Consider the following 142909-nt stretch of genomic DNA (forward strand, 5'->3'; position numbering starts at 1 on the left):
ATAGCCAGGCCCATGTGGGCACTTGATTCTGGAGAGACGGGGCTGATTTATCTTCTGGATGTTCAAAGGCAGCCAGTGCAGCTGACAGAACAGTGTAGAAGTAGAAAGGCACAGAGAAAAGGCAACAAGAAAAAAACAAACAAGAATGAAAAGAAACTACAGGCAGATATAGGAAAAGAAAAGGAAGTAGAGAAGGAAGAAGAGGTGGAGGAGTGAGGATGCATAAGTGGCCGGCGGGCCCCAGGGTTGTTCACCTTATGCAGCTGCTGTGGCCCCTCCCTCTCCTCCTCCGAGAACCCTGACTGAGGTCTGGAGAAGCTTTTCTTGTCTTTACAGTAAGCTCCCATAAGTTGACATAACCTGAGCAGGTTTCTAGTTTTTTTCAAAGATATCTTTGTTAACAGAAACAGAGTCAAGAAGAAATTGTTACAGACTAGAATCTTGGGCCCAAACCAAAAATATGTGGGAAAACTGTAAATGGTTTAATTTCCATTTAAAAATTAATCAAGTCTGGGGACTTCCCTGTCGGTCCAGTGGCTAAGACTCTGTGCTCCCAACGCAAGGGGCCAGGGTTTGATCCTTGGTCAAGGACCTGATCCCACATGCTGCAACTGAAAAAATAGGTAAATAAAATAAAAAATAAAAATATATCAGTTCTGATAAGTGGTTAATATCTATCACATACAAACAGCTCATATAATTCAACAATCAAAAAAAGACCCAATTTAAAAATGGGCAGGAAAACTGAATGGACATTTTTTCAAAGAGAGAATGCAGATAGCTAATAAGTACATGAAAAGATGCTCAACATCACTAATCATCAGGAAGATGCAAATCAAAACCACAGTAAGGTATCATTTCACACCTGTCAGAATGGCTATCATCAAAAAAAAACATAAGTAAGAAGTGTTGGCAAGGATGTGGCGAAAAGGGAACACTTGTACACTGTTGGTGGAAATGTAAATTGGTACAACCACTGTGGAAAACAGTATGGAGGTTTCTCAAAAAACTAAAATTCGAACTACCATAAAACCCAGCAATTTCATTCCTGGGTATATATCTGAAAAAATAAAACAAAATACAAAAACACTAATATGCACCAGAATGTTCACAGCAGCATTACTTACAATTACCAAAATATGGAAGCAACCTAAGTGTCCATCAACAGATGAATGGATAAAGAAGATGTGCTACATATACAAAATGGATTATTACTCAGTGATAAAAAGGAGCAATATTGGGTCATTTGTGGAGACATGAATGGACCTAGAGTCTGTCATACACAGTAAAGTAAGAAAGAGTAAAACAAATACCGTATATTAACACATATACGTGTAACATAGAAAAATGGTACCAATGAACCTATTTGCAGGGCAGGAATAGAGTCACAGACATATAGAACAGATATGTGGTCATGGAGATGGGGGGGAAATTGGAAAATTGGGATTGATGTATGTGTCCTGCCATATGTACGAGAACCTACTATATAGCACAAGGAGCTCAGCTCAGGGCTCTGCGATGACCTAGATGGATGGGATGGGAAGGGGGTGGGAGGGAGATCCAAGAGGGAGGGCACATATGTGTGCATACAGCTGATTCACTTCGTTGTATAGCAGAAACTAGCACAACATTGTAGAGCAATTATACTCCAATAAAAAAATATTTGAATTAATGTGACCTCTTCAGGGCCTCACACTTTATGGTGACCCTAATTAGATAGGTGTGGCACACAGATATAAGGAAGATTAGTGATGGCATAGATTAGGCAGCCTCCTCAACATAGTTCCTGGATTCCCTGTACCTCCTACAGCATCACATTTACTGCACCCTCTTTTACTTACTCAATAACTATATTCCCTACCAAGACTGTAAGTTTCATGAAGACAAGGACGTATCTGTCTTTTTCACTGCCCTGTTCCTAGCACGGTGAAAAGCATGATGAGTTCTCTTGAAATATTTGTTGAATAAATAATAAAATCATATTACATGAGTAAAATGGTGGGGGAAAAAATGGGAACGTTAAACTTGGAAATGAGTAGTTCAAAATGGACCAGATTCTGATTTTTAAAAATCTGCAAGATTTTCAAGTGGAAAAGAGAATTTGTTTACTTGGGTTGCTCAATGAGCAGAATGAGCATGGTAGGGACTAGAGTACTGGACTAGTAGTCAGAACCCTGAGTTCTGAACACTGGGATTGAAAAAATAAATAAAAGGATAGAGAATGGTAGAAGCTACATTTCTCATAGTTGGAGTAGGAGGTTACAGATAAGGGGCAAAGACTAAAATGAACCATGTAGTTCTGAACTACAGTCTGTGACATCAGTGGAAATTCTTATTTAGCTTAACTTAGGAACTGGTGAGTAATAGTAGAAGTAACATAGACTTGTATGGATACACAGTTTAACATATTAATACATACCTTTACTCTCTAGCTCAGACAGTAAAGAATCTGCCTGCAATGTAGGAGACCTGGATCTGATCCCTGGGTAGAGAAGATCACCTAGAGAAGGGAATGGTTACCCACTCCTGTTTTCTTGCCTGGAGAATTCCATGGACAGGGGAGCCTGGTGGGCTACAGTCCATGGGGTGGCAAAGAGCTGGACACAACTGAATGACTTAATTTTTTTTTTTCTTTTTTACTTTCTAGCACTGACAGGGCCTAAAGGCAATGACATTCCAATTTCAAAACAATGAGATTAGAGCAAATGCTGGTTTACCACTCTCCAATAAAAGGATTCAGGGATCCTTGTTGAAATGACTGACTTGACATAAAAAACAATGAAATAATGCCATGTGAAGCAACATGGATGGATGCAGAGATTATCATACTAAGTGAAGTAAGTCAAAAAGAGAAAGACAAATATTATATGATATCACTTATATGTGGGATCTAAAATACAACAGAAATGAACATACTAGGAAACAGAAACAGACTCACACACATAGAGAACAGACTTATGGTTGCCAAGGAGGGTGGAGGTGGGAGAGGGATGGACTGAGAGTTGAGATTAGCATATACAAACTCATATATATAAGATGGATAAACAACAAAGTTTTACTATATAGCACAGGAAACTATATTTGATATCCTGTGATAAACCATAATGGAAAATAATATGAACGGAAGAGAATATGAAAAGAATATACATATATATATGTATATATGTACAAATGAATTACTGTGCTGTATAGCAGAAGGAGTGATGCTGAAGTTGAAATGCCAGTATTTTGGTCACCTGATGCGAACAACTGACTCATTGGAAAAAGTCCCTGCTGCTGGGAAAAGTCCCTGATTGAGGGCGGAAGGAGAAAGGGGCATCAAGAGGATGAGATGGTTGGGTAGCATCACCAATACAACAGACATGAACTTGGGCAAACTTTGGGTGATGGTGAAGGAAAAGGGAAGCCTGGCGTGCTGCAGCCCATAGGGTCAAAAAGAGTCGGACACAACTGGGTGACTGAGCAACAACAGCAGCAGCAGAAATTAACATGAGACTGTAAGTCAACTCTATGTCAATATGTTTTTAGAAAATAATACCTACCCTTCCTACATTACAAGGTTGGCAAAGATCAAACAAGAGAATGTTTGAAGTTCAAAAGTATGAAGTGCTCTACAAATAGATTAAGTCTCTGCTCTGTTGAGAAAAAGGAAATCTTAAAGTCCCACATCTGACGCCTGGGCCAAGATTCTGTCAATCTAAAACAAGGGTGTTTTTCCTCAAATCCCCCTAGACATCTCAGAGATAGTTTGCACTTCTCTCTGTCTCCCTGCCTGGTGATAACAGGGCTGTTAATTTGTTTTTTTAGTTGTGGTGATTTCACTTGCTACATAAATGTCAAGTTCCACTTGGGTAGAAGTTAATACATAATGTCTTCCCTTCCCTCTTGAGCACAATCCTGTTAAATTATCCCTTTATGCACACATTGATTTTTTCTTTTTTTTTGCTTTTCAGTTTTAAGTGCTAAAAATAGCATATTCTACCCCACCGCTTTACTGCTTTCAAGTCAATGAGAATAGTGCCTGCCATGGTGGGAATTTAACAAATTGTAGTGAAGTTGACTGTTCTTCAAGATAGCAACAGCACCGCCAAATGGGCATTTATCAAGGGCAGCCTGACAATCCCAAATAACCATACATTTGTAGCCTTTCATTCACAATTCCCTGTAACCTTCATGCACAAGATAGGTTTTATTTTTCCTATTAAATTGAGAGGGAAAACTAAGGTACAAAACAATTAAATGCCTTTGTAAAGTGCCTTGGGCTTCCCTGGTGGCTCAGTGGTAAAGAATCCACCTGTAATGAAGGAGACCCAGGTTTGGTCCCTGGACCGAGAAGATCCCCTGGAGAAGGAAATGGCAACCCACTCCAGTCTTTTGGCCTGGAGAATACCATGGACAGAGGAGCCTGGCGGGCTACGGCCCATGGAGTTGCAAAAGAGTTGAACCTGAATTAGAGACTAAACAATAATACAGTACCTGGATCCTAGCAAGGCTGGACCTAAACCTACAAATCTGGCTTCCTATTGGCCCAGTACTCTTATTCCTATATCTTCAGACACATTTCGATGACTGCCTTTCCCATCGGTTGACTGTACTTCCAATCCACTCTTAGGATCATGGCATGCAGACTTTTCAATCCTGACCAGTCTTGCTAGGAAAGGCTCTGACCTTTTTCATGGCACCTTCTCATACAACCCAAGAGAGGCCAAGCAAAGAAAGTGTCTCAGAACAAGAGAAAGTAACCAGGAGAGCAGACTTGTCTCTTTTGTGAAATTTCAGTGTTGGTTCTTATAGCTGATCAGAATACGGGGCAACAAGCACCAGCGAGGGGCTTAAAGTCTGCCTGAGACAGGAGGAAAGTCTGAGTTAAAAAGATGCGCCCTTCAAGTGTAGACAGTGACTTTCAACTCAAAAGCACTTTCACACTGTCACCTGATTTGGTCTCGGTAATAACTCAGTGAGATGTGTGTCAGATGGGGGTGAGGGGCGGGGCTGACCAGGAGGGGGAATCTCTCCACTTTACAGCTAATCATCTGAGGTTAAATGATATTAGTGGTCATGCAGCTAGATAGAGATACTCATGAACTCTGGCCTTTGGAAAACAACACTAGAAGATGCTGTTTTGTTCACAAATAAATCTCAAGGATTGACTCACATTTACAGGGATTTATTTGGAAAGGCTCTTTTTGGTCTCCCAGGAATAATACCACAGAGGGAAACACTGTCCATTATTCTCTCTCTCTGCAAAAGGCTGACTCTGCACTATTTTTTTTTTTTTTAACTTTTTGTTTTATATTGGAGGATAGCTGATTAACAGTGTTGTGACTGGGCAGGAGCAACATATGTTCTATGTATTAGTATTAGTCATATTATGTATTAGTCATACATATACATGTATCTGGGGCTTCCCTGGTGGCTCAGATAGTGAAGCATGTACTTGCAGTATAGGAGATTCGGGTTTGATCCCTGGGTTGGGAAGATCCCCTGAAGAAGGGAATGGCTACTCACTCCAGTATTCTTGCCTAGAGAATTCCGTGGACAGAGGAGCCTGGTGGACTATAGTCCATGGGGTCACCAAGAGTCAGACAGACTGAGTGAGCACAGGACAGCATACGTGTATCTATTCTCCCCCAAATTCCCCTCCCATCCAGGCTGCCACTGATCCTGCATTATAAACGGTAGGTTCACTCACACTTTTCCTTTCAAGGCCAGGGAGGCCCCCTTTCCCTAGATCTGGCTTTTCCATGAGAATCTCGAAGAGACAAGCTAGGAATGTTTGTTCTTAGCTTTTAAACCAGTGAGAGACTTCCCCATGCCAGAGGGAGCGGGACTTTCCCAGAAATCCCTCTTGTACAAGAGCCCCCACTTTTTGTCCCTCCCTCTGCACCTCAGTGCAGGGTTCCTTACCTTCTCCAGCACCCCTTCACCCCTTCATCACCAGCAGGGCAGCCTGCCAGTCCACACCTCCCGCCTTCTTAGCAAGCAGCTGCTCCTTCCACACAGATTAGGTCCAGGGGCAGGCCAATAAATGCAGGTCTCGGGGGAGGGGAAGCTGGAGACGCTCTTCTGAGAGGCTGTGAGAGCCGGCAGGGTGGCCCCATTGAACCCCTTTCCCCTCCCACTGCGGGGCGGTGGTGCGGGGGTGGCAGGGAACCTCAGCACTGCTAGTTGAAACAGGATTCCCCCCTCCCCTCTCAGCAGCCAGGCTTTAAATAGGATTAATGAGAGAGAACATTCTAAACACTGCTCTGCGAGGTTCCAGAACCAGCAGCCGGCTACTTCCTCTCAAGCTGCCATTTTGGACTCATTCCCCGGGCTGCCCTCCTGACTTCCAGCTACTTCTTTCCCACTGGGTGTTACAGCTCTCTGCTCAGAACCTCGCTAGGAGCTCAAGGACAGATGAGTGTCCTCCACCCACTGCCAGGAAGTGCCCTCTGCTGTATTCACTGAGACTGATTATCTTCTGTGATAAAATTCAGACCTTAGGGCAGTGGGTGGGCACGAAGTGGAACAGAAAAGGAGCAGCCCTAATCTGTGGAGGACGAATCATATTCACTCTGGTGTGAAGGGCTCTTTCATATCATGAGGGACTTCCCTGGTGGTCCAGTGGTTGAGAATCCACCTTGCAATGCAGGTGATAGGGGTTTCATCCCTGGTTGGGGAGCTAAGATCCCACATGAAGCAGAAGTGAGCCTGCAGGCTCTGGAGCCCAGATTTGGCAACTAGAAAGGCCATGTGCCACAAGGAAAGATTCTACATGACATGGGGAAGATCTTGTGTGCTGTGTGCTCAGTCACTTCAGTCTTGTCCAAGTCTTTATGACCCACATGGACTGTAGCCCGCCAGTCTCCTCTGTCCATGGGATTCTCCAGGCAGGAATACTGGAGTGTGTTGCTATGCCCTCCTCCAGAGGATCTTCCTGACACAGGGACCAAACCCTCCTCTCTTACATTTTCTGCACTGGCAGGTGGGTTCTTTACCACTAGTGCCAAGCTGGGAAGCCCCTTGTGTGCTGCAACTAAGACCAAAAAAATAAAAATTAAAAAAAAAATAACAATCACAGTACCCACAGAATTGTAGCTGTTTGTTTTGGCCGCACCTTGAGGTGTATGGAACTTCCCTGACCAAGCATCGAATCCACCCCACCCCAAAGCAGATCTTAATCACTGGCCCACCAGGGAAGTTCTGTAGATATTATTTTAATCACCTGTAATTTTTTCTTGCATCCCTCTCTGTGAGATTATAGTGTTAAAATCACTCAAAAGTGCCAGAAGCAGAGGATATGGGAGCAAGAGATTTGGCTGAGATCACATAGGGACTGAGGGCAGAGTCTGATTCAAACTCAAGGCTGCAGCTGCAATCGATAGACTCAAAATGCTGTTCTCAGAACTTCCCTGATGGTGCAGTGGATAAGAAAGCACCGGCCAATAAAGGGGACACAGGTTCAATCCCTCAACCAGGAAGATCCCAAATGCCTCAGAGCAGCTAAGCCTGTGCACCAGAACTACTGAAGCCCGCTTACCCTGGAGCCTGTGCTCTGCAACAAGAGAAACCACTGCAATGAGAAGCCCACGTCCACCATGAAGAATAGCCCTGGGTCTCTGCAATTAGAGAAAGCCAGCATGCAGCAATAAAGATCCAGCACAGCCAAAAACAATAAATAAATAATGAATTTTTAAAAATGTTCTCTTTTCCACTTCACCATGCTGAATGGGTTTTGGGCCAAATCGTGAGGATTTTTTAATTGGAAGAAATAGGGCAGAAAAGGCCCTGCGTTTCTGATGGGGGGAGGAGAGATTGCACAGAGAACCAAGAGCAGCTGAAGGGTTTTCCTATAGGTTGGATGCTGGGCTCAGCTTGTCACAAGTGTTGATGCATTAAACACTCAAGGCGACTCTGCAAGGCAGGTGTAATAGGGAACTTCAAGCAAACTGAGGCTCTCTCACAGGAAAAGTTAGTTTAAGATCACCAAGAGCCTCTTCTTGCCAAAGTGCTCAAGTGGCACCTGCAGCTGTCCTTTTTTGCTGCTCCCAGTGACTGAAGCGACTTAGCAGCAGCAGCAGCCACCTTAGGTAAAAGAGTCAGAAAATGCCAGGAGCGACCTCAGAGATCACCTGGTACAGCCACCCACCGCCTTCCCTTCTCTGCCCCTTTTCTGCCCTCTATTTTTGGAGCTGGTGAGATGGAGGCCTTCTCAATCATTCTGGGAATGAAAGCAAAAGAAATGGTCAGCATGGAGCAAATACAGTGAGTCGGGGAATAAAGGCAAAATACAGGGTGAACACCTAGAGAATTCAATACACAAAGTAAAGGCAGTGAAGTTAGTCCCAGAAGATGGGAGGGAAGAATGGCAATGCTACTTGAGGAGTGGAGTGACCTGGAGGATTCAGTTAGAAACCCAGGCAGGGGGCTTCCCTGGTGGTCCAGTGGCTAAAACTCCATCTTCCAATGCAGGGGCCTGGGTTTGATCCCTGGTTGAGGAACTAAGATCCCACATGCCACAGGGCAGCTAAGTGCCACAACTAGAGAAGCCCACATGCCACAATGAAAAACCCACACACAGCAATAAATGAAGATCCAGTACATACATCCCCCCCTCTAAAAAAAAAAAGAAAGCCAGGCAGGCCAGCGGGAGCTCAAGTCCAGGGCAGGTCCCAGGCGACCAGTCTTGATGTCACCAACTCTTAGGGGACAGCATCAGCCTTTCAGTCTAGGGCTCCCTGAACTGCTTCTTCAGAAAGAGCTGAGTAAATGTGTAAGTTCTGTTTCAGCACAAAGGGTCTCAAAAGCCTCTCTGCTATTTTTTTTTTTTCCTTCCCCCTGGGCACGGGAAATGAGCCTGCCAACATGCTCCATAGGGGAACTAAATGATTACCCAGAAGTCACGGTCTCATATGCTCTATTTGCTTAAATGAGTTGAGGGCTACAAGCAAATGTGGGCTTGATGGGGCCCATTTACCCAAGGCCTCTCTCAGTACTGACAAAGGTCATGCCAGCTTCTTTGTCTGCCTGTCGTTCCTCAGCCCTGGGGAGGAATCAGCCCAAAGCCAATTAGTCCATTAGTCACCATCCACGGGCAGCAGCAGACTGAGGGTTACGAGAGAGATAAAGAAGTAAGAGGTGGTCGCTGACCTCAGTTAGTCATTAACTATTTGTGGAAGGCCCTCTCATGGACCAAGCATGGAGCTGGCCACTGAAAAATCTAGTAGGAAAATAAGGTGCATTCACCTAAAACAAGAAAGCGCAAGTCACAAAGTGTGCAAGAAGGAAAGAAGAGCAGGACACAGACATGACACATTTGCTAGGACTTCCAATCATGGAGTGGGAGTAGGGGATACAGGAGGGCGGGGTCAGGGCTTGGGGAGGGCCTTGAAAGATACTTCCATTCTGCCCTGAAGGAAGGCAAGGGCATGGTGGTGGCCTTGATGGAGGTGGGGAAGTTGTGTGGAAGTAAAAAGACATATCTGTTGGGCGGAGGGAGGAAAAGGAATGCATAGGTAAGAAAGAGGCATACGGCAGAGATGCTAAGAAAGAAGTTTAATCCTGATGGTGGAGGGCTTCCTTGGTGGCTCTGTGGTACATAATCCACCTGCAATGCAGGAGACCCAGATTCAACCCCTGGGTTGGGAAGATCCCCTGGAGAAGGAAATGGCTACCCACTCCAGGACTCTTGCTTGGAAGATCCCATGGACAGAGGAGCCTGGCAGGCTACAGTCCAAGAGGTCGCAAAGAGTTGGACACTACTGAGTGACTAACACCTTCACTTTCACTTACACTTTGGGGCAAATTACTTAGCTGCAGTTTCTTCACTTGGAAAATAGAAATAATAATGATTTCTATAACTAAGTAAGATAATGTAGATAAAATGCCCAGCAAAGTAGAGGGATGAAATAGACAAGCAATGATTGTCAATTCTCGCCACAGGTTCCCCCTTCTCACTTGAAGACAAGAGATACAGGTATGTCCCAATATCTATTCCACTTCCAATCCCTTGGTAAAAGCCAATCAAAATAATCTCACTGGATTTGCCAATGCCTGCTTGCTGATGTGGCTAAGCTTGTTCAGTGTCAGCAGGAAAGATTTTTCTCACCTTTCAGGAAAGGTTTTCTTGATCCTAGGACAGAGATTCAGAAACAAAAGTACTTTAATCCTCAGACCATTGCTGGATTTTGGGTGTACCAATGGGACAGAAAGATCCAGCCTGTAGTCCTAAACAATCATTGTGAGGGCAAAGCACTTACTCTGAAGATACCAAACCAGGAAATGGAGACCTGTTCTCTGATGATATTGTGAATCCACGGTATGCACTAACCTGGGAGCTGATCTCTTCACTTATTCATTCATGAGTGGTTTTCTTCCTTTTGTTTAACCCAGTTTGATTCAAGCTTTCCTAATACTATAAATAGAAACAAAATGGAAACATCTGCCTGCTTCAGACTTTTAGATAAACTAGTCCAAACCCTGGAAGAGACAGATTCCCTAACAAGTGATATAGCCCAGAACCTTTCAAAGCAAGGATGCTGAATGAGAAATAACCAACCACCTCCTACTGAAAATGGTGCTGGGATACGAGGAATCAAGTCAGAATATTTTCTTCTCAGTTTTTCCATAATCTAGTTTAACCTTGCATTTACATTGAAGCTTTTGCTAAACAGTTATCTTGTGAGTTTTGGTGGCTGGTGGCTGGACAAAACCTCTTCACACTAAAGCTAGTTAGTGCCATTTGAGCAAGCTTTGCCGGTGGCTCCGCGGTAAAGAATCCTGCAATGTTAGAGCTGTGGATTTGAACCCTGGGTCAGTAAGATCCCCTGTAGGAGGGCATGGCAACCCACTCCAGTATTCTTTCTTGGAGAATCCTGTGGACAGAGGAGACTTGCAGGCTACAGTCATAGGGTCACAAAAAGTTGGACACGACTGAAGCAACTTAAAATGCATGATCACCATTTGAACCCTTTGCTTTAGCTAAGGTGACTGCTTTACTATTCTCTGCTCAGGGGAAGGCTGCCTACCTGTGGTCTCCACTGCCCAAACCAAAGCACATCAGGCACTGGATCAGTCACACGGTTGCTGAGGTAGGCACAGGAGCCATGCCTTAGACCCTGGCGTCCCAGTGAAGCTGGGCCAATTTCTTATCTTGCTCTTTGACTCAGTTTTCCTTTAGATGAAAGAATGGGGTGGACATATTTCCTAAGGTGACTTGAACATCTTAATGGAGATGAATCATCCCAGGATAGGAATTCTGAGGTCAGCACGTTCTCCCCAGGGCCTGGAGGTGTGTTTGTTCCCTCCACAACTTCCCTGGTCTCCTGAATGGGAATATAGGTTAAGAATTCAGAGTAATAATATAATAATGTCAGATAATAATGTCACCGATGATAATGGTGGTGATAACAATAATGCTAAACAACTTCTGGAAGTTGTGTAGTACTTTCTAGGAGAGGAGAAAGACTATTTGCATTTTATCTAACTTGTTTTCTTAACAGGTAGAGAAGTCAAGGGAAGAGATGGCCCTCTCAAAGCACAGGAGTTTAGTGATATCCAGAGATAAGAGATGTAAGGTGCCCAGAGATGTACAAGAAATGTAAATTCTGGTTCTAAGAGCTTCACATCCTGGAGGGAGACAGGACATTGGTTGGGCATCTTCTAAGATCAGGAGGCATTGGCTTTGCCTGAAGGAAAATCAACCTACCCCCACTTCCCTAGGCTAGCTGGAAGATAGATGGAGTAGTGGAAGCCTGTTGATCCGTTAAAGCTTTTCTCAATGCTCTGCTGCATGCTAACTCACTTCAGTCTTATCCAGCTCTTTGCAACCTCATGGACTGTAGCCTGCCAGGCTCCTCTGTCCATGGAATTCTCCAGGCAAGAATACTGGAGTGGGTTGCTATGCCCTTCTCTAGGGGATCTTCCCAACCCAGAGATCGAACCCATGTCTCTTATGTCTCCTGCACTGACAGGTGAGTTCTTTACCACTAGCGCCACATGCTCTAGCATAATAATATTTTCTCACCTGCTTTCAGAGATTACCCAGCCTCAGTTAAATACAGTCATCCTTTCTTACCTCCCAACACAAAGCGCTGAATTTTTAGACTCAAAATAACGTTAAACTGTTATTTAACATTTTTTACTTTTCTTACCACTTTGATTTCATATTTTCATATTTTGGTTTTCATATTTGCATCAGTGGCACAGACAGGGCAAATATTACTAGGCCCATTTTACTGATGAGCAAACTGAGTCTCAATACGGTGACTACAAGGTTACAAGTTTGAAAAAGCGGGAATAGATGTGAATCTTTTGTATACGAGTTCATTCCTCTCTCTGCAACATCATCCTGCCTTCCACCATATAATTTATTTAAGTACTCTTTGAGTGCTTGCTACATACTAACAATATGCTGGGGATTCAATGTCAAATAAGAAAGATGTTGGGCTTTGAATAAGAAACTCACAGGAGAGTTGAAGACAAACAAGAAGTCAGGCGGTTATTTAAATTGTGATAGGAGAAAGTACATTGAAAAAAGCAGAGGTGCTTCTAGCTCAGACCAGCTGTCGGGTTACTGGGCCATGGGCTTGGTCCTCCGTGGCCAGTCTGAGGTCCTAGAGCTGAGTAACAGAATAAGTAACAGAATAAGCTAGAACAGTAAGCCATTTGAGCCTCAGATAATGAGTTGATGAAGATGGCAGGGAATATTTTATAAGAGCATAGTTCGTGACCCAGTTTTCTAGACTCACCTCAAGCAAGGGAGAGCCTGAGAGAGGCAGGGGGATAGCCAGGACCTAGAAGGATGACACGCCGTCACTAGACAACAGGAGAGGAGCCACAGTGAGACTCCCACCAGAGGTCTCGGAGGCAGACACACCCAGGCATTGCATTTCCATACCCAACAGCTGAATCAGGAAGCTAATTATGGCCTCGAACTTCAGGAGACCACATTCCTGAGGCTTTTTTGACCACACACATGCACACACACTGTACCATCATGGCTCTCCTCTCTCATTCTTCATCCTTACTCTGCCCCCTTTCTCCATACACCCCACTTTATCTCTGAAGCTTCCCTGCACAGGGTGTTTCTATTCTTCCATACTGTTTCTGGATTTCACCTCTCACACACATCACTGCTCTGCCCAGACCCTTTGCCTAACTCAGTCCTTCTAAGTGGGCTGTACATCAAACCCTAGAATGCATTTTAGGTCTTAAATTTTGACAAATAGAGAATGACTTTTCCAATGAGGGATGAGTACATACAAAGGTGGGTAGGAAGTATTGTCTGAGAAAGCTGAGTAACCCGTCTTGGGGTTGACACAAAGCAATTGTAGTATTACTTATAATAGCTGTTCTGTATATGTACTTTCATGGCAGCTATTATAAACAATGCTACAATGTCTCTGTGTCAACCCCAAGATTTATAATTGCTGCCATGTATATGCACTTTCAGGGCTTCCCAGATGGCGCTAGTGGTAAAGAACCCCCTTGCCAATGCAGGAGACATAAGAGATGTGGGTTCAATCCCTGAGTCAGGAAGATCCCCTGAAGAAGAGAATGGCAACCTGTTCAAGTATTCTTGCCTGGAGAATTCCATGGACAGAGGAGCCTGGTAGGCTACAGTCCATAGGGTTGCAAAGAGTCAGACACGACTGAAGCGACTTAGCATGCACACATATGTGCTTTCCACGCGTTTGCATGTGTGCTAAGTGACTCTCATCAGGAAGTTTCCATAAGCCTTTTATCCTTATCAGAGGGCAGACAGAATGAAAACCACAATCACGAAAACTAATCAAACTGAGCACATGGGCCACAGCCTTGTCTAACTCAATGAAACTATGAGCCATGCTGTGTAGGGCCACCCAAGACGGACGGATCAAAATGGAGAGTTCTGACAAAATGTGGTCCACTGGAGAAGACAATGGCAAACCACTTCAGTATTCTTGCCTTGAGAACCTCATGACAGTATGAAAAGAATACTGGGGCGGGTTGCCATTTCCTCCTCGAGGGGATCTTCTGAACCCAGGGATCAAACCCACGTTTCTTATGTCTCCTGCATTGGCAGGTGTATTCTTTACCACTAGTACCACCTGGGAAGCCCATACTTACCACATACTGGGATTTTTATTTAATCCTCACAACAAATCCATAAATAAGTAATTCATTCATTCAACAATTATTTACTGAGTGCCTACTATGTATCAAGTTCTGAGTGTTGGGGATATATGTGAACAAAAGGAATCAAGTTGTTCATTCATGAATAAAAGAGAAAGTCCCTGCTCTCAGGGAGTTTACATTCTGGGAATTGTTATCCCAATTTTATAAAGGAAGGAACTGGGATATAAAGAATTTAAGGCAGTGACTCAGGGTCATAGAGTTGATAAGTAGCAGAGCTTGTCTGACTGACCCCTTAAACCTCATGCCTCGCTGTCTCCTAGGAAGCCAAGGATTGAAAGATGGAGTCTTTAGGATCAAGAACTGGAGACAGTGAGGATCCTCTACAGGGTTTCAGGTGGAGAAATGGCAGAAACAATATGGTGTGGTTCCCTTCAGGCCATCTTCCCTCATCATTCTACTTATAATCAGAAGCCAGGCACTTCAATCTCCCCACACCCCCCCCCCCCGCCCCGGCCCTCGACACTCCCTGGGCAGAGTCATGCCTGGTTTTAATGAATTAGATTCCATGCATCTTCAGGACCCCAGCCTCATCCAACCCTTGGAAACCCAATAAACTGGCCCTTTGTCCAACCAAATCTTGTAAACTTGGGTCCTCTCCTACCTCAAATGCTAGAAGTTGAAAGTGGGTGGTGGAGAAAATGATAGTGTTAGAAAGGTACTGGGTAAGATTACTAGCTATAAACAGTCCTCAACTTTCACCTGAAACTTTTCGGAGTGGGAGTGCCAGTGGTCTAGGCTCCAACCTGCAATCCTGGCGAGCCAATGCCTCTTACCAGGCTGCTGGTACCTTCTTTGAACCTAGAAATCCAGGGGACTGAAGTGGGGAGATGGTGCTGGGGAAAATGAAACATTGTAAGAAGGCTGTGAAAAGAAGGGGGAAATAAGAAAAAGACAAAAAAGGAATGGGGGAAGAAAAAGAGGGGGGAGAAAAAGATCGAGCAGACGGGGCTACCCGGAGGGATCTGCTGAAAGTGAGATCGAAGAGTTGGGGGAGTCGGGACCCCGCGCGGTAGGCGGATGCAGGCGAGCGGGAGGTGGAGGGCAACCCCAGCTGTCAGTTGGGAACAAAGGCCGCCGAGCCGCTGGGAAGAGCCGCCGGCAGCCCTAGCCAACGAGCGGCGCCGGCGCCGGCGCCGGCCCCGCCCCGCCCCGCCCCGCCCCGCCCCGGCCAATGAGCGGCCCCAACCCCGCCCCGGTCCGCCCGCCCCGCCCTGCCCTCCCGCCTGCCCGAGGCTCCCGGACCCGCGCTGGGGCCGGCGCTCAGGGAGCCAGCGAGCGGGCAGGCGGCCGGGCGGCGCCGGGCGGGAGGCGAGGTAGAAAGTTTCTCTGCTCGCCTCATCTAGCGAGCCGGAGCCGAGAGCAATCTCGGGACCCGCCCGGCCAGCGCGAGAAGAGAGACGGGAGCACATCGCCAAACACACTGGAAAAGAAAAGAAAAGAAAAAAACCTGAAGTCAGCCCCAGGAGCAGGGACAGATAAGGTGAGGTGGACAGGGGTCTCGCTCAGTTTCCAAGGAGGGAGCCGGGCTCCCGGGAAACTGCGCTCCCCGCGGCGTGCCAGCGCGTCAGTGGGTCTTTGTCTGTCTGTGCCGGCGTCTGTCCAGGTGTCTTTGTCTCCGCATGTAACTGTCAGGGTCTCCCCTCTGCCCGGGCTCGTGCGGCGAGTCTGGTCCCCGCCTGGAAGAAAGGAGGGTGCGCCCGTCCTTCCGGCTTTGTCTCCTACAGACCGGGTTTATCTACTCCCCGTCCCGAGTCTGATCTACGAGGGCAGAGTTGTTGGGTGACACTGAAGTCCAGAAATGAGGAAGCGGGAGATGTTCAGGCAGGGTCTGACAGCCGCGGCCGGGCCACTGAACTTTGCTGTCTGGAACTTTAGAGACGGGCTGTGTGTGTCTGCACTGGTGGCGGGGACACGGGTGCAGCTGGAGGTTTAGAATGTTCCACTGAAGGAATAGGTCACAGGGGCTGAGATCGATAGAGAAGGTGGGTGATGAACCTGGGTATTTAAGTGGCCCCCTGCCTGCTTGGGGCTACCCAGGTGGCGCTGGTGGTAAAGAACCTCCCTGCCAATGCAGGTTAGAGGTAAGAGACACCGGTTCGGTCCCTGGCTTAGGAAGATCCCCTGGAGGAAGGCATGGCAACCCACTCCAGTATCCTTGCCTGGAGAATCCTATGGACAGAGGAGCCTGGAGGACTACAGTCCACAAGGTCTCACAGAGTCGGACACGAGTGAAGCAAATTAGCACTGCCTGGACTCATTCAGCCAAAGCAACACACACACAGTCTCCCACCTACACACATATCACATTCATTTCTTTCCCTCACCCACCACAGGCAGCCAGCCCCTCACTCTCTCCCCACTCCCCTACACACACACACTCACCCTTCCACACGCTTAACTCCAGCCTTTAGAGCACAGAACTCAGCAGCAACAGACACCAACCACTACAGGCTTTCCGGTTGCTGCTCCAAGTGGAAAGGACTAAACTGGGAGGACCTGAGCGGTCTGCTTGCTCACGATTGTGTCGTGCCTAGGAAAGTGCTCCTGATTCGTTGATTTCGGGGCCTTAATTTCCCAGGAATGAGCAGTACTTAGGGCGCTGAGCATCTAAAGTGTCTGGGTCCTTGCTCTGGCCTTCCAGCCACATCCTCTCGCTGCCATCAGCTGCTCTGTTCTGGTCTTGGGTACTGGCAAACTAGTAAGGAGTTACCTCGTCCTGGAAAGCCCTTGGCAGGAGCTGTGCCAGGTAAGGATCTCCTGAAGCCACATGGTGGGAGCTGAAATGCCCTGCTTGAGAGATAAGCTGTCTGCTTGGCACTTCTTCCTGCGTCCTGAAAAAGAGCCTGTGTGTAGGGGCAAGGGAGTGTTTGTAACCTGAGCTTCCTCTGAGTTAAAAAAAAAATTTTCCCTGGGCATGTTGGGGGAAATATAGGTGCTGAAAGTCTGTGGGTATATGTACGCACGTGAAGATGTGTAGCAGAGACAGTGATTACAGGCAGGAAGGGTGTTTATGTTCAGGGATGGAGGAGAGAGGAATCTATGGTTGAAGTCTGTGGACAGAGGCATACACGCTAATCAGGTGTGGCGTTTACACCTTGTATTTATCCAGAGCCTTTCTTCTTGAGGTGTTTTCTGTGCATCATAGACGTTATCTCATTTGTTATCTCCCTTACCCTTGAGACATAACTACCAGGTGAGCATGGAGCATCGCTGACTCTCTGTGTTCTGACAGTGAAAAAAGTGAGGCCACAGAGCGGCAGGACTTTCCTGAGGTCCACAGTTCATGGGAGCAAAGTCAGGCATAACAAATAGGAGTCCAAGCAGAAGGGATCAGGGCTGGGTGGATGTGAGCCGGGGACACTCATCTGTTGGTGATGAGAAGAAACTCAGGTTGGAAAAGAAGGGTGTCTCTTTGAAGGTTCCAGCATGTGAGCAAGAGGGAGGATGGGACATTTGAGATGGTGGGGTTTTTGAATGTTGATGGCAGCCTCTGTGCTTCACAAGGTAGAACCTGTTTTAATAGTTCAGCTTCTGCTCCTGTCTGTCTATAGGAAGAGCCCCTTGTCTGCCCATGCGTCCCTGTGGATATGTGTCAGGATAGTTGCCGTTGAAGGGGGGCGGCTGGGTAGTGTGGCTTGGGGAGAGCCAGTGCATTGGGACCATGTGAGGGGAAAATTTGCTGAGCTATTTCGAGAAACCATGCATCTGCCTATATGGCCACAGAGATAGATGGGCTCTAGCTATGGAAAAATGGCTTTCTGATCCCCAAAACATAGATATACTCCTTTGCACTTTTTCAACATTCATTTTAAAAATATTCATTCGGTGTCTACAAAAGGCAAGGCCCTGGGCCTAAAAGTGAGTCTACAAGGATGAATAAACCTGTGATGGCAAGCCAGTGGTTACACAGCTTACAGACTAGTGTAGTGGGAAATATTTAGCAACATTTAATACCCTTCACTAAGTACCCTGTGTGCCCAGTACTTTTGGCTCATTATCTCCTTTAATTCTCAGCACAGCCCCACAGGGTATGTATGATTATTAGAGGAGGAGACGTCAATCCCATTGCTAGGATAGGAAATGGAGAAGCAAGGGTCTCAGCTCAGCTTAGCGCTGACCCTGGCTCTTTGCACATTCTTCTGTTACTTTTGAACATGTTTCTTCTGTGCAAAATATTCTTGCCCTCTTCCTCTACCTCCACCCAATTAGCCCCCGTTTGTACTTCAGGTTTTAACCATACAGGAGCAACTCCTCCAACAATTTGTCCCTTCTCTCTTTAAGTCTGGGTCACCTGCCTTCCCGTCATTCCTTGCTCTCCTGACATTTACCCACAGGCTCCTGAAGAGCCTCCAAAGTTCCTACAGGCAGAGATTATGTCATCAATTCCCAGTTCAGAGTAGTGTTTGGCTTCTAGGAGGAAGTCCTTAGGAAATGCGTGTTTAATAAAATAACTGGACAGAAAAGAGGTATCAGAGACTTGGTGGGAGCACTTTTCCCAGCATCAGGTTTCTGCTGAAGGACACTTGACTGGCATGACCTCTGATTTTCCTGTCTGTATTACTGGGCCAGCTGTTTCAGGGCTTCTGCCTAACTGGAGCTCCTCCATCCTGATTCCTGCCTCCAGTAGTTTGGGAGCCTAAAGAAAACCCAGCCTCCATCCACCCTGCCAGCCTACGCACTATATCTCCAGGTCCTTCGACCGAGAAGTATAATTATACAAGTAGGAGGTGATAGGTGTGATCTAGATTTGAGGTTTCAAAATCCTGCAGTTGGAACCCCCAGGGGGCAGTGGTTCCAGGGCAGTGATGAGGTGTTTCTGGGGTCTGGCCAACAAACCTGGGAAATCTTTCCAACTGCCTGGGACATCTTAAGACGATTTACATGGTGGGTCACTGATCTGGCTTTTGAATAGATTTTTGTGCTGCTGCAGTTTAAAAAACACTGTTCTGGAATGGACACTCTCACAGTTCTGCTGGGAGTATGAGTTGCTCCCATGCTTGGGGAGGTCATCAGGCTGTGATTTGCCCAAGGTCACACGGTTCAGAGTCCGGTGACTCCTTTCCCATGCTCTTTGCACCACCCCGTTATTCCTCATGTCAGTATTTCACATGCTTTCTCAGGGATCCTTGATGATTTTCATTTTCCTTTCAAAGATCATCACCCAAGTTTGAAAATCTCATGTGTCGCGTTCTTTCATTCTTTTGCTCAGTCGTGTCTGCCTATTTTATGACCCCATGGATTATAACCCACCAGGCTCCTCTGTCCATGGAATTTTCCAGGCAAGAATACTATAATAGATTGCCATTTTCTTTTCCAGGGGATCTTCCCAACTCAGGAATCAAACTCGCATCTCCTGTATTACCAGGCAGATTGTTTACCACTGTGCCAACAGGGAAGCCCAGTTTATCCCTCATCTCCCTGGCACCTTATATGGAGGTGCATGCGTCCTAAGTTGCTTCATTATTAAAAGTCTTATCCATGCAAGGTGCCAAGGTGATGGGGGATAAACAAAATGACTAAATAATGGTCTTGCTAAATAAAACTTGTGATGAGGATTGAGGAGGAGCCAGCCCCCATGAGTCAGTGACAAGTACGTTGAAAACTAGATCGGGACAACTTTGAATATGGCAGCTGTTCCCCAGGAGGGAGGTAAGCTAGAAGACTCTAGGGTGGAGGTGGCTGTGAATGAGACCTTGAAGTTGAACCTAAGGAAGGAATTTATACCTTTCCTATAGAGAGGAAGCATAGCAGCAACAAGGTCATAGCTCCCAGATGCAAGTTCACAGTCCAGGAGATGAGTCTCTCTCTCCAAGGGGAGCCCCTGGAGGGAGCCTGTTACCTCCTTTAAACTGGCTTGACCAGCCATGCAGACCAGACAAAACTGGGCAATGCCGGGTGGGAGGTAACTCTGCTCTTTACAACTGCCTCCAGCAGAGTGAGTGCTTAGCCACGGATGGGCTCTTCCAGGGGTCCGGAAAAGTCGGCCTGCTGACTGTCATCCAGAGTCAGGTGGGGTGAGTTGGGCTTCTAGCTGCTGCTGCTTTGCATAGTTGCCTGTGTACCTGCAATCTTCATCCTACTTCTCTTTCTTACTTCCTGCCAGATGATAGGCTCCCACCAGACAGCCTGACCATCCCTGGGTTTCCTATTGTAATGATTTTAATAGCACTTTTTAACTTCAAAAGGATTATTATTATTATTTACAACTCTGAGATTTCTTCTGCAATTTGACAGATGAGAAAATTAGATGAGAAGTAAAGGAGTTTTACCCAAGACTTTAAGTGGAATGCTCAGGGTTGAACTGGGCTATCTTGACTCCCAATCTGAGCAGTAACCACGCAGCCGAATTAAGTAAATAGATTTAGGTTCAGTGAATTGTTGTCAAGTGTTTAACGTACGGAAAGAATAAAGATTTTTAAAATTATAAGAACTTGTTTACTTCCATATTTATTATAATTCAAGCTTGATGAAAGTCTTAGACTTTTCTCCCCTTTTTCTGTTCGCCCCCTTCTTATCCCCAAGCACTCGTTATGCATATAGCTTAAGCTCAATAAACAAGAAATAAGTATCTGGCATAATGGCATCTCCACTTGAGATGCACTTTAAGGAATGAAATGTATTTTATGTCGGTTCTTTCTCTTTATAGCTAGTCAACTCATAAGGTTTAGTCCATGCCGTGTTGAAATTATGCAGATTTTGTCTTCACAGAGTCTGAATTAATGACGTTTCATTGGAATACCGAGTTTTCATCTATAATCTAATTCAGTGTTCCCACCTTATCCATATGCAACAAAGTCCTAAACTAAAATGGGATTAGCGGTCTCTTCGTTGGTAGTGTGAGCAGCGTGTGGAAACCAGACTTCAGGGGTGGTCACATACGGAGGCTGCCTCCCAGATGACAGAATTGGATGGAGGGTTGGTGGCAAGAGAGTGCAGTGGGGCTCCAAGTAGGGGAGGCAAGGGAGTCGGGGGTGGGGGGGGGCGGGGCGGGGAATGGGGAGAGGGTGAAAGAGACAGAGGAGAGAGTGAGTGTGTGTGTTTATGTGCGGGTGCATACGTACCCTAACAGCTAAAACTAATTGTCCTAATCAGTCCAGCAGAGAGGTGATTTTTCTTCATAAGTGACAGGCCAAATTGGTGTCTGAACAGATGTGATGTGGGTTTCGTCCAGCGTCTGGAACAAAGGCAGGAAAGAGCCGCCCTCCCCAGATCACCCACAGATTTGCTTCCATGTCAGCTAATCACTGTGGAAGAAGAGAACTGCCTTTAAGATGACTGTGGGCAGACATGTGCACACATGCACGCGCGCGCGCGCACACGCATACACACACACACACACATCCCATGCATTCTCATCATCTCTTCATCTCAGGTAAGCTCTCCTCTGATACCCACCACACTTGCAGTCATATCCCATAATACCAGTCCTCAAGACTCCCAGCTGGCCTGCCCTGCAAGCCCCACACCAGTGTCCACCTGGGTTGGCCTCTCTCTGGGCCATGGTCCACAGCATGCTGGGGGCAGCCCCCTCCCCCAAAACCACAGGACCTCTGTTTCTTCCATGCCCAGAGCAGTCTTTCCAGTTCCCATCAGCCCCTCAGGGCTGTAGATCCTCTGAGGCCCCAGCATCCATTAGAAGAAGGACCTAACTAGTGAAACTGCCAGCCCCAGGGGTGTACAGGAACGTGGACCCCTCAAAGACGTCCAAAATAGAGCTGAGATTGGGGGTGGGCATGACTCTGAAAATGAATTGGCATTTCAGGACAAGTCCTGCCCCTCACATGACCTAACCTCCCTGCACAGGCTGCCAGGCAGCTGAGGCAGTCCCTGCCCTAGGCACCTGGGCAGGGCTGTGCACCTGGCTCACTGGTCTGTTGGCTTTGGGGGCATCTTCACTCTCCTTGCTGTTTGCAAAGCTATTTGCTGCTAAATCACCCTCCTCCTGGCACCCCGGACTGCTAAATTGGTCTCAACTTGCTGTACTTCCACCCACCACCTTAGTCATTATTCGCTGGCAGCATTCAGAGAGTGGGTGGAAAGCAGCCGAACATTATATTCCTGCTGAAGAGAGAGAATTGAGCATAGGCATGCAAGGAAAGGGGAGAGGGAAGGAGGTAAGAGAAAGCAAGGGAGGCAGGAGAACAAAGCTCAGGCTTGCCAGCACCTGTCCCTGTGACCCCAGCCACCCTGGGTGGTGGGGCAATGGGCCATAGGTGAGTGGGTGCTGGACTATTAGGAGACCCAGGCCTTCCAGGGTGAGAGGGGTATGCTCACTATTGGGGCTGCCCTGCCCAGTCTGGTCCTTTATTTCTCCCTTGAACATCTGTTCCCATGAATTAAAATGTAACTTATATATCCTTCCTCCCTGCCTAGTTGATAAACTTTTAAAATTTTATTTTTAGCAATATTGCAAGGGTGGGATCTTAGTTCCCCACCCAGGGATTGAACCCAGACCCTCAGCAGTGAAAGCCTGGAGTCCTAACCACTGAACTGCCCAGGAATTCTCGGAGATAAACTTCTTGAAAAGGAAAGTGTGTCATGCCCCCTGTGCCTAGCACCAGGCCCTGGACATACTCAGGGCTGAGCCCCACATAGTCGAGATTGAGGGTAGTGAGGGCTATGGTGGTCCTTCCTAGCCAGCCATTTCAGGTCTCCCTCCCTGGTGGCTCAGACAGTAAAGAATCCACCTGCAATTCAGGAGATCCAGATTTGATCCCTAGGTGGAGAAGATCCCCTGGAGAAGGGAATGACTACCGACTCAGGTATTCTTACCTGAAGAATTCCATGGACAGAGGAGTATGGGGGGCTACTGAGAGACTAACACTTCCTTACCTGCTGCCCTAGGACCATAGGGTCTGGGATCTCAGGCACATGAGAAGAGGAGGAATCCCAAGGGAGCTTTCAGGGCTTGGTCTCCTATCTGGGTGAGGAAGTTTCAGGGAGGGAAAGGGTTAATACCACAAAAGAACAGAACAGCGAAGGAAGCAGAAACCTGGAGGCCCTCTGTCCTGGCATGGAAGGCCCCGTGATCTCCAGCCAGGGGTCAAGACTGTTATGGAGAGAGGTCACCCAGTGCCTGGGCAGTGCACTGGAGCTGGTGGGAGGTGGACAGCAGAGTCAGTTCTCGTCAAACAGCAGAGACAGCATCAGGCAGAACAGAGTGACCTTGACAGGAGGCTCTCTGAGTCACTGATAACATTTTTTTGGTCTCTTGGGAGAGGTTGGAAGAACTCAGTGCCAACCCCAGCTGGCTTAAAACCTGGTGGGCCCATGACCTGGCCTCCTTTCCCTCCCACCCTTTTCTCAAGAAAGATAATGGGAAAACCCTGTGAACAGAAGCCTCTGCACAGCTAGGGAGGTAGGGACACCAGGGAACCATGCTGAGAATATCAAAGGGCATAAGTCTGGGTGAAGGAGCCCTGAACCTGCCCTTGACCTTCCACCAATCGCTCAGAGACAGCGCCTGGAGGATGCCTGGGCCACATCTGCCTCAGCACCTTAGCAGTCAAGAGGTCAGGGCAGCACAGGTTCAGAAGGACAGTTAGGCAACCAGGGCACCTCTTGACCCATGGTAACCTTCAGCTAATTCAGCCTCAGCTCCTGTCTGCTCCCCCGCCTGCCCAGCATCTCAGCAGCAAGCCTGCCTGCCCTGGAGGAGGGAGGGAGGGATTAGACTGTGTTCATATCTCAGGGAGACAACCTCCCCCTCCTTGCTGATCAAATTCCCCCAGCCCCTACGCCTTGTCGGCGCCGGCAGGCAAACCGCACTGCAGGCAGGTGGGGAAAACAAGAGCCAGTGGGCAGAGTCCCCAGCCCTCCACCTGCACAGAGAAGGGAGGACCCCAGCCTAGGGACCCAGGAAGGCACCCCAGCTGCCGGCGCCCCTCCCCTCAGAGGGCCTGCAGCTGCCCTGCTCAAAGGCTCCGGGCCAGCTGCAGTCAGGCAAGGACAGGGTGCTTGGCTTTTCCCGAGCCGATGTCTCATCTACAAGGATAACCAGGAGTGCAGGGCTGTCAGTGTCCCCAGGCCTCCTAGCCTTGCCTCAGCCATCTGCTGACTTAGAACCTTCTCTAGATGATAGACTCACTTCTATGGTAGAGCTGTCACAGGACCATCAAGGCCAGCGTTCCAAGATTTATTAGGAAATTAAAGAGCCTTCTTTGAAGAAGTGCAACCTACTCTGCATAAAACACAAAGTCTCTGGGTGGAAAGGACCCTTAAATATCTTTTTTTTTTGACCACACCACAGGGCTTACAGGGATCTTAGTTCCCTGACCAGGGATCAAACCTGTGCCCTTGGCAGTGAAAGCACAGAGTTCTAACCAATGGACCGCTAGGGAATCTCCTTAAATCCCAATCTATCTGCAACAAAACCTTCCTCAAGTCTTTTTTCTGCTTACCCCTAAGAGCTGCTGTATCAGAATCCAGGAACACAATTCATTCTCTTTTAGTTTCATTCTTTTAAAGTCACAGAATGCTAGGTTCGTGTCAAATACTCTGCTGAATCCTGGAGCATCCTGTATTGGGACAGGAGACAGACACATTTTACAAAACCACAGTACAAAGCCCAGCTGGTCTAAAATCATCTTGGAAGATTTGAGAAGGACCCTGTGGGTTGGGTGTGATTCAAAGAGATGGGGGAGTGGGTGGCACAGATAGGGACCCGAAATGGCAGGGAGACAAAAGCAAGTTGAGTTAGATCAAGAATGGTCTTGTGTGCCTGGCTCAGAGTTCGGCAGGCAGCGTGGAGCCACTGAAGTCCTAGGGAGAAGAGTGACATTGAACAGACCTTGGTTTTGAGAAGTTCATCTAGCAACGGAGTGTAGGATGGATTTGAGGTAGAGAGGCTTCTTTCTAGAAATAACATTTATTAGAATGCTTTTCTAGTCTCCTCCCATGTCCCAGTTGATGGAACACATTCCCAGAGATCCCCACGCAGTCTGGAAACATAGTGTGGCCGAGGCTTCAAGGAAAGAGGAGTTCCTAGTCCAGGTTCAAAGGTCAGAGGTCAGTGTGCAGGGTCTAGGCCTTATTTATGACAAAAGATACAGGCAACACCTCATAGCTTTGGACCTGGAAGAAATCAAGGAGGATGAGGGAGTGGGTGGGGGAGGGGGAGGGATCTTTTGGCTGTGATGGGTCTTCATTGCTACATGAGGGCTTTCTCTCGTTGCACGAGTAGGGACTGCTCTTCTTTGCAGTGTGCGAACTTCTCATTGCAGTGGCTTCTCTTCTTTCAGTGCACAGGCTCTGTGCATAGGCTTCAGTAGTTGCGACCCTTAGGCTTGGTTGCTCCGCAGTATGTGGTATCTTCCCAGACCAGGAATCGAACCGGTGTCCCTTGCATTGCAAGATGAATTCTTAACCATAGGACCACCAGGGAAGCCCAGGGCTTTTTGTTGTTGTTGTTTTTTAATGGATGGAGACAGAGACTTAGGCAGGAAAGGGACTTACTTGCTCAGGGTCCCACAGCTAGTTTGTGTAGAACCAGGACTGGTGCTCCCACTTCAGACTCCTTTCATTCACCCACTGCTAATTGCAGACAAGGACTGGGGGCTAGTAGGATGCATCAGGTCCTCCAACCTGGGGCCTCAGGAAGGTTTGCCCAAGGGCATGTCTGAGAGCTTGTCAGTGGTGGGATGCTCTCAGTCTTTGAGGCTTTCTCCTTGTATGCCAGAGACAGCTGATACCCACAGTCTCCATTTTTCTCTCTTGTCTTGTTTCTCTGAGTGCTTCAGATGCTTTATTTCCTTCTCTTCCTCTGATGGTTCCTTTGTCTTAAGAGTTCTGAGGGGCTCCTGGCTAACATGAGAGTAAGGTTTACGTGGCCATTGGCTGTAGTTACCAGTTGCCGTCTTTCAAAAATGAGAAATGAGGTCTCTGCCTCTGTCTCACATGTGCTCAGTTTAAATGAGAAGATTTGTTGTTGCTATTCAGTTGCTAAGTCGTGTCTGACTCTGCAACCCATGGACTGCAGCACGCCAGGCTCCTCTGTCCTTTACTATCTCCCAGAGTTTCCTCAGATTCATGTGCATTGAGTTGGTGATGCCATCCAACCATCTCATTCTCTGTTGCCTCCTTCTCCTTTTGCCTTCAGTCTTTCCCAACATCAGGGTCTTTTCCAATGAGTCAGCTCTTCGAATTAGGTGTCCAAAGGATTGGAGCTCAGTTTCAGCTTGGGACATTTAAATGGGAAGATTGCAGGTGCCACCAGTCACTGTAGCCACCCAGCATGTTTGATGCCACATCAGGAGAGACTCCTGGACAGGAGGCAGGTGTGCATTCCAGGGCCTGGAGAGGCCGGTCTCATCAATCAGGGACCTCCTTCAGTTTCAGAAGGACAGGATGCCAGGGGTCCCCTGCCCTTATCTCTGAAGCTCTTGGAACACCATTCCTCATCTTCCTCTGGAAGGTTCCTCAAACAAGATATCTACCCAAGAGCTAGCTACCTCTTACCTGCTAAAACCTGGCTAGCCAAGGGAGGGGCAAGGCTGTGGCAGTGTCCTGTGACGTCTCCAGTGAGGTGTCACCTGGACACAGATTCTTTCTCCCAAAACACTCCAGCCTATGCCACCTGCTCTTAGGCTCCCAAAGCAGTTCTTTCTCACCTGGATGGCAACCTTCAGCTCTAGTAGAGAGAGTAGGTAAATCCTAATAGAGGTAAAGCATAGATTTTTTTCATGCTTGCCAGTACTATGGATGAGTCTGGGAGGGGACAGCAGAAAGAATGTATATTTGGGAATCAGACCAGCGTTCACATCTCACCTCTGCTACATAAGAGTTGTGTGTGATACTGGGCAAGTCACTTAGCCTCTCTGAGCCTCAGTTGTCTCATCTGTAAGATTTTTTGTGTCCCACATAGAATTTTTATGAAAATTACAAGAGTGAGTATAAGTCAAAGCATGTGAAACATAGTAGGAGCTCAATTTATGTCAGTCTCATCCCCTTTCCATCAGCTCCAAGGGCAGAAACCCAGCAGGAGGCTGAGTTGTCCATGCAGAAGGGTCATGAACCGTTGGCCCAGGTACATGGCCAAGGGGTCAGGCAATGATGCCTGTGACAGCTTCCCTCTTGTCTGCTCACTCTGGTGCAAGGGGGTAATTGTAACTGAAAACAGATGGGAGGGAATCCCTACCACCTCTGTCACTCTGGATCTCCACCGCCATTGTCAAATTGACTACATTAAAATTGACTTATAAAATTATGTAGAACAGATGAACAGGACATCTTTGACTGCTCCGACATCAAGGCTCAGCACTGAAAGTAAATCTCTTGCTCACATTGTGCTAAATCGCTTTAATAGTGTCTGGCTCTTTGAGACCCCGTGGACTATAGCCCTCAGGCACCTCTGTCCATGGAATTTCCCAAGCAAGAATACTGGAGTGAGTTGCCATGCCCTTCTCCAGGGGATCTTCCCCACCCAGGGATCAAACCCGGTTCTTCTGCATTGCAAGCAGATTCTTCTCCTTGTGAGCCACCAGGTAAGCCCTGATGCTCACATTGGCGTGTACCAAATGTGTGTGCAGAGGAGGATGAGCGGCGAGGGGGGTACTCAGAAACCTTGGGATTTTCTGCTGCCTCAGGAAGACCCCACAAAGCCATCTTGTGCACGTGTGTGGGGCAGAGTTTAGGAGAGGAAGATTTCTCCCCAGGGTGAATGGCTGGAGAGAAGCAGTTTAGGTTGCATCCCTTTCTTTCTCCTGCCTCTGGCTTCAAAGGCAATGTTTTTACGATCTGGATGTTTTCTGGATTAGATAGCATGTATGGTCAGGAAAGGGGGAAGAAAGAAAAACAAATAAAATGAAACTTCTGTCTCTGCACTCTGTCCGTGGGAGATGCACAGCTGCAAGACGGTCCAGGTCTGGCAGAGACTCCCATAAGAGGATGCAAAAGGCTGAGGGGTTTGAATTCCACATTGGAGAATCTGAGGGACATTTATTGAAATGGCAACCCACTCCAGTGTTCTTGCCTGGAGAATCCCGGGGACGGCAGAACCTGGTGGGCTGCTGTCTCTGGGGTCCCACAGAGTCGGACACGACTGAAGTGACTTAGCAGCAGCAGCAGCAGCAGTGGCACTTAGGTCTTCCCAGGTGGCTCAGAGGTAAAGAAACTGCCTGCCAGTGCAGGAAATGCAGTTTCAATCCCTGGGTCGGGAAGATCCCCTGGAGAAGGGCATGGCAACCCACTTCAATATTTTTACCTGGAGAATTCATGGATAGAGAAGCCTGGTGGGCTACAGTCCATGCAGTTGCAAAGAGTCGGACATGACTAAAGTGACTGAACATGCACGCACACAAATGGCACTTAAGATGGGAGCAGGCAGTCTGGGGGGACCCAGGAAAAATGGCTCCTTTTTGGGACAGAGTCAGTTTCAGGATCCCATACCTGAGTCCTCTCTAGTGAAACAAGCAAACTGGTGTTTCATGCTCCTTCCAGGAGAGCTCAATATTGCCTTCTTTATCCTCCTCCTCTGTGGTTGTGTGTATGTGTTTGTGTGTAAATATTCATTTTTTTAGCTGCATTAGGTCTTAGTTTTGTCATGAAGATTTTTCTGTGTCCTGTGGATCTTTCCTTGTAGTGCCTGGGCTCTCTAGTTATGGTGCAGGCTTAGTAGCTCTGAGGCTTGTAGGATCTTAGTTCCCCAACCAGGGATCAAACCCTGGTCCCCTGCATTGAAAGGCAGATTCTTAACCACTGGACCACCAGGAAAGTCCCTGTGTGTGTGTTTAGTGAAGAAAGCTTTCCCGTGGTAATGGCATGACCCAGAAAATTGAGGTGACTTCCTGTACCTGATCTGACATTAGGTCTTATCTTCAGAGTCCAGCAATTTCTCCATTCTAGCATGTTGGGATCTGTTGAGGACAGAGCACCTGGTTTTTAGGAGCTTTTGGGAGAGGGGATGCTAACTCAGCTGAGGGGCCAGCAAGTGCTAAGACTTAGAGAACGTGAAGAGACCTCAGTGAGCTGCCTAGAACAAAGGAAACCATGGGACTTGCCTCCAGGCTATCTCTGTCTCCTCCTTTAAATTAAGGGATGGTGGGAACCTCCCTTGAACCTTGGAGACATAGTTCAAAGGACTGCCCTCTGCACCATCCCAGCCGGCAGCTATTAAACTCCCACTTGACCTTGCTTCTTGGATTCAGAAGCTGAGATGTAGAGCTTGTGAAAGCCACATGAGGCAACCCAAAATTAGGTCTTGTCTCATTGGCATGATGTGATTTTAGGGAAGTCTGCCAAGAGTTGAATATAGTGGTATATGTTAAGATTCTCCACCCAGCAGGGCCGCAGGGAAATGTGTCCTAAGACAGGAAGTTAAGATGAAGAGATGACAACACTAGCCCAGAACCCTTCTTCCCTCACTTTCTTCCCTGCCATCCTTTCCACCAGCAACAAGGACCGTGCTCTATTGCCTGGCCCAGGAATGGCTGAATGATAGGGACAAGGAGGCCATGGCGGTTTCTGGGAGCAACAGCACTGTCTCCCTGCCTTGCACAGGCCTGTCCAGGCTGCTCAGCGTTTTTGAGGCCACAGGAGCAAAGGGACTCCAGTGATCAGCCGCTTCTGAGGACCAGAAAGGCCTTTTAAGATCTCAGTCTTTGCGACAAATATGTTGCCACCATGAGGGAGAGTCTGGTTTCTAAGAGTGGTAACTGTAAAGGTTTCTTTGGCCAGAAAATCTCATCTCAGGGTGTTCAGCATGTACCAGATCCCTTGGGAAACTGAGCATTGCTGCTGGGTGCATACCAGCCTTGGCACTGCTCCATGTCACTCTCCGTGCCCTCAGCTGCTAAGTGGGGGTGGTACCCTGGATTCCTCAGCTCTGTCCTCCCCTCTCCCCTCCCTGGACTCAGGTGAAAAGGAAACCCACAAGGGTTCTTGTTAGCAAGGAGATCAAACCAGTCAATCCTAAAGGAAATCAACCCTGAATATTTATTGGAAGGACTGATGCTGAAACTGAAGCTCCAATACTTTGGCCACCTGATGCCAAGAGCCAACTCATTAGAAAAGACCCTGATGCTGGGAAACATTGAGGGCAAAAGGAGAAGGGGAGATAAAGGATGAGATAGTTGGATGGTATCACTGACTCAATGGACATGAGTTTGAGCAAGCTGCAGGAGGTGGTGAAGGACAGGGAAGCCTGCTGTGCTGCAGTCCATGGGGTTGCAAAGAGTCAGACACAACTTCGTGCTAAACAACAAGGAGGTGGTGATGAAAACAACCTGAGCTGAACATGGAGGCAAAAGATAAGGGGGGGCCCAAAGGAACATCAAAGCCAGAGACCCCAGAAATGCCTCCAGGGGAGGCAGAGAAGTCTCATCTCATCCATCCCTGGGCCTGAGCAGGTGTTCCTGGCTGGGACTCAGGGGGCTTACAGGGGGCACAAGGAGGTGGCTCCAGCTGCACCCTAACCTCTGACCTTCTGTATCACCCTAACAAGATGCTGGACATACTGAACCATGTTTTGACTCTCCTCCTCTCCTTGAATATGCTGAGTTCTTCCTGCCTGGCAGACTCTAAGTCCCCAGGGATATTTACCCCCCAGGGAGTTTACTATCTATTGGTCAGATCCGTGATTTCTAAGCACTTTAAGAACAATATTGACTAACAATGGATACTGATTACTCCCCTTAAAAAAAAAAAAAAAACTAATGGCTCAGAGGTAAAGTATCTGCCTGCAATGCAGAAGACACAGGATTTGTGGGTTGGATTGCTAGGTCAGGAATATCCCCTGGAGGAGGAAATGGCAACTCACTCCAGTACTCTTACTAAAGAATCCCATGGACAAAGGAGTCTGGTGGGCCACAGTCTACAGGGTTGCAAAGAGTCAGACACAACTGAACACAGCACACACAGTCTCCAAAGGTCCAAAATGGAAGTGTCTCCAGTTCCTTAGATAATGAAGGAAAAGAAATAGAGCCCAGGGAAAGTTGGAGAAAAATATATCAAGAGTTTGAGCCTAGGGTTAGACCCCCCAAAGTATCTTGATTTACCAAATCCTGAATGTTGAATAAACAAAAACAAAAACTAGCTGCCATTTACTAAGCTTTTAATTATATCCTGACTAATTTGCAAATAAAACATCACAAGAGAGAGAAAGAGACATATTACGTTAATTAGGTTTATCTGGTACTTTATATTACCTGGAAAAAGTCTTAGGTTATATTGTATGGATGAACATTATTAATGTAAGTATTTTAGAAATTACATGAAATTTAAGAACATATGATATGTCCTGGTATAATGTTACTGTAATTCTTATTATCCTATAATGTTGTGTGACACAGAAGTAACTAAATTTTCTTGTCAATTGCATTGTAACAAACTCTCATTTGATCTTTAAAAAAAAAAGTCATTCAGTACATACAGAAACCTTATGGAGTAGATACTAAGGTCAGCCCCAGTTTACAAGCAAGGAAGAAGCTTAGAGCAAGGTCCCAAGACTAGGGATGAAAGGGGTTAAAGGAGAGTATAGACCAACCCGGGGTACAGGGGTTGGTGAAAGAGCAAACATAGTTAAGGTGAGGTCTAGAGGAGCCTGCAAGCCTGGGTGGGAGCTGGCTTCCCTGACTGGCGGTGAGGTCTGCCCTGAGCCAGGCCCTGCATGCCTGACCGTGACGCCGTTGGAGGTAAAGAACTAGTGCTCTGTTGGCCTCAGCCAGGTTTAAAGTCAGGCATGGCCACTTGCTAGGTTTCAAACCCAAGGCCTCATTTTCTGTCTCTGTCAGATGGGGATAATAATGGTGCCCTTTCAGGGCACCTTGGGGTGCAGCTTGCAGCCCATCGTGTATGTATAGTGCTTAGCCCAAGACCTGAGGAGACAGCAGTGGGAGCTTGGGAGGAAACCAGTCCTCCTGCTGGACATCCTCAGACTCTGCATGTCAGCTGAGCGCTCTCCTCTGGCCAGAGGAAATGGAAGGAGAAGCCGGCTGTCCCCCACCCCCAGCCTTTCCTGGCAGCGACTCCCTTTCTAAGCTGTGGGAGGCTGGTGATCAGCCTGTTCAGAGGAGGCTCCTGACTATATCCAGGTCCTGATTCTTCAGCGAGGCAGAAACTCAAACACCCCCAAACTGTGCAGGGGAGGGAGGGAGCTGGAGGGAAGGAATCCCTGCTCTGGTAATCTGCCATCACAGACAGCAGCTTCACTCCCTCTTCTCTCTGGGCAGAAGAGAAAAGCTGACTTGGAGGTGGAAGAGGCAGGGCCACGCGCTGGAGGCCCAGAGAGGGGAGCTGAGCAGGTCAGTCCAGCCCCTCCCCTCACCCTGAGGACCTCGCCAGGAGCAGCTGAGTGGAAAAGACCCTATCCTGCCTGGTGGTGGGAGGTGCAGGTGGCCTGAGGGAGAGGCAGGCAGCCAGGACAGCATTCTTCCTCCCCCTTCTCCCCCACCACTCCAACTGTGGAGCTCTGCTGAGGTCACCCTGCCTCCCATGTCCTAAAGATGACATCGCTCTGCCAAGTAGGGAGGCCAAGTCAAGAACCAGGCAAGCTCGGGAGCACTTTGGGGAACCAGGAAGTAAAGGAGAGTAGAAGGGAGGGAGAGAAAAAGAGTAGGTGGCCAGGTTTATAGATTTAGCTTCTGGCCTTCCTCTCTTTCTCACTGGGTGCCTCAGTCAGCTGGGGCTGCTATAACAAAATACCATAGTGTAGATGGCTTAAAAATTGACCATTCATTTCTCGTAGTTCTGGGGGCCAGGAAGTCAAAGATCAAGTTGCCTATAGATCTGGTGTCTGGTGAGGGCTCACTTCCTGCTTTGCCGATGGTTACCTTCTTGCTGTGTCCTTGAGTGGTAGAAGGAGAAGCTCTAATATCTTTCTATTCTTTATTAGGGCACTAATCCCATCATGGGGGCCCCACCCTCATGAGCTCATCTAAATCTGATCACCTTCGAAGGCCCACCTCCAAATACCATCCATGTGAGGTTATGGCTTTGATGCATGAATTTAGGGGACAGAAATATTCAATCCATAGCACTGAGCGTATGTTGGGCTGTAGTGTCCAGCCTTTGGAGCACAAGACCAGTAGAAATGAGGGTTCCTGCCTCTGAGGGGACAAAGCCCCAGTGAGGAACACTTGGAAGAGAACAGCACTGCATGTAAAATCAGGAATGCACACAGGGTGGACCTGAATCCTCATCTGCCTCTCATCCCCATGTGACACTGGACCAGTTCTTTGTTTTCTCCAAGTTTCATTTCCTCATTGGTGAGTTAGAAAGAAAGAACCATCTTGGAGAAGTTATTATGAGAATAATTTTAAGTGAAAATTTTATTGAAGTATAATTTATATACAGAAGTGTACACAAATCATGAATGAAAAACTAGGTGAACTTCAAAAACTTCATACAAATATAACTCAAGTTAAAATATAGAGCATTAGAAGTATTCTAGAAACACCTCTGGTCCCCCTACCAGTCACTCACCATGGCACCATAATTGGTACCTCTTTTTAAACTTCTTATTAATAGAATCAAATAGTATGCACTCATTTCTGAGAGACAGGTCCATATAGCAGTAATTCCATCATTCTTATTGCTCCATAACATTCTACTGTAAGAATAGGTCATGGCTCATTTATTCTACTTTGGATAGAATGTAGGTTTCCAGGTATTTCCAGTTTGGGACTCTTACAGTGCTGCTAGGACTTTTTAGGAAACACATGTGATTGCGTCTACTGGGTGTGCATCTAGAAGTGAGATTTCTGGGTCATTAGGTGTGCATATGTCCAACTTAAATAGACCTTGCCAAATATTTTTCAAGTGTGGCTAAACGTATCTGCACTTTTACCAATGGTATAGGAGATGTCACTTGCTTTACATCATCACTAATGCTTGATGTTGTCAGGAGGACTTTTTCATTTGCCTTTATAGGCTCCCCTGGTGGCTCAGATGGTAAAGCGTCTGCCTGCAATGTGGGAGACCCAGGTTCGATCCCTGGGTCAGGAAGATCCCCTGGAGAAGGAAATGGCAACCCACTCCAGTACCCTTGCCTGGAAAATTCCATGAATTGAGGAGCCTGGTGGGCTATAGTCCATGGGGTTGCAAAGAGTCAGACACAACTGAGCGACTTCACTTCACTTATAGTGCATGGGTAAAGAATTCATCTGCAATGCAGAAGACACCAGGAGAGGTGTCATTCCCTGGATTGGGAAGTTCCCCTGGAGGAGGAAATGGCAACCCATTCCAGTATTCTTGCCTGGAGATTTCCATGGACAGAAAAGCCTTGTGGGCTACAGTCTTAAGGGTCACAAAGAGTCAGACACAACTGAGTGACTAAACACACGCAATTATGGTTTTAATTTGCATTTTCCTGAACCAGTCATGTTGGGCACCTGTGTATACATTTTGGCCATTTCCATATCTTATTTTATCAAGTGCCTAATTCAAATCTGGTGTTAATTTTTAATTTGGTTGCTGTTTTTTTATTTTTCTGGCTGGGCTGGGTCTTCACTGCAGTGTGGGCTCCTGGTTTTCGGCACCAGGCTTCTCTCCAGTTGTGGTGTGCGGGCTCTATCGTGCGTGGGCTCAGTAGTTGCAGTGCGTGGGCCCTGTTTCTCCACACCATGTGGGTTCTTACTCCCTGACCAGGGATTGAACCTGTGTCCCCTGCATTGGAAGGCATAGTCTTAACCACTGGACCACCAGGGAAGCCCCTGGCTTCTGTCTTTTTATTAGAGATTTGTACGAGTTCTTTTCTGTGTTTTGATAGCAGTTCTTTGTCAGTTAAGTGTATTATAAATACCTTCTTCCACTCTCTGGTTGGCCATTTCACTGTCAGTGGAGACCTTGGATGAAGATGGATTCTTCATTTTTCAGTAATTTTTCTTTATGGTTACTGTTTTTTCTGTCCTGGTAAAGAAATGTTTGCCTATCCAAAGCCAAGAAATTATTCTTCTGCTTCCTTCTAGATGCTTTAGTGTGTGATGTTTTGCGTTTATATCTACAGTTCATCTGAAATTATTTGTGTGCAGTATGAGGTAGGAATCAAGATTCACTTTTTAAATAGATGGATACAAGCTGATCCAGCAGCAATTTTAAAAATGATCTTTATTTTTCAATTGCTCTGCATTGTCCTCTTTGTCATAAATCACGCAATTGTACATGTGCAAGAATATTTCCACTCTATTCTATTTGTTGATTTACCTGCCTTTATGTCAATTACATTGTCTTAATTACTGTTATTTTGTAAATCTTGAAATCTGGCTGCATGCACCCTCCAGCTTTGTTCTTTTTCAGGGTAGTCTTGGTTATTTTTGATCTTTTGCATTCTGATATATATAACTGCTGAGTTTAGACTGGGATCGTATCAGTCAGTTTTGAAAGAATTCAGATCTTTGGGATACTGACTCTTCTAATCCATGAATTTGACATATGTCTGCATTCATTCAGACTTTCTTTAATTTATCACAATAATACTTTACAGTTTGTGGTGTGGAGGTCATGAATACCTTCTGTTGTTTCCAGGCATACACATTTTTTAAAATGTTTAAAATTTTTCTTTCTTTCTTTATTGTTAGTATACTGAAGTCAATGGTTTTTTATATACTGGCTTTGTATCCAGAGACTTTTCTAAATTTATTTCAAGGGTTAAATGAGATAATGGGTAAACCCCCAGCACATTGTCAGAGCTAGCCAACTCCTATCTGTGTGCCAAAGATGAGGCAGGTGAGGGACTCGCTACTAAGGGTACGTTTAGTAAGGGGATGAGGCCATCAGGTTGGGAAAGTCAGTGAGCTCTCGAGGGCAGGATTTGCTGGTCCAGTTGAAGGAAGGTGAATCCATATGGAGAGAAACAACACAAGAACCATAAGAAAACTACCTTGTAATTTTATTTATTTATTTATTGGCTATGCTGGGTCTTCGTTACTGCAGGCAGGCTTTTCTCTAGTTGTGGTGAACTGAGGCTATTCTCTAGTGGAGGTGCTCAGGCCTCTCATTGTGACGGCTTCTCTTGCTGCAGAGTACAGGTTTTAAGGCGTTCGGGCTTCAGTAGTTGTGGCACGTGGGTTCAGTAGCTGAGGCTCCCAGTCTCTAGAGGTGGTTGTGGTGCATGGGCTTAGTTGCTCAGCAGCATGTGGGATCTTCCCGGATCAGGGATCAAAACTGGGTCCCCTGCATTGTTAGGCGGATTCACTGCCACTGAGACACGAGAAGAGCCCAGAACACCACCTTGAATCTACCTTGAGAGAGGTCCCAGAGACCTGAACAGGATATAATGTTGGTACTGCTCTTTACAGTTTTTATCCACTGAGTAACTGATCTTCACTGCATAGCCATGTTGTTGTTGTTCAGTTGCTAAGTTGTGTCCAACTCTTTGTGACCCCACAGACTGCAACATGCTAGACTTCCTGGTCCTTCACAGTCTCCTGGAGTTTCCTCAAACTCATGTCCATTGAGTCAGTGATGCCATCCAACCATTTCATCCTTTGTCACCCCCTTCTCCTCCTGCCTTCACTCTTTCCCAGCATCAGGGTCTTTTCCAATGAGACAGCTCTTCTGATCAGGTGGCCAAAGTATTGGAGCTTCAGCTTCAGCACCAGTCCTTCCAATGAATATTCAAGATTGATTTCCTTTAGGATTGACTGGTTTGATCTGCTTGTAGTCCAAGGGACTCTCAAGAGTCTTCTTCAACACCACAGCTCCAAAGCATCAATTCTATGATGCTCAAACTTCTTTATGGTCCAACTGTCACATCCATATGCGACAACAGGAAAAACTAGAGATTTGATTATATGGACCTCTGTCGGCAAACTGATGTCTCTGCTTTTTAATATGCTGTCGAGGTTTGTCAAAGCTTTTCTTCCAAGGAGCAAGTGTCTTTTAATTTCATGGATGTAAGATCTTTTTAATTTCATGGATGTAAGATCTGATAGAGTGCCTGATGAACTATGGACAGAGGTTCGTGACATTGTACAGGAGACAGGGATCAAGACCATCCCCATGGAAAAGAAATGCAAAAAAGCAAAATGGCTGTCTGGGGAGGCCTTACAAATAGCTGTGAAAAGAAAAGAAGTGAAAAGCAAAGGAGAAAAGGAAAGATATAAACATCTGAATGCAGAGTTCCAAAGAATAGCAAGGAGAGATAAGAAAGCCTTCCTCAGCGACTAATGCAAAGAAATAGAGGAAAATAACAGAATGGGAAAGACTAGAGATCTCTTCAAGAAAAGTACAGATACCAAGGGAACATTTCATGCAAAGATGGGCTCGATAAAGGACAGAAATGGTATGGACCTAACAGAAGCAGAAGATATTAAGAAGAGATGGCAAGAATACACAGAAGAATTGTACGAAAAAGATCTTCACAACCCGGATAATCATGACGGTGTGATCACTGACCTAGAGCCAGACATCCTGGAATGTGAAGTCAAGTGGGCCTTAGAAAGCATCACTACGAACAAAGCTAGTGGAGGTGATGGAATTCCAGTTGAGCTCTTTCAAATCCTGAAAGATGATGCTGTGAAAGTGCTGCACTCAATATGCCAGCAAATTTGGAAAACTCAGCAGTGGCCACAGGACTGGAAAAGGTCAGTTTTCATTCCAATCCCAAAGAAAGGCAATGCCAAAGAATGCTCATACTACCACACAATTGCACTCATCTCACACGCTAGTAAAGTAATGCTCAAAATTCTCCAAGCCAGGCTTCAGCAATATGTGAACCGTGAACTTCCAGATGTTCAAGCTGGATTTAGAAAAGGCAGAGGAACCAGAGATCAAATTGCCAACATCCGCTGGATCATCAAAAAAGCAAGAGAGTTTCAGAAAAACATCTATTTCTGCTTTGTTGACTATGCCAAAGCCTTTGACTGTGTGGATCACAATAAACTGTGGAAAATTCTGAAAGAGATGGGAATACCAGACCACCTGACCTACCTCTTGAGAAACCTACATGCAGGTCAGGAAGCAGCAGTTAGAACTGGACATGGAACAACATACTGGTTCCAAATAGGAAAAGGAGTACGTCAAGGCTGTATACTGTCACCCTGCTTATTTAACTTCTATGCAGAGTACATCATGAGAAACGCTGGACTGGAAGAAGCACAAGCTGGAATCAAGATTGCCGGGAGAAATATCAATAACCTCAGATATGCAGATGACACCACCCTATGGCAGAAAGTGAAAAGGAACTAAAAAGCCTCTTGATGAAAGTGAAAGAGGAGAGTGAAAAAGTTGGCTTAAAGCTCAACATTCAGAAAACGAAGATCATGGCATCTGGTCCCATCACTTCATGGTAAATAGATGGGGAAACAGTGGAAACAGTGTCAGAGTTTGTTTTTGGGGGCTCCAAAATCACTGCAGATGGTGATTGCAGCCATGAAATTAAAAGATGCTTACTCCTTGGAAGGAAAGTTATGACCAACCTAGATAGCATATTGAAAAGCAGAGACATTACTTTGCCAACAAAGATCCATTTAGTCAAGGCTATGGTTTTTCCATTGGTCATTTATGGATGTGAGAGTTGGACTATGAAGAAATCTGAGCCCTAAAGAATTGATGGTTTTGAACTGTGGTGTTGGAGAAGACTCTTGAGAGTCCCTTAGACTGCAAGGAGATCCAACCAGTTCATTCTAAAGGAGACAGGTCCTGGGTGTTCTTTGGAAGGAATGATGCTAAAGCTGAAACTCCAGTACTTTGGCCACCTCATGCAAAGAGTTGACTCATTGGAAAAGACTCTGATGCTGGGAGGGATTGGGGGCAGGAGGAGAAGGGGACGACAGAGGATGAGATGGCTGGATCCATCACTGACTCGATGGACATGAGTTTGGGTAAACTCCGGGAGTTGGTGATGGACAGAGAGGCCTGGCGTGCTGTGATTCATGGGGCCACAAAGAGTCGGACATGACTGAGGGACTGAACTGGACTGACTAAGATCTTTCTGTCCTTCTCAAAGATAAGAAAGGGGCTCAGAGAGTTAAGACTCTTGGCCAAGCTCTGTCCATGAGGAAGTCAGTGGGAAGATAGGCATCAAGCACAAGTCTTGATTTCCCCTCTTAAGGCAGAAGTTTGCTGATACTATCAGATGGTGCTGTGGGTCTTGATGAGATAAGCCTTTGGAGTAAGAAAAGGTTATCAGGAAGATAAGATGTGAGTGTTGAAATCTGTGTTTAGAAGACCTTTGTTCAGATGGGTTAATTGAAAGAGACACAGGTCCTCTTTCTCCCCTCCCCCCACCCCCAACCACACCACATGGCATACAGAACATGCCCAACCAGGAGTTGAACCAAAAACCTTCTGCAGTGGAAGTGTGGAGTCTTAACTACTGTGCCACCAGGGAAGTCCTTTTAACAATTGTTATTATTATTATTTTTTGGCCTTTCCATGTGGCATGTGGAATCTTAGTTCCCCAACCAGAGATCAAACCTGAGCCCGTTGACTAGAAGCATGAGATCTTAACTGCTGGACCCCCAGGAACGTCCCTGAGCAGGCCCTCTTAAAGGTCATGCCACGTGCCAGGGAGAGACGATGCAGATGCTCAGGGAGGGTGGAGTGGGTACAGAGCGAGGATGCGTCAGTTACCCACCCAGTCAGATCCACAGCTCCCTCTGCGTAGGACAGATCCACTTGAAGAAAGTACCTTTGGGGCTTCTGAAGCTCAGTGTCCCATTTTAAAAAAACCTGTGAAATGTCCCTTTCTTTTACCCTTTCTCTTGTTGTTGCTGTGTTTTGTGCTGTCATGTCTGACTCTTTGTGGCCTCATGGACTGTAGCCCACCAGAATCCTCTGTCCATGGGATTCTCCAGGCAAGAATACTGCAGTAGGTTCTCATTTTCTCCTCCAAGGGATCTTCCTGACCCAGGGATCAAACCCACATCTCATGTATCTCCTGCACTGGCAGACAGATTTTTTACCACTGCACCACCTGGAAAGCCCTTCTCATGATTAAAGCCAATCCAAACACAATAAATTCTCCCCACCTTGCCCATTGCTCTGCTGGACCCCTTTCCCAGCAGAAGGCTGTGGGCTCCCACCTCTGAGCACACTGACCTCGTTAATCTTCCAAGGACAGTCTGCTCTGGTCTCTCAGAGATGGCCAGCTGTGGTCTGTGCTCACTCTTTTAACTTGGTTCTTTCATCCCAGCACTCTCTTTAAATGGCTCTGCTGCAGGCTGTTGCTCTCAGCATGAGGCTGAACTTGGCAGTGGGTATACACCAACAGTCCTGTCTTTCCACTGAAAGCCTCTTTGGTTTCTGATCTCATCAGATTCTCTTAAAGTGTCTGTATCAGAGAGACTATTGACCTCGATGCCCAAGAGCAGAGGATGGAGAGGAGCCTCGGAGAGAATTACTCACTCAGAACCACGCAAGACCTCACTAGTCAACAGCCCAGGGGAGCAAGTTTAAGCCTCTAGGCCATTGTCATTACTTGCTGTTGTTGTCGTCCAGTTGCTAAGTCCTGTCTGACTCTTTGCAACCCCATGGACTGTAGCACGCCAGGCTTCCCTGACTTCACCATCTCCAGGAATTTGCTCAAACTCATCTCCATTGAGTCAGTGATGCCATCCAACCATCTTATCCTGTGTCACCCCCTGTTCCTCCTGCCCTCAATCTTTCCCAGCATCAGGGTCTTTTTCAGTGAGTCACTCTTTGCATCAAATAGCCAAAGTATTGGAGCTTCAGCTTCACTCCTTCTGATGAATATTTACTACTCCACCGTTAAACAACAACATCAACAAAAGATCCAAAAAACTCTCACAGGAGTTGGGGGGAGGCGGGTGGTAGGGGTATGTATAATGAGCAACTCTGAAATTCCCTATATTGGGTCAGTGTTGCCTGCCATGGGAACCCAACTGTGAACTTGAAAGATTTCCATGGATTCTGGCCCAGAAGGAAGTGAAGCCTCTAGAGAGTTCTCTCCTTCCTCTGTCTTCCTGCCTCCATGGAAAGGCCTGGAGCTGGGCAGGCAGGACTTGGTAGCTGCACTGGCCAGATGTGCTGAGGCCAAGGCAGGCTGGCAGTCTGTCCTCTGGGGTCTGCAGTACAGCCAGGAGGCTCCGAGTCCTGCCTTCCTGTGCCCCACCCAATGTAGCATCTCAGCAGTACTTCCACAGTCCTTCCTGCTATGAACTGCTTCTCTTTGTGTGCTGTGGTCCTTTGTCTAGAATTGACCATGTGTCTCCCCAGAACAACCAGGTGGGGAGGAGAAATTGAGCCGAAACAGGCTGTCTCCTTGGAAAAGTCTTCTAGAGAAAACTGTTGAACCCACATCCATCTCTGGACCTCCGGGTCTACCGCCCCTTTCCCATCAGATACTTCCAGACACACCTGAGCATGCATGAAAGGTCTCCTCTGAGACCTAGGAAGCTTCTGGGGGAGGTCCCTGGGCTCAAACATCCTCCACCTAGCTGAGCCATCCCCACTCCACCCACTTCTGAAGCCCCAAAGGATGGAAGGGAAATGCCAAATTCTACTTACAGTGGCAAATGGAACTAAAGTTTTTTGAGCACCTATTCTATGCAGATACTTTATTTTACATTCACTATCACACCATCTAATCTTCAGAACCAGGAAGATGCCCTAGGGAAGGGAGTGACAGCCCACTTCAGTATTCTTGCCTGGAGAATCCCACTGAGAGAGCAGCCTGGTGGGCTACAGTCCATAGGGTCGAAAAGAGCTGGGCACAACTGAGCAGTTAAGCACAAACTTCAGAACAACCCTAGGCTGTATATATCAGTGCTTTTCTACTGGGATCCATTTTCCTCCCATGGGAAATATTTAGCACTATCTAAGCCTTTTTTTTTTCCTCCTGTGCTAGGGTCTTTGTTGTGGCACACAGTCTTCTCTAGCTGCAGCAGGCAGGTTTAGTTACCCCCAAGCTTGTGGAATCTTAGTTCCCCAATCAGGGGTCGAACCCTACTCCCCTGTATTGGAAGGTGGATTCTCAACCACTGGATCATCAGGAAAGTCCCTAAGACATTTTTCATTGTCATGCCTGGGCAGGGGAGGTGGGGCAGAGAGCCAGTACAACTGGCATCTAGTAAATAGAGGCCAGGGATGTTGCTAAACTTCCTGCAATACATGGGACTGCAGCTTATAATAAAGAATTCTTTAGCCCAAGAAATTCAACTGCAATTTTCAAAAACAGAAAGATTGGGGGTTCAAAGCAGTTAAGTAGCTTCCCCAAGGCCTTACAGCTAGTAGTCCATGGCCAGGGACAGTACAGTCCACATCAGTGTGATCTGAAAGCCTGTGATCTTTTGACTACAAAATGCCCCTATGCAAAAGCAGTGACCCACCAGGTCCTATCTCCAGCAGAACAAACGTCATCATTTCTCTAGGCAAGCAAACACGGATCTGCGCCGCCAGCCAGGGAGCCTGGGAGCAGCTGCTGTGGTGCAGACTTTTCCCACAGGGTGCTCTAGGGAATCACAGAGCTATGAGCCCCTGCTTCTTCCCTCCAGACATCAGGGCTGTCATCTGAATAGCTATGTGTGCACATGTGTTAACACAAGTTCATGTACCCGACACACAGAGAAGCCAAACAACCTGAAACGTTGAGTCTGGAGCAGAGAAAGGTTTATTGCAAGGCCATGCAAGGAGACAGGCTTCCCTGGTGGCTCAGTATTAAAGAATCTGAGTGCAATGCAGGAGATACGGGTTTGATTCCTGAATTGGGAAGATCCCCTGTAGAAGGAAATGGCAACCCACTCCAGTAATCTTGCCTGGAGAAACCCATGGACCTCTGGGCTTGGTGGGCTACAGTCCATGGGGTGGCAAGGAGTTGGACACGACTGAAGCATTTGGATATGCTCTCATGCATACATGCAAGGAGACGAATGGCTCATGCCCTAAAAAGCCTTGAGCTTCCAAAAGGTTTCAGCAAAGCATTTTTAAAAGCCAGGTGGAGGTGGGGTGGGGAGTCACAGGGTGCTTGATCAGCTTGTGCACAGTTTTCTGATTGGCTGATGGCGAGGGTGATGTCATGGGGCTTAGCATTTTCTGTCCTTGGGCTCCAGGACGCCTGGGGCTATGTGCTCATGGTCATCAAGCAGTTCCTCCATTTGGGGGGAGGGGAGCAGGTCACATCTGTAAAGTGAAGTCGCTCAGTCGTGTCCGACTCCTAGTGACCCCATGGACTGCAGCCCACCAGGCTCCTCCGTCCATGGGATTTTCCAGGCAAGAGTACTGGAGTGGGGGGCCATTGCCTTCTCCAACTAATTCACAAGTTTATTATGCAGTAAAATAACAGAGGCTTCGAATAAGTAAAACAACTCAGGAAATGTGCATCAAATACTATTATCTAGGTATTTCCCAGACGAGCTAAAGCCGAGGATAAGCGGGAAGGTCTGTCTGGGGCAGGCCCCATAGGGTCCTACTCAGTTAGCACAAGCAGGACCCTTCTGAGTGCTGCGTGAGGGCACTGCCATGAAGCCCACAGTCACCAGAAGGACTGCAGGCCCTGGTGGGGAACAGAACAGTGTGTTCTTTCATGAAACGGCAGGCCTAGAGTAGGTCCTGGAAGGCCTGGTGGTGGGATTTCAGTACTCAGGGGAGTATTGCTGTCCTAATTAGGGAGAAACAAGCCTGATTCCGGGTTCAGGTCAGGAGGGGCTGGGCCTATAGTTTGCTGGGGAGGTGATAGAGTTAGGTCATAATGAAAGCCCTTCCGGTCCACTGATTATTTTCTCTTTTATTTCCTATATAAGAGACTTACTTTTGCTCTGCTTCCTCTAATGACTTTCTCCACAGTCCTAATAACCATCTTGTTACCCATTACCTTAAAAACTGTTGAAAGACTGTTTTTGCTGAGTTACTGAGATAGAACAGCCATTCTGCCATCACAACCACCTGGTCCCTAAGCAGTGATTGGAGAGAATGCATAAGCCAAGTATGAGCCACAGATCCTAGAAGCAGACTTGACTGGTTGGAATGGAATTCAGTGTAGGGAAGAAACAGAGGAAAAGCCTGGAAGGCACTTGAGAGCTGTCTTCTGGAGCCTTGAATGCCAGGCTGACAGCCAAGAGGGAGGTGAAGATTGAGTCTCTGGAACTGTTGCAGGAAGGGGGACTCCTTCCAAGGCCCAAGAGTGGGCTCTTGTCTAACACTAAGAAATGAATTATCCAGGGAGACACGTGCTGACAAAGCAAGAGATTTTATTGGGAAAGGGCGCCCGGGCAGAGAGCAGCAGAGTACGTGAACCCAGAACTGCTCTGCCACATGGCTCACAGTCTCAGGTTTTATAGTGATGGGGTTAGTTTCCAGGTCATCTTTGGTCAACCACTCTGACTCAGGGTCCTTCCTGGTGGTGTGTGCATCTCTCAGGCAAGATAGACTCCAGCGAGGAGGATTCTGGGAGTTTGGTAGGACATAGGGACTGGCATCTCCTCTCTTTTTTGCCGAATTCTTCTAGTTGGTGGTAGCTTTTAGTTCCGTGTTCTTTACCTGAACCTCCTGTTGTAAGATAACTCGGGCGAGAAGTTACTATGGTGCCTGGCCAGGGTGGACAGTTTCAATGTTTCCCCTAACAGAACTAGCTGGTTCTGGGAGGAATGGGAGGGTAAAGCTATCTGTCTAGACTGATGTAGCTGACAGTGTTTGAGATTAGGAGCCCCCCTGCCCCTTCCTCCCAGCCTGCTCTGCAGAGGATACCAATCCTCCCGATACTTCTTGAAATCACACGAGCACAGAGGACTCCTCAGCTATTAGAGGGGGAGGGCCGTTCCCCATTCAGGCAGCACTGTCCTTTGCTTCAAGTGTCCCCGCTGCTAATGGGACCAGGGATCTGAACACATGTGCACGTGCCGCCCTGCCTGTGGCAGCAGGGAGAAGGAATTATCCTGAAGAATGTCAATGAATGGATGTGGACAATGAGGTACAGTAAATGAGCGAGCTGCAAGGGGCCTTTCATGAGGCCCAAGTGACAATGGAGCTCCCAAGGAAGAGTGCCAGCGGGAACAGTGTCCACGACCAGAAAATTAGAGAGGACTTTTACGCCTGACAAAACAAGACTGGAGAAAGAGCCCAAGTCCTGCCAATTAGTGCTATTACTGGCTAGATTAAAGCAAGAAGAAGGGCACAGGCCAGCTGTAGGATGCTCTAAGAAGATCACAGCCAATTCTTCCAAAGAAAGAACTGAGAAAAGGAGGGAAATCCACCCTCATCTTTTCTCTGATGAAACTCAGAATGGAGGTGGGGTGCCTAAGGCAATGAGAGCATCTTCACTCTTGCCCTGATAGGAGGGTGGTCCATGCCTCCTCCGGCTCCCCTCAGTAGTAATTGTACCTCTTGGGATGGAAGTTGTGTCAGGAGAAGGAAGTTCAGTGCCGATGACAGCAATTTCTGGGGCAAAAAGCTAGGGAGTTAGCCATTTTTAAAATATTTATATATTTTAGAGGTGAATAAGTACCTGAGGTTTATTTTTGTTTTATTTTTTTGCAGCATGCAGGATCTTTAGGTGTGGCATGTCAACTCTTAGTTGCTGCATGTGGTATCTAGTTCCCTAGCCAGGGATCAAAACCCAGCCCCCTGCATTGGAAAGGCAGAGTCTTAGCTACTAGACCACCTGGGAAGTCCCTAAAACAAAATATTTATTTCCTTATTTGGCTGCACCAGGTCTTAGTGGCATGTGGCATCTTTGATCTTTGTTATGGCATGCGGAATCTTTAGTTGCGGCATGTGGGATCTAGTTGCCTGACCAAGGATCAAACCCGGGGCCCTGCATTGGGAATGCAGAGTCTTATCGTTCTCTGGACTATCAGAGAAGTCTGGGAAATCTGCCATTTTATACACCAACCCATTAACATTTCTTCTTCCAACCTCTTTGAGCCTCTTTGGCTCCCTCCCTCCTTCCCTGTTGGCTCAGATGGTAAAGAATCTGCCTACAATGCAGGAGACCCAGGTTTGATCCCTGGGTCTGGAAGATTCCTTGGAGAAGGGAATGGCAACTCAACTCCAGTATTCTTGCTGGGAGAATTCCATGGACAGAGGAGCCTGGTGGGCTACAGTCTATGGGGTAACAAATAGTCGGACATGGCTGAGCGACTGACACTTTCTCTTTCCCTCCTTTCTTAAGAGTCATATAGCTGAGTCTATGGAGACAAAGATAACAGTGTTAGTCTTCAAGAAGCCCAAAGATTAGGGCAGAATGTAAGTAAAGAATAAAGGACTTAAAGAGAAAGAAGGAAACCAGTGCAGGGCTTCATCTTCCTCCAGGCAGCCCCGTTGTGAAATGACAGACAAAGTAGCAAGGGAGACACAGGAGCACTTCCTGAGGAGGTGATATTTGAGTGGGACCTTGAAGAGGCGGTTCTCACAAGCTGAAGGCTGGGGAGACAGGGGCAAGTGGTGAAAGAGATTCTAGGTTGAGCCAACAGCCTGAGCAAAGCCCTGGGTGTAGGATGTACTGAGAGGTGTCTGGAGGAAATGGTGAGCAGTCAGTGGAGGGTGAAGGGCAAAACAGAGCTGGAAAGCGGGGCTGGGAGTAGGTCGTGTGGAATCATGAGTGCCCTGGGAGTGCAAGTCTCCAAGGAAGGAAATTAGGACAGTTGTTGCCAAGGGGGAGAGGCTGTAAAGAATCTCAACCTGAAGCAATCAGGTCTGTGTTTTAGAAATGAAACTTAAGCTGCTAGAATGGGGAAGATCCATTTGCACTAGGAGAGTTCTAAGGTAGGAAGTTCATTCATTCGTTGAACTTTTTGAAAACATGTTATTTTAAACTTTTTTTTTAATTTATTGAAGTATATTTGATTTATAAGCTTGTGTCAGTTTCAGGTATACAGTAAAGTGATTCAGTCATGTCATATGTATATATATTCTTTTTTCAGACTCTTTTCCCTTATAGGTTATTACAAAACACTGAGTATAGTTCCCTGTGCTATACAGTAGGTATTTGTTGGTTATCTGTTTTATGTATATATTCATTGAACATTTATTGAGCTCCAACTGTGTGCCAGGCACTATGCTCAATGACACAGTGGTGACACATTCCAAGGGACTCACAGTCAGCGGGGCTATTCCTACCCTTCTTTGCTAAGGCACCAGAACCCGCCTGGTTTACGGAGGGGCTCTCACACATAACCTCTTACTGCTCTCTTCCCTCCAGCCCCAGCATCCCCAAACTCTGTGCTAAACCAGGATTAGCAGTAGACACAGATGGCCCTGACACATCCTGTGGCTTGGGAGCTTGTGTGAGATTCTTGGCTCTTCAGTGGGGAGAAGTGAAGTGAAGTGAAGTGAAGTCTCTCAGTCGTGTCCAACTCTTTGCGACCCCATGGACTGTAGCCTACCAGGCTTCACAGACCATGGGATTTTCCAGGCAAGAGTACTGGAGTGGGTTGCCATTGCCTTCTCCAGGGGATCTTCCCAGCCCAGGGATCGAACGCAGGTCTCCTGCATTGTAGGCGGGTGCTTTATCCTCTGAGCCACTAGGGAAGCCCAAGAGGAAAATGGTGCTTTTAGTAGTTTGCCATTCCAAGGCTCCTGGGGTTTTTCTAGTGCTCTTCCCTCTTCCCTTTGACCCAATGACTTTCAAGAATGAAAACCCCCAGGTAAAAGCCTTGTTCTTAAACCATTCTTTTCTTGGTTTTGTCCTGTTAAAACACCACTTTTGTATACTTACCTTCATTTCTGATGTCCAGTATTGGAAATACCTTTAATAGTTATCTACTTATCAGGTCATTGTATTTTTTTTTTTCTTTTTGGTCACATCACTTGAGGCATGTGGGATCTTGCTTCCCTGACCAAGGATCAAACCTGCACCCCCTGCATTGGAAGCATGAAGTCTTAACCACTGGACTACCGAGGAAGTCTAAGTCATTTTGTGTTTTAAAACAAATAAAACAAGTATCTTCAAGGATTCTATAATTTATTTTATCTTTTAATTTAAAAATTGTTTTAATTTAGGGGATTTTGAAGATTCATTTTGACTTTATTCTTTATTTTTTACTCTTAAATGTTTTGGGTTTTGGCAGTGGGGGAGAGAGTAGTAGCTACTAGCTTTTCAGAAGTCTCTTGCTATTAAAATGTGCCTCTGTCCCTGAAAGCTTCGTTTCTGCAGGCTACATGATTTCTCCTGCCATACTAAGATACACTCAACCACACACCTCCTTTCTGCTAAGCCCTGACTTCTTTTAGTTAATAACAGCTCACCCGGCCTGTGACAGCTGCACAAAAGAAATTAGATCTCCATAAGCAGCAGCTCTGATATAATCTCTGCATTCATCTCCACTGCTGTTTCTGCAGTGGACCCTCCCCCTTCCTTCCGCAGCTGCCTCCCCCTCCCCATCGCTGCATTTACATCACAATGAGGCCCCACCCTCACCCAGCAGCTTTGTCTGGTCCTTCCTTCTGCTGCTGCACAGTGGACCAACTGGCACTCCCCGTCTTACTCCCGCCCTCTCCATCGTCTCCTTTCCATGCTCTTTCCCCTTCTGAGAGTCCCCCTCAGCCTTTTGGACCCTCCCAATCTCAGATTCTCTTGGACCTCCTCCTCATCACCCTTTCTTCCTCTCTCAGGTCCTTCCTCCACTTGCCGCTTCCCTGTCTCTCTGAGGTCTGTTGGAATGTTGGGCATGAGGGCTAACCCATATGCTCAATTCTCCCCTTTCTTTCTCCCTCCAACGTAACGAATCACCCATCCCATCCACGTACATTCTTCTTTGCCAATCCCCACCCCAACTCATGACTCAGCCCTCCCTATAGACACTTCCCTCCAGGAGCCCAAGATTGCAGCCCTGAGAGGTACTGAGGCAGCTGTCCTTCCTTGGTTTCCTGTCACATCACCCCAGACAGCAGCCACTCAGTGAGAGGCCAAGCGGCAACTCAGGGTGTCGCCAGGACTAATTCAGTCTTCTCTTGTACTAATCCCACCCTCCAGACTAGATGAGACCACCAACTTATCTCAGTTTTACTGGGACTTTCCGGGTTTTAGTGCTGCAGTCTCACCTCCCAGGGAAGTTCCAAGCACAACAGGATGGGTGGTCACTCTGTGAATCCCACAGTCTTCACAAATGGAGTTCAGAGTGCAGATGACTTAGAAAAACCTGATGCCAATAGGGGCACTGAATATGGTGCACACACTTAGGCCTAGCAGGTCAAGACACTCCGATGTACCCACCAGACACTCAACACGTGGTGCCTCTGAGACACTAGTGCCATCCAAAGGAGCCTTCTCTGGAGTGTGGCCAAGCGGGGATGGTCACAGCTGTGTTCCAGACTGCTCTAGTGTGTTCCAGGGAGCCCCCCAGGGTCGGGCTTAGGATGAAAATGTTTATAAACACCACTGTGAAATGTTCTGTGGTGTTGCAGCTCACAGAATCCATGCACTGAAATAGAATATGGTTTTTATTTTATTTGTGTATTTGTCTGCACCACGTCTTAGTGTGGCGTGAAGGCTCCTAGCTGAGGCGTGCAGGATCCAGTTCCACGACCAGGGACTGTACCCTGGCCCCCTGCTTTGGGAGCACAGAGTCTTAGCCATTGGACCACCAGAGAAGTCCCTAAAATTTGATTTTCAAACATGTGCTTCTCCATTCAGAAAATGTTTATAAAGCTCTGGATCAGGCACAATGCTAGGAGTTAAGAATACAGCATTGAATGAAACATAGTCTTAAAAGTCTGTTGAGAAAGAGACATGAATGAAGAGGACCTGCATTGTGGGGTGATTGAAGCCGTGATAGGAATATGGACACATTGAGGATATGCAGGAAGGCCTCAGACTGGAAGTCCTAGCTCAGCAAAGTCCTGGGTACTTGGGTAGAGGGATCAGTGTGGGAAAACTTGGATGAATGTCATTGGACAATACTATACGTTTCCAAAACAAATCCATAGAAAGTGGATGGAGGTGAGGGAAGGAAGGGCATGGTGCTATATAATATGAAGATACAAGATAGATAGTTCTGATCACAAAGGGCTTCTCTGCTACTTTGGACTTTATTTAAACTTTGGGCAATAGGGAATCCTTGGGAAAGCTTGGAAAAGCACAAAATACAGGCCTACCAATATCCCAAGGGAAATATAATGGAAACAGACTAAGACAATGCTGTGGATTTGGAGGGAAATGATGGTTTTGAGGAAAATCAATAATAAAAATGGGATTGGGACTTCCCTGGTGGTCCAATGGCTAAGACCCTGAGCTCCCAATGCAGGGGGCCCAGGTTCAATCCCTGGTCAGGGAGCCAGATCCAACATGCCACAACTAAAGATTCCCACCTGGATGTGCAATGAATTTTTTTAAGTTTTAGAAAAGTTAAATAAGACATAGTGACTGCTCAGATACAAGGTAAAAGGAGAAGAAGGGATCACGGGTTCCCGTCTTGGTCAGATTTCTCAGAATTAGAGGTTTGGCTGGCTTGTACCATTCTTCAAGCCTAGCAACTCAGAAGGAGCGACCTATTTGTTGTGGGGAGGTGGGTAGCAGCAGGGAGGAGAGAGTGGCGAGTTCCATTGTGGACACGTTAGTTTCAGATGCATTGGCCCATCCCAGTGAAGGTGAGCAGTTGGATGTTCCAAGTCAGAAGCTTGGGAGAGATGTTTGGGCTGCAGACCTGAATCCAAAAATCATGGTGTGGGGGCAGCTGAAACCATGTAAAAGACAGGCCAACCAGGAGCAGAGAACAGAGTCCACTGTGGACCCCTTAAGAGCCACCAGCTTTTCAGGATGAAAGAAATAAAAGTGACAGAGGGAGTAGCCGAAGGTGATAGGAGACAAGTCAAGAGATACAATATCATGTGAGTGACTGAGCACAGCAAGTAAAGGAAAGAGTGTTCCCAAAAGGATGGTGTTAAAAAATAATATGGAGTGACTGGGAGGTCAAGTTCGATAACTATTGAAAAGTATCAGCTGGATGAGCAACATCTCTGGAGAGAAATTCTAGTGGATTGGGAGGGACAGAAGCCAAGCTTTTGTGGACTAAAGCCAAGTGGGAAGGAACAAGTGGAAAAAGAGAGAATAACCTTCTTTCTCAAGAAGCTTGGCTGGGGACCTCTTTGGTGGTCCAGTGGCTAAGACTCAGCACTCCCAATGCAAGGGGCCTGGGTTCAATCCCTGGTCAGGGAACTAGATCCCGCGTGCTGCAGCTAAAGAATCCACATGCCACAGCTAAAAGATCTTACATGTTGCATCGAAGATGGAAGATGCTCTGTGCTACAAATAAGACCTGGTGCTACCAAAGAAATAAATGTTTTCACAAAAGAAGTAGCAGAAGCTGGCTGTGCACAGGAGGAAAGATGATAATTTGGGGAGGGAAAATGGAGTTCAGATGTTGCTTTGGAGTTGGCAGGCTTCTGCATATTTGAGTGCTCTTTGTTAAGAATAACAGAAAGCAAGAATGTGAAGAAATAGAAGAAAAGGACATGATTCTTAGAGGTGGACCTCTGAGATGGTTGGAGTTGGTGGAATCATAGTAGGGCTGGAAGGATTAGCCTGATGTAAGTTCACTGTGACAGACACAGACAGGCAAGAATCATGTCAATTGCATGTAAGTTTAGGAGTTGAAGAACTTGATGGAGTTTCCTCCCAGTGCTTGTAGAGATGAAGCTGCCTGCAGGTAGTAAGATGCAGAAGTGCGTACAGGGCTTAGAGTAGAGAAGCTTTAATAGATGTAACTTGAGAAGCTCAAAAGGCAGTAGTCACAGTCCAGGCTTGCTAGGAGATCTTGATTCTTTGGTGTGTCCCTGAGAATCTGGGCTCAAAAGGCATTTACTATCTGGTTGACAAAAGTACTGCCCAAAAGTACAAAGTCTACTGAACAGGAGAAACCAGGGAGGACTGGACCCAAGAGAGAGAGTGTGTGTGTGTGTATCTGAACTTCAGATAGGAAGCAGCCCTGTGAGCAAAGGCATGGAGACAGGAAAATTTCGAGGGCATCAGGGATGCTGGCGAGGAGGTCACTCTCAATGTCAGATGTACCCCTGAGTGTCAACGACCCTGTGCCCTGACCAGTTGGGAAGCGCTATAATGGGAGGTAAAGAGAGAAGGGAGATTGTACAGGGCCTTGAAGGCAAGCTACATTTGTCACTTCCTGACACAATTCTACATGTCAGTAAAGGAAGACTCTGTCTGCTCATGCTGTATCTACAGGGTCCTGATGATGACTGCACATAATAAGTGCTCACCAAATACTTGGGAATGTGGAACAAAGACACGGGTGCTCCCAGCAGTTCACCCTGGTCGAAGCATCTGCTGACACAAGTACTGAGAGGTGTTGTGCATCCACCGGGTGGATCCATCCTGCCTTCACCTTGCCTGCTCTATGACAAGGTTGTCCGAGGCTGTCGATGAGCTCTGGCCCATGACCAGCAGTCCTGGCTTCTAGAATCAGTTCTTCTGGCTGAGACCCCTGGAGTGTATTAGTCACTCAGTTATGTCTGACTCTGAGTCCCCATGGACTGTCTCCTGCCAGGCTTCCCAGTCCATGGGATTCTCCAGGCAAGAATACTGGAGTGGGTTGCCATTCCTTCTCCAGGGAATCTTCCCAACCCAGGGATTGAACCCAGGTCTCCCACATTGCGGGCAGATTCTTTGCCATCTGAGCCACCAGGGTTGTAGTAAGCACAGATGAGATCAGGACCCAATTCAAAGGAGCTTGAAGTATCAGGGGCCATAGCTCCCTACAGACCACTGTATGCAAAGCACCTGGTACGTGGTCCATCTGCTTCCTAGCTGCTTCCCTTTCCTTGTCCCTTATGTAGTCAACAAAATTTCAAGTGACTAAGGCAAGGGGACAGGAGGTCAAGAGATGTCAGACTTCCTGCTTGATATCCTTACCCCTGGTCTGGCCCTCACGAGAAATATGGTTGATAGGTAAACACATCCTAGTTACGTTGTTGTAGTCTATTTAATTCTAGTGATCCCGTTAACTTTTTTTGTCATTGTTATCTGTTTTATTTGTTTATTTATTTTTTTATTTTTAATTGAAGGATGATTGCTTTAGAATGTTGTGTTGGTTTCGGATGTACAACAATGAATCAGTTATAAGTATAGATATAGCCCCTCCCTCTAGAGCCTCCCTCCCAACCATTAACTATGAAAGTGTCCAGATTATATGGCTACTCTCTCTAGAGCCTATGCTCTGTTCAAAGTTTGCGTGTCCCTGGGAAAGCTTATGTTTGCAGGTCAGTGGCTTTAGTTGGATACAGAGAGCCAAGTCTGGTTGGCATGTTTGCTGCATACAAGTCTCCTCGGGTGTAGTCACCCTGGTCTCTCAGTGACACTGCCCACAGGCCCCAGGGAAGGAGCCCCAAAGCCCCAGTGGGGACTGGGAAGTCCGGATACCCTCTGCTTTCTTCCACCTGGGTACAGTGCAGTGGGTTACAATACACAGGCTGCTCAGGGATACCCTGGAAGGAATCTGTGGGCTGTGGAAATGGGACTCAGAACCCTGTGCCCCAGTTTTGCATTTTGAGAGGACAGCTCAGCCTGAGAAGTCTTCATGACAGTCCTGGGGCAGGGGCAATAATCTTAAACTCCTGGTCTAAACCCCTTCCCCAGCCCAGATCTCAGCGTCTGCTAGGACATCCCCAGCAGCAATCAGGTACCCAGCCCTCCTCCTTCCCAGAGTGCAGGGGGTGGGTATTTGTGTCCTTGAATGTGATTTCCTAGCAGGGTACAGAACTGGCCTTGCTTCCTTCAGACAATTTGAGGAAGGCAGTGGGGAAGGAAGGGTGCTTGTCCATCTTTCCTCTCGAAGTAGCCAAGGTTGGGTGGTGGTGGGGGGTCCTCCTGGCAGAGGGAGGAGCATGCTAGAAAGCCCTGAGAGGCAAGTTGGACAACCAGGAGCTCTGCAACATCTCTGGGGCACAAAGGGCAAAGAGGGTCATAAGCGCAGCGGAAGAGACCCCCAAGGCTCAGCATCGCCACGTGGTACTTTGGAGCCTCTCTGCACACCTGTGGCTGTCAGGTGGTAACGTCTACCAGGTACAGTGTCACAGTGGTGGGGGGGACAGTAATGAAGACTTAGGGGGCAGCCATGGGCCAGCCCTGTGGGATCCCTGGGCTTTGAAGAGAGATTACCTATTTCAATGTCAGGGCCAGTGTGGGCCAGGGGCTCCAAGAAGGTATGGGGGTGCTTCATGCTCACCAGAGGCTCCTATTCTGGCTCCTAGTTCACTGCCAGGAATGTGCCCTGGAGGAGGAAGAAGCAGAAGGTTGAGAGATCAGGGCAGAACTGACGCAGAAGTCAAAACTCCCCAGCCAGACACATCAGATGCTCTGAAGAAAGGATTAACTCAGGACCTGTAGAGACTCGTCAGAAATGATCAGGGTTTGGGGAGGTTCCCCTGCTATGCACAGAGATCTCAACAGACAGGCCATTCCTTTGAGCCCACAAAGAACAGTCAGATGCCCACAGACAACTCCAAATACTGAGGGGCACATTCCCTAAGGGACCAGGTTAAATTATTCAAGCTCCTCTAGGTCATTTCCAGCATCCAGAACAAGGGCTTCCTCAATTCCAATTCCTTTCTGAGTTCTGAAACTTACCAGATGCCCACCCCGACTCCCACCCCATGCATAAACTCACACGTACTGAATACACTCAGTGCTGTGTACGCTAAGTCACTTCAGTCACGTCCAACTATTTGCAACCCGATGGACTGTAACCCACTAGGCTCCTCTGTCCATGGGATTCTCCAGGCAAGAATGCTAGAGTGGGTGGCCATGCCTCCTCTAGGGGATTTTCCCAACCCAGGGATTGAACCTGTGTCTCTTACATCTCCTTCATTGGCAAGCGGGTTCCTTAACACTAGGGGCACCTGGGGAAGCCCATGTACTGAATTCACTCAATGGGTATAAAAGCCAGTCAGTGGTGGGGATGAGGGGAGAGGTGAGGAGGGAAGGGGAGCTTATTTAGATCAAGCACTCTCCTCCTGCACTGACCCTCCATCCTTCTCTTACACCTACCAACCTTCTAGAAGACTCAGAGCCTTTTGTTGTAAGATCTCCCTCTTTTATTCCTGAGGCAGAGCTCTCCCTAGGGTGTTGTAGGTGGTCAAGATCTTTCTACTCTGTATGTGTGTGATCAGTTGTGTCTGACTTTTTTGCAGTTCCATGGACTGTAGCCCACCAGGCTCCTCTGTCTATGGATTTTCCCAGCAGGAATACTAGAGTGGATGGCCTCTTCCTCCTCCAGGGGATCTCCCCAACCCAGGGATTGAACTCACATCTCCTGTGTTTCCTGCATTGGCAGGGCAGACTCTTTACCACTGAGCCCCCCGGGGAAGTCCTTGTCACAGCCCTACACCAGCCAAACTTACAAGTTCCAGTTTGCCATTGATTTTTCATGGAGAAATACCACTTATTACCTGCCCTCAGCCCCTATTTATGGCTGATGGTGACGCATTGCAGGTTGCTGGGATGTGGGGTGGGGAACTTCATCTCATCTTTAGTTGGATCCTTTGATCTGAGTTTGTTGTTTTTTGTTTTGTGCTGGGTCTTCATTGTGACACCACAGGCTTTCTCTAGTTGTGGGAGGTGGGCCTAGTTGCCCTGCAGCACGTGGGATTCTAGTTCCCTGACCAGGGATTGAACCTGCATCCCTTGCATTGGAAGGTGGCTTCTTAACCACTGGACCACCAGGGAAGTCCCTAATCTGAGTATTTTTAAATCAGTACCTCTCAGTACAGAATGATATTTTCACTCCTGCCCTTCCTTCTCTCTTGATAGAGAAAGCTGGAAGTGGGAAGTAAGCCATCTGGGGAGTTAGGAGGCCAGGCTTTGAGCCCCAGCTCTGTACTTGCCTTGCTGTGTTTCCTTGGACAAGTCACCCCACCTCTCTGGCCTCTTACTGGGGAGCATTGAAGCAGCACCTCTAGTCTCTAAAAGCTTTTCTTCATTCTGTGGTCTGGTACCAACTTGTTTCTTGTCCTACCAATTTCCCTGGGGGCTCCCACTGTCTTAGGATAGACCTCATGCACAGGTGGAGTGATTATGTAGGTATATCTATGATGCCCCAGAAGCCCTTTTCCTGCTCAAATGGCACCTCTAGTGAGAGGCTCCCTGCATTTCCCTCTCCCTGGCTCCTGGGATGAAATGGAATGTGAGGTCACTCCCTTGCTGATTTCCTCAGAACCCAGGAACCTGGTCTGGAGAGTGAAGGAGGACCACAGTGTGGAGCCGGGCCAGGGGAAGGAAGGGTCATGATTCTGGAGAGGTGGAGCCACAAAGGCATTCCACAGTGTCAGAGATCCTGAGAGAACTCGAGACATCTCCCACTCAAGATGCTGGGTCACCTGATTTGCCAAAGACTAACCAGGTTCCAGGGCTTCCCAGGTGGCTCAGTGGTAAAGAATCCACCTGTAATGCAGGAGACTACCTGCAATGAAGAAGACTCAGTTTTGATCCCTGAGTTGGGAAGATTCCCAGGAGAGGGAAATGGCAACCTACTCCAGTATTCTTGCCTGGGAAGCCCCACGGAAAAAGGAGCCTGGCAAGCTACAATCCATGGGGTTGCAAAAGCACTGAACAGAAGTCAGCAAGTAAAGAACAACAGCAGCAACCAGGTACCAACTTTGGCACATGTACCGGGGGTGTCACGTAGCCAACAGCGTGTCCCCACGGCCCTTTTCCAAGCCCGTGACCCACGTGGCTGATTTAACACAGATCTGTCCATACTGAACCTGAATCTGACTCAGTATCCTTTAGACAGCCACCAAGATGGGAGGTAGGGCTTCCCTGGTGGCTCAGATGGTAAAGAATCTACCTGCAATGCAGGAGACGTAAGAGACTCAGGTTCGATCCCTGAGTTGGGAACATCCTCTGGAGGAGGGCATGGCAACTCACTCCAATATTCATGCCTGGAGAATCCCATGGACAGAGGAGCCTGGCAGGCTACAGTCCATGGGGTTCCAAAGAGTCGGACACAACTGACTAACACTTCGGAGATGATAAATAGGTCAAACCTAAGTTTGAATGCCTGTCCAAGACCCAGTTGGTTCTGACACAGACCTAGTACCTTCAAATTTACTCTTCTAGGAGGTACCCACTTAGTCTGTACTCTAGGCCGGCAAGGGTTTGGCAGACAGGGGGACCCATCTGTCCCTTGCGTTCAGGCCTCCAAAGCCCAACTGGTCCTGGGTTTTTAATCTCTGACCAGAGAGGACGGGAAGGAGTCTAGCCAGATTCCCAGCCCTCCTGGATGTCTCATGTCTCCTCTACTTAAGATCTGGTTCTTTACATGCCACCCCCTTGACCAAGAGGAAAAGCGGCTCCCCTCACCCCTGCACTGCCCAGCTCACAGGGCCCTGGGGCTCGGTGGTACCCGAGTCATGAATGTGCATGAGGCTCGCCTTCTGCTCCCTCACGTGGGAGCAGCCACTGCTCTAGCAGCTGTGGGGTTAAATTTGCATGAGCTTTGCATGTAACTGTGGCTTTATTTTTGGAAGGGAGAAGGGCAGGTTGGGATTGGTGGGTAATCTGGTTCCTGGGGAGAACCGTCAATCAGCACTGCTAAGACACAAGCTGCCCACCGAGGACGGAGGAAGGCTCAGCTGCAGTGCCCCAGCCTGCACACAAAAGGCGGCGGGGCAGAATGGCTTTTGATTCCTCCCCGGCAGTGGGAAGGAGAATTGCTTCCGATTGTTCACCCCGATGGTGTGACTCAGCCTGCCAGCGATTTTTCTTTCACTCTCTGCCTTTCCACGGAACCCAAGTACACTTAATTGAGAGCTGCGTGGGCCCCTGCTCCCCCTCAACCTCTCGTTTCGCTGCCCACACTCGCCACCCCCTCCCTCCTTCATCCTCGCCTCTCTTTCATTCATCCATTCACTCAAAAAAAAAAAAAGATGTAGCTTTGCACATGGAGCCCTCCAGGCAAGAAGAAACCAAGTGAGTGCTGGGAGGTTTACAGATTGGGCTGAGATGATTAACCAGCGCCCTGGCTCACCCCTGCCCCAGCACTGGCCCCAGCCCCTGCCCGACCTTCCTTTAGGAGTGACAAATGGGAGGAGAGGTCAAGGACAGGAATACTAGCACTGGAATTCCAGATAAGGAAAGCTGAATCAGGCAACATGCTGTGGGGAGGGGCAGAGGGGCCAGGGGGAGAGGCATCTTAAAAGGGGAGTCAATTAATCCTGGGCACGTGCCCCATTTAGCCCCGAGAGACCTCTGCTGGGGAGCTGGCTGGGAGCCCTCCCACCAGCCTGGTGCAGCCTGCAACCGCGCCCCCCACCCCGCTGCCCCCTCCCCCAGCCACCTCCCAGCCCCAGCTGGCAGATGCCACGAGACTGCTCTCACATCCTTGCAAGCCCCAGCTGCCCTTCTGGAGGCTGAGAGGCAGGTCTGGCGGCTGCCAGGTCCCCAGGACACCAGCCTGTCGCCACAGGGAGATAGCAGGAGATGGGGGTGGGGGTGGGAGGTGGAAGGTGGGGGTGCTGTAGTCCTTCCCTAAAGATTCGCCCTTTTAACTTAAAGATTCAGAGGATCTAGTTCTAGCACCTTTCCATACTGCTTTATAATTCCACAAGCACTTGGTTTAAATTCATCCTGTGTGTACTGTTTTTACTGTGGTCAAGCATTTTCATAAATGTGGTTTCATTTAATCCTGACGGTTGCTCTGTGAGGTGTGGGAATCAGCTGTGCTTATCTAACAGAAGGAAGTAGAGGTGCTGAAAGGTTCACTCTTCTGCCAGATGACAAAACAGACCCATCACTCTGTGATTCTCTGTTGAGGGCCTAACACAATAATGCAAGTAGAACAGGCTCCATGGATGGGATCTGATAAATGTGTATTTATCATATATTATCATATATGAGGTTCTCTCCTGTGGACCCACAACCTGAAGGGGCAGGCAAGTCATAGCAGTTGGGGCCAGACAGTAACCTGGTTGCTGGAGTCCGAGAGCTGGGGATGGGGTGGAGGGGTGTGGAGTGCAGAACCAGGATTAGAGTACCTGAACTTCTCAGCAAGTGTCTGTCCATGATGGAGCTCCCCACAGAGCATGGCATGTCTGCAGGCTGTGAGGCTGCCAGCACCATGTGAACCGCGAAGCAGGAGGGAAGAATATAAGGAAAGGACAATGCCAGAAATGGGGTGACCTGACAGCCCAGACAGCACCTTCTGCCAGGGTGTCTGGAGGGTAGGGAGAGGGACAGTAGCTTAGCTTGTGCATGGATGCTAAGTCATTTCAGTTACGTCTGACTCTTTGTGACACTATAGACTATAGTCCTCCAGGCTCCTCTGTCTATGGGATTTTCTAGGCAAAACTACTGGAGTGGACTGCCTTGTCCTCTTCCAGGGGATCTTTGCCACAAAGGGATTGAACCCACATCTCTTATGTCTCCCGCATTGGCAAGTGGGTTGTTTACCACTAGTGCCACCTGGGAAGCCCATCTTAGCTTAGACTGCTAGAATGAAGTAGCCAAAGCCTGGGGGAGTTAAACAATAGACATTTACTTCTCATAGTTCTGGAGGCCGGAAAGTCCCAGATCAAGGCATTGGCAGATTCTGTCTCTGGTGAGACCTCTCTGCTTAGCTTATAGATGGCTTTTTTTTTTTTTCTTTAGATGGCTGACTTTTTACTGTATCCTCACGTTGGTTGTGGTGGGGGACAAGGGAATGGGAAAGAGACAAAAACAGGTACTCTCTCTTATAAGGGTACTAATCCCATCTTAAAGACCCCACCCACATGTTCATCTAAAACTAATTACCTCCCAACACCATCACTTTTGGCTTCAACATGAATTTTAGTGGGACACAGACATTCATAAGGGCTTCCCAGGTGGCTTTAGTGGTAAAGAACCCACCTGCCAATGCAAGAGATGTAAGAGACCCAGGTTTGATCCCTGGGTCAGGAAGATCCCCTGGAGAAGGAAATGGCAACCCACTCCTGTATTCTTGCCTGGAAAATCCCATGGACAGAGGAGCCTGGTGGGCTGCAGTCCATGGGGTCACAGAGAATTGGACATGACTGAAGCGACTTAGCACGCATGCACACAAGCATTCACAGCAGACAATTATCTCACTCCTATATAAGAGAAAACATTTAAAATTTATCATATGCTGGAGTCAGAGAGCTGGCTTTAATCCAGCAAACTCCTGCTGGTTTGTCTTGCATCTTTAGTTAAACTGGTGCTACCTTTTAAATTCTCTTTAAGTGTCTCTGTCTTATCTTTCAACTCAACAATTGAAACCAGATAACTCTGCTTTTTCTTGGGTTGGCCAAAAAGTTCATATTGCAGAAGAGCCTGAATGAACTTTTTGGGCAACCCAGTATTTCTTTATTTTGGCCCTAGGTTTGAACAGGACTGGGAGGTCAATGAGAGGGTAAATTTCCTTCTTCCCAAGGTGACCAGTTGGCTCCAATGAAGTCCAAGAGATGGAAGTCTGGGTTGGATTCTAGTTTTACAGACTTGGCTTCCAGTCTGCAGGTATGGGACCCCAGCTGAAGTCACCTATCCTCCCCACTGAGCTTGACCAGTAAAGCCTGAGCCCTCTGGGAGCTGATTTCATTAAAAATATGTATTGTGTTCTCAGCACTGTTCACCATACCATGTGAGATACAAGGAAGCTTTGGGGTGCCATCCCAGCCTTTAAGGAAGTTTAAAGACCCTAAGATTCTGAAAAACTCAGTAATGCAAAAGCTGTCTGCAGGCTCTACAGGCTGAGTGCCAAGTGAGCTGAGTAGCAGCTCTGGGCCCAGAGTGGGGGGCTTCCGGTGGTCAGTGGGGCTTCTCACAGTAGAGAGAAAAGAGCCAGGTCTGGAAACGAAGTCTTCCTTTCAAAGGAAGCTGAGGTTGGGACTTCCCAGTGGTGAAGACTCCATGCTCCTAATGCAGAGTGCATGGGTTCGATCCCTGGTTAGGGAACTAAGATCCCGCATGCTGCATGTTGCAGCCTTAAAAAAAAAAAGGAAAAAAGAAAAGGAAGCTGAGGTTTCACAACCACATTCAAGTTCTTTGTGAGAGGACTTGTCCCCTCCTTCTCAGCACTCAATGCTTGCACGTGGTGTACCCTGAGGACCATGTGGATGAATAATAGTGAGTGTGAAGTTTGCTAAGTCCCACAGATGGAACTGAACATAAGAACGCAAAGGTGTGGTTCCCAAGATTAGCAATTGTCCTGGGCTGGTGATGCAGGCAAAGCTCCAGTCCCAGCCCAGCAGCTACCAGCTATTCCAGCTATTCCTGGAGGCCAGCCAGCCCTGCCACCCACGGCTGAGGCTCTGCCTTCTCCAGCACTGAACCCACGGGCTGGGCATCTCTGAATGGAGCATGCCGCCCGCCCACAGGACAGAATCTCATTTGTATCAGGCAGCCTTACACACACACATACACACACACACACTCACTCCATACCTCCTCCTTACACACGTGGCCCACATAAAGCAGGAACTGCCCACCCTTCATCTGGAAAATGGATTCCAACTGGTCCTGCGCTCTGGATAGAATGGAAAGGATATTAGTTTCAGGTCCGGAAGTTGTGACGTGACCCTTCCCTGCTCTGGGACTTCCATGTCACTTTTGGGCGGTGAAGGAATTGGGGTAAATGTCCCATGTGGCTCCAGAGTCTGGGATTTGATCAGGGAAGATGCTACCCTTGGCATCCAGGCTGCCTCTGAGCGAGGAAGAGCAGCTTCATCACCTGCAGCAGAGGACCTGTCTGTTTGGCCAAGGCTCCTCCAGGTCCCTCTCCCCCGCCTCAGCTGCGCTGGTGACACTCTCTTGTTAATAACAGCGGGTGTGCCCCTCCCCCACCCCAGGGTAACACTCCAAGTGTGATTTGGAGGCGCTCCTCCCAGCTCCTCCCACTCTTGGCGCCCTCCTCTGACATTTTGGCCCATAAGGGTCTCAGATGCTTCCTCTCCTCCAGGATTTCAACTTAAGGGGGTGGGGAGTGGCTTTAAAAACTAAATAGCTTCCAAGACTCAGAGAAAAATGAACCTTAGAAAAATTCCCACACATGTGGAGAAGTAATCACCTAACAGGGTTCTTGTAATGAAATGCGAACATCTAAGCAGAGACTGGTGAAGGACATGTGAGGATCACTGCCCCCACAGGCAAGGTTAGAGCAGGTTGCCATGCCCTTCTCCAGGGGATCTTCCTGACCCAGAGATCGAACCCGGGTCTTCTGCACTGCAGGCAGATTCTTTACCATCTGAGCCACCTAGAAACCCAAAGGAAAGATACAAATGGATCCCGAGTATAAAGCACTGAATAAAGCAACCACGGTTGCAGAGTGACACACACAACAGGAGATGATTTCTTTTGGCTTCACTAAGGAAATGGCAACCCACTCCAGTATTCTTGCCTGGAGAATCCCAGGGACAGGGGAGCCTGGTGGGCTGCCGTCTATGGGGTCACACAGAGTCGGACACAACTGAAGTGACTTAGCAGCAACAGCAGCAAGCACTTGGGCTTCAGTAGTTGTGGCGCATGGGTTTAATCGCTCCGTGATATGTGGGATCTTAGTTCTGCCACCAGGGATTGAACTCTCACTCCCTGCATTGGAAGGCAGATTCTTAACCACTGGACCACCGGCTAGGTCCCAGGATAACATTTCTATAAAGCAAAAATCAAAGCAGTACATAGACATATTCTCTTATGTGAAGAATGCATTTAATGATAAACAAATGTACCCACAAAAGTCACGATAAGGATTCCCCCTGGGGAGGGAGAGATGGGGCAGGAAAAAGAGCAGGGAAAGGGGATTTCCACTTGCAGATATTTTATTTCTGAAACAGATATGACAACATTTTCAAAGTTGTTAGTTCTGCATGAGTTACTTAGGTGATTTTTATAGGATTTCAGTACTGTAAAAATCAATTAAAATTAGAATTGAATAGAAGAAAGTTTTAATAATGGCCCATCAGTAACTAGGGTAAGCTTTGGTGAAAATCTTACCTGGGGGAGCATTGTTCATCCCCTGGTAGGTAGGTAGGTAGCTGCCCACTACAACTAGCCTTTTACCTTATGACTCCCTTTGTAGTAGGTCTGAGATATGTCCAAGTCATGGGTCCTGAGTGTAGGAGGTGGGGGGCTGCCCTGAGGTGACACACAATCCTTTTAGTTCACTTCCTCCCCTGCTTCTACAGAGAAGCAGGGAGTCATTAGTTAAGTCAATGATCCAAGGCAAAGTATTCATTCTGGCTTCCCTGGTGGCTCAGATGGTAAAGAATCTGCCTGCAATGCCGGAGACCTGAGTTCAATCCCTGGGTCAGGAAGATTCCCTGGAGAAGGGCATGGCAACCCACTCCACTATTTTTGCCTGGAGAATTCCATGGACAGAGAGCCTGGAGAGCTATAGTCCACGGGGTCACAAAGAGTTGGCCATGACTTAACGATTGCCCCTTTACCTGGAACTCCAAAGCTCATGTTTGATCCCCCAGAGCAGGATGTATTCATCTGTTTCTAAACTAGGTCCATCGAGAGCTGTTTGGGGTCAAGGAATTTTAAGACATGATAGTCAAAATGTTGGAGTGCGGGGGAGTCGGGGTGGGAGGTGACATTTTTGTGAGGAGGGTGTGGATAGCTCTCAGGAGATTTTAGGAGATTAAATTCTCAGATCTCAGAGAAGAGCTGAACTGAATCCAGCCCCTCCTGTTCTGGTTGGAAACTGAGCCCAGCTTTGCACCAACTGAGGGGAGGATTGTTACATCTTGCAGCCCAGTCTCTGTCTACACCCCAGTTCATGGGTGCTGTGCAAGACAAGCCATCATGCTGAGACTTCTGTGTCCAGGCCAGGGTCTGTACTGGGGGTGCAGCTACATGGTGCTTCTCAAATAAACCGTATTGTATAATAGAATATCTCAGAGAACTGTCCCGGATGACAGTGAGAAATCATACAATAACCAGCGTTGGTGATTTTTCTGGTATATTCTAAGCTCTCACTTCCTTTCATGATAAAGCCCTGTGGCAGGGCAAATGTGGCTACTTCCATTTTACAAGTGAGAAAACAGAGGCACGGAGCTTAAACCACTTACTCAAAGTCACACCGCAAGAGTGGCAGACCTGAGGCTCTAAATATCATATTTTCTTTCCTTTCCTCTAAATCCAGGTTTCTCAACCTTGGTACTATTGAGGGTTCAGGTCAGATAATTCTTTGTCCTGTGAGTTGTTCTGTGCTCTGGCCACCAGATGCCCATGGCACCCCTGGTCATGACAGTCAAAGAAGTCTTTTCTTCACATATTGCCAGGTCACCACCCTGGAGACCCCTCTGCTCTAAACCCCTAAGCCCATTCCTGCATCAGAGCCGAGGGACCATTCTACCAAAACCTTCATCAGCCTGACTCTTCCTAAATACCATCTTCTCCAAGATCTTCCCTGGACGCTGCAACTAAAGTGGAGAACACACGCACACACATGCACACACACACATGAACACAGACGCACACGACTGACACTTATCCCTGGCTTTTCTTTTTTTCCTTCTATGCATTTTCTCCTCTCCTTCCTTCCTCACCCTCTTCCACCTGCACTTTGCATAGTACTTAGCCCTTGTCAGATGAGGAAGAAATATTTGTTGAATTAGTGACCCAATGAACCCCTACACAGCAACCCCGTCAGCTCAGGCCAAAGGTGAGATTACTTGGTGCTCACTGAGGAAACACCCCATGGAGTGTGTTCTGGTGTGGGCGCCCTCCCCCTCTCCATGGGTGCTGGAGGAGAATTCCTCAGGGTTCAGCAAGGGCTTCCCCTGCTCCATCAGCAGCAGCCCAGCCCAGTGGATGCCCCAGATGGAGGCACCTGGTGGGAGAGTGCTGAGAACATAGAGATGCCCAATAGCCTGGCCTGGGTGGTGATGGGGAGAGGATAAAGGAAGGAAAGAAGTCAGGGAATGACCTGGACTGAGAAAGAGCGAGGCATGAGAAGGAGCAGGGTGGCTGGAGGCTAGCATCCTGATCTTGTAGGTGATCTCTCCAGACAAAGAGGGCAGACAAGAGGGCAGCTGTGTATCCTCACTTTCCCCAGGCAGGAAGTCTGGGTTTGGTGTGGACAAAGATCCATATAGTCAAGGCTGTGGTTTTTCCTGAGTCATTTACGGATGTGAGAGTTGGAGCATAAAGAAGGTTGATAGTGGAAGAATCGATGCTTCTGAACTATGGTCCTGGAGAAGACTTGAGAGTTCTTTGGATAGCAAGATCAAACTAGTCAATCCTAAAGGAAATCAATCCTGAATATTTATTGGAAGGACTGAAGCTCCAATACTTTGGCCACCTGATGTGAGGAATAGACTCTTTGGAAAAGACCCTGATGCTGAGAAAAATTGAAGGCCGGAGGAGAAGGGGTGACAGAGAATGAGATGGTTGGATGGCATCACTGGCTCAGTGGACATGAGTTTGAGCAGGCTCTGGGACACAGTGAAGGACAGGGAAGTCTGGCATGCTGTTGTCCATGGGATCGCAAGGAGTCCACACGAAATGGTAACTGAACAACAAAAGGCCATATCTGCTTCTCCCCTTGGTGTGAGATGAGGGGGGATGCAGTAATACTCACCTTCCTGAGTCCTGACAGACCCCTTTTCATGTTTGTGTCTCTAGCTCCATATTCCAGAAAGGGAGGAATGTGTCACCCTGGCGTGAGCCCTGGTTAAAAGAGTACAAGATGGATGGGGAGGGAGCAGCTGCCGTGGGAGTAGCAGCAGCTCAAAGTCCAGGGCTTCCAGGTCCTTGCATTCCTGGTGGGGAAGCCATCCCCGGTGGGGAAGGTCATGTGGCAGGCTGGGGAGGCGATGGCACTCCTAGAGGCAAGTCCCCTCAGTTCCCTGGGGCCAGATTCTGAGACGTGTGTCCTAGGGGCTCCTTTACCACGACCTATTCTTGGCTGTCCTTCTCTTTCCTCTTATAAAGTCTAATGTTTGCTGGATTTCTTTTGTAACATCCATGAAGATCACGGAGCTCACGTAATTGAGCCCAGCCTGAGGAGCTGTAGCTTCTTTACCTTTTCCTCTCCAGTCCTTCTTGCCTCTTCCTTTCCCCTCCTGCAGTCTCCAAGATCTGTGTGGTTGCTCACTTTCATCCCGTATCCCACACTCTGGGCCAGTGAGGATTTCTTTCCCAGGAAGAAAAATGTGCCCTTCCCCTTGCCTGCCTGAGGGCAGAGACAATGAGTCTTGTAGGGGGTGGGTGGGAAGACCCAAGATTTGGGAACTAGGGTGGATCACGGCCAGGTTTTCTGTGATGCTCTCTCCAAGTCGAAAACCAAACAAGTCTAGACATTTAAAGGTAATTAGGTTAGCTTCAAATATATCTGGGGGAGAATCTCAAACTTCAAAGCTCTTCTGTGTGTTAAGACCTGGGGAATGGAGAGCAGAGGCTCCAGGGCTAAGGGACAGAAATGCTCTCAGGATCAGAGCCAGCATCCTTCACCCACTCCATGCCTTTGCTCCCTGGCATCATTTGTCTTCTCCCTCCAGCACAGTGCTTGCCCTTCGCACATCTTCCAGGCTGCCGTTCAGGTCAGTGAAGGAGCTCACCCATACCTAGAACCTTGTTTCCTGCCCAGTTGGGAAATGAAGCTATGGCTGGAGGCCATGAGCTTAATTTCCCCTCCTGACTTTCTTTCTGTCAACCCTTGAAACTGACCTGCCTTCCAGGATAGGATCCCTAACATCTCTGGGGGCTTCCCAGGTGGCACAGTGGTAAAGAATCCACCTGCAATGCAGGAGCTGCTGGAGATGCAGGTTCGATCCCTTGGTTGGGAAGATCTCTGGAACAGGAAATGGCAACCCACTCCAGTATTCTTGCCTAGAAAATCCCATGGACAGAGGAGCCAGGCAGTTTACAGTCCATGGGATCACAAAGAGTCAGCGACTGGGTAACTAGGCACCCTATCTCTGAGCCTCTACCTATAGTCCTCAGCAATCTGCTCACATGTGGATATCATGGAATTTGGGTCTGGGTTCAAATCCTACCTTGGTCACTGGCCAGTTGAATGACAAAGGCCAAGTCATCTAACCCCTCTGTGTTTTGCTTCATTTTCACCCTAGGAGTCTAGAGACAAAGTCTCTGCTCTCATAGAGCTGAAATTCTGGTGGTTATTATTATAAGTTAGCAGCAGATTATTATAGGTTAGCGGCAATGACTTACTGTATGACATGGGGAACTCTACTCAATATTATATAACAACCTAATTGGGCCAAGAATTTGAAAAAGAATAAATACATGTATATGTATAACTGAATCACTTTGCTATACACCTGAAAACTAACACAACATTATTAATCAATTATACTCCAATATATAATAAAAAGTTTTGTTTTAAAAGATTTTGTTGTTGCTCAGTGTCCAATTCTTTGAGACCCCACAGATTTCGGCATGCCAGGCTCCTCTGTGTTTCACCATCTCCCAGAGTTTACTCAAACCCATGTCCATTGATTCAGTGATGCCATCCAACCATCTCATCCTCTGCCACCTCCTTCTCTTCCTGCCATCAATCTTTCCAAGCATCAGGGTCTTTTCCAATGATTCAGTTCTTTGCATCAGGTGGCAAAAATACTGGAGCTTCAGCTTCAGCATCAGTCCTTCCAATGAATACTCAAGGTTGATTTTTCTTTAGAATTGACTGATTAAATCAAGTGTTGTGAAGGAAATAAACAGATTGGTTCTAACAGAGAGGAAGGGGAGAAATGGATTTTTCTATGAGTAACTAGGAAAGCCATGGAGGTGATATTCGAATTCAAAACTAAAGCGTGAGAAAGGGAAATTTGTGTGAAGAGGAAGAGCTAAGGGAAGAGAGTTGTCAGCAAGGCAACAGCAGGCATGAAACTCCTTGATGAGAAGAGGCTTGGTGTGTTCCACCAGCAGAAAAACAACAATGTGGCCGTCACTGAGGTGAGGAGTCTGGAGTGGTGGGCAAATCAGCCAAACCCACTGAACTCATGAGGAGCCTGCTTCACTCTACGAGTAATGGGAAGCCTTGAAAGGTTTTCACCTGTGAGCGGGAGAACTTCGACACTTCAGATGCTTAGGATGAGCAGATGGGGAAAAGATAAATTTGGAGGCTGTCTCAGGGTCCAAGTGAAAGGAGATGGTGGTGCAGCAGGAGAGCTGCAAACAGATTCTTTTTTTTTTTTTTAACTTTATTGAAGTATAGTTGATTTACAATGTTAATTTATGCTGTAGAGCAAAATGATTCAGTTATCTGTATTTATTTTCTTTTCATTTTCTTTTCTATTATGGTTTACAGGATATTGAATATAGTTCCCTGTGCTATACAGTAGGAACTTGTTGTTTATCCATCCTATACATACTAAGTTTGAATCTGCTAATCCCAAACTCTCAATCTATCCTTCCCTCACCCTCCCTTGGCAACCACAAGTCTGTTCTGTATGTCTGAGAGTCTGTTTCTGTTTGTAGATACGTTCATTTGTGTCATGTTTTAGATTCCACACGTAAGTGGTATTCATGTGTCATTTGTCTTTCTCTGTCTGGCTTACTTCATTTAGGATGATAATCTCTAGGTTCATCCGTGTTACTGCAAATGATGTTATTCCATTCCTTTTCATGGCTGAGTAATATTCTATTGTATATATGTACCACCTCTTCTTTAACCATTCCTGTCTGTTGATGGACGTCTAGGTGGCTTCCATGCCCTGGCTATTGTAAATAGTGCCACAGTGAACACCAGGGTGTGTGTATATTTTTAAATTATGGTTTTCTTCAGATAGACATCCTGTAACAGGATTGCTGGATCATATGGCAACTCTATTTTTCATTTTTTGAGGAACGTCCATGCTGTTTTCCATAGAGGCTGCACCAGTTTACATTCCCATCAGCAGTATAAGATTCCCTTTGCTCCATATCCACTACAGCATTTGTTATTTGTAGACTTTTTAATAATGGTCCTTTTGAGCAGTGTGAGGTGGTACCTCATTATAGTTTTGATTTGCATTTCTCTGATTATTAGCGATGATGAGCATCATTTTGTGTGCCTGTTGGTCATCTGTATGTCTTCTTTGGAAAAATGTCTATTTAGATCTTCTGCCCATTCTTCAATTAAGTTTGTTCATTTTTTATTATTGAATTATATGAGCTGCAAACAGATTCATTTCACATGTCTTCCTGGTATTATAGTTCTGTTCCAGCTATTATACTTCTAGAAGGCACCCTAATCCTGTCTTTCAGTTGATCATGGACTCCCTGGACAGCACCTACCATGTGTGAGGCATTGCACTTGACTTCTGTGAGTTTGCTTCATCCTCATACTGAGCCTGTGAAATTCTGATTATTTCCATTCTGTGGCAAAGAAATCTCAGAGAGGTTAATTTTCAAATCCAAGTCTCTCTGATACCATAGCCTATGGTATTATCTCTACAACACTGTCCATGCAGATGTTCACAAATGTGTAACTGGATGAGCAAAAAGTAAGTCACCAGTTGTCCAACTGTTAGAGCATGCAGAGTGCGCAAGAGTCTTTTGGCCAAAAATAGCTTCCCAATATATGGACAGCAGTAAAATATTGCCTCATAGGCCCCTGGGGCCTCAACTAAGCAAGAGATGGATGACCTGGGGCATGAGAAACACATTTTGTCATTGTCAGCTGTTAAATTAGCAGAGGAACTTCATGCGCCTAAGTAGTGCTGTCAGGGAATGGGATGCAGGAAACTTGCATTTGGAGAGGAGAGAACTAGTTCTGGAAAATGAGATGTGGCCATTGAAGATAACACAGGGCTGATGTATGCCTGGAGAGAACAATAATGATAATATAAATCATAGATGCCAGTGAAAATACCTCCTATTCATTGAGTGCCTACTATATACTAGGCTTCAAATAAATGTATCAGACCTATTAGCTTCCAGTAAGATCCAATAAACTGCTTGCAAAGGCCCCATGAGGTATCATCATGTTTCCCTGATTCTAAGAGACCATCAATATAATAAAAGCTTTTCATAGAAAAGCATATATTACACTTATGGAACGCTGTTTTGTTGTGTGGTTGCTCTTATGATTGGAATATAGGATGTATTTATTCATGTCATAGCTACTTTATTCTTCAAGATGACAATGCATGTTTGAATCTGAGCCTTCGTCTTCAGAGTTTGAAGAGTCTTCTGGCTCCCTCAGTCATAATACCCCCTTATCACCCACCTGGGATGTCTTCTGCCCCTTTCAGTTGACAGGGTAATTTAGAGCAGAATAAAGAATGCAGGGTTCCTTCTGCATTTCCTATTTTATTAAACTTGCCGTGTCCCTCCCCTCCCCCCGCTTCTTAATTGAATCATCTGTCTTTTGACTGACTAAGAAATACTCCTTCTCAATGCATGACAATCACACAGCATTTCCAAGCTCTGACAATCAGGTGACCCAGGCTTGAGCGATTTGCCTACATCCACGAGGGTGCCCACATTGCCTTCTATTGCATTCCTCTGTCTGGTGACCAGCAAGGCCGTTGTTATTGTTTTCAGCATTGATTATAAGATGCAGTCCTATTACTTAAAAAAAAAAAAAAACAACTTTAAGTGTATCTTAGAATTGGTTTGTGACACAGAAGGTAAAGACGTAAGAGAGTTTACCTCCCACATCATAGCTGGCAGGGAGCATAACTGGGAATCCAAACCAAGTCGGCCAAGTTACTATTTATTGTTCAGGGGTACAGTTGTTTCTCTCTTCTTCCTGTGAGCCCTCTCCAGTCAGGCCTTTGTTCGCACCATTCCACCAAAACCACTCTTGTCAAGGTCACTGGTGCCTCCACATAGCCACATCCATTGACCAATTCTTAGTCGCCATCTTAGTTCAGCATCACTTGACACCATCTTCATCCTTACCTTTCACGCATCTCCTGCATGTCTGTCAAAGACCCCTTAGTGTCTCTTCCTCATTTCCACTCATCTTCCCGGCCTCAGTGAACCAGTCCTCACTTTTCTCTTGCCTTCTTGCCCTTGCTTTTTCATCTAGTCTCAGACCAAGCTCCAAGACTATGCACAAACAGCTCACACAGGGAAATCTGCAGCTTGCCCTGCTCCACACCCATCCTACTCCACATCACTGCTTGGATCTCTAATGGGCTTTGCAATCTTAATGTCTTAAGCCAAAGTCCTATTTCCACCCCCTCTTCATCCTAAACTGGTTCCTTCTGTGGTCTTTTGCATCTCAATAAATGGCAACTTACTTCTTCTGGATACTTGGATAAAAAACATTGAAGTCATCCTAGATTCCACTCTTTCCCTCCCTACATTCAGTCTTTTAACTAGTACCATCAGCTCAACCTTAAAATTACATCTAAAATTTAATTCTTCCCTGCTCGCTCAGCGGTGCAGGAGACATGGGTTCAATTCCTGGACCCATGTGGGTCTGGAAAGAACCCACATGTGGCAGAGCAACTAAGTCCACGTGCCACAAATATTGAGCCTGTGCTCTAGAGCCCAGGAGCCCAACTACTGAGCCCATGTGCTACAGCTACTGAAGCCTGTGCAACCCAGAGCCCATGCTCTACAACAAAAGCCACTGCACTGAGAAGCCCGTGCACCACAACTAGAGAATAGCCTCCTCTCTCCACAACTAGAGAAAAATAGTGAAGACCCAGCACAGTCAAGAATAAATAAATACAATTGAAAAAAAATGGAATCCACAGCTACCACACTAGCCTAGCCATGTTAGTCACTCACCTGCTATAACAGGCCCAGCACTTCCACCCAAGCTCTCCAGTGGCTCTTTTCCATACAGCAGCCAGAACGACCCTCCACAACCCAAGTCAGATCAAGCTGTCAGCTGCTTAAAGCCATCTGGGGGCTTCTTATCTCAGACTAAAGCCAAAACCTTTATGGCCAGTTAGGCTCTCTGTTGCCTGGCACCTACTATCTCTCTGACGTCTGCATCCTCCAAACCCCCACTGCTAACTACCCTCCAGCCAGACTGGCCTCCTTACTGATCTCACAAATGCCCAACACATTCCACTCAGGGACTCAGGGCTTTGCATTTGGGTCTACCCCTGAGCTTCCTATTTCTCCCCACAGGTCTCCACATGCTTTCTTCTTCATTTTCTTGGTGTCATTTCTCTTCAAATAACACCAAACAGAGAGAGGCTTCATTTGTATTTCCTGCGTAAAACAACCACCTCCTCTTCCTGGTGGCTCAGACTCTAAAGAGTCTGTCTGCAGTGTGGGAGACCTGGGTTCGATTCCTGGGTTGGAAAGATCCCCTGGAGAAGGGAATGGCTACCCATTCCAGTATTCTTGCCTGGAAAAGTCTATGGACAGAGAAGCCTTACGGGCTATAGTCTGTGGGGTCACAAGAAGTCTGACTGAGCAACTAGTACAACAACAGAATTCCATCCCATTCACTTGGCTTTATTTCCCCTGTAGCACACAGATCGCTTGAGGTCACATACGTTGATCTGTTTATGGCCAGTCCACACTACACCGCACACAAGCCCCATGAGTGCAGGGACTGTAACTGTTCACCCCTGCATCCCAGTGCTGAGAAGTGAGCCATCTCAAAGAAGATGTGGTACATAGATACAATGGAATATTACTCAGCCATTAAAAAGAATGAAATAAGGCCATTTGCAGCAACATGGATAAACCTAGAGAGTATCATACTGAGTGAAGTAAATCAGACAGAGAAGGAGAAATATCATGACATCCCTTTTATGTGGAATCCAAAAAGAAACGATACAAACGAGCTGACTTACAAAACAGAAAAAAGCTAACATTTAGAAAACAAACTCACAGTTGCTGGGGGGAAGGGATAGTTACGGACTTTTGGAAGGTCATGTACACACTGCTATATTTAAAGTGAATAACCAACAAAAACCTTTGTATACCACATGGAACTCTACTCAGTGTTATGTGCCAGCCTGGATGGGAGGCAGTTTGAGGGGAGAAGGGATACATGCATATGTATGGCTGAGTCCCTTTTTATTCACCTGAAACTATCACAACATTGTTAATCAGCTGTACCCCAATACAAAATGTTTTGGGTGTTAAAAAAAGAATAAAAATTAAAAAAAAAAAGAAGAGAGCCATCCCATAGTAGGCTTCTAGCAGATGTTTGCTGAATTAGAGAACAAAGGAAGAATGAGAGGGGGGCCCATTGAGACAGAGACAGGGCTGAGCCTCTGTTAAGGGAAACATGCATTTTTTCTGCTGCCCAGATCTCGAGGTTGGTCACCAGTGGGGACGTGCCATGACTACCCCATCCAGGCTGACTTCTGCTTATGTCTTCTTCCAGGTCTCAGCTCTCCCAGGCTCTGTGAGGCTTCTGCTATGACTGCAGTCTCTTCTCGGAGCCAGGACTGCCCCTCGCCGCCCCTGCCACGCCAGGTCCCCGCTCTGCCCCACCTGTCCTCGGCCCCCGTGTCACCATGGGCAGCGTCAGCAGCCTCATCTCTGGCCACGGCTTCCACAGCAAGCACTGCCGGGCCTCGCAGTACAAGCTGCGCAAGTCTTCCCACCTCAAGAAGCTCAACCGCTATTCAGACGGGCTGCTGAGGTTCGGCTTCTCCCAAGACTCGGGACATGGCAAGTCCAGCTCCAAAATGGGCAAGAGCGAAGACTTCTTCTACATCAAGGTCAGCCAGAAGGCCCGGGGCTCCCACCGCCCTGATTACACGGCACTGTCCAGTGGGGACCTAGGGGGCCAGGCAGGAGTGGACTTTGACCCATCCACCCCACCGAAGCTCATGCCCTTCTCCAATCAGCTAGAGATGGTAAGTGGAGGGGTCTCTGGTGTGGGTGGCTGGATTGGAAAGGCAGGGAAGAGGCCTGGGGCTGAGAGCGGTGGTGGGGAAGGTCTTAAGTGCTTACATCACTGAGAACGCTTACATTACTGAATGATGCAGAGAGGGCAGGAGTACTTAACCACACCAGAGAGCAAGATTGGACAAAGGAATGAACACATTGATCAGTCTCATAATGCAAAAGTCCTGGGTGAGCTTTTTAGCACAGAGCAATCAGAGAATGCAAGCCTTTCTGAACTCTGCTGGGCTATAACTCAGGATTGCCAAGGCAGGACCCATAGCCATGTTTTCAAGTGCATGGGAAGCAGGAAGGGCTCCCTTACCATCTGGAAAAGCAGGGGGAGAGCCCACCTGAAGAGATCTGATAGGCTCTCTTGTTAGAGGACTCACAGAGGTGGGCTTTCTCCTCCTTTGCTTCTCTGGTGGGACAGCAGCTCTCACTCAAACCAGCCCTAAAGCATCTTTGTTGGGATAAGAGCTGTGAGTTTGGTAGTTAGTTTTTTGCCATGCTGCGTGACTTGTGGGATCCTAGTTCCCTGACCAGGAATGGAACTCGCACCCCCTGAAGTAGATGCATGGAGTCTTAAACACTGGACCACCAGGGAAGTCCCTCGGGTTTGTTATCATCAGCAATCTAGCAAGGATGAGGGCAGAGTCCCAGGTGCTCAGAAATCCAGCCCACGTCCCAGTTTAAGTTCTCATGGGTCCTGCCAGTCGGTGCTAGAAGTATTGTTCCTGTTCAGCACCCTGGCCTCACCTGGGAGGATGAATCTATGCATTGATGTGCTAGGAAACAGCCCACATGTTGGATAGAGTTTCAACTTTTCAAAGTAAAGAGCTTGTAAACTTTGAAGTCCTCTAATAATGAAAATGATGGCTTTAGGGAAAAGACTGTTATTTCAAGCGGTTCTCCCAACCATTGGGGGAGGCCACGGCCAGAGTTCCAGCTGCTGGCCAACTGGAAGTAATGGGGAAGAAGCAGGGATGAACTTCCCCGAGGAAAGTGTGTCCAGCATCCTTACCTGCAGCACGCAGAGCCCCAGAACCCTGGCACAGGGGTCTCAGCCAGTGAACCTAAAAGGGCTGTCATCTCGGAGAAACTGGTGACAAACTGGTTGGCAGTTTGCAGAACAAAGGGCCTGATGATATTTAAGGACAGTCATGGAGGAATTCCTCCTTCTTGAGGGAGATTCACCACTTCTGGTCCCTTCAGAGTAATGGGTGAGGTCACCTGCAGCCCCTGACCAGGAAGGTGCCATGTAGCTGGCCTGCATACCTGACTCAGGGCTCATCGCAGGGAGACACAGGGTCAGTATGGCTGTTTTCCTCCCCAGGGTTCTGAGAAGGGTGCTGTGAGACCCACCGCCTTCAAGCCGGTGCTGCCACGGTCAGGCGCCATCCTCCACTCATCCCCTGAGAGCGCCGGCCACCAGCTGCATCCTGCGCCTCTGGACAAGCCCAAGGAGCAGGAGCTGAAGCCCAGCCTGTGCTCCGGGGCACTGTCCGACTCCGGCCGGAACTCCATGTCCAGCCTGCCCACCCACAGTACCAGCAGCAGCTACCAGCTGGACCCGCTGGTCACTCCTGTGGGGCCCGCCAGCCGGTTTGGGGGCTCAGCCCACAACATCACACAGGGCATTGTCCTCCAAGACAGCAACATGATGAGCCTAAAGGCCCTGTCTTTCTCTGACGGGGGCAGCAAGCTGGCCCACGCAAGCAAAGACAAGGGCTCTGTGCGCTCCCCCATCTCCACGGACCAGTGCACCATCCAGGAGCTGGAGAAGCAGCTGCTGGAGAGGGAGGGCGAGCTGCAGAGGCTGCACCGCAGCTTCGAGGAGAAGGAGCTGGCCGCCAGCCAACCTTACGAGGAGCGGCCGCGGCGCTGCAAGGACGAGCTGGAGGGGCTGGAGGCCAAGGGCAAGATGAAGGTGGCCGCACAGAAGAGCCAGCGGGCTCAGCAGGTCCTGCATCTCCAGGTGCTCCAGCTTCAGCAGGAGAAACGGCAGCTCCGGCAGGAACTCGAGAGCCTCATGAAGGAGCAGGACCTGCTGGAGACCAAACTCAGGTCTTACGAGAAAGAGAAGACCAGCTTTGCCCCTGCACTGGAGGAGACGCAGTGGGAGGTGAGGATGAGGGCGTGGGCAGGGGACGGGCAGGGGTTCAGTGCCTGCATTCCCCACCACTTTCTCCAGGTCTCCTCCAGGCTCTAAGCAACAGGGAGAAGTGTGAAATCACTCAGTCATGCCGACTCTTTGCAGTCCCATGGACTGTAGCCCGCCAGGCTTCTCCAGGCAAGAATACTGGAGCAGACTGCCATGCTCTCCTCCAGGGGATCTTCCAACCCAGGGATCGAACCCAGGTCTCCTGCACTGCAGGCAGATTCTTTACCATCTGAGCCATCAGGGAAACCCAAGAATACTGGAGTGGGTAGCCTATCCTTTCTCCAGGGAATCTTCCCAACCCAAGAATCGAACCGGGGTCTCCTGCATTATAGGCAGATTCTTCACCAGCTGAGCTACTGGAGCAACAGGGGTGGGAACACAATTGCCCCAGAAAACTGGGCTGGAATGATGGCTCCCTGACCCGAAGAAAGGGCTTCCCAGTAAACCATGTTGAAGATTTTCTTAGCCTGGGCTTCTTCATCTCCCCAACCCCATGCCTCATGGCCAGAATTGAATTTACTAATTGAGTCATTGGCTGAGAAACTAGAACAAGAGAACCAAGTCCCAGCCAGGCTGTCTGAGGGCCACCTCTGTGCATCGCAGAGGCTCTGCAGGACCGCAAACCATCCCTGGTTCCTGATGGTCCCAAAGCCACAAGAGACCATAGCACTATTTGCGATGTTTTTTCTTCATCTTTTTGTTGTTGTTTTCTTTATGGAAGGTTCTATGTGCACTCTGAAAACATCACAGTTCCAAAGCTGTGGGATTTTTTTTTTTTTTTTAACTTTTTGGCTACAACACGGCATGTGGGGTCTTAGTTCCCTGACCAAGGATTGAACCCAAGCTTCCTGCGTTGGGAGCATGGAGTCTCAACCAGTGGGCCACCAGGGAAGTCCCTCATCTGTGACATTTGAGGAAAGGGACTTCACCCACTGGTGGGAGTGGTCACATCTGTGCAGGTCTCAGGGACAGAGTTGGCCAGTCCTCATAGAAGTGCAAGTGGAGCTTCTGTTTGGTGGACTGAGATGGAAGCATAGAACAGGAAGAAAGAGGACTCATGTACACATGCACATCCTCAGGCACACCTGGAAATTAGGTGGCTGCACCTGGTCTCACTGGAGAACAGCCTAACCCCCATATCCTGCTCACTTTTCTCACCTGATGGGCCTCTAAAGATGTTGCAAGGACCAGAAGAGGCGTGTACATGGCAGTCACCTCAAAGACTCCTGCCCTGGGAAGGGGCTGAGGACTCACTGGGTCTGGTTAGACCAGCATCACCCCTAGGTAGGGGTGACACACCATCAGCCATGCAGCCATCTGTCTGAACTGATCTCCTGTACTTATTCTGGAAATTAGAGTGACAGGTGTTATCAAGGGTAGAGAAAAAAGATCCTTTCTGAGGAAGTGATGGATAGAGGCGCTAGACAGGTGGGCAGGGAGTGTCACTTTCTGTTTGCCAGGTTTCCCAAAGAGGAAAGGACCTCATCCATGGGACCAGTGCCTTTCTTCTCATCAGTGTTGGTTCAGGAGACCCTTTCCCAGCCATGGTTTCTCAGCCAGGACTTGGGAACACTTTGGCCCATCTCAGAACATAAGCCAACGCTAGCATTATGCATCCATTCTTGCTTGTCTAATCCAGAACTAAGCTGGACATGGCTGTGACCTCATTCCCAGGTTGTCCAGTCAGACTATTAGTAAAACAATAAATGAAGTAAATTTTCACAAAAACATAGAAATATATTACAAACATAACAACAATAATTCATAGAGTGTTTATTAATGCCAGGCCTCAGGTTCTTTCATTTAACCTTTACAACAGCCCTGTGAAACTCAATTTAGAGTTAAAGACACTGAAGCACGGAGAACAATTATAATAGCAAAGAGCTTGTTAGATGACTTGCCAAAGTCACCACATAACAGATATCAGAGGCAGGATCTGATCCTGAATTAGGTCCCAGAGTTCAGAGTTTTATGTTCATAATGCTACTGTGCTAATGGATGCAGAATTGGCCGGGTCACTCTGGTAGAGCCAGGATTCAAAGCGAGGCCCCATCCTCAGCCACGGCTCTGCTGCCCCCTGCATGATGCAAATCCAGGCTCACCCTCGGAAGGCTGTTTCAGTCCCAGCCAAGCATGGTGGTAGGGCTGTGCACACTTCAGAGGTGGTGCATGAGAAAAAGGGGTGGTTCTGCCTCAAGAAGAAAAGAGGAAATATTAATACTTCCAGTCTTGCTCAAAGAATCTATTCTGTGGAGGCCCAGACCCTGGCCTTCATTCTGGCCATCTTTCCTGCAGGCTGGCAGAAAATGCTCTTGTGACACAGCCAGCCAGACTGGCCCTGGACACGTGACCCCCAGTGGCCAGGACTCCATAGACACACGGGTCTGAGTCAGTCTCATTAGTGTCATTAGTTTTGTTTGCTGCTCTTAGCCAACTTTTGATGGAGACTGAAGCAGAAATGGTGGAGGGCACTGGGGAGAACAGCGGCTCATCATTTGGCAGATGCCAGCTGGGCACTGTCTCTGAGCCCAATAGGTTGCTGGGGTGCAGCCATGATTGTGTGAATATTGTCTTTATCCCAAGAGGAAAGAGAAGAGAATATGTGCAGGGGTGAGGCCAGAGGGTGTGAGCATATACACAGATGATAGAAGTTAGACCCAAAATTGACATCATCGATGTTAATGTAGATAGTGGAGCTACCGGCTGTGGGCAGATTAAACCACTGGCCCTTGATATATACATAGCTATAAGTTTGGGTGGACTTCCCCAGTGGTAAAAAAAAAAAAAAAAAATCTACCTGCCAAAGTAGTAGACATAAGAGACACAGATTCAATCCCTGGGTCAGGAAGATCCCCTGGAAAAGGAAATGGCACTCCAGTATTCTTGCCTGGAGAATCCCATGGACAGAGGAGCCTGGCGGGCTACAGTCCATGAGGTCTCAAAACCAGGACTTAGGGACCAAACAACAGGGACACGAGTTTGGGTATGGACTGAGATTTAGACTGAATTGGGGGTGAGGCAGGCTTGTGGACAGACCCAGCCAGATTCAGAATGAAAGGAGCCTCACAGCAGGGCTTGGCCTTCGTGGGTCGCCCAGACCACCATGCTGGGGGCTCTTTCCAGGCACTGTGTGAGGACTAGTTTAGTTCTTTTTATTTTTGGCGGCGCTGGGTGGCTTTCAGGAGCTTAGTTTCCCAATCAGGGATGGAACCCGCGTCCTCGGCAGTGAAAACCACGAGTCCCAATCACTGGATCACATAGGATTAAGTGCTTTTAAGCAATCGGGTGCCCCGTACGTGCGGACTCTCACCCTTTGGCTCTCTCTTGTCCCTGCCCTGCCCTGCCTCGTGGCAGGTGTGCCAGAAGTCCGGAGAGATCTCCCTCCTGAAGCAGCAGCTGAAGGAGTCCCAAACAGAGATCAACGCCAAGGCCAGCGAGATCCTCAACCTGAAGGCTCAGCTGAAGGACACGCGGGGCCGGCTGGAGAGTTTGGAGCTGAAGACGCAGGACTTGGAGAACGCGCTGCGCACCAAGGGCCTGGAGCTGGAGGTGTGCGAAAACGAGCTGCAGCGCAAGAAGAACGAGGCGGAGCTCCTGCGGGAGAAGGTGAACCTGCTGGAGCAGGAGCTGCTGGAGCTGCGGGCCCAGGCCGCCCTGCAGCGGAGCAGGGACGCGGCTGCCCTGGGTCCCGCCTCCGCGGACGACGTGCCCGCCCTTCAGCGCGAGCTGGAGAGGCTGCGTGCAGAGCTCAAGGAGGAGCGGCAGGGGCATGACCAGATGTCCTCTGGCTTCCAGCACGAGCGGCTGGTGTGGAAGGAGGAGAAGGAGAAAGTGATCCAGTACCAGAAGCAGCTGCAGCAGAGCTACCTGGCCATGTACCAACGGAACCAGCGCCTGGAGAAGGCACTGCAGCAGCTGGCCCGGGGGGACGGCGCAGGGGAGCCCTTTGAGATCGACCTTGAAGGGGCTGACATCCCCTACGAGGACATCATCGCCACCGAGATCTGAGGGGCCTCCTGGGAGAGGGCCGGGGACCTGGCACTGGGAGGCAGGGGTGCTGAGTCTGTCAATGGGGGCTCCCTTGCCCTGCTTCCCTGCTCAGGCCTCAGAGAGAAGTACAGACTTCAAGGCGCGGAGATTGGTTGCGGGGTGGGGGTGGGGAACGGTTGCTGCTACAGGGCCTCTCCTGGCCTTTCCCAAGATCCAGCGCTTAGCAACCCTGCAGCCGGCCAGACCTCCAGCTTTGCCAAGAGAGGAGTCCTGGGATCATCAAGATTTGGTTACTGGCTTCCTAAAACTTGGTCTTTGTTCAAAATGCTTAGAGATTTTGAACCCTCTAAGCATTTAGAGGGTTCCCTAAATGCTCTCCCAGAGAGGGTGGTGACTGACGGAAGCTCCCTTCCACCTCTTTTCCTACAACTTTTCTTGACTCCCACCCCCGCTCCCAACACACTGGGTTTGCCCCTTGGGAACAGAACACAAGCATTTATGACCAGAAGCTTTGGAATCTGACCTGGTCATACCTCATCTATTCCCCCCAGCCATGGAGAGACAGGGGTTGGAGTGGGATGTGGAGAACCTGGCTGAACAGCAATCAGAGCTTCCCAACACTGTAGGTCTCAGAAAGGAGGGGAGAGCTGGGGCTACCCGGCGGATGTCGAGACTCAGCCAGACCAGAGGGTGTCTGAAGGAGAAGCTAGGTGGTGACAGCCAGACCCTCTAGCCATGCTGACTGGACGTGAGCAGCCTCGGGATGACTGGTGGCCTTTGATCTCTTCTTAAAGCCATAGCCCCAAGGCCCTGGGATGGGTGCTGAGGAAGAAAGATGATGCAGGGAGTGTGTGACTCCAAGCTGTCCCCAGGGGAGCCCCCAGATCTTTTCATCATGAGACCAGAGATAGGGATTTCCCCTCCTGTTCAAGTTGCTCAGCAGTTATCCTGCATTGGTTTTGATTCCTAAGAACCAAGTCTTTGCTTGAACTCAGAATAACCTTTGTCCACTGAGATGGCACAGGGTCATCTGGGCTAGGCCTTCCCCCTTCACCTTCAGCTCCATCCTGCTGCGGGTCATGTCCCTTGTCACCTCCAGGGCTAAGTACAGACAGAGCCTTTACAGGTCAGGGAGGGGCCCCAAAGTGCCAGTGTCCAAAGACAGTAAGAGGCTCAAACACAGCCTCTGAACAGCCCTGGGGCCCCCGGCTGCACCCCCCTCTGCTTGCATTAGCCCCACCTGAGCCCCATAATCAAGGACTCCTGGCCTGCAGAAGGCTGGTTTTCCCTTTCAAAGATGTGCGGAGAAAAGATTGTTTCTCAGTTGCTTGGTTCAGGGAATTTTCTTCTTCTTTTTCCTTTCTTGTCTTTTCAGACACAAGCCAGATCTCGCAGGCAGCCAGGCTGTTCCATGTTCTATTTTTGCCTCGAGCTGCAGCTGCTGTTCCTGGGACAGCCAGCCCCGGCTGGATTCCTGGGCTCACGCCCGCATGCTGAGGGGGGTTAACTGAATGTCTGAGTATGCAGCAGCCCCAGGCCATTGCTCCCCAGTTCTGTCCCCGACTGTGGACCCCTCCAGGCCCCAGGTGGTAGTGGGGAGCTGCTTCTCCTCCAGCCTCCCATCCTGCCAGGGTCCCCCCACAGTCCCTCCTTGAGCCTGGACTGAGAGCAGAGCCGCCTTCCCGGATGCTGGCTCTGCCTTCCATTCCCCAAGTTAGGCTGTGCCTGTCCTGCCTTCACGTGACAGAGGAGCCTCTCTGGAATTTCAAGCCATTACTCTTAGTCATAGGCTAGACTTAAACCCGGAATCCACAGGCCCAGAGCTCCCTCTGCCTGGAGGCCAATCCCCTCCACAGGACACAGGCAGATCACCCCCACTCCCCAAGTCAAAGACTTCCCACCCCTTGTCTCCTGGTTGCTTCATCTCTACCAGCCTGTGCCTTGTCTGAGTCCTTTCCTCCCAGAGGCTGTCCTGATGGATAGAAAGAGGCTGCTGCCCCCTCCTCGGGCTGGAGACCACCCCCCCAAAGGGCAGCCAAAAGCCCATTGCTCTGCCCTCAAGACCTCGCTGCAAAGAGGTGGGTGCTAAGCCCCAGGGGAGGGCGCTCAGGGGCACAGCAGCTCCACCTCAGTGTGACAGTGCCCTGCACCCCTGTCCCCATCTCTGCCCCAGGCCAACCCATGGAGCCCTCCCTGGGGTGCCACCAGCCCAAGGCTCCAGGGTGGCCCAGTTGCACCAGAATGAGAGTGTCCTATAACATAGCGACCTCGCCGCGGTGTGGTTTCCCTTCCCCTCCCTGTGCTAAAACCTCCACGCTATTCCTGGACCTTGCCAGACCCAGCCTCTCTCCGGAAGGAGCCTCTGAGCAGCAGAGGCTGAGCAGGACTGGAGAAGTCGGCCACGCAGGCCTCGGAACAGGCGGCCTGGCCCAGGGCCAGCGGGAGCTCGCCGCCTCTTCCCCCGAGAGTGGCTGCTAAGACGCATGCTCGCTGGATCAGAGCTGCGGCTCTGCTAGCCAAAGGATGGTGAAGCTCTCTGCTGTGAGCAAGGAGGCAGCCACACCGAGGGGGGCTCTGCCTCTGGGCTTTAGAGTGACCAGACTCTCATGTGGCTCCCACCCTGGATTTATCCTCTGGTCTCTGCATTTGGATTAACCCCTGCTGGGCACAGTCGGTCCCCATGAATACCGAGTTCCATGGGGACTGCGTTGGGGGGTACCTCTCCCCTGAGAAGCACCCACCGAGCCTCTGCCCCTGCTCGACTCCCGGCCTAGCCTGGGCCACTTCTTAAGAGAGAGATCCTAGGGGTCAGGCAGGCTGGGTGGTCAGAGCTGCAGCTGTCCCTGCCAGGAGGACACGCACCTGTGTATGCACCTGTGTGCTTTCATGCTCCGCCTTCCTCATTTATCTGTGCTCCCCCTTGCGCTTCCTCTGCAGGCTAAGCGGGAACTCCGCCCAGGCTGGCTATGGATGGACTAGCATTTGGAAGACTATGTACAGAGTTATTTTTCTCTTGGTTGTGTCTTGTTTGGTTTGCTCTGCTTTTGACAGCTTTGATTTATTTTTGATGCCCCCTTTTGGCCATGTAAACTATCTCTGGTAATTTTATGTTTTTATTTATGAATAAAGAATGCCATTTCTCATGCCCTCCCAAGCTACCCTCCTTCCCCTGGCTGTGGCATGGCAGCTCCCTGGAGCTCCTGCATTTGGAGTAAGAAAGGTGATGTCCCTTCCCACCAGTGGTGGGGGTGGTTTGCAGCGGGTTGGGGGAGGGGTGTTGGGGTGGGGTGGAGGGGTAGGGACAGCTTTGATAGTGGCTGTATTGGCTGATAGGAAAGCAGGGGCCTTGGCATCAGATAGACCTTCAGCTGGTCCCTGCCCCTCACCAACCCTGTGACCTTATCTGTGTGACCAGGTCTTGGGGAGAACCTGAGGAGGTGGAAAGGAAACCAAGGGCTGTGGTCCCCTGCAAAGGCAGAGGGTTCTCCGAAAGAGAGCCCCCTTCCCCCAGCCCCAACTTCAGACCTCCCTGCCTCTTCCCTCCAGCCTCTCACCTTGCCAGCCAGCTCCTTGGCCTATTACATATGGCCTCATTGGCTGGAGACCAGGGTGGCTATTGTCACCACCCCCGGGCCTCCCAGCTAGGAAGGTGCAGTCACCACAATGGCCATCTGTCCAGCCTTCTCCGTGCCAGCCTGCCTTGTTCACTGACAAGCAATCCCTACCGCTCTGGGCCCAGATTTGAAACTCAAAGGGCTTTTCTACTCAGGTGGCAGGAGACAGAAGGGACTTGTAAAGAGGGAATTAAAAATACGAGGCAGCCTGTGGAGCATGTGTTGGGTAGATGTAAGTGCCTCTGGGTGGGAAAGATCAGGGTCTCTGGGAAGGTGATGGGCGGAGGGGGCTTTGGTGGCATGAGTGGAACATTAGAGAAGTGGAGAGGAGAGGGAAGACAAGAAACGCACCCCAGGGCGGCCTTCCCATAGCTGTGGTCTCCCTGCCTGTCTGCATAGGTGACAGGCCAGCGAGGAGCACATGAGGCCAACGAGGCCGATGGGGATGTGCAGGGGGTGGGCGCGGGGGAGGCAGTCACACCCTCCCAAGCAAGCTACCCTCCTTCCCCTGGCTGTGTCCTGGAAGCTCCCTGGAGCTCCTGCATTTGAAGTAAGAAAGGTGATGTCCCTTCCCACCAGTGGGCAGGGGGTCGGTGGCGGGGGGGGGTTGTAGGGGATGAGCTATCAAAGTGCAAAGAAGGGCAGGCAGCTGGCCAAGCCTGGACAGGAGCCCACATCTAAATCCAGAACCCCAGTATTGGGGCATGTCATGTCAGGCCTGGGTGACCCCTCCCCTTCTCCTGGACCTGGCCCAAGGCTGGCAGGCCGCTGCATTGGTGACACCCATGGGAATATGCCCCCACTGATGACCCTGTGTAGCCCTCTCCCCTCTAGTCCAGGCAAACCCTGGGACTCACTTAAATTAATCCAAGTCAGCAGAAGTGTTGCTCCACCAGTTTCAGCCTAGCTTGGCAGCTTCCACTTTTACATATACTCGGGGCCCCCAAGCTGCCATATGAGAAACCTTCAAGTCTGCTGGGAGACGCCCTGGAGCAAGAGAGGCCCTACTGTCCTGCGAATGACCAGGACCCAGCTAACCCTCATGAAGCAGAGGTTCACTTCCCCCATTCAGCCCTTCTAGGGTCTTTACCAGAGCACATGGAATGGCACTGTTTTTAAGCCTCTTAGTAAACCGGGGGTGATTTACCATGTGGCACAGAAAAGGGTGGGCTTGCCTAGTGGTTCAGATGGTAAAGAATTCACCTGCAATACAGGAGATGTAGGTTCAATCCTTGGGTTGGGAAGATCCCCTGGAGGAGGGCATGGCTACCCACTCCAGTATTCTTGCCTGGGAAATCCCATGGACAGAGGAGCCTGGTGGGCTACAGTCCATGGGGTCGCAAAGAGTCGGACCCAACTGAGAAAATTACACTTTCACTTCACAGAAACACCTCGTGGCAACCCCCTCTCCGTCCACAGGGCTTGTGCGCGTGCTCAGTCGTGTCTGACTCTGCCACCCTTTGGACTGTAGCCTGCCAGACTCCTCTGTCCATGGGATTTTCCAGGCAAGAATACTAGAGTGAGTTGCCATACCCTCCTATAGGAGATCTTCCCAACCCAGGGATTGAACCTGTATCTCCTGCATCTCCTATATATATTGCAGGTGGATTCTTTACCACTGAGCCATCTGGGAAGCCCCAAAGGGCTAACAGAAAAGCCAGGTGTCTGGAAAGGGACAGGGCCATGGGAAACCACTTCAGCTGCAGCTGGGGCAGCCAAGTGAGGGGTGGGGGGCAAAGACTTTCCCCACGCCACTTCCTCTGGAGTGCTGTCAAGGCTGTAAGCCTTCCTTGAGCACCCACACACACACCTCAAACCTCCTTATTATTTTAGGAAAAAATAGAACAAAAGGGGAACTATATATATAGCTTCTCAGAGTTTCTCACAGAGCCATAGACAGACTGTGTGTGCTGTGCCCATCAGGAGGGAGGCAGACCAGCGAAAGTCCCCAGCAGCCCCCGCAGCAGGTGCCTTCTGAGTTATATGAGGAAGGTCATGCTGCCCTAAATTTCTTCCCAGCCCAGGCTTCTCAAGGCCTGAAATATCACCATTGCGTTTATTCACGTGTGCGTGCGTGTATCTGCTGTGCTGTGCTGTGCTCAGTTGCTTCAGTTGTGTCCAGCTCTTTGTGATCCCATGGACCATAGCCCGCAAGGTTCCTATGTCCTCAGGATTCCCCGGGCAAGAATACTAGAGTGGGTTGCCATGCCCTCCTCCAGGGGATCTTCCAGACCCAGGGATTGAACCCGAAACCTTATGTCTCCTACATTGACAGGTGGGTTCTTTACCACCAGCGCAACCTGGAAAGCCTGCATGCATGTATCTATTCAACACATGTTGACCGAACTCCAACTCTATGCCCAGCCCTGTTCTAAAGGCCAAGAATTATACAGCCGCAAACAAATATAGTCAAGGTTCTTTCTCCTGATGGAGTTCACACTCTGGAACTAAACTAATAATAAAAAACTAAACTAATAAAATCAAGTGATTTTTCTGAGAAATGAGATGAAGGAAGTAAATAGGGTGATTGAGCCAGTGGGACCCAGGTGGTACTGTGTCTGGAAGGGTGGGGGGAATTGGTTCAGGAAAAGAAGATCAGAAAACCAAATTATCCCCTCATTTCAACATTTGGGGAGACTGTGCCAACCACTGTCCTTTCCTAACAAGGACTCCTCTTCACCCCAATTTCTCTCCCTTGGGAACTTCACCTTCTCGCAGGGTCTCAGCAGACCTTTTCCTGGTAGGTGGCTCACCATGCTCCCATAACCTTAGCATCCACTTGTTAACTGGCCCCAAACATCCCTAGTCCTGAGGAACCTTGAACCTCCCTTTCCTTTCACTCAAAAACAACTCCGCCCAGCATGTCCCATGAAGACCCTTGAGAAGTCTGAAGCATTAAAAGCTGTTCTTCCACATGTAAAAGTTAAAAACCAAATTTTGTGAAATAGCACAATCCTTACATAAGTGCTAAAAGAGCATCTTTCCATGTAACTTGATAGAGAAATGTTCGATTTTAACTAACTTAGCCAATTAACTTAGCCATCTCTTTCTCTATGTATTTATGTATTTTTTGGTCTGTTTGTTTTGGTGGGAGAGGTCTGCCTTACTGGGTGTGAAAGCAGAAGTTTATCAGCCTATTGTATAATCCAAACTGCTTTCCCACAATGTCCCTATTCTCTCAATATATCCTTGCAGGTTGGAGCCATCACTGATCCCCACCACCGCTTTTCCATCATCCTGTCTATCCAGTTAGATCCCACATCCTCTAGAGTCCCCTCTTTAAAGCCCTCCTCCTGTCCTCTTTTCTTCCAACATCTACTGACCCAGCAGAGGTCATCCAAAGAATCACAGAATGCCCAAGACATCTTAGACGTCTTCTAGTTCCAACCACCTCACTTTTACAAATGTGCAAAAGAGAGGCTAGCCAGACAGGGGAGAGGGCTTTCTCAAGGTCACACAGCTAGTGAATGACAGAGCGTAGTCACCTTGATGACTCTCAGATGCCCACTGGTTTCTCCCTCCCAACTCTGGTCCATTAAGTCCAGGGACACACAACACTCGGGTTTATACCCCCAGTGCTGCTCCCACTAGGTTCCCCACTTGCTCAGAACCTTCAGGGGCTCCCCTCAAACCTCAGGATAAGGCTGAGCCCCCTTAGCTGGCTTTAAGTCTCTGCCTTTTATGGTTCCAACATCTATCTCAGCAAATCTGACTAACCACAGGTCAAAGTGCAGAGCCCTAAAACATCACAACTACCATCATAAGCTCAATAAACATGAAGACATTTCTTGTCAGACACAATATTTATGAAAAGTAAAAAACCCGTTCGGACTTCCCTGGTGGTCCAGTGGCTGAAAATCTGCCTGCCAACGCAGGGGACATGGGTTCGATTCCTGGTCAGGGAACTAAGATCCCATGTGCCTCAGGGCAACTAAGCCCCCATGCCACAACTACTGAACCCCACATGCCCTAGAGCCCGAGTTCCACAAGAGAAACCACTGCAACTTGGAGCCTGTGCACCACAATTAGACAGTAGGCCCTGCTCACTGCAACTAGACAGAGTCCATGCAGCAACCAAAGACCCAACACAGCCATAAATAAGTGTATAAATAAAACACACTTTGCTGCCCAGTCCTGTGTTCTACCCTGAGACCCCGCCAAGGAGCCTCAATGGGAGGCAGCACGGCAAGGGTCAAATGCAGACTCAGAGCTAGCTGAGTTCACCTCCAGCCTCTGCTGCTACTGAGCTGTGTGATGTTGGATAAGTGACTTAACCTCCTTGTGCTTTGGAGGGTGGTTTTGACAATTCAGTGAGATGATGATGTCCAATAAAAGTTAGCCCGAGCATTGCTATTATTTTTATACTGCTATCATACTTTATTGTTACCGTAATTATTGCATGCTTGTGTGTGCATGCAAAGTCGTTTCAGTCATATCTGACTCTGTGCAACCTTATAGACTAGCCCACCAGGCTCCTCTGTCCATGGGATTCTCCAAGCAAGAATATTGGAGTGGGTTGTCATTTCCTTCTCCAAGGGATCTACCCAACCCAACCCAACTCATCTCCTGGATTGGCAGGCAGGTTCTTTACTACTGGCGCCACCTGGGAAGCCCACCATAATTATTATTATTTGTTAATATAATGTCACTGCTTCAAGCTGGGATAAACTGCAGTGGTGGCCCAGGCTCCTGCAGCCCCAGCAAAGCTCCCTGCCTTGGAGAACAGCTGACTTTACTCTGGTCAGCTGTCTCCCCACCACCCCGCAGCTTTGTCTCCCCAGCTCTAAACTCCAGAAGACTGACTTGTGGGGAGAAGCTCCTGGGACAGAGGGCGCAGCTGAGGGAAGAAAGGAACAAAGAAGGATTTGCTGGGGTGGCACGGGGGGTTGGGGGTGATGATGGGGGAGGAGGTGATGATGGAGCAGGCCTGAGCCCCGGCCAGACTGTGACAAAGGCCAAACCCCATGCCTGGAGGGAGCCAGTTAGAAGGCAGTTCACCAGCTTCCCCAGGGCAGCCCCTCTGCTCTCACAGCCCCTCCCCTCTTTCCACCCTGCACACACCGATGCGCATGTGCCCCCATGCACACACACACAGTCCCCATCGTATTCTCCCTTCCAGTCTCCCCATGCTCCCAACTCCACTGCCTTAATTATGGCTAATTGAGCGGTAAGTAGGCTCACGCCAGCTTTTGTAACCAGTGACAGGTGAGGCAAATTAAATTCCTTGCACCAAAAAATAACAGGACAATTTGCCTGCCAGCATCCGTCACCCGGTGGCACCCTCCTGGGCTGTGGGGCCAAGTGCAAGGCAGTATGTAGCCGGAGGGTTCAAGGCCCAGGGTTCCCTTGGCTTAATTGGTTCTTCCAGGCTGAACGATGAGAACAACAGAGCAAGCAGACGGTGGGGTGGGGACCAGTGGGTGCAGTCACTCCCAAAAGGGAAGTTACCAGTTCCTGGGTGGGGGCTGTATGACTTCCCAAATCCACATGAGGTTTGCCCCTCACTGGGGGCTGCATTTTATACGTGAAGAAGCTGTGCTTGGGCTTCCCAGGTGGCACAGTGGTAAAGAATCTGCCTGCCAATGCAGGAGTCATAGGAGACACGGGTTCAATCCCTGGGTTGGGAAGATCCCCTGGAGGAGGGGATGGCAACCCACTCCAGTATTCTTGCCTGGAGAATCCCATGGACAGAGGGGCCTGGCAGGCTACAGTCCATGGGATTGTAAAGAGTTGAGTATGACTGAGCACACACACACACAAGCTGCGTTTCAGAGAAGCCAGCCCCCTACCCTCTGCCCCAGTGCATCAGGCCTGACTGTGGCCACTGCCTAGTCTCTCGCTCTGGCATGAGCCTGTCTCTTCCTTTCACCCTTCTTTCCACCAGCAGGCAGATCTGGAAGCGCCATAAAAGGCTGTGTTCTGAGCTCCTCTTCCCCACCTCCCCTCAATCAGGCTCGTCCCTTACAGAGTCCTGAAATTCCACTGTTAGCAATGCCTGTCCTTAGGCTGGGCTTTCAGAAGTATCAATATCCCATGAGAGGGACCCCAGAGGAAGTGAACTGGTTTCTGAAGTATTTCCCAAACTGGAGATGAGTGAGGTCATGTGAGATTGCTGGGCTTCAGGGTTGGGATGGGGGGCAGATGGGACAGGGGTTCAGCAAGGGGGTCAGCTGCTCAAGGCTACCTTGCCTTTCTCCCTCACTCCCATCTGAGTGGCTCAGGCTCCCTTGGGGGCCACCTGACCCCCAGCCCCTGCAAATGCCTGTCTGAGCAGCACAGAGCACGGCCATTCCTGGCCTCTGCTTTGGTCACCATCAGATGGGAGAAGGGGCTTCCCAGGTGGCGCTAGTGCTAAAGAACCCCCCTGCCAATGCAGAAGACATAAGAGACACAAGTTCCATCCCTGGATCAGAAAGATCCCTTGGAGGAGGGCCTGGCAACCCACTCCATACTCTTGCCTGGAGAATCCCATGGACAGAGGAGAGGTCTATATGGTCGCTGAAGTGACTTAGTAAGCATGCAGGTGGGAGGAGAGGCTGCCCACCCAGAGGTCCAGCCTGGAAGGAGCCCCAGGACCATCCCTCCAAGCCCTTCTTGTACAGACAGGGGGCCCAAGGAAACCAGGCCCACCCAAGAAAACAAGAATCAGGAGGAGTCTGAGCACCTTTGCCAACCATCCAGACCCCCAGCCTCCTGTACCAGCTTCCCCTACCCAGGCCTGTGAAAGCAAATGCTTTCCAGGGAAATTCTGGCTCTGCCTCCCAGCTGGCTGGGCCTCAAAGACTATACTTAGAAAGCGGGAGGGGCCACGGCGATGCCAACTGGCCAGCTCCAAACGAGAGCTGGCACTGCAAAGAGACACAGCTCCGGGAAAACTGAAGTAAACCAACCCCCACCCCCACCCCAGCCCAAAACCTGTCTTTCTCAATCTGGTTACTCCCTCCCTCCTCCTTCTTCCTGAACCCGAGAAAAGTAGACGTTCTCAGGCTCAATTTCACACTGCCATCTTCTTTCAAATATCTTTGTTTCATAGGGAATTCTACAGATTCCCAAAGGGCATACCTCTATGAGAAAAGAAAAAGCCATAGGTATTCCTACGGCTGATTCATGTTGACGTATGGCAGAAACCAACACAATATTGTAGAGCAATTACCTTCAATTATAAATAAGTAAATTTAATTATAACTGCCCCCCCAAAAACAGAAAAGGAAATGCCTACTAAGCTAATTTACGTTTCTTAAACACACAAATACACACACGCAGAAGGTTAAAGCAGCAAAAAAACAGTGCTACTTTTCTCTGGTTTCTAGATGTTTTTAAAGTTGATGTTGAAAATTGGGACCCCACAGGCTTCCCTGGTGGTCCAGTGGTTAAGAACCCACCCTGCAATGCAACGGACACTGGTTTGATCCCTGGTCCAGGAAGATCCCACGTGTGGCCCATGTGCCACAGCTACAGAGTCCAAGCTACAGAGCCCAAGAGCTGCGACTACTGGAGCCTGCGTGACTGGAGGCAACGAAAGAAGCCAATGCAATGAGAAACCGACACACCATGGTGAGAAACCACGTGAAGAGGAGCCCCAGCTCGCCACAACTGGAGAAAGCCCGAGCACAGCAACAAAGACCCACTACAGCCAATAAATAAATAAATATTTTTAAAAAGCGAGTTAAGACCCAGGACTTCCCTGGTGGGCCAGTGGTTAAAACTCTGAGCTTCCAATGCAGGGAGCATAGGTTTGATCCCTGGAACTAATCTTGAGGAACTAAGATACCCCATGCCACACAGCCAAAAAAAAAAAAAGAAGGAAAAGAAAATTAAGGCTCGAGAGGTGTGAGTATGTAGGTGTGTGGGGGAAAGGCTGAGATGGAGGCCACTTCTAAATGGGGAAAGGCCCTGCAGGTCTCTTCTCTCACCCTCACCTCTCATCTGGGCACAGATCAACTTCCAAAAAGTGCCTTTGACACAGACGAGCTTCCCCTGGATGTCTCCCTGGAGGAGGAATCTCTCCCGGCTGCATGGCAGAGAAGGAAGCCAGCAGGATGGCATGGAGGTAGACTTCACTGTGAGCCTCCGCTAATCTTAGTGCGTGGTGGAGCAGGAGGGCTGGGTCTTTACTCCTGTTCCCAGTCCTGGGCTGAACTGCAGCTGTAGACACAAGGCAAGACTCAGAGAAGGACTCGGCTGAGCGTGGCAGCCACTACACCCTGGACAGGACGGGGGTGAGGCTCCTCCTGTGGTGGGGGGTGGAGGGAGGGGTCTGGGCTACCAGATCACCACACCCCCTCCTCTCTCTCTCCCCTCTCCCCTTCTGCATCTTCACTGCCCGCCCTCACCTCAGAACCCTGTGTTAAAGAACGCACTGACGGAAACAGCCCACCCTGGCCGGGCACCACGGTAACCATGTGTATGTTACTTTACTACAGGAGGTCCTGGTAAGGAACACAGAACTAACAAGCCACCACCAACCAGAAGAGTTCAGGAAAGATCAAAAGGAGAGGCCACCTTTCCTACTGCTGCTGCTGCTAAGTCACTTCAGTCGTGTCCGACTCTGTGTGACCCCATAGGTGTCCTCCCAGAATACTCGCTGGAATCCACCTTGGCTGAGCAATGTGTGCACCACCAGGAAGGACCCTGGGTCACAGTGATTAGCCAGAGACAACCCCAAAACTAGTTCCCTCACCATAAAACCTGAGACTGCGGGCCACGTGGCAGAGCAGTTTTCCTGGGTTTTTTTACCCTCCTGCTCTCCCTCTGGGTGCCCCTTCCCAGTAAAGTCTCTTGTTTTGTCAGCATGTGTGTCTCCTCGGACAATTTATTTCCAAGTGTCAGGCAAGAGGCCACTTTTGGGTCCTAGAAGGGGTCTCCCTTTCTGCAACACCAGTACCACCAACTAAAGCTTCATGGATGGGGGCCTCCATCCCAGCTTATTCCACCACAGCCTCCAAGCCCTCATGGATGCCACCAAGATCAAGCCAACAGTCCTGAGCTGGCAAAGCTCAAGTGCAGGTTACATCCACAACTCTGCTCTTTCCACATCCAAAATACAACTCTGTAGATACTCAGCAACACTCACTGCTGAGAACCATGCATGTGTGCTAAGTCTTTTCAGTCGTGTCTGGCTCTTTGCAACCCCATGGAGTGTGGCCCACCAGGCTTCTCTGTCCATGGGATTCTTTAGGCAAGAACACTGGAATGGGTTGAGATACACTCTTCCAGGGGATCTTCCCAACCCAGGGATAGAACCTGCATCTCTTTTTGTCTCCTATATTGGCAGATGGGTTCTTTACCACTAGCGCCACCTGGGAAGCCTGCCGAGAACCATACTTTTTTACACATTTGGGTCAATTACAGAGAAGAAAAGGAAAACTGGTTGGATATGTCTGATGTACCTGATGGTGGGCACTTTTAAGGACCCTTGGGTTGTCCCAATCAAATCTCCAGGGTTGGGACTTTTGGAATGGGGAGGAATTGGGGCTGGCAAGGGAGGGGGTTTGGGGAGTGCTGTGTTCTGTGTTTTGAGGGTTGCCCAAGAGCCAGCCCACCAGTTCAGCTGTAGGTGACTTCTGGGCAGGGGCCTTTGAAACTGGCTGGGCACTTCTCTGGCCACAGCAAGTGCTCAGAGGGAGGCTCTGGATGGGGGTCAGGCTTCCCGCAGGTCTCAATTGCCTGTTCCCCTAAATGACCTTGTTGTTGTTCAGTCACTAAGCTGGTCTGACTCTTTTCAACCCTGTGGACTACAGCACACCAGTTTCCCCTCTTCTTCACTATCTCCCAGAGTTTGCTCAGATTCATGTCTGTTGGGTAGGTGATATATCTAACCATCTCATCCTCTGTTGCCCCCTTTTCCTCCTTCCCTCAATCTTTCCCAGCATCAGGGTCTTTTCCAGTGAGTTGGCTCTTTGCATCAAGTGACCAAAGGATTGGAGCTTCAGCCTCAGCATCAGTCCTTCCAATAAATATTCAGGTTTGATTTCCTTTAGGATCAACTAGTTTGATCTTCTTTCTGTCCAAGGGACTCTTAAGAGTCTTCTCCAGCACCACAATTCACAATGACCTTGATCAAACCCCTTAACCTCCAAGGGTCTGGGTCCCCCACCCCCTTGGCCCTGGTGATCTGGAGAGTACTTGGCAAAGCTCTCATCCTCAGACTGCCTGGTGAGGCTGTCCCAGACAGTAAATGACAGAGGAAGTGGCCATTTCCAGGCTATTGTGCTGTTCATAACGGAAAGGGAAAAGGCCAGGGGACAAATGGCCAGACAATGGGGAGGCCGGCCTGGGGAGGGCAGCGAATGTCCATTCAGCAGCCTAATGAGGCAGAGGTCATTAAGGCTGCCGCAGCATCCTGCAAAGAAGCTGGGACGGGGTCCTCCTGCTCTGTGTCCCCATGAGGGCAAGCACAATAACTGGCCCTCCTTTCTCTTGGTGGGGAGAGGCCGATGACTGCAGACTCTGCTGGGCAAGTATGCTGGTGGTACAGCTGCCGGTCCACAGCTCCCAGGATGCACAGTGACCCTGCACTGTGAGGAATGCTGTCCCCACTTCATTGGTGCCCTGGATGAGGTCTAGTCACCCAGACGGCGAGTGACTGTTGGAACAACACTTCCCTTTGGTTCCTGCTTGTCTGTCGGTCCCCCTCATCTCTCCTTCTGCACCTTCTGAGCCCAGCAGAGACACTTTGAGAAATATTAGCTCTACAGCCTCTTGCCCTACCCTGCCAAGATGCTAGCAGTGGGACTTTCCTGGTGGTCCAGTGGTTAAGAGTCCACCCTCCTATTCAGAGGATGCGGGTTCAATCCCTGGTCCAAGAACTAAGATCCCACATGCCACAGGCAAGCATGGGAACCACGATGAGAATCCCATGTGTTGCAATGAAGATCCTACATGCTGTAACAGATGTAGCCAAATAAATACAAATAAATATATATATATTTTAAAAATGTTAGCAACTTCTGCAGGTCTGAGTGCTGGACTAGCCCTGCCCTGGAAAGCTGATGGCCAGCATCTCCGGAAGGGGAGGACCAGGAGGGGGGCGGTTCTGCCATAGCCAGGGGGTTGGGGGGTGGGGGGCTGGGTTGTGGGTAGGGACACAACCCCATCTGTTAGGTTACCCACTCCCGGGAGTAGGTTGGGGTCTCACAGGACTCAGTGTTACCTGAAAATGGGGTTTGCCTCTTGCTGGATGCGGAGCCCAAAGGCAACCGAGGCAAGGAGCAGGAGAAGGAAGGCCCCATTTCTAACAGCAAGTCAGGAGAACACTGGGCATGTTTCCCAAACCAGTGCCTCCCTGAACAGCAAAATTGGGGAAATTTTGCTTCCCTGGTGGCTCAGAAGGTAAAGAATCACATCTCCTGCAATGCAGAAGACCCGATTTTGATCCCTGGGTCAGGAAGATCCCCTGGAGAAGGCAATGGCTACCCACTCCAGTATTCTGGCCTGGAGAATCCCATGAACAGAGAAGCCTGGTGGGCTACAGTCCATGGGGTCACAAAGAATCAGGAACAACTGAGTGACTAACACTTACGCTAAAGATACATGCATATTCACTAAGGGGCTTAAGCAGAAGAGAATTCAGCATAGAACTGGGGCAAAGATGAACAGAATCCAGGCTTTAGCTGATGAGAGTCTGGAGGGTCAGCATCATCATTCCATCTTCTACTTGGGTGTGGGTCTTAGTCCCTGCAGAACTCAAAAATACATATGTTCTTTGAGGAGGAACTAGGACTCTGCTTTATCACTGGACTGTTGCTTTTTGACTACTTTCCCTTTGTTCTGCCATTCCCTTACTTCCCTTAAAATCACTAATTACTGAGACCTAAGGGTTTCCGAGGTAGCACTAGTCATAAAGAACCCAGGAGATGTAAGAGATGCGGGTTCAATCCCTGGGTCGGAAAGATCTCCCGGAGAAGGAAATGGCAACCCACTCCAGATTTCTTGCCTGGGAAATCCCATGGACAGAGGAGACTGATGGGCTACAGTCCATGGGATTACAAAGAGTCAGACACGACTGAAATGGTTCAACATTCACTGTGGGAGGCTTGGATCACAAAATGACTCAGCCCCAAAATGGCCTTTCTTCTGTCGAGAGAGAGCCATGTCTGATTCTCTTTCTCTAGGGACCGCCCCCCGCCCCCACATCCTTATCTGCTTACAACAGCATTTACAGCATGCAAAGACCCTCACACCTGAGCTTGGTGTGCCTGTTATAGCCCCATTGCCCAGAGGCTAACCAGGACAGTGGCTTTTTAGCAGTGGGGGATAGAACTGGGCAAGTTCATGTCTTGTCTGTTTCTGAAATTGAGGTGTTGGCAAGACCATGCTCCCTCTGAAGGCACTAGGGGACCTGCTCTCCGCCTCTCCCAGCTTCTGCCTCCCTGGTGTCCCATGGCTGGTGGCAGCATCACTCCCATCTCTGCCTGCATCTCCCCCTGGCTGTGTTCTCCCTGCGCCTCTCTGTCTTTGCCTGCCATTCCCATCTGTGTCTCGCTCCTCTTCTCGCAAGGACTCCAGACATCTTGGATTAGAGGTCTGTCCCATCTTAACTAATTATGTCTGCTGTGAGCTTATTTCCAAATAAATTCATGTTCCCAGGTACTGAGGGTTAGGATGTCAACATTGCGGGGGTGGGGTGGGGTGGGGGATAGGGGGCTGGTGATTTATCCCCTAAAGAGGGATGTTGGGAGGACTGAGATGAAAGGCCATTCAAACAGTGGGGGCTAAACGCCAGAGCCCTTTAGCCTGGAATAGACCCCACCAGAAGTAGAGCTGACAGACAGAGGGTCCCTGAGAGGGCCCAGCGGGTGGGCTGTAACTCCCTGGGTTGTTTAAACCCGCCCTCCTGTTAAAAAGAGGGTGGACCCGGGTGGGGAACTCACTCAAAGCAACTGGATTTTCCCCAGAATAGACCCAGCTCCCTAGAACGGGGCGCTGGGGCCTGACCCCCTTTGAAGTGCAAATGCGGCCCCTCGGGGATAATGCGGGCCTGGCATCTGCTGCTGCCACTCTCCCTGCCGCCGGAAATGCGCCCCGCCAGCTGCTCCAGCGCTCCCACAGCCCCTCTGGCTGAAGTCAGGTGGCTGGAAGGATCAGGCCCCAGGCTGTCTCGTAATCACCACTTAGCGGGAAAGGGAATTAAGAAAACCGAGTGTTGCCCAGGCTCGGCGGCAGCTGCCGTCCTGTTACCCATTTGCTTTGATACCTGCTGTCCCGCGGGGCTGTGTGTGTGTGTGACGGGGGAGGGGAGGAAGGGCACGGGGCGGCCCTTTGTTTCAAGGCAGCTGACTTCCAGGTGGCCCTGGGCAAGCTTGGTGATAAGGAGGTTCAGAGCACCGGGGTGGCAGAAGGGGGTCCCACCTGGCTGTCCAGTGACACCGTGTGACTCCACCTCAAATCCCAGGGCCACAGGGCTTCCCTGGTGGCTCAGTGGTAAAGAATCTGCCTGCCAATGCAGGAGACACCAATTTGATCCCCAATCCCGGATGATCTCACGTGCTGTGGATTGACTAAACCCGTGCACCACAACTGCTGAGCCTGTGCTTTAGAGCCTGGGACCCACAGCTACTGAGTCAAAGTGCCTCAACAACTAAAGCCCAGATGCTCTAGAGCTCAGGACTAGCAACTCCTGAACCTGGTTGCTGCAACTGCTGAAGCCCGAGTGCCTAGAGCCTGTGTTCCACATCAAGAGAAGCCACTGCAATGAGAGGCCTGAGCACTGCAACTAGAGGAAGCCCGCTACAGCAATGAAAACTCAGTGCAGCTAAAAAGAAAAAGAAAACCAAGGCCACAGCCTACAGCCAACATGCGGAGAGAGAGGGTTCTGCTCCATAATCCAGGGCTTGGGAATCATAGAACAGATAGGGTGACTACTGTCAACCCAGCCTCCATGAGATTGTGGTCAAGTTAAGGAATGCAAGTCTCAGTTTTCTCATCTGTAAAATGGGAATCACAATACCCCCCTGGATCAGTCATTAGGGCCGGGCATAGAATGTGTATGTAGATCTCAGATAAATAACACTTAGCAGGGAGTTTCCTTGGTGGTCCAATGGTAAAGAATCTGCCTTGCAATGCAGGGAACACGGTTTTGATCCTGGTCTGGGAGGAGTCCACATGCTGTGGGGCAACTAAGCCTGAGCACTGCAACTATTGAACCTGTATGCCTTAGAGCCCATACCCCGAAACAAGAGAAGCCACTGCAATGAGAAGCCCACGCACTGCCATGACGAGTAGCCCCCATTCTCTGCATCTAGAGAAAGTCCATGCTCAGCAACAAAGACTCAGAGCAGCCAAAAATAAATAAATAAAGTTTTAAAATAAATAAATATTCAGTTCAGTAGCTCAGTCGTATCCAACTCTTTGCGACCCCATGGACTGCAGTATGCCAGGCTTCCCTGTCCATCACTAACTCCCAGAGCTTACTCAGACTCATGTCCATTGAATTGGTGATGCCATCCAACCATCTCATCCTCGGTCATCCCCTTCTCCTGCCTTCAGTCTTTCCCAGCATCAGGGTCTTTTCCAGTAAGTCAGTTCTTCGCATCAGGTGGCCAAAGTATTGGAGTTTCAGCTTCAGCATAAGTCTTTCCAATGAATATTCAGGGTCGATTTCCTTTAGGATTGACTGGTTGGATCTCCTTGCAGTCCAAGGGACTCTCAAGAGTCATCGCCAACACCACAGTTTAAAAGCATCAATTCTTCAGTGCTCAGCTTTCTTTATAGAAATATTAAGTGTTTTTTTTTTTTTTTTTAATAAATATTAAGTGTTTTTTTTTTTTTTAAACAAGGTCTTTCCCCACTAGGACCCAAGGGACCTCAGAAAGCACTATCCCTGGGGAAGGCAGGCCAGTGTGGAACTTGGAACTGCAGACCCAGCAGCCTCAGGGCCATCCTTGGTGCTGAGACCAAGTAAAATCTGATCGTTCCCTTCCTTCTTTTTTTTTCATTTTTATGGCTTTTTAAATTTTTATTTATTTTTAATTGGAAGATAATTGTTTCACAAGGTTGTGTTGGTTTCTGACCTATCAACATGAATTAACCCAGATGTCCATCAAAGGATGAATGGATAAAGAAGTTGTGGTACATATATACAACGGAATATTATTCAGCCATAAAAAGGAACATATTTGAGTCGGTTCTAATGAGGTGGATGAACCTAGAACTTATTACACAGAGAGAAGTAAGTCAGAGAGAAAAACAAGTATCATATATTCATGCATATATATGGAATCCCTTCCTTCTTCCTCCTTCTATCCCACTGATCTGCCCTTCTCAGCCCCAGCCACTTCCCAGGTCCCCTGCTTCATTCAGGTCCCCAGTTTGGATCTATCTTGGCTCAGGTTAACAGGACACTGTCCTTGCACCGTGCTCAGCCCGAAGGTAGACAGGCCCTCGGACACTTGACATCACTGGTGACCAAGCCATGAGCAGAGGCAGCTGGCCTGTGGTCTGAAAACTCAGCCAGAGCCAGGATGTGGGGTTCCCCCTCGAGGGCATGCCCAGCTGTGACCTGGGGGTGATACCAAGGCTACCAAGGCAACTCCTTGGAGGGCACCTTTCTGGGAGGGCACAGGGCTGGGCCACCAAGACTCTGGAGCCTGCAGACTAAAGGCTTCCTACAGCTGATAACTGCCCCTTCCCTTCGGGCCCCCCCGGAGGACAGTCCTGATCCATAGCAGGGGACATGCCTGCAGGCTCTGAAGAGGAAGTATTGGAATCTTGTATTCTTTTCCTAAGGATGCCATAACAAAGTACCACAAGCTGTGCATCTGAACAGATATGTACAGCCTCACATTTCTGAGGGTGAGAAATTCAACATGTTAAAGTCATGCCCCAAATCAAGATATTTGCAGGGTACGTTCTTTCTGAAGGCTGTATGGGAGCATCTGTTTTGTATCTCTCTCCCAGATCCTGGGGGCTTGATGGCCGTCTCACTATCCCTTGGCTTGTAGCTACATCATCATAATCATTACAAGACATTCTCTTTACATCACTGCTTTCACATGGCCTTCATTTTGTAAGACGGGTTTCCCAGGTAGCTCAAATGGTAAAAAAAAAAAAAATCTGCTTGCAATGCGGGAGACCTGGGATAGATCCCTGGGTCAGGAAGAACCCCTGGAGAAGGGCATGGCAACCCACTCCAGTATTCTTGCCTGGAGAATCCTATGGACAGAGGGGCCTAGGTTGCAAAGAGTGGGACAGGACTGAGGGACTAACACGTTCACGTTCTTTTGGTAAGAACCAGTCATATCAGATTAGGGCCAGCCTCCCTGACCCCCATCCCATTCCGCTATGATCTCATCTAACTGATTACATCTGCAATGAACTCATTTCCCAAATAAGGTCACATTCTGAGGCTCTGGAGGTTAGGATTTTAATATATGAATTCTCGAGAGGCCATTGTTCATCCCATGATAGGACTTGAGGGTAGAATAGGATTTTGACCAGATAAAGATCTGAGCCTAGAGGCAGGCATCCTACTTGGGAAAAGGCAGGGAAACTAAGCACGCTTGGGACCCCAGGGCCTAGGAGGTGGGAAGGAGATGCCTCCAGAAAATTCACTGCCTCAAGTCCACTGTCTGCCATTTGGGGAGGGATGGAAGGCCAGCTTGTGTTGGGGTTTTGTTACATGGTAACTGAGAATTCCTGGGAGGGTTTTGTTTTGTTCATTTTTATTGGAGTATAGTTGTTTTTCAGCTTCCCAGGTGGCACTGGATGCAAGGAACCTGCCTGCCAATTCAGGAGACATAAGAAATGTGGGTTTGGTCCCTGGGTCAGGAAAATCCCCTGGAGGGGGGCATGGCAACCCACTCCAGTATCTTTGGCTGGAGAATCCCATGGTCAGAGGAGTCTTGTAGGTTATGCTCCATGGGTAGCACAGAGCCGGACAAGACTGAAATGACTTAGCATGCATGCATGCACATAGTTGCGTTACAATGTTGTGTTAGTCCCCTGGAAGTTTTGCTGTGAGAGAGTTAAGAGTTTGTGAAAGAAGGTGTGGATTACTCTGTGGCTGGGGCTCCACCTCTGGGGAAACAGCTTCTGGTAAAGCCTGGGTTCAGGGCATTTTTACAAAATATATATTTATTTGACTGCTCCAGGGTTTAGTTGTGGCATGAGGATCATCAATTTTAGCTGCAGTATGCAGAATCTTTCGTTGCAACATGTAGGATCTAGTTCCCTGACTAGGGATCGATCCCTCTGCATTGGGAGCATGGAGTCTTGGCCACTGGACGACCAGGGAAATCACCCAGGGCTTTTAATCCATGTGATCAAGAAAGCCGCTCTTAATCTCCATTCACCCACTTCATCTGTCTAACAGGGTGACTCATGCCAGCATCATACTGTTGTTGTGATCATTAAATGAGTTGGGTAAATGTTTAGATCTCTGCCTGACACAGAGTAAATATATAAATTTCAGCCATTGCTACCCAGTCCTAGGGGAGGAGATGAATCCCTAAAAAAATGAAAAACCAAGAAACAAAAAACATGCACACAGAAGGGAGCTTGGGGTGTAGGATTGTTGGGACTGTGGTGAGACCCAGGGGTCGAATGAGGGTAGGGGAAGGAGGGGCCTAGGATGACTCCCACATGAGGGGACGGGAGCAGGATATGAGTGCCCAGTAGGGCTCTTCAATAACATCCAGACTGATAGGCTCAGCGCATACCTGCCCCTAAAGTGAAAGTGAAAGTCGCTCAGTCATGTCCGCCTCTTTGGGACCCCATGAACTATACAGTCCATGGATTCTCCAGGCCAGAGTACTGGAGTGGGTAGCCTTTCCGTTCTCCAGGGGATCTTCCCAACCCAGTGATCAAACCCAGTGATCAAAATGCAGGTCTCCTGCATTGCAGGCGGATTCTTTACCAGCTGAGCCACAAGGGAAGCACACCTGCCCTTAAGAGCCCCTTATTTTCCTGTAGCCCACTGCCACCTTGTGGTGGATACTGGAAATGCACCAAGAACCATTAGGGTTTTGTTTTTGTTTTTTTTCCAGTTTGCTTTTCTTCCTGTAACGGGATTTAGAGGACCTTTACCGCTTCACAGACACCTCTTCTAATAGCATATGGCTAATCTGTTTTCCCAACTAACACGCTGAGTGACCTACATGGACCTCAAAGTGCAGAGGAGTTCAAGTCCTGGTTCTTGATGGGTTTGTAGCTGAGGAGCCTCTCCTCACAACCCAGGCCATGCCAGCCCCAGAACAGGCTTCAGAAAAGAGTCAGTGCTTCCTGGGATTTCTGTGGCAGTCCAGTGGTTAAGACTCCTTGCTTCTACTGCAGAGAGTGCAGGTTCAATCCCTGGCTGGGGAACTAAGATACCACATGCCAAGGAATGTGGTCAAACTAAGATTAAGAAATAATAATACTGTATATATTTGAAACTCCAGTACTTTGGCCACCTCATGCGAAGAGTTGACTCATTGGAAAAGACTCTGACGCTGGGAGGGATTGGGGGCAAGAGGAGAAGGGGACGACAGAGGATGAGATGCCTGGATGGCATCACCAACTCGATGGACCTGAGTCTCAGTGAACTCCGGGAGTTGGTGATGGACAGGGAGGCCTGGCGTGCTGCGATTCATGGGGTCGCAAAGAGTCGGACACGACTGAGTGACTGATCTGACCTGATCTATTTGAAAAAAAGAGTCAGTGCTTTCTGGAGAGTTTTCTAAAGTAGAAGTTTCAGTTGCCTGCCTGATATGAACTTTACTTGCCTCATGCCCTCCAACTAGCATAAGATACGCTGGCTGAACGGGCACTCCCAAGCCTGCAGTGTGGGTCACAGCTGTTAATTTTGTTACTGAGTCCAAGCTTGCTCTGCTCGCCTCACACAACAGACCAATGAGTCTGAGAGACCAGGTGTTGCTGCAAGGAATACGACCTTATTCAGAAAGTGGGATGAATGAGAAGATTGCAGACTATTTTGAGCAGACGTCTCAAAATAACCATCTTGTCAAGGTCTGGATGCCAAGTTGTTTTATAGATCAGAGATGGGGGGAGGTGAGGAAAGAAAGCAAAAAGACCATTTAATTCTTGCAAATATCTCCTAGAGTGACAAGCCTCAGGCCGGGAGATGTGTTAATTTCTTTCTTCCTGCCATGTGCATACAGGTGGACAGGGTTCTGAACAAAGGCAGTTTAACAGTCAGGCAGAGGGGCAGGATTCTCTGAGGAAGGCCATCATGTATGACTGTAGTAACAAAAGCAATGGAAAGCAAGTCAGAGAAGCAGTTCCAATGTGGAGTCAGAATTGACATCTCACTTCAACTGTTTGAGGACATGAGTGTGTAGATTGGGGAGAAGGAGACAGGAGGGGAGGAGAGAACAGGTGAAGAGAGAACAGCTTGAGAAGGATATATCTGACCCTTTCTAGAAAACCTGTGAAGGAATTGGTATTCCCTGTGGTGCCATGGGCTTCCCAAGTGGCACTAGTGGTAAAGAACCCGCCCGCCAGTGCAGGAGACATAAGAGATGCCAGTTTGATCCCTGGGTCAGGAAGATGCCCAGGAGGAGGGCATAACAACCCATTCCCATATTCTTGCCTGGAGAATTCCATGGATGGAAGGGCCTGGCAGGCTACCATCCATGGGGTCGCAATGAGTCAGACACAACTGAAGCAATCAGCGTGCACATGCACGGGGATGCTATGATGTTGTCCGACAGCTATCTCAGAATTAATTCCAGGCTCTTTTGGCAACAATGCAGATGGAGTTGAAGGGCATTATGCTAAGTGAAATAAGAGACAAATATTGTGTGATTGTTCTAGCTATGCGTTCTGTGTGATTGTTCTAGCTATGTGTTCTGGGAAACAAACTCACTCAGGACAATGCAGATAGTGGAGTGCAGTTTATTACACCGGCGGGCCCAAGGCAGAGTCTCCTCTTAGCCAAGGACCCCAACCAGTTTTTCTGAAAACCTTACATACCCTAAGTGTACATGCCCAAACCCACCTCCCTAAACTCCCTGAAACTAGTCTGAACAAAGGAAAAGAAAGATACAATCAAAGTTAACCCATGATTCATATGCCTTAAGCCTAGGTAGTTACCAGTGGACAATTATCAATAGGCCTGTGGTCATACCCCAATAAGCGTAATAGAATTTATGATTCTATTCAGTTACACAGATAATTAGCATATTCTTTTAGGCAACAGAGAGTCTAGGTACGATCCCTGGGGTTCTTCCATCCAGGGGGCCTGGTTTTCCGGTTTGTATGTTGTTTCCATAGATACTGGGCATATAGCTCAAAGTCCACAGTTGGCCTGAGATGGGGTCCTGCTTTCAAGACGAAGCCTGTTCTGTCTGCTTCCTCCTTCATGATCTCACTTATACATGAATTGAAAAAAAAAACTGAACTCTTATAAGCAAGAGACTAGAAGGTGGTTGCCAAAAGCAGGGGTGGGGAGGGAGAATTGGGGGAAGGCGATCCAAGGGTCTGAGCTCCCATTCAGGGTAAGTCCTGGGGATGCTGACGTGCAACACAATGACTGTAGTCAACAGCAGCATATTTGAAAGTTGCTTAAAAAAAAAAAGTTACTTAAAGAGTAACTCTCAAAATTCTCATCACAAGGAAGAAAAGTTATAACCCTGTGATGTGAAGGATCTTTTATTGTGGCAATGTTTTTACAATAGATACATAAATTCTTACTTTGTTATACCTTAAACCAGTCCATCCTAAAGGAGATCAGTCCTGGGTGTTCATTGGAGGGACTGATGCTAAAGTTGAAACTCCAGTACTTTGGCCACCTCATGAGAAGAGCTGCCTCATTAGAAAAGACCCTGATGCTGGGAGGGATTGGAGGTAGGAGGAGAAGGGGACGACAGAGGATGAGATGGCTGGATGGCATCACCGACTTGATGGACATGAGTTTAAGTGAACTCTGGGAGTTGGTGATGGACAGGGAGGCCTGGTGTGCTGTGATTCATGGGGTCGCAGAGTCGGACACGACTGAGCGACTGAACTGAAACTTGTACAATGTTATATGTCAATTGTTGTTCAATTGCAAAGTGGTGTCTCTTTTGCCACCCCATGGAACTGTAGCTAGCCAGGCTCCTTTGTCCATGGGATTCTCTGGGCAAGAATACTGGAGTGGGTTACCATTCCCTTATCCAGGGCATCCTCCTGATGCAGGGATGAAACCTACATCTCCTATACTGGCAGGTGGATTCCTTACCACTGAGCCACCAGGGAAGCCCTGTATGTCAATTACATCTCAATAAACTGGTCAGGCTGGGCTGAGGAGAGGCAAGCCCTCTCCTCTTTTGGGGCACTGAGTTTAGGAGCACTTCAGCTCTCAGATGTGCCTGTCTCAGGATGCCTCTCTCCACTCAGCTGCTGCCTAGGGGTGATGCCAAGGCTGTCTTCCTGAGCTTCGCCTTGGGCAAGGGAACCTCTCTTGGAGAGGACAGGGATGTACCACTGAGACTCCACAGCCTGCAGGGTTATGCCTTCTTGGAAGCACGGGAACCTGTCTTGTCCTGAGGCTTCAAGGGTTCCCTCATCATGGCCACCCTGTCCTCTGAGATCCACTCCTGGGTGGATAGCACACAGCAGAAATGAGACATACTCCCCGTGGGCGAGAAGGATGGGACCACACAGATGCCAGGTGACCAGCCTCGCACCAGGCCTCTGGAGTCTTCTCTCCTGATCCATTTGGGAGCAGTGATGGTGGATAAGGAGAGAAGGCAGTACAGGGTCAGGAGGGTTTGCTATTTTGTTTTGCTTTTCTGGAAAAGATGGCAATCCTGAGCCCATCATCTCTCAGATTTGCTTACGGATATGTGAGAATTGGACCATAAAGAAGATTGAGCACTGAAGAATTGATGCTTTTGAACTGTGGTGTTGGAGAAGACTCGAGAGTCCCTTGGACTGCAAGGAGATAAAACCAGTCAATTGTAAAGGAACTCAACCATGAGTACTCATTGGAAGGACTGATGCTGAAGCTGAAGCTCCAGTACTGGCTACCTGAGGCGAAGGGCTGACTCACTGAAAAAGACCCTGATGCTGGGAAAGATTGAGGGCAGAAGGAGAAGGGGATGACAGAGGGTAAGATAGCTGGATGGCATCACTGACTCAACAGACATGAGTTTGAGTAAGCTCCGGGAGATAGTGAAGGACAGGGAAGCCTGGCATGCTGCAGTCCATGGGGTCACAAAGAGTTGGACATGACTGAGCAACTGAACAACAAATATTTCCAGGAGCCCTATGGGGCTCTTCCAAGTCTGTGTGTGGTCCATCTTTATGGCTAGAGGTCTCATTTCTATAACAAGACTTAAGGGCCTGGACATGACCTTTATATCCTGAAAAAAAGTCTTTGAAGAACAAGCTGTGAGTCATAGCCAAGTCAATCATACCATCTCTGTGACCTCGGGCAAGTCATTTAGTATCTTGCCTCAGTACTGACCATAACAAAATGGAAAGTATCTCAACAGACACATAATAGACACAGTACAGTGTAACTTCCCCTGGATACACAAAGTATTTTTTTTTTAAGACTTCCTTTTTTTTTTTGGTAGTTTTTTTTTAACTTTGCCCCAGGTCTCAGTTGTAGCATACAGGACCTTAGATCTTCATCAGGGCTTGTAGGGTCTTTACTTACTGCATGTGTGATCTAGTTCCCGGACCAGGGATTGAACCCAGATCTGCATTGGGATTGCAGAGTCTTAACCACTAGACCTTAAAAAGATGCGAATACCAGACCACGTGACCTGGCTCTTGAGAAATCTGTATGCACATCAAGAAGCAACAGTTAGAACTAGACATGGGACAACAGACTGGTTCCAAATCGGGAAAGGAGTACGTCAAGGCTGTATATTGTCACCCTGCTTATTTAACTTATGTGCAGAGTACATCATGAGAAACGCTGGACTGGATGAAGCACAAGCTGCAATCAAGATTGCCGGGAGGAATATCAATAACCTCAGATATGCAGATGACACCACCCTTATGGTAGAAAGTGAAGAAGAACTAAAGAGGCTCTTGATGAAAGTGAAAGAGGAGAGTGAAAAAGTTGGCTTAAAACTTAACATTCAGAAAATTAAGATCATGGCATCTGGTCCCATCACTTCATGGGAAATAGATGGGGAAACAGTGACAGACTTTATTTTTATGGGCTCCAAAATCACTGCAGATGGTGACTGCAGCTATGAAATTAAAAGACACTTGCTCCTTGGAGGAAAAGTTATGACCAACCTAGACAGCATATTAAAAAGCAGAGACATTACTTTGCCAACAAAGGTCCGTCTAGTCAAAGCTATGGTTTTCCCAGTAGTCATGTATTGATGTGAGAGTTGGACCATAAAGAAAGGTGAGCACTGAAGAATTGGTGCTTTTGAACTGTGGTGTTGGAGAAGACTCCTGAGAGTCCCTTGGACTGCAAGGAGATCCAACCAGTCCATCCTAAAGGAAATCAGTTTTGAATATTCATTGGAAGGACTGATACTGAAGCTGAAACTCCAATACTTTAGCTACCTGATATGAAGAGCTGACTCATTTGAAAAGATCCCGATGCTGGGAAAGATTGAAGGCAGGAGGAGAAGGGGACGACAGAGGATGAGGTGGTTGGATGGCATCACTGACTCAATGGACATGAGTTTGAGTAAGCTCCAGGAGTTGGTGATGGGCAGGGAGGCCTGGCATGCTGCAGTCCATGGGGTTGCAAAGAGTCGGACATGACTGAGCAACTGAACTGAACTGAAACACTGGACTACCAGGGAAGTCCCTTAAAGCATCTTAAGATCAGAAATTCTTTCAAGAAACATGGATCCTTAATATTTCCTCCTTGTTTTGAGATCATGAGTTTTTAAATGGTTCTTTTTTTTTTTTTTTAATTTGACTGTGCTGGGTCTTTGTTGCTGCAAGTGGGCTTTTTCCAGTTGCAGTCTCAGGCTTCGCACTGCAGCGGCTTCTCTCATTGCTGAGCACACCTCTAGGGTGTGTGGGCTTCAGTAGTTGTGGCAAATGGGCTTAGTTGCCCAGAGGCAGGTGGAATCTTTCCAGATTGTGGACTGAACCTGTGGCCCTGCATTGGCAGCCGGATTCTTAACCACTGGCCCACAAGGGAAGTCCTCTTAATGACTTTTGATTTTTACCACCACCCTACAGTATAAGGATGGTTCTTGCTCATTTTGTTTTATAGTTGAAGAAACTAAGGTTAAATGACTTAATCGCTGAGAAGCAGGCATTTAATTTCTCCATAGCTGTGATCAGTTACCATTAGTAAAATAAGGAGGATTTTTTTTTTCAAACCCATGTATTCAACTAGGTATTTTGTAGTGTTTTCACTTAATCCTTAATAGTTTAAAGTAGGTGTTGTCTCTATTGTATGATAAAATTCAGAGTTGGTAAATGACCTGCCTACATTCTCATAGTTTAGTACAGACCATAGATTTCAGCTTGGGTCTGTTGTGCTCCAAAGCGCACGATTTTCCACTTAGGCTGCCACCGTCCGAAGGCTTCTATCCACAACAGAGATACAGAATGACAAAAGGACACTCGACTTGACTTCAGGATCCCCCGGGGTTCCAATCCCAGTTCTGCCGTCAAATCCGGGTCCGTCGCTTGGCTGCCATGATTCTCCGGTGAAGGGGAACAATGTTATCTCAGCCTAACTTGGGATGGTTGTAAATAATATAATATGGTGGGTTGAGGTGAGGTCGAGGGGCAGGGCTGAGAATAGCAATATGGCTGGAATCTTCAAAGAGACTCAGTAAAATCCTGTTTCACATCCCTTCTCTTCACGTGGCAGCAGCAGAGAACCCCGTGCTCCCCAAAAGCTCTCAACCCCTGAATCTGTGATGCCATCTCTTCCTATGTGCCATCTCTTTCCTATGTAAAGGGCAGACCAGAGAACAGAGCTGACCAGGCAGGCTGAAGAAAAATGTCCTGTAGTTCCCAGCCCTGGAAAAACAAGAGCTCCTTCATTCCAGGCTTCTGCCAGCTATGTGGGGGAAAGAGCAGTGGCTTCCTAACGAACTTGTTCTTGTTCTAGAAAAGATTATTTCCAGTAGAAAAACTGATCTAGAAGTAGAACTGTGGGTTTAACAGTGGTCTTTCCTTGAGTAAAATGGTTCACCCATTGTGTGAAAATTCTGTTGCTGTCATAAAATCCTAGAACAGCATCCTCTAGAGTTTTGTCTGATAATGTATGAAGGGCAAAAAAACACCCATCATTACATAAGCAAGACAGGAAGGAAGAAGTCTTAAGAGGGATGCTGGGCATAAGTACAGCACACTGCTGCTGCTGCTGCTAAGTCGCTTCAGTCGTGTCTGACTCTGTGCGACCCCATAGACGGCAGCCCACCCATCCCTGTGATTCTCCAGGCAAGAACACTGCAGTGGGTTGCCATTTCCTTCTCCAATGCATGAAAATGAAAAGTGAAAGTGAAGTCGCGCAGTTGTGTCCGACTCTTAGCGACCCCATGGACTGCAGCCTACCAGGCTCCTCCGTCCATGGGATTTTCCAGGCAGGAGTACTGGAGTGGGGTGCCATTGCCTTCTCCAAGTACAGCACACAGCTGAGGTCAAGTCTGAGCCCTTGGGATTAGATATCATGTGGTTCTCTCTTTTCCCACCAAGTAGGGTAAAAATAAACCTACCTTTGCAAAGCATAGGCCCTGGATTACCAAAAGAAACAAATGGTGGCAAAGGTTAGGAATTTTGTGATAACTTGATTTAACAATGGTATGCGCGTGCGTGCTAAGTCGCTTCAGTCGTGTCCTACGCTGTGCGATCCTATGGACTGTAGCCCGAAAGAATCTTCTGTCCATGGGATTCTCCAGGCAAGAATACTGGAATGGGTTGCTGTGCTCTTCTTCAGGGGATCTTCCCGAACCAGGGATCGAACCCGCATGTCTTGTTTCCTGCATCGGCAGCTGGGTTCTTTACCACTAGAGCCACCTGGGAAGTCCAGTAGTACAGATTAACCTATTTCCAGGGCAAGAATAGAGATGAAGATGTAAAGAACAGACTTGTGAACATGGGGGGCTGGGGGAGGGGAAGGAGAGGGTGGGATGAATTGAGAGTAGCACTGACGTATGTACACTGAAGTCTTGAAAACATTAGGCTAAGTGAAAGAAGCAGTCATTAGAGGACCACGTATTATATGATTCCATCTATATGAAACAGTCAGAATAGGCAAACCACAGGGACAGAGAAGTGAGTGGGTGCCTAGGACTAACAGGGTTGGGGGAAATGGGGAATACCTTCTGCTGGGTACAGGATTGTTTTTTGGGGGGAGAGGGTGAATATCAAAATGTTTTAAAATTGATTGTAGGGCCAGTTACACAACTCCATAACTGTACTAAAAAAAAAAAGGGACACTTTAAAATGGATGAATTGTATGGTATGTGAATGATATATCTCCATAAAGCTGCTATTTTTAGAAAAATGCAGTCATAACCACTCTTCTGCCAGACCTTCAGTGTTCCTGCTTCAGGTAATGATTTGTCAGATTCTCCTGGAAAGCATGGTCTGCAGAAGGAAGCTGTAATTACATTCCTTTCTCTCTCTTTTTGCTTCACCACTTGGCTTGCAGAATCTCAGTTCCCTGACTAGGGGTGGAACCCGGGCCATGGCAATGAAAGCCCGGAATCCTAACCACTAGGCCACCAGAGAACTCCTGTGATTACATTCCTTCATGCCAGCCCTTACTGGCTTAAAACATCTTTCACACTCGTGTTCTTGTACCTTTCAGAATCCTTGGCAAAAACGCAAATAACTGCCCGATGTTTTCACAGGTTGTTGAAGCCCTTAGGAAGCCCGAGAAGTAGTGCTGCTGCTGCTAAGTCGCTCAGTCGTGTCCAACTCTGTGCAACCCCAGAGACAGCAGCCCACCAGGCTCCCCCGTCCCTGGGATTCTCCAGGCAAGAACACTGGAGCAGGCTGCCATTTCCTTCTCCAACGCACGACAGTGAAAAGTGAAAGTGAAGTCACTCAGTCGTGTCTGACTCTTCGCGACCCCATGGACTGCAGCCCACCAGGCCCCTACGTCCATGGGGTTGCTAGGGGACCATAATTCCCTTCACAGAGGTTGGAGAAATCCATGATCTGTGTTGCTTTAACTCTGATGGCACTCTGATTAAACCATGTGGCTCACTGTTCTGTAAGTGTATGTATTGAGAATTTAAGGGCCTTCCCAGGTGGTGCTAGTGGAAAAGAACCCACCTGCCAATGCTGGAGAAGCGAGAGATGAGGGTTCAATCCCTTGGTTGGAAAGATCCCCTGGAGGAGGGAACAGCAACCCATTCCAGTATTCTTGCCTGCCTGGAGAATCCCAAGGACAGAGGAGCCTGGTGGGCTATAGTCCCTAGGGTCACAAAGAGTTGGACACGACTGAAGTGACTGAGCACAGCACACTGAGAATTTATAGCTGAAACACATCTCTTCTTGACATAAGTCCCACAGTCAGTATACTCAGTCTGTGGGAGAAAGAAGCCATAATTGCCAAGGGCTTTGGCTTAGAAAGATGGGTGGGCAAAGCCACAGTTGGCAAAGGGACGACTGTTAAGGGATTCTGTAGGACAAAATGTTCATAGTTTTTCTGAGTGATAGGTTTACAGGATTCTTATGTCTTTGTACTTATCTGTACTTGAATCTTATCTGTACAGTGAGTAATGTATTTAGTAAGTAAACTGTTAAAGAAACTTCGTGTTTGGGTTACACCCAACTGCTGCTGAGCGGCAGATCATGGGGGGAAAGTATAATAGAACCAGAGATTAAAATGTTTTAGCTTTCAGCATACTGAGGTTTCCAAAAACATTAGCCTCAGTGATAACTGGTCCTGAAGATCAACACCAACTCCTCACTTAGGAGAGAACTTGATTTCCATGGGTTAAGCCTCTATATTTTAGAGACCATCTACAGACATAAAGCTAAAACTGAAATACAAAGATCCCTTTTCTGTATTAGATCTGGGTCAGTTACTGAAGGGATAAATAATCCTCATTGCTATTTTCAGTTGCTCAGTTATGTCTCTTTGTGATCCCATGGACTCTAGCACACTAGGCTTCCCTGTCCTTCACCATCTCCCGAAGCTGGCTCAAACTCATGTTCATTGAATCGATGATGTCATCCAATCATTTCATCCTCTGTTACCCTCTTCCCCTCCTGCCTTCAATCTTTTCCAGCATGAGGGTCTTTTCCAGGGAGTGAGCTCTTTGAATTAGGTGGCCAAAGTTTTGGAGTCTCAGCTTCAGCATCAGTCCTTCCAATGAATATTCAGGGCTGAGTTCCTTTAGGATTGACTGGTTTGATCTTGCTGTCCAAGGGACTCTCAAGAGTCTTCTCCAACACCACAGTTTGAAAGCATCGGTTCTTCACTGCTCAGCCTTCTTTATGGTCCAACTCCCACCTCCATACATGACTACTGGAAAAACCACAGCTTTGACTATACGGACCTTTGTAGGCAAAGTGATGTCTCTGCTTTTTAATATGCTTTCTAGGTTTGTAATCCTATCACCCATGAAGTGAAAGATGGTTGAGGGATCTAGAAACATTTAGACTGAAGATATAGAAGTGGCAACTATGTTGAGAGCGGTGGTGTGTTTTCACATGGAAGAGCCCTGGGAGGAAGGTCTAGGACACCACTATGTGGCCTGATGCATGTGTGCTATGCGGCTTCAGTCGTGTCCGCCTCTTTGCAGCCCCACGGACTGCAGCCTGCCAGGCTCCTCTGTCCATGATTCTCCAGGCAATAGTTCTAGAGTGGGCTGCCGTGCTCTCCTCCAGGGGATCCTCCCACCTAAGGGATTACACTCATGTCTCTTACATCTACCTGCACTGGCAGGTGGGTTCTTTATCACTAGTGCCATCTGGGAAGGCTTACAGACAGACAAGTTTCACCTCAATTCAGGAAGATTTCAACCACGAGAGAGGTCCATCCCTCGAGTGGACTGCCTCCTGAGACAGTTCCAGCCTCACCAGAAGCTTGGTCTTAACACTGCAGAGGCTTAAAAGGACTTTTAGTTGAGGAGGGTTGGATCATAAGAGAAAACCCTTATGATCCTTCTAGATCTGATTCTACAGTGTAAGCCTCTTTGTACAAGTTTTGGTTTATTTTTATTAGAGTGTGTTCCATTATGGCACCCAGGCTAACATGCGGCTCCAAAAAAATACCATGTGATTCAGTGAACCCTGACTGCCCTTCTGCTTCAAGGAGTGTCTGCATGTACCTGACTGTTCAGGAGCTGCTGCCCTCTAGTGGGAATGAAGAATACAACTGCTTGAAAAGTTACGACCAACTTAGACAGCATATTGAAGAGTAGAGACATTACTTTGCCAACAAAGGTCTGTCTAGTCAAAGCTACGATTTTTCCAGTAGTCATGTATGGATGTGAGAGTTGGACTATAAAGAAAGCTGAGAACCAAAGAATTGATGCTTTTGAACTGTGGTGTTGGAGAAGACTCTTGAGAGTCCTGTGGACTGCAAGGAGATCCAACCAGTCCATCGTAAAGGAAATCAGTCTTGAATAGTCATTGGAAGGACTGATGTTGAAGCTGAAACTCCTATACTCTGGCCACCTGATGCAAAGAACTGACTCATTTGAAAAGACCCCGATGCTGGGAAAGATTGAAGGCAGGAGAAGGGGACGACACAGGATCAGATGGTTGGATGGCATCACCAACTCAATGGACATGAGTTTGAGTAAACCCCAGGGATTGGTGATGGACAGGGAAGCCTGGCGTGCTACAGTCTATGGGGTCGCAAAGAGTCGGGACACGACTGAGCAACTAAACTGAACTGAAAAGTAACCTCATAGCCTTTTGAGTCTGCTGTCTCAAAGAGCTTAGCTTGTGGTGTGAGCACCAAGGTTCTTGACCCGAGCCCATCAAGGCTTTTGTTTATATCCACAGTACCACTACATCCCATAAAATACTGGAACTTTAGCCACTACCTGTAGTCCTCGTTTCCAGAGAACGGCCAGATTTTTGGATGCCTGTTTCAGTTATTGAGTGACACCTGGCTGTTAAAAGAGCACTCTAGAAAGTGCTCTAAACTTGGTTTAAGGATCCTGGTTCTAGCTCATGTTCTGCTTTTCTTGCAGGACCCTGAACAAGTCACAGATTTATTAAATGTATAAAATGCTCTAGAGTTTGGAGAAAAGTAGTCTGTCATATGTGTACTACTTATTGCTACTAATCACAGCAAATTGCCTTGTTTTCCACTCAAGGTTAGGTCTGCCAGGGGACTGACCAAGCCCAGACAACCAGTCAATCCTAAAGGAAATCAACCTTGAATATTCATTGGAAGGACGGATGCTGAAGCTGAAGCTCTAAAACTTTGGCCACCTGATTCGAACAGCTGACTCACTGGGAGACCCTGATGCTGGGAAAGATTGAGGGCAGGAGAAGTAGGTGACAGAGGATGAGATGGTTGGATGGCATCACTGACTCAATGGACATGAGTTATGAACAGACTTGGGGAGATGGTGAAAGACAGGCAAGCCTGGTGTGCTGCGGTCCATGGGGTCGCAAAGAGTCAGACACGACTGAGCAACTGAACAATGGTCATCTGTCTTTAGCCTCAAGGGCAGCCACAGGCAGAGGCTGTTCTTTCCTTAACAGGGAACAGCAGTAGACTGATCAGGAGGGGGATCAACAATGCCCAAGTCGCCCAGCTGTCTGAAAATATTTACCACATTTTTTGGGCAGGTTTTGCCATTCTTGCCAAAGATACAAAACTCTGTGGCTGATGAGTCACTGGCAAGACTTCTGTTTCTCAACATCGGTTCCCTGTTGCTACTGCAGGGCGAATGCAGGCTAGGACTCCACATCATTTGCTTGACTGCTAGGCAGGTATTCAACTCCAGACTGGAGAAAGTCTGGAATAAAACTACAGTTGGTAGCTGAGTAAGGAATATGATTTTCATTAAAAAACAAAAAACAAAAAAAACCCAATTTTTTAAATTATATATCTTTATTTATTTGACTGCACTGGATCTGCTGCAGCATGTGGGATCTAGTTCCCTGACCAGGAATCAAACCCTGGCCCCCCCTCCATTGGAAGCATGGAGTCTTAGCCAGTAGGGAAGTCCCCAAAACCCATTTCTTTGTACTTACGTTCTCTGTCCTTCAAGAATTGCCTTGCTGAGTTTTTCTGGTCATCTTTAAACTGTATTTTCAGTTAGGCCTAGGAAACTATTTTCTGTTGTTCCCTAATACTGGACTAAGCTAACTTTCCATTACTGGTATAAGAGAAAATTTCAAAAGCAGACAATGCTTTGTTCACCCCAGACATCGGACACCATCCACAGATGCTGAGAATAAAACATCTCAGTGAGGCATTTATTAGCCAGAAAACATTTTTTCACTTACATGAAACCTTACAGACTGAAGTGACAGTCAACTGCAAGCAATAAATGCTTAATGGCTTAGTTAGCCTGAACTTTGAAGAGACCTCCCAAATACTCTAAGCCAACTGCAAAGAAAACTTTTTCTCTTTAAAAAATTCAATCACAGTGAGAGTCCACATTAAAGCATAACTTTAACTGGTCTTTTAGTTAAGTCTTATCACTGGCACAAAGAGGTACACTAAGAAAATGTTTTCACTAAAAGGTAACAAACTAACAAGAGCGCTACTTAACTAACTAATCCTGAGTATCATTTAAGAGTAGTTAAGTCTGCCTTAATAAAGCTTTGTTATTAAAAGTGGCCCACTGTAAGAGTGCCTGCCATGGACCCAGTACTGTCTTAGTGTTTCACATACAAAACCTCAAGTCCATATAATAAGCCTACAAGGAACACACATCTGTTAAGTGATTTAGCAAGATCACATGCTGAGCGGCAGCACCAGACTCAGAACCCAGGTCTCCCTATTCTTGCCATGACAGAGCCTTTCCTCCACATCTGAATGCGCTTTGAGTTGAGGAGGGGAAAGAAGTGGGAGGCTGCCGTGATGCCACGTTCTTGTGCTTTAACCGCTATGTTTTCCTTATATACTGGACACCTGTTTCAGATTTTATTGGAAATAAGTTTCAGCCTGCTTCAGTATGTCTTTCACTTTCTATTTATTACCCTCTTTCATTCGTGGCAGACAGGCTCTCAAAGTCTGGAGAATGTTTGCAACAAACAATGCTGTAACAACCTTAGGGACTCCCGACCCTGAATCAAACTGTAATACAGTGGAAGAGGTATTATAGAAGAGAGCTCGTAAGGGCAACCTACAATGCAGACAGGTATACAAAACATGGTTCCCCTGTAAGAGGACCTGGTTCACAACACTGGTTATGATGCTCAAAACTGTGAATCAAAGAGGTGCATTATTATTATATACTTGCTCTTTGCTACTACTTTTTTGATGAGAAGATACAGAGTCACTATAGGTAACTTTCATTTAATTTAATATTTATTTTCATTTTATATCCAGGTCACATTTTCTACATTAAAATATAATCATGCTGTCCTCCCCCGCCCCCACCCCCTACACCTTCAGAGAAAAAACTGAAGAACTTTACACAACTTGAAAGAAAGATGGAATGCACGGAGAAGCTGCTATTGCACCCAGGGAACAAAGAACACAGACACCCAACAGGAGACACGTCAGAAGTGCATAGAAGACAGCTCAGGGCTCGCAGCAGGAAGGAGGAGGAATTAAAAGGCTAAAGCTTTTAATGCTGTCACTTGTGCCACAAGACTACCCTGAAAAGGCAAAGAGGTTGAAAAGCAGGACCCAATAGGGGATTTCCCAAAGGCTACTATCTAACAGAGTTTAAAATATCCATACATTAAATTAAAAAATCCATAAACAGAAGTGCTTTCTCTTTCCCACTTGCCCTTCTAGAATCTGGTCAACATTCTAGAAACTTAAAACCACTGTTGGCATGTCCAAGTGTAGAAAGGATTTTTTTTTTAACTCTTAAACAATTGTATCCCAACTCTTTCCAAGCAAAGTTCTATTATTGTAATGATGATTCTTCTGCATGGAAACCCAGTAAGGATCATTAGGACAGGGCATCTTGCTGCTCAGAGCGATGCCAGCAGGGCAAAAGTGGCATGATTCTGTGTTATTCATAGGGAGGAAGAGCAGTAAGACATGGAGGTTGAAGCTAATCCGTACCAAAGAGGAAATGGAAACTCCTTTTCTAGTCTATCTATTAGACAGGAAAGAGCAGGCGGGCAGTAAAAACCATCTGCTGAGAGCAGCGGCACAGACCCCGAGGCATACCAAAATCTAAAACCAGCGCTCAGGAAAGCCTCTTGGCTCTGAGAAGTGTCTTTCAGACCCCTCTCTTGTCCCTAGCTTGGAGACCAAAGCACTGTAACTTCAGATAGTGATACTATTGCCAGGGTGGAGAGGCAAGGGCTAAGAGACCCCAATAATGAGGACACTAGGCAGTAAGGTACACCACTATGTACAAATACACACATTGATGAAAAACTCCACCTCCAACTCTCAGCTGCTTTGAAGAAAGCGTTGGAAGGATCCAGGTTTTTCTAAACAGGGGATATTTTAAAGTCTGTTAGCAGTTTAAAACATTGCAACACTGGCACAGTATGTTACCTAGTCTTTGTTTTTAATTACAGGGTAACACAGTAAACTCCAACACAAAGGTGGGGATGGGGGAGTGCAAAAGGAATAAAGAAAATAGAACCAGTACTTCACAAGAGCATCGAGCCAGCGATGAAGTAGCAGCTAATGCTTCGCAGAGTCTCGAGGGTAGAATTCGCTCAGGGTGCTCTGAGGGATCCTCTTCAGCATTTCTTTGGGGAAGATTCGGAGCAGTTGCCAGCCAATGTCCAAAGTCTCATACACAGTGCGGTTTTCATAAGGACCTTACAAAAAATTGAGATCAGATGAGTAAAGGCCAACTACTGTTAACTTACCAGAGAGTTATTCAAAATTTACTCTGTTATGGGCCTAGCACTGGGAGCATGAAGTATAAAAAAGAGACACAAATAGCTAGGTCCCCCTGGACTGGATGTGACTGAATGTAGAAATGAGGGTTTAGACATAAGAATAAGTGAAAAGGGAGAAAGCGGCAGGGAGAAACATCGGGTAGTCATGAGCGTGTGTACACACACACATGCCTTTTTCTGATAACTGGGTGGGCTCTAAATAGATTCCAAGGAATACAGAAACTAGAGTCAGGGTTTTATCCAGGGAGTAATGAGAAAACTGTTCCTCAGAAAAAAGAGGCCAGCCTGAAAGAGTCTAGTACAGACACATAAGAAGCCTAAATGCCAATTACGCTCCTGAATAGGGCAGTGGTTTTCAAAGTTGTTATTGCCATTATTATTTTTAATAGCAAAGTCATCCTTATCCTGCAAATGAATCTCATATTTTGGCTAAGGAGTTAGAGTTCTTGGTCCTTTTTTCTACCAGAATTAATTGTTATCCTTTAAAGTAAGGTTCTACATAATTTTTTTTTTAAGAAAACCCAGCAATCATATTTGGGGGATTTTTAATGTTAATAAAAACACATCTTTTATAAATACCAATGAGGTAAAAAACAGAGTTCATCAGCATTAGCAGACCAAACAAAACAGCTCAAAAGCCCTGCACATGCTATGTGATTAAAACCACCACAGACTTTTTAACAGAAGGACACTCAATATAGTTAACAGTAAATTTACTTCAGCAATGGTATAGAGAGCTGGGGAGACTGGTGAAGACACAGGCCACGGACGAGGAGAGAAGGACTAGACTAGGTCTTCCGACTCAGAGAGGACAGAGGTCAGTATACTTCAACATCACCCAGAAACGTCAAAACAGACTCTCTGGCCCCACCCAGATCTACTGAATCAGATCTGCATTTCAACAAGCTCCCCAGTAGATTCAAAGGTGTGTTCAATTTTGAGAAACACTGGCCTAAGTTACATTAGGAACAACAACAACAAAAAAAACAGAACAGGATGTTTTAAAGGAGAACAATGCAAAGTAGCCAATATTTAATGATGGAAAATAAATGAAAAAGGTTAAGAATCCCTAATTCCTGAGCCTGGGCTAACTGGGACAATGGTCATGCGAGAGGTAGACAGAAATTGAAAAGGGAATTAGTTGCTAGGCAGGTGGTCAGTTGGGAAAATCCTCTGCTTCTCACCATGAGAAGTCTGAGAAGGTAGTGGCATAAACAAAGTTATCCCAGTTAGAGACGTGGGATTAGAGCTTCAGAAAGAGGCTGCTGCTGCTGCTGCTAAGTCGCTTCAGTCGTGTCCGACTCTGTGCGACCCCATAGACGGCAGCCTGCTAGGCTCCCCCGTCCCTGGGATTCTCCAGGTAAGAACACTAGAGTGGGTTGCCATTTCCTTCTCCAATGCATGAAAGTGAAAAGTGAAAGTGAAGTCGCTCAGTCGTTCCCGACTCTTAGCGACCCCATGGACTGCAGCCTACCAGGCTCCTCCATCCGTGGGATTTTCCAGGCAAGAGTACTGGAGTGGGGTGCCATTGCCTTCTCCCAGAAAGAGGCTAAAGGCTCATAAACAGGAAGTCAGTCAGTGTAGGGAGAAAAGCACAGAAAGAAGAGGTAATTAAGCTTTTGGAAACATTAACAATTAAGAAGCAAGAAGATAGGAAATCAGGAAGATGAAGATAGATGGACTGGAAAAGTCTGAAAGCCCCAAAACCAGAGAAGAGCACTCCAGAGAGGTTAAGAAGAAGGGACAAGGGAGGCAGCAGAGCAGAAGGCTGGTTGTAAGAAGGGAAAGAGTAAGACAGGAGCCAAATAACTGGATCAAGGAGTTGAAGGCAGAGGGCTAAGAAGAAAGACATGGCAAATGGCTGAAAGAACCTCTTCTCCGATCAGAAGGAAAACTGCATGGAGACCAATGTAAATTCTCTCAGACTAGGAAAGAAGTCCTCAAAACTACCTAGGATGCTGTTTATATTCATGGGAAAACAGTCATCTTACCCTGAGCAATAAAGTTCCTCTCAAACTTCTGCAGAAATTCCAAGTAAAGAAGATCATCTGAGGTAAGAGCTTCTTCTCCAACAACAGCTTTCATGGCTTGTACATCCTTACCAATAGCATAGCACGCATACTACAGAGACAAAAGCAGAGATAAGGTTTTATAAATATTAAGAATAATCTGGGCTACAGAAGTGTACTGCTACAGCTATCTTCACAGGATTTCATACTACTTCCAAATGTAATTCACAAAGTTCATATGCAAGTCAGAAAGACTTTATTATACAGTAATCTCACTCAGAAAGGAATCTTCAGGCACACAGTACATCAACATTACAAACAATGTACAAAAAAATGCTCTCTCAACGTATCAATGAGCTTACATTTTGTAGAGCATTTTCATATAACTTACACTATGAGAGAAATCCATCTCTAAATTCTATTCAAAAAAATACTTATGATGTTAGTAGGTTTATCATGCCTATTTTAAGGTCAAATGCATTTTCCTTTAATTATGCTTGCTATACAATCTCAGGGCTATAGAAACCAAGGATTTCACAGAATATATATGTACCCCTTAGTGTTCTGGTGATTGCCTACTATGTTAAACAAAAAATAAGGTAGAATATTCTTTCAGAAATACTGTATAATTACTATTAAGGTTATTAATAAAAACTTAAAGGCTTTAGGCCTTGATTTTTTTACTTAAAAACTAATTCATACACTATGGGAGGCAGGTCTCAAGCATGTGGTTCTTTTTTTTCCTTGTCTTTAAACTTTATTCGCATCTGAGACTGGAGAGGGGATGGGGTGGGAGGGATCAAGGACCTGAGGAGCAGGTGGGAAGGCCTATCTCACTCAGGACACATGAGTCCTTACACAGCTGTCAGGTGGACGAACTGAGCGGAGAGGGGAAAGGTCTCCTCTTTGCTGACAACTGGCAACTCAGGGAGAGACCCTGGGCCCCATGCCAGATAGAAGCAGTGAGCCACACCAAAGGGCCAGCTTCTAAGACCTAAGTAGCTATGTGCTTAGTCACTCAGTCATGTCCGACTCTCTGTGACCCTTTGGGCTGTAGCCTGCTAGGCTCCTCTGTCCATAGGATTTCCCAGGCAATAATACTGGAGTGGTTTGCCATTTCCTTCTCCTAGGCATGTGATTTTTGATCTTTGTCATGAGCATTTATTTATCCTTATGAGAAAACTACTAAGCTCTAATGAATTCCACCGATACTCCACTATTCTATATTACACTCCTGCTTTAATGGGGGAGAAGAAAAGTGATGTGGAAAAAAGACAAGAGGTGTTAAGAAAGCAGAAGGAATGAACTAAGAAAGCACTCATTCTGGAGAGCACACACATACCAGCTGGTTAGACACATCGGCGTGATCCTTTCTGGTCATGCCTTCTCCAATAGCAGACTTCATCAACCGCGACAAGGAGGGCAGCACATTAATGGGTGGATAAATCTTGGGTAAAATGGGAAGGGAGAAAATATATTTAAGTACAAAATTCAAGCTTTACTGGTAGTAAAGGATTGTGAAGCTCATTATTATTATTTAAATTGGATAAAGCTGCTGCTTTTGCTTTCTAGATGAGTCCTAATATCTTTTCCTGATAAGGAAGAAATATTTTAAAGCTTAAGACTTCTTCTGCGAAATCAAATCCAAAAAGTAAAATCTACAAAACAGTACAAGATTATATTAAAAAAACTGAAATTTCAAAAGCTGTCTGCAATATCAAATCCAAAATGGTTCTGAACTCTCATAAAATTACACATAAAAAGATTTAACAATTTCATCAAAAAGCTCATTATTAGATGCTGGCATCTATTAAAGAATAATTAAAAGATTCCATTTTTGATTTCTCAGCATAAAAAAGAATGATATCTTGCTGCTTGTGACAACATGGATGCACCATGAGGGCACTATGCTAAGTGAAATAAGTCAGAGAAAAAAAGATAAAAGAGAAATATGTATAATGTATAAAAAAGGAGAATATGTATAATCTCACATCCATGAGATCTTAAAAAACAAATTGTTGAGCTCACAGAGAACAAACTGGTGGCTGCCTGAGGCAAGGGATGGGGGTGGGAAAAATGGGTGAGGGAGATCAAAGGGTAAGTGGTGACGTCAGTAAGTCACATGGATGGAATGATCAGCATGGTGGCTGTGTAAGCTAATAACGCTGTGCTGCGTATTTAAAGGTAGCTAGAAGACTGGATCTCCAAAATTCTCATCTTAAGAAAAAAAACTTTAACTATGTAAGGTGACATGTTAACTGGGCTTACTGTGGTGATCATTTTGCAACAAATACAAATATCAAACCATCACACTGTACACCTGTGACTAATGAAATGTTATGTCAATTATACCTCAATTAAAAATAACAATAAAAAGGAAAATAATCTGAAAAATCTATTTTTATATTAGTAACAAAACTGGTGGACCATGCCATTTTGGAATAAAGACCCGAAAAGAGTTCTTTGAGACAATGGACTCTACTTTAAGGCATAAGGAAAGTGGAAATTTAATTCTTAATTCTGGCAGTCTTCTCCACACTAGGATTTTAGTATTACAGAAATGACAGTTTCATAGTCATATTAAAAACAATTCAAGTTGGTGTTTTCTAAATAAATAATTCCTAAGAGCAAAGTCAGAGACACTAAAGAATAACTGAAGAATAGATGTGTAAGCTTATGGCACTGCACAAGTGTTCAATACCTGTCTGTTGTGTAGCTGTCTGTCCACATAGATCTGCCCCTCTGTAATATATCCAGTCAAGTCAGGGATTGGGTGAGTGATATCTACCAGAGGAAGACATGTGATGTTAGTTACTGTCCATCTCATATAAACAAAACCACAGGAAGTCGATCTGTACTACTTAAAACAGTGCTATATAAAATAATTTTCTGTGATGATGGAAAAATTCTTTATTTGTGCTATGCAATATGGCAGCCACTGGTCAAATGTGGCTACTGAACACATGAAATGTGGCTACTGTGACTGAAATGTTTTATTTCAAAACTTTATCTGATTTTAATAAAGTTTAGAATTTAAACAGCCAAAATGGTTAGAGGTTACCACAATGGCCAGTTTAACTTACTTGGTTGCAGCACAGATATGTGTTGACCCAAGTTAAATTAGTTACATTCATAAAAAGCACTATTTCTCCTAGATGTGCTGCCTCTCCCCCAAGTATAAATAACGTTCCATTTAAACACAAAGTTCGCTTGCAGAGATTTGACCATCTGATGTATACTGAGACAGCACTCTTCCATAAGTTATCCCAGATGGGTACCCAACATTTCAACATGGGAAATACAAACAGGCTAAACAAGTAACGCAGCACTACAGGCAGCACCAGCAGGCCCTACAGAGCAAGGTGTCCCTAGTCTGTTCAGAGAGCAATCTTGTAGCTACTTCCTTGGAACAAATCATCGTCACGTCTGAGGTAGTACTCAGACTGCCTGGGTTCTAAAGCCACCACTTCCTATTCGGGACACTTTACCTCCCCGTGCCTCACAGCAGAGCAGACACCTCAAAGTCACCATGAAGATCAAATGAGTCAATATTTACAAAACACTTGAAACAGTGCTCAGTTATAGTTCTTACTGTTTCTGAAAATATTCTGTAAAAGTATTAAAAAAAAAACTGAGATAAAGACAAAAAGACACTAACATAAGGGGAATGCTGAAAGTCTCACCCAGGAGCTGCTGGGCGGACACCCAGGCAGGCACTGCACTGTGCGCTTACAGACGTGGTAATTTTTAACAAGCCTTGTCAGTCATTCTACCTCCAGTCTTGTGGCATTTGCTACTTGTGCTCTTTATCTGGCACCTAAGCTACCTTAAATTACTGGTGCACACATATAAAGAAAACATCCAAGTAGAATGAGTAGTTTACAATAAGAAGAGCTCATACGTTTTAAAAAATTTCCTTACATCTGGACCAGTGGACTGCAAATAGCAGACACTAAATACTAGCTAATTAATAAAAATTAAAATTACAAGAAAATTTTTTCTACTAAAGAATAATTATAGGTAGTTTTGAAATGAAAAAATTTTATTAGAAACAAATCAATAGGTAAACTCAACTCCTGGAGAATACTCTCAAAACGATAGTGATATTCTCTCTTGAAATTAAAGCCCTTTACAATGATCAGGCCTGCTATAATCCAAAGACGCAAAACTTACCATCGTTAGGCATGGTGAGAATAGGAATTTGAGTAATAGAGCCATTTCGACCTTCCACTCGACCAGCACGTTCATATATTGTGGCTAAATCTGTATACATGTAACCTGGGAAACCTCGTCGACCAGGAACCTCTTCCCTGGCTGCTGAAACCTGACAGTGAGTCAAGGAGAATAGTATCACATACCAGAATATGAGAACTAACACTTGGTTAGAACACGTTTGTTTGAATAGACCAAATTACAAAGTCAGAAATATCATCTTGTTCATTTTAAGTATTGTCTCATTAAGAAAAATCTAGCAACAAAATTTCAGATTATTCTACAACAGAAATGTTGACAAGTGGGGACCAGAAGCTTTTTGTTAAAATCATTATTGCCATAACAAGAATCTTTAAATAGCTTGCCAGAAGAAAATCCAGCTTGCAATTTTATAAATCAAAGGAAGTCCATTTTAAAACCAAGAGAACACTCTCAGTTCACACGATTTATTTCATCTTATGTATCCTGCAGATTTACATAGACTAACTCTGAAAAAAATCAAAAGGAAAAAAAAAATATATATATATATATACATAAATCATTTGATGCATTTTATGTGTGTGTGCTTAGTCGTATCTGATTCTGCAAACCCACGGACTGTAGCCTGCCAGGCTCCTCTGTCCATGGGATTTCCCAGGCAAGAATGGAGTGAGTTGCCATTTCCTTCTCCAGATATACTTTACATACATCATTTAATTTAATCCTCACAAGAACTCTAATGAAGAAGTTAATATTAACCCCAATTTACAACTGGAATCAAGGGCCAGATAATTTCCCTAGATCACTGCACAAGAACAGTAATAAAAGGTCTTTCTCTCGGAGACATGCACACTAGAATATTATGTATACATATTAATCTACAACCACTAAGAACCCTAAAGCATGAAGCCCAACTGCTAAGTGCTACTTCGGCACCTCCAAGAGTACGCTCCATCAGAGCTACTCAAACTGTGGCCTGCAGACCAGTTTTTATCAATGTGGCATGCTGCAGTCCATGGGGTCACAGTCATACATGACTTAGCAACTGAACATCAAAGGAGATCATGTAGAAAGCAAGATAAACATATAGAAAACTTAAGTGTCTATTTGACAGAACAGCTGTCTGTTGAATCTAATAATTTTTTTTAAAGGGCTTTTAAATTGTCTTTCTTAAAAATTTTCACTAATACTTATTTTCACTGCCTTTTATGTAAGTATGGATGGATGGATGGGAGAAAAAAAGTCCTTCAATGGAAAAGCACCAAAGCAGAGTGAGATATGGTGACAGATCTTAAGGAATTTTAAGAAGCTAGATATTTATATAGCAAGTCTCTTCGGAAGTCTTTTTCTCTTTTTTACATACTTAAAAGAGCAACTCATTCAAAATTTCCTAACTTGCATCAGAATACACCCCACACTTCTGGATGCTAGAATCTTATATTGTTTCTAAATACTGAGTTTTCTGAAGGGAAAAAAGTTCTGAAGAGGGTTCTGCCAGAGTATAGTCTTTATTTATGTAAATAAATAAAAATTTACATCACTGAAAATGAAATTCCTGGAAAGGGCTAAAAATGGACTGTCCAGAGAGACAGAACTTCCTGGTAGAGTAGCTGATTAAATAGCTTGCATGATTCACTCTCTTTAAGAATCCAATCTTTTTCTTTTTTAGTATTTATTTAATCACTCATTCATTGGCTGTGTCACATCTTAGTTGCAGCACACGGGCTTAGCTGCTCCGTGGCATGTGGAAACCTAGTTCTCTCACCTGGGATCAAACACATGACCCCTGCACTAGAAGGTGGATTCTTAACCACTGGACCACCAGGAAAAGTCCTGAGAATCCAGTCTTAATCAATGGAGACAGTGACAGTATGATAAACAGGCTAATAATTTAAATCTCATTTTCAATCATTTCAACTAGGCTGACAAATAGTATTTTCTTTCCTGATTAAGGTGTTACACTAACATATGAATAATTAATTTTAAAAAATGATTAAAAAAAAATGAAAACTTGCAGAGCAACAAGATAACCTACTGTAATTAAGAGAAAAATTACCTCTCGAAGTGCTTCAGCATAAGAACTCATGTCTGTTAGGATAACCAATACATGTTTCTCACACTGATAGGCCAGGAACTCGGCCGTGGTTAGAGCCAATCGAGGAGTGATAATTCGCTCAATACTGAAATGAAACATTAAGTACTATGTCACGCAGACAAAAAGGCCAAAAACAAAATAAAATGATTCCGGAAATAACAGTACAATCTCCCATTTAAAGTTTTACACAAACTGAGGAAGGTGAAGCAATTACTACTTTAAAAGTCTTAAGGCAGAGTTCTTTTATGTATTTACTCAGTGCTACACAGCTAAATTGACTATTTTATAAATGCCCCATAATTTCTCAGAACTACATAGTTCTCAAAATCTAGCAAGAAAGGAAGCGAGTGAGAAGGAGAAAGGAGGAAACAACAGGGGCCAGATTTTACAGGCAAGAGGAAAAAGTCATTTACTGAGTATGGCCATGTGCTAAGTAACTTATTATCTCATTTAATATGCACAACTCTGTGAGACAAGTATTATTTATCACATTTTACAAAAGAAGACATTGAGCTTCAGAGCCTAAATGACTTGCCCAAAACCAAGTGACCTGCAAAAAGCAGAGCTGGAATTTACATATGGTTATCTTATTCCTAGGCCCATGAAGCTTTCATTATGTTTTACCTCCCTAGTCTAAGGTAATATTTTTGACCAGAAGCCTGTGTAAACAGAGAGAAACAGCATATTTGTTTACTTACGTTGGGTCATTAGCCAAGTTCAAAAACAGGCAGACATTGTCCATTGAGCCATTTTCCTCAAAGTCAGATTTGAAGAACCGGGCAGTTTCCATGTTTACCTAAATAGCAATGACTTCATCAGTGCTCAGAGACGTAAGATTCTCAGTATTTCTTTTTCTTTTTTTCCCCCAGCATTTATTTCTAATGAAGGCCAAGCTATAGATATGCACTGCTCCTTCTTCTAAAGCTTCAGGTACTCCCAAAACATTCACAAAAGCCAAGAGAGTAAACAGTCAGCTTTGGGCACAAAGAGAAATATTCTTATATTCCAGTCAACTGCTAAATACTAATCCATGGTTTGCCCAAAATACCAAGTTGAAACTTCTCTACCTAGAGATAAATTGAATGATACATGTGTATTTTTCTACACTGTTTTAAGAACATAAGCAATTTTACATTTCATTCTAAAATAGGAAAAGATTATACTTACACCCATAGCAGCAAATACAATCGCAAAATTTTCCTCACTGTAGTCCACTACATCTTTGGACTTTTTTACCAAACCAGCCTGGCGACAGATTTGAGCTGCAATCTGATGGGGAGTATAAAAGGACAGGGTTGAAAGCTAAAATAATATTTTCTATAACAAAATAACCTTTATCCTACACTTTTGGGAATTAAATCACAAATGAAATTGGGATGTCTTAAAGGTCTTTCCCTAACAAAATTATTCTGCAATTTTTGCAAAGATTCCTAAGAGTAAGGAAGAAGTCAGATACACATGGATAAGAAAGTCAATGGAACTGGATGATATAAACAGTAACACTGAGTATTTACCTTGAAAATCCTTTAGTTGGTTTCTCACTAACAGTGAAACATTTGGAGATCCTTTCTTCTTAAATTTCACATCAAATAAATTCTAGTTCTCACCTCATTGTGCGGTAAGCCAGCAGCAGAGAAGATAGGAATCTTCTGCCCCCGAGCAATACTGTTCATGCCATCTATGGCCGAAATGCCAGTCTGAATCATCTCCTCTGGATAGATTCGACATTGAGGGTTGATTGGCTGGCCTAATGCATTTCCAAAAGAGAACGTTGATACATATATATTTTAAGACTACAGTCATATAAAGCATTTATTTCTACTCAAAAAATGAGTTATTTTTGAAATCTGAAACTTTTTTCCATTAATATTTTGTAGATTAATAAATTATATAGTGTAGCAAGAGAGAAATCCTAATTTCAAAGCCATTATGGCTCTACTACTTATATTTCAGATACATTGTAATATTATAGTAATATATAGTAATATTTTACAATATCTTGTAGTATTTGACATAAAAAATTAAGATAAGCTCTGGGAAAAATAAAATTACTAAATAATTAACAAAATAACTAATTAAATATGAAGCATGTTGGTTATCTACTTAAGTATCATAAAAATCATCCTTTCTCTGACAAAGGTATAAGACAGATGTTATTTCCTCTAAACACAAAATCCATTTTCTGTCCCTACCCATGATGTCAAGGAAGTCTTCAGCCAGGACAACAGGACCTCTGTCAATGGGTTTTCCTGATCCATTGAATACCCGACCTGTTAAACAATGACAAGGCAGTACAGAGAATACAATGACTCAAATATTCACTTTTTTAACTGTGTTTTTAAACATTCACTTAAAAAAACTACATGGAAGTATGTTAAAAAGTAAACAGATCTCTGCTCAGAATGAATAACAGTATTTGTTTACCAAGCATATCCTCAGACACTGGCGTTCGGAGAATATCCCCGGTAAACTCACAGGACGTTTTCTTGGCATCTATACCTGAAGTCCCTTCAAATACCTATCAAGAAAGAAAACAGAAGAGTAAAAGAAATTTGATCATAAGTGCTTAAAATTTATTTGCCTCTTAAATGGCCCTTATAAAGTAAAATACATAAATGTATATACTACTTTTAATATCACTAACAAAGAAGTGTTCATGGTAGGTGATGAACCAAACCTCCACCTCTTAACCAGGGTCATGCCTGCAGGCCAAACCTATTAAGCAAGCTAAGAATGTGTGTGTGTGTGTGTTTGTTTGTTTGTTTGTTTTTACAGTTTTAAAGGGTGGTTTTCTTAAAAAAAAAAAAAAAAAAGGGAAAGAAAGTGTAAAGACCATGCAACAGAGGAGACCTTAGATAAAACCTCACAAAGCCTAAAAACATCCACTATCTGGCCCCTTACAAAAATTCTGTTGACCTCTACTTTAGATTACTTTTTAGTTGTTGTTCAGTCGCTTAGTTGTGTCTGTCTCTGCAATCCCATGGACTGCAGCACGCCAGGCTTCTCTGTCCTTCGCCATCTCCTAGAGCTTGCTCAAACTCATGTCTATTGAGTCAGTGATGCCACCCATATTACTTTTTAGGGCAATATGTTATTCTAGAAAACTGCCACTTTCTATAGTCAGTAACATTAAAAACTAGACTTATCAGAGACAATTTACAGACACAGACTCAGATCTTGTTTTGGTTTCAACCCACAAGCTGTGAATTCTGTTTTTTTGTCTCTGTCTTTCTATGTGATTATCTGCTTCATTTTACCAATCAAAAAAAAAAAAAAGCCATTTTACCAGTGGAGCTATTGGGCTAGAATGCACATAGGTGGCAGACATTTGGCAAGAAAACAAGAAAAATTCATTTTCTTCCCTTACAGTCAGTAACCAATCTCTAAAGAAACAGAGGGGTCATGTGGTAGAAATGCATTAGATATGTACCATTTTATTATAAAATAGGCTTTGCACTAGATGGTCTTATGCAACTGCATGCTAATCTAAGTGTTCTGAGCACCTTTAATGGAAGTTAAGCTAAGCTGTGATGTTCAGTAGGTTCTGGTACTAAATGCATTTTCAACTTAAATGGTATTTTCAACTTACTGACAGGTTTATCAAGCTGTCACCCCACAAGTAAGTCAAGGAAGATCTGTATACTTATGTGATAATCACCAGAAAACACTACTGGTGTTTCTTATGCTTTTTTGTGATTAGAAAAATGTTCAACTGGCCAGATTTTTCAAGTAATGCTTACCTGAACCACAGCTTTGGAACCACTAACTTCTAGAACTTGCCCACTCCGCTTCGTCCCGTCAGGTAGTGTTAAGTGCACAATCTCAGCATATCTGGGAAACTAAATAGTAAAAAAACAAAGGCTCAGTAAACCAATGTTCTAGAAGCCCAAATGCTCTCTAGGCTCTATCACAGCACACATGCTTGTGCAATCCCTACACGGCCCCTATACATGCAGGTATACACCAAGAGGTTAGAATATCCGCAGGTAGTTTAAGTCCTTAAAACACTCACTGCTGGCACACATTCTGGCAAACACAGCAAAAGGCACAGAAAGAAGAATCTTGATTCTATGGAAACACAGCAGTTAATTCTTTTTTCTTTCATGTATATTTTTAAGTTTTCAGACTATAGAAAGATGATAAAACTAACAACTATGTTCCCTCTACTCAGCAATGATGCTTGCTTCTGGGCTGTTTAATCACTAATCATCTTGTGCTGTTGGAGAACAGGAATAAAATGCAACTAAACAACAAAATAATTACTCATTATAAATAATGCTAATATACCCCCCTCAATATACACTTCTCCTAACCAGAAGTGTATTCCTCTAGTCCATTTTAATATTTTAAATTGCATGTTTCCAAAAATGTACCGTTAATGTTTCATTTGCCTAAAAGGGAACATACTAAACATACCATCTTGCAATTTGGTTTTCCCACTTGCCTGAATATTTTGGGTCCGTCATGGTAATATTTAAGATAAAGTCAAGTTGGCATCACATTTCATCCAGCTGCTCTTCTATCACTGGTGCTCAAGGCTGTCCCATATTTATACTAGGGCAAACATACTGCAATGGACATCCTCACATGTGGCGTCTCGTGCAAGTGGGTCTAAGTTTCCCTACGGTATTTAGTTACCTAGTGGCAGGTTACAGGTTGTGTCCATTTTTCTGCGAAATTACTCTGCAAAGCAGTAATCTTTACAATTTCCTAGTAGCATAGAAAAGTATCTTTTCCCTACATCTTTGCCAATCTTATATCATCAAACTTTAATTTTTACCATTTTGATAAAATAAAGAATAGTATCTTTCAATTTGCATTTTTCTGATTCTACTAAGCATCTTTTCATATTCACTGACAATTCTGACTTCACTTCCTGTAACTGGCTTATTAACATATTTTCTTTACTTTTCAACTGAATCTGCTTATTCTAATTTACTTTTAGATAAGTCTCATAGATTCTGAATATTAATCCTTTTCCAAGTATCTGCTCCCAGTCTGTTTTTTAAATTTTATTTATGGTAATCTTAATCATACAGAAGTTTTTGCAATAAAATGACTTATTTGCCTTTATGATTTGCCTCTTTTTTGTAGGAAAACCTTCCAATCTAAAATCACAAATAAAAATGGTCTTCCATATTGTCTTCTGATAGATTTTTCATGTTTAGGTCTTTAATCCATTTGGATTTATTTCTGGTAAGTAACTGTATTTTTCTCATTTTTCTTTTCTATACAGGAAGCCAAATGCCCCAACTCTTATGTACTGAGTAACACAAATAGCCCCCAGTGACTTGTAATGTAGCCTTTATCATTTATCAAGTCAAATTCTCAGGTGTGAGAAGAGCTGGTTTTAAGAATCTTAATTTTGTTCCACTGAAATGCCTGCTCACTCCTGCACCAAATCTTTATTATCTGCTTCTAACTGATTTTGTCACCTGGGGAGAATTCTGAGTCTTTTCATTCATGGGTATGGAATCTCCTCTTATTTGAAGTCTTCTTTTATGTCTTTCAACAAAGTTTCACAGTTTTCTGTAAAAAGTTACTAGTTATTCCAGTAGTTACTCCTGGCATACAAAACACTAATGATTTCTACAGACTGATCTGTACCCAGCAACACTGTTTACCACCACTGTTTTTAACAGTCTGTCCACTGAATGACTTGTGTTTTCCGTTTAATCATAGTACCAAGAAATGATGATAGTTGTGCCTTTTCCTTTTTAATCCCTATATCCCCTAATTTCTTTTTCCCGCAACACTGATCAGGGTTCAAGCAAAAGGATAAACAAAGATGGAGAGTGGTGGTGACAATGGGCCCCCTCATCTTGTTCCTGACTTAAATGGGAATGTTCCCAGAGTCTCCCCTTAAGGATGCTGTTTGTGGTAGGTTATGGTGGATAGCCTTTAAGAGATTTTGAAAGTTTGTTCTATCCCTTACTTCTAAAACCACCTTCTTTTTCTTCTTTTTTTTTTTGTAAAGAAGCAAGTAATTTTATCAGATATATTTTTGGTATTTACTGAAAAAAGCATAAGCTTTCTCTAGCTTAATCTATGAATGACCTGAATTATACTGACATTTTCTAATATCAAATCATCTTTGTATTACTAGGATAAATTCGACTTTGTCATAATTCTGTTGACTTTTTAAAACATGTTCTTGCTAATATCCACTAAAACATGCTCTTGCTAATATCCACATATTGGATATTAGCAAGAGCATGTTTTAAAAAGTCAACAGAATTATGACAAAGTAGAATTTATCCTAGTAATACAAAGATGATTTGATATTAGAAAATGTCAGTATAATTCAGGTCATTCATAGATTAAGCTAGAGAAAGCTTATGCTTTTTTCAGTAAATACCAAAAATATACTGGATAAAATTACTTATGCTCACAGTTTGGAATCTGTGCCTGTGAGTGAGAATAACTTTACTATTTCTTTTCTGATACTATCTTTTCTCTCGTTTGGGAATGAAAGATGTGCTACCTTCAGAAAATGAGTTAAATATAGCAGTCTCCATCATCTATTCTGATACAATTTGTATAAAATTATATATTCCTTGATCCTAGTATATGCATTATGGCATATAAATTATTACAACTACATAAGCTTTATTTACCAGTTTTTCCTCAGTTGGAGTTATACCCCGAACATTCAATAAAACTTTCTCAGCTTTCTTAAAATTACTTCCTCCAAGATGTTTTTGAAGTCCTTCCCATTACTGACTCTCATAGTATCTTGTACTTACCCTTCACAGTCCTTACCAATTAGACATTTACATATTTGTACTGTATATTTTTGGTGCTGAGTTCAACATTTAATATACTTGAAACATGAGTATTTTTAGACTGTTTGAAAGTATGTTTATGCTTCATATTTCTAAAATATAAGCCCCCAATTTTATCTAAGAAGAAGTATATAAAAAAGAATAAAGGACAAAGATAAGTATTTAAAACAAATATTTAAAACAAAATATTTAAAAATTTTTATTTAAAAAATTTTAAATAAAAATATTTAAAAATATTTAAATAAAACAAAGTATTTAAAACAAATAATGTTCCAAATACTTTCTCAAAAAAGAAAAGTGTATGCTCCATCCTTTCACAAAACATTAATGGACATCTGCATACATGTACAACTTCAGTGCTACATACTGAAGTTCTGAATCAAATTGCATACTAGCTATGGCCAGGAGTAAGCTACATGCTTAATCTGATTTGTATAGGTACCCTGTCATGCATAAAAATATTAACTTAAATAAAGCTGAACAGACAATGCACTTTGCACTCTTTTAGGAAATGTCTTTTGATTACTTTCTGCATCTAGAAGGGCCACATGCCAAACGTACTTTCGTCATTACTTCTCTCAACCAACTAATAAATGGGTACCTTTTCCCCAATCCACTCTCAACAACAACCAAAGCAGAATTACTGGGCATATTACACAAATTACTTCCTCTGAAGATATTTTAATCACAGAACTCAGGAGGCTTCACGCAAGGTACTCAATTATAAACTGTATTACATGCCTCTTTTTCTAAGATAATTCTTATTATATAGGTGTGGCTAAAAAAAAAAATGTAACAAAAGAGTCTTTCAACAAACTGAATAGGTAAAAGCTATTCTTCACTTTATGGTTTTAGCCGCTGTTGAGATAACCTGTCGTTTATTCATTACTTGAACACCAGTGTCAGGTCCTCAAAGATAAAGTTCATTGTTTATTCACTTAAAGACCTTAAAATTTAGTAGAGAAAAGAAAACAAATATGTAATAAGTAGTTATAATACTGTGACAAGAGCCGTAAAATACTGTATATCTAATATCCTACAAGTCATAAAACACACTTACAAATATTACAGTTATTTCCCTAATAAACCTAGGAGGTAGAACTACATTTTTAAATTAAAATGTTAAAATTCATTAAAATTTAATTTTAATTAAGTAAAATAATTGTATTAAAATTTAATTTTTTAAACAAATTAAAAATTTTGCAGATAAGGGACTCAAGGCCACAAGCAGAATCCACAACAGATCCAGTACTAGAATCCTATCTTCTGACTTCTGCTCTAAAATTCTTATCTCCTATGTAGCAATGACATTCAGACCAAGGAATGGCTTAAAATTTGTCATTTTTAATTACAAAAAACTACAGTTTTGAGTACTATGCTTTTAACTGCATAAATGGTTAGGTGATGAGGACAGTGGCATTACCTTAACATGGTCTAAGATCACTAGTGGACCATTAACTCCTGATACTGTCTTGTACGCTGGAAAGAAACAGAAACAGTCAGTGCCAGTCAAACAGGACACAGTCTCTATTACCTCTCTGGTATTACCAAAAATCCTCTACTTTGTCACATCCATTATTAAATGGAGCAACTCAAACAGTATGAAAGTTTTCACTGAATTCATAAATATGCCCCTATCTGTACAACTTTTCATAATTCCCCTTCATTCAACCCAAGCCATGTTGAAAGTGAAAGTGAAAGTGAAGTCGCTCAGTCGTGTCCGACTCTTTGTGACCCCATGGACTGTAGCCTACCAGGCTCCTCCGTCCATGGGGTTTTCCAGGCAAGAGTACTGGAGTGGGTTGCCATTTCCTTTTCTAGAGGATCTTCCCGACCCAGGGATCAAGCCCGCGTCTCCCGCATTGTAGGCAGACGCTTTACCGTCTGAGCCACCAGGCAAACCTCAAACCATGTTGAATTCTTACTATAAATGACACTGCTTCAAGGACCCAGGCTACAAAAACAAAGGCAAAGAGAGAGAGTTTCTAAGAGTCCACAATTTTATAAGGAGGAGGGGAGTTAAGGGTTCTAACAGAGGTGTTCAGAGATCTGTGGAGCATGGGGAAGACAGTGCAGCTGTTCTTATTTAGAAGAAAAATGGTTTTATAGAAAAGGTGGCACTTAGCAAAGTAGAAGAAAACAGGAAGGGAACCCCTTTTAAGCAAAAGTGACAAAACTCATGAAAGAAATCTGAGAAAAAGTAGTCTGTTAAGATAAAAAACCATCATTAAATGGTACCATAAAAACTGTGAAAAAAGAGCTTATGAAGGGGGATAAAAGGCCAGAGAACATACAAGTATCCTATAAAAAAAAAGTCAAATGTTACTGTCATTGTAGAAGCTTACATTTTCTACTGCAAATTATGCATAGCATCAAGCTACCCAAATCCCTCATTTTAGAAAAGATGTAGCCATCGGTGAACCACAACACAGCTCCATACCTGCCAAGTGTAATTAATAGTAATCATGTATAAATCAGAACTCAGGAGAGCAAATCCAACAATGTCAGAATTAACTAAATTTCATAATCAGAAAAGCTGAAAAAACAAATGAAATAATTTATAAGAAGCTGTTAATTAGTTGGGAAATTTTCACTTGCGTGATTTCTTATGAGGTCTTACACAGAAATTTCTGCATGAATGTAAATGCCCAAGAATAAGGAAACCATTTAAACAAGCAGTCTGATCACTCAAGGAGCTTCAGAATTTAAAGACACAATTTCTTTAGCCAGGAAGCAGTGCTCTGGTACAAACAGAGAGAGAGAACAGGCAAGCACTATCAGGACACTTGTTTTCATTCTGAGGACATTTACCTCTTGACACCAAATATTTGCTTGAATACATTTATAACTGTAAAATCAACAGAGGTCCCTGCTGCTGCTGCTAAGTCACTTCAGTCGTGTCCGTCTCTGTGCGACCCCATAGACGGCAGCCCACCAGGCTCCCCCATCCCTGGGATTCTCCAGGCAAGAACACTGGAGTGGGTTGCCATTTCCTTCTCCAATGCATGAAAGTGAAAAGTGAAAGTGAAGTCGCTCGGTCATGTCTTAGTGATCCCATGGGCTACAGCCTACCAGGCTCCTCCATCCATGGGATTTTCCAGGCAAGAGTCCTGGAGTGGGGTGCCACTGCCTTCTCCGAACAGAAGTCCCTACGTACTCTTTTTTTCTTCAACCTTCGATAAAAAGGAAGTCACAACCTGAACGGATGTCCACGTAAACAAGTTAATTATGCCTCCAAGATTTTCCCAAATGGCTCAAGTGGTCAGGAATACACCTGCAATGTAAGACACACAGGAGATGTGGGTTCGATCCTTGTGTCAGGAAGATCCCCTGGAGGAGGAAACAGCAATCCACTCCAGTATTCTTGCCTGGGAAATCCCATGGACAGAGGAGGCTGGTGGGCTACAATTCATGGGGTCGCGAAGAGTAGGTAGGATATGACTGCACACCCAAGCAAGCAAGCAATTCGAGATTATTAGAAAGATCTCAATTGTTATATTTTCTACTACTTTTATGGTAATCCTCTGGACTCTTTTTTTTTTTTTTTAAACACTTTTTTATTACAAGACTACCGAGCATACGTGGAAATTCATCCTGGTGACTGTATCTAAAGCACAGATATTTGGAGGAAAGAAAAAGAATAAACAGATTCATTAAATTATGATATGATTAAATCGACCAAATAGAAAATGTAATAGTCAGAAAAAAAGTTGTAAAATATAGTTTACAATAATTATTCACATTCAAGGCTGTACATCCATACAGATAACAACGTGGCCCCAAACATGAATTCAAGCCAAATAATTCATATATTAGATTTTAAATAACAGACTGAACTAGAGGCCAACAATAGCCAGCAAATAACTTTATACAAGAATAAAAATACAAAAGCGCTTTCAATGCATTATTTGTTTTCATAGGTTCTTTTTTTTTTTTTTTTAACTTTACAATATTGTATTGGTTTTGCCATATATCAACATGAATCCGCCACAGGTATACACATGTTCCCCATCCTGAACCCTCCTCCCTCCTCCCTCGCTTTGCCTGTACATCACAGTTACAGCTACAGACCAGGTAGAGAATACTACACGTTATAACTGACTGCCACCAACCTGAAAAACAGTTAACATACTACTGATTCATCCTCCCTACTGTTTTAAAAATAATTCCTACCCCTGAAACAATTTCTTCCTTGTCTTATTTTATTTTTGGCAGTATCACCTGGTGTGAGGGACCGTAGTTCCCTGATTGGGGACTGAACCCAGGCCAGGAAGCTAAAAGTGCAGAGTCCTAACCACTGGACCATTAGGGAATTCCCTGATTTTTCTCATTTTTTAAGAATACTTTTGTGTATATAATTTTGAAAAAAATTTTATTGGCATATAGTTGATTTACAATGTTGTGTTAGTTTCAGATGTTCTGCAAAGTGAATCAGTTATACACACACACACACACACACACAATTTACTCTTTTTAGATTCTTTCCCTCGTTGTTCTCATTTTAAGATTCCAAATATTGATTTTCAATGATTTTCTAGAATTGCTATGAGGATGTGCAAAGTGAACTACATTAGAAACACATTTTCTTAGCACCTGGCTTTTAAAACACTGACCTTTTCAAAAACCTTAACAGTTGGGAACAGGAGGAGAGAGTGGGCCAGTGAGGGTAGGGGAATTCAGTTTTGAGATTTATAGGCAACTGCTGACTGTAAATCAGTAAAACGCTTCAGGTTCTGAAATTCTCTTTACTTTCTGGAAAAAATTTGCAACTTCTTTGAATTTTTAACCTCTTCAACAATGATCCTTTAGAATCTCATGTTTAATTTCAAGCTCATTCAAAACTATGAAGTTTTGCCAGTCACAAGACAAAAGTATGACCAAGAAAAAAACCACTAATGATTGCTTTTCCTGGAAAGAGTGAATCAAGTTGATTGCTATTATAGAAGACAAGATTCTACTTCATCACAGTCTCAAAATTTAAAACAATGTACGCAGCCTTCAAAAAAGCCAAGAACCATTCAAATTGATTAATACCAAAACCACCAATAATATTTAATAAGTACTCGACAGGAATTCTTTTTTAATCTCCATAACAGGTCTATGAGCTAATGACTATTATTCCAAGTGTTTTTTCCCCCCAGAAATTAAGTAACTTCCCTAAGGATCTGAACGTATACAGTCCACCTCCAGTCACTTTTTCTTTAACTCCGTGCTACAGCTCAGATTCTAAAACTGAACCGGTCCTTTTCTGTGATCTGCGACACTCTTTTGTCATTACTGAAAAATAATCTTTCTCCAATGGAGTGCAGGCATTAGAAAAGTTAAAACAGAAAAGGGAGAAACTGATGGAGATGCTTCAGCAGTTTTCTCTCACTGGTAAGCACCAGAAGACCACTTCAGATAAAAAGCAGAGTTTAAGCAACATGCTTGATTTAAATTAAAGTTGGATACAAAATAAACTAATACATGGCATAATCCAAACTAAACAGAATATATTACCAAAACAAACTGCTCCACCCTTGCAGAACATCTTCAGATAAGCTACCTTGTTTCAGTTCACAACAACACACTGGGAGGCAGGCAAGGCTGACATACACATTCCACACTTGAACTACATCTCTGAGAGACCTGTTACTAAATCAAAGAGCGAGGGCTAAAATTACTTTTGTTTGTTTGTGCCCCCTTCTCCTAATTCTAAGTTTGTACTCTATAACCCTTAGTCTCCAGTATAATTTAAAAATATGGAGATAACACAGTTCCTAGCATTAGACTACAAACGGGGAGAAGACAGTTTATATATAAACTATAGCTCCTTTCCATAATAAAAAAACGGTGGTGGGGGGAGGGCGGGGAAGACAAGCAGAGAAAACAACATCAAACACCACCTTTTATCTCTCAACAACATTTGCCCAGCTTTCCGCATCATTATTGGGGTTCCCAGGTGGCACTAGTGGTAAAGAATGCACCTGCCAATGCAGAAAACATAAGAGATGCAGGTTAGATTCCTGGGTCAGAAGATTCCCTGGCAACTCACTCCAGTATTCTTGCCTGGAGAACCCCAATGTACAGAGAAGCCTGGTGGGCTATACTCCATAGGGTGGCAAAGAGTCAGACACAACTGAAGCGACTAAGCACGCACACACACCTCACCATTACTATTAACAGCCCAAAGCAAAGACAACTGTTTAGAGTAAAGCTGCCAAAGACACTAAGCTTTCTTCAAAATATCAAAATCCATTCACAAATTACATAAATATGCCTGTGTTTGACAATTATAATGACCACTCTTCTCTTGAAAATTCCAAACAAACAAGAACTTCGGTCTGCAAGAAATGATTAGAACTTTTGACAACAAAGCAGACATGGTTACATCTTTGATCCTGAGTATTTAGGGAGGTGATAAATATTTAGACAACAACATCTTAAACCCCAAATCTACAAAGGTTTTAAGAAGCACATACTTGGTCAGATGACATCCTCTTCCTCCTACAGGATACAAGACTGTTCAACAGATCTAACATTCTTAATGATTGTGAAACTTTCAAAGAGAAAATTCAACAACCATTGCACAATATGGGATCTAGTCCTTCAGCCTCTTCCTTACCAGCCAAACAAAACCAGAACAACCATCATCTATTGTGCAAGAAAAGTAGAGACCCACACCTTGCAGGGGGCAAGGAGAGAGAGGTTCTAGAAAAAGGCCAGGCCAATGATTCCTTTACTGGACTTTTCACTGAGGTTAGGTTTACTTTATGACATAAGAACTGCAAGACAGGCGGACCTAGGATCTCAAGAAACAGGAGATTAAATCAAAATGTTTAACATCCAAAAGCTCTAAGTGTATTACTGAATCTTGCTCAAAGTATAAAAGAAAATCAAGTTTTATTTCCTTGTGACTAGAAATTTAACCAATGTGCTCAAGATTATTTCAAGTCTGCAGATCTCATTTTCCAGACCTTGTTAACAGCCCCATAATCCCCCAATTTTTCAACCAGCATCCTATTTGTACAGTGGAACTGCCAATATTCCACTCCTTTATTCAAAAAACACACATTAACTATAACTTTTCACTTAGGATGGTAACATCTTTAATTAGAAAAGTGACAAGGTTAATCAATATTTATTCAGAAGTGATTAAAGTGTTAACCAGAATCAAGAATGTAGCAATGTAAGAAAAAAATGACAAATGCTGTTAGCTGTTAGCATACGTATGGTATCATTTGTGCTTTTTAGAATAATCCAGACATAGAAGGAAAACTCCAACCAAGTACACCAACTCCCTACTCCTGTTCCATCCACATTAAGGATTCAAACACTAAACTATTAGAATAAGGGGTTTAAATACAAGCTACACAACAATTACAAAACAGAATGCCTTTTATGTGTGAGCACTGGAATAGGCACTGAGGATACAAAAAGGATTCCTGAACCACAAAGTTTCAGTTTTAAGCATTGTGTTGCAATCCTGCATCTTATCAGGGGGAATCTCATCTCCTGAAGTTCTTCAGCCACTACTAAGCACACACAGACTGTCCAGAAATCATACCTCCCTTAAGAGCTCACAACCTTACTCATGGAGTACTCTTTCAACTACGTTTCAGTTGATACTCTGAATTGAGACTGAGTGAATAATTATATGGAAAAATGACTACTACCTCTTCTAATCTTTTCCTAGAAGCACCACTAATGTCTTATCTGTTCCACCCAAAGAACATCAAAGCATACAAATGCAATTACTGAGAGTATCTGTAATTGTTAGGCACAAATGTATTCTTATGAATGCAACTTCTGTCAATTTCTTGAAATATTTACTTCAGCTCACACAAACTCCCAACTGGTATTCTCTAATGCAAATAATTGCCATTATAAAAAGCACATGGTGGGGGAAAAAATTAGAAGTTTGGAATTACAATTTATATACTATTAGCCAATAGGACATACGGTACAGCACAGGGAACTATACTCAATATCTTGTAATAACCTTTATGATTTTATAATTATAAATTAATTTAATAACAGTATAATGGGAAAAATCTAAAAAGGGAAACACACACACACACATATATACATACATATAACTGAATCATTTTGCGGTACACCTGAAACTAACACAACGTTGTAGATCAACTATATCCCAAAAAAGAAAAAAAAAGCACATCTCAGCAAACCTATGATCAAGTCTTTCCTCCTTCTTCACACTGCAGTGCTGTCACATGACCCAGTGACTGATCAGGATGGGATTAGTCAGGAGGAGAGCGCCCAGACTGAAACCCTTCATCTGAAATTCTTTTTAACCCAAGAGCCACCCACAAATAGGCACTCTGGCAATTAACTAGTGTTGGGAAACATCAGGTGCTTTCCTAAATTGTAAAGAGTCTACTTTCAGGGCTCATCCCCAATGCCTAAAGAAGGTCTGATGATACACAATCTTAATGATTAGTTTCTGTTGGAACGGCTGAGCAGTCCATTTAAGCCTGGTTATCAGGATTTTTTCACAATAACATTTTAAACATGCCTCTGCATATGTTTTGCATATATTCTACATACACAGGCAAAACTGCTTGTCTTCCTTAAGACAATCTTGCACTCAAGTTAATGGTAAGGAAAAAGGTCCAGCAGGAATGAAGACATCTGGAATTTTCCTGCTTTGTCAGTAATTAGGTGTCTAAAGCCTGGCAAGCCCTGTCTCTCTCAGAACCTTAGGCTTCTCACTGTAAAATGAGAGGCTTAGACTAGGATGACCTGCGGGGTACTTTTCAGCTCTGGCTTTCGCTGGTATTTAGATGTCCTCCTGCGGGGCTGCCTCTTCACCGAACAACATCTCCCTCTGCCTGTGGGACTGACCTCCATCCGAGAAAAGCCTGACCACGTCAGCGATGACACTACACCGTCTCCCTCGGCAGGACCTCAGAACCTGCCCTGAGGTCCACACCCGAGGCAAAGGGATGAGGAGGGGCGTTCCCTTGACCCTTGCAGATCCAAAAGAGGCCAGCAGAAGATCAGGAGGAGAGCTGCAAGGAGCGGCCTTGCCTCCAGGACAGGAAGCAAGCGCCTAAGCAGGCTCCAGCCTCGGGAAGCTGCACAGGGTAGGCAACAGACCGGAGCCCACCAACCCAGGAAGAAGTTCCCGATGGTGCTCTTCCCCTTAGTCCACCGCTGGCATGGAAATTAAGAGTCACTGAAAATCTCCTTCTAGAGAGAGACGCGGAGGTCGGGGTAGAGGGGCGCGAGATCGGAAAACAACCCTCCCCACCCCACCCACCCCTCTGGTTAAGCAGGTGAGTGGGAGCAAGGGGCTAAGAGCAGACAGGATTCGTCTTGCTTTCTGATACTTACTGAGACGAGGCTGGGAGAGGTAGTTCCGGCTAACTGCCAGCGCCTGCTCTCGAGACCCGGCCAGGGGCCCGCTGGTGGGTACTGGTAGCTCAGGCGCGGCCCCGTTCACGATCCCCCGCATCGCCCGCAGCGCCATCTTGTCTCCTCCGTCCCGACTGGCCCCGCAGCGACACCGCGCAGGCGCAGATATAGCTGGGGCGGCCCGCTCCCCGCTCCGCCCATGCGCGCTGTGGAGCCCCCGCCCCCTTGGCTGCGCCCCGCCCGCAGCCTCGTGACTTGGGCTCCGCGTGGGCGGGGCTAAACCAGCAAGCTGGGAGAGGAGCTGACCAGCGTGCTGGGAGGAGGGTTGCCGACAGGGAGAGGGACCCAAAGAAAGGCAAGATTTAAGGGAGAAAGAGAAGAAAGGAGGGAGAGGGAAGAAAGGCAACTTCATACAAGAAAAAGTCAACAGGAATTTCATAACGCTGAATGAAGAGACCTCAAGTTCAAAAAAAAAAAAAAAAAACTCTGAAAACAAATATAAAACCTATTCCATTGAATATTAACATAGGGCACTATGTGCCATCATTTCTCTCACTTTATTATCTTCCTCTCCAATGTATTCGCTCATCTGACCATTCAAAAAGCATATTGCACTGTTTCAGAGTGTGAAAGACAAGCTGTCATGTATTTGGAAACTATTTACAGGATAGTGTTGGAGGGAGGAAGCCAATTCTGATTCCATGTGGGAAACTGTTTCTTTGATTTGCTTTTATTATTATAATCATATTCAATGGCTTTCCTGGAGGACGCTGCCCCTCTGCTTGACTGTAAACTAAAGTGCCTTTGCTCAACTTGCAGAGAGAGAGTTTGTCCCTGCCCACCTGTGAATAGAAGAGATTAACATACCCCTTCCAAAGGCTGGCCATTCCCTTGGAGATGTTTTGCAAGACTGAAGACCCTTTCGCTTTACTTCACCACTGCGTCTCCCACTCTATCCTGCCTTTTGATTTTAGTTACTCATTGCTTCTTTCTCTCTGATCTATAAAATAACCTGGCATCCAGACCCCAATCAGATCAGATCAGTCGCTCAGTCGTGTCTGACTCTTTGTAACCCCATGATCGCAGCACGCCAGGCCTCCCTGTCCATCGCCAACTCCCGGAGTTCACTCAGACTCACGTCCATCGAGTCAGTGATGCCATCCAGCCATCTCAT

At 46.3% G+C, this 142909-nt stretch overlaps 2 protein-coding genes across 4 annotated transcripts; one reads left to right on the forward strand and one right to left on the reverse strand.

Annotated features, from left to right (window-relative positions):
- Nucleotides 1–15387: 15387 nt before the first annotated feature.
- LZTS1 (leucine zipper tumor suppressor 1) lies at nt 15388–83005 on the forward strand. 3 transcript variants are annotated; one of them, XM_070375521.1, is made up of 5 exons: nt 15388–15640; nt 60314–60448; nt 73188–73665; nt 75030–75818; nt 79212–83005. In XM_070375521.1, the coding sequence occupies exons 3-5, from the start codon at nt 73321–73323 to the stop codon at nt 79863–79865; spliced, it is 1788 nt and encodes a 595-aa protein (XP_070231622.1). In that variant the 5' UTR covers nt 15388–15640; nt 60314–60448; nt 73188–73320; the 3' UTR covers nt 79866–83005. The 3 variants fall into 3 exon arrangements, with proteins under 3 accessions (XP_070231622.1, XP_005899990.3, XP_070231623.1); XM_005899928.3 differs by lacking the exon at nt 60314–60448; XM_070375522.1 differs by lacking the exons at nt 15388–15640; nt 60314–60448 and adding an exon at nt 69179–69200.
- Nucleotides 83006–116088: 33083 nt separating this feature from the next.
- Nucleotides 116089–141892, reverse strand: ATP6V1B2 (ATPase H+ transporting V1 subunit B2). Its single transcript, XM_005899927.3, has 14 exons — nt 141715–141892; nt 133802–133857; nt 129334–129432; nt 128018–128111; nt 127786–127863; nt 127201–127340; nt 126761–126862; nt 126292–126389; nt 125555–125678; nt 123481–123631; nt 122009–122091; nt 120650–120754; nt 119290–119419; nt 116089–117214 (listed from the first exon to the last, which is right to left on the reverse strand). Exons 1-14 carry the CDS (start codon nt 141848–141850, stop codon nt 117075–117077), a joined length of 1536 nt encoding a protein of 511 aa, XP_005899989.1. The 5' UTR covers nt 141851–141892; the 3' UTR covers nt 116089–117074.
- Between the last annotated feature and the right edge of the window lie 1017 nt (nt 141893–142909).

Source organism: Bos mutus, chromosome 8 (assembly GCF_027580195.1).
Source record: "Bos mutus isolate GX-2022 chromosome 8, NWIPB_WYAK_1.1, whole genome shotgun sequence".
Taxonomy (NCBI): Eukaryota; Metazoa; Chordata; class Mammalia; order Artiodactyla; family Bovidae; genus Bos; species Bos mutus.

Excerpts from the sequence above, each read along its gene's own strand:
- LZTS1 (XM_070375521.1), top strand. The coding sequence starts at position 73,321 with ATGGGCAGCGTCAGCAGCCTCATCTCTGGCCACGGCTTCCACAGCAAG. Across the intron at positions 73,666-75,029 it reads TCTCCAATCAGCTAGAGATG|GGTTCTGAGAAGGGTGCTGT; the intron begins GTAAGTGGAGGG and ends TTTCCTCCCCAG. Across the intron at positions 75,819-79,211 it reads TGGAGGAGACGCAGTGGGAG|GTGTGCCAGAAGTCCGGAGA; the intron begins GTGAGGATGAGG and ends GCCTCGTGGCAG.
- ATP6V1B2 (XM_005899927.3), bottom strand. The coding sequence starts at position 141,850 with ATGGCGCTGCGGGCGATGCGGGGGATCGTGAACGGGGCCGCGCCTGAG. Across the intron at positions 133,858-141,714 it reads CCTCTCCCAGCCTCGTCTCA|CGTACAAGACAGTATCAGGA; the intron begins GTAAGTATCAGA and ends GTTTCTTTCCAG. Across the intron at positions 127,864-128,017 it reads AGTGTCTGAGGATATGCTTG|GTCGGGTATTCAATGGATCA; the intron begins GTAAACAAATAC and ends ATTGTTTAACAG.